General features: G+C 48.2%; 4 protein-coding genes and 1 non-coding gene across 7 annotated transcripts; 3 read left to right on the forward strand and 2 right to left on the reverse strand.

Moving 5' to 3' along the window:
* The first annotated feature begins 2,650 nt into the window (after window positions 1-2,650).
* AKT2 (AKT serine/threonine kinase 2) lies at window positions 2,651-61,803 on the forward strand. Of its 3 annotated transcripts, XM_053604327.1 has the most exons (15): window positions 22,665-23,059; window positions 25,428-25,564; window positions 26,113-26,242; window positions 35,052-35,180; window positions 37,105-37,216; window positions 50,927-51,080; window positions 51,571-51,702; window positions 54,554-54,619; window positions 55,642-55,710; window positions 56,565-56,687; window positions 57,803-57,931; window positions 58,073-58,287; window positions 58,819-58,906; window positions 59,004-59,106; window positions 60,153-61,803. In XM_053604327.1, the coding sequence occupies exons 3-15, from the start codon at window positions 26,197-26,199 to the stop codon at window positions 60,230-60,232; spliced, it is 1,446 nt and encodes a 481-aa protein (XP_053460302.1). In that variant the 5' UTR covers window positions 22,665-23,059; window positions 25,428-25,564; window positions 26,113-26,196; the 3' UTR covers window positions 60,233-61,803. The 3 variants fall into 3 exon arrangements, with proteins under 3 accessions (XP_053460300.1, XP_053460302.1, XP_053460301.1); XM_053604325.1 differs by lacking the exons at window positions 22,665-23,059; window positions 25,428-25,564 and adding an exon at window positions 2,651-2,837; XM_053604326.1 differs by lacking the exon at window positions 25,428-25,564.
* Window positions 61,804-69,326: 7,523 nt separating this feature from the next.
* On the forward strand, window positions 69,327-73,952 carry CCNP (cyclin P). The gene is made up of 7 exons (XM_053606167.1): window positions 69,327-69,395; window positions 69,529-69,858; window positions 71,835-71,924; window positions 71,999-72,154; window positions 72,690-72,848; window positions 72,941-73,092; window positions 73,762-73,952. The coding sequence occupies exons 1-7, from the start codon at window positions 69,327-69,329 to the stop codon at window positions 73,925-73,927; spliced, it is 1,122 nt and encodes a 373-aa protein (XP_053462142.1). The 3' UTR covers window positions 73,928-73,952.
* A 4,784-nt stretch (window positions 73,953-78,736) lies between these two features.
* TTC9B (tetratricopeptide repeat domain 9B) lies at window positions 78,737-81,717 on the forward strand. Its single transcript, XM_053604340.1, has 3 exons — window positions 78,737-79,465; window positions 80,047-80,229; window positions 81,493-81,717. The coding sequence occupies exons 1-3, from the start codon at window positions 79,045-79,047 to the stop codon at window positions 81,618-81,620; spliced, it is 732 nt and encodes a 243-aa protein (XP_053460315.1). The 5' UTR covers window positions 78,737-79,044; the 3' UTR covers window positions 81,621-81,717.
* Window positions 81,718-81,881: 164 nt separating this feature from the next.
* On the reverse strand, window positions 81,882-99,549 carry MAP3K10 (mitogen-activated protein kinase kinase kinase 10). Its single transcript, XM_053604316.1, has 10 exons — window positions 98,788-99,549; window positions 93,285-93,465; window positions 90,061-90,209; window positions 89,395-89,570; window positions 88,562-88,808; window positions 87,149-87,265; window positions 85,357-85,531; window positions 85,138-85,250; window positions 84,080-84,781; window positions 81,882-82,486 (listed from the first exon to the last, which is right to left on the reverse strand). The coding sequence occupies exons 1-10, from the start codon at window positions 99,470-99,472 to the stop codon at window positions 82,164-82,166; spliced, it is 2,868 nt and encodes a 955-aa protein (XP_053460291.1). The 5' UTR covers window positions 99,473-99,549; the 3' UTR covers window positions 81,882-82,163.
* A 17,932-nt stretch (window positions 99,550-117,481) lies between these two features.
* Window positions 117,482-117,588, reverse strand: LOC128597785 (U6 spliceosomal RNA). Its single transcript, XR_008383345.1, has one exon. It is a non-coding gene; the product is annotated as a U6 spliceosomal RNA (small nuclear RNA).
* Between the last annotated feature and the right edge of the window lie 23,121 nt (window positions 117,589-140,709).

Below are 140,709 nucleotides of genomic sequence, written 5' to 3' on the forward strand. Positions count from 1 at the left end.
TCGTTAAAAAAAAAAAAACAAAACTATGCACATATCTTATTTTGAAGTAAAAAACAAAACAGGAACAAATACAATTCACACCGCTTCATGTGGCCCACGGGCCGCAGTTTGAGGACGCCTGGCTTAAGCCCAGGAGTTTGAGGTTGCTGTGAGCTATGATGTCAGGGCACTCTACCAAGGGTGACAAAGTGAAACTCTGTCTCAAAAAAAAAAAAGAAAATTGAAATAAAAAGAACATTAAATGTGGCGGCGCCTGTGGCTCAGTGAGTAGGGCGCCAGCCCCATATGCCGAGGGTGGCGAGTTCAAACCCAGCCCCGGCCAAACTGCAACCAAAAAATAGCCGGGCGTTGTGGCGGGCGCCTGTAGTCCCAGCTGCTCGGGAGGCTGAGGCAAGAGAATCGCGTAAGCCCAAGAGTTAAGAGGTTGCTGTGAACCGTGTGACGCCACGGCACTCTACCCGAGGGTGGTACAGTGAGACTCTGTCTCTACGAAAAAAAAAAAAAAAGAACATTAAATGTTATAGCACATCATACCTAAGGGTAAATAGCATCAGTGATAGTTTTCTTCCACTGTACTTTATGCAAAGTACATAAACGTAGTAAGTCTTAAAATAGTCTGACAGCAATTACCCTTGACTACCAGCATCAGTGGAGTTTATACACAAGTAGTTAGGAGGTTTCAGTGAGATCTTAGCGTGCTGTAACCCATCATGTGCCCTAGGATGGGCAAGGATGTAAGTTAGCCCAGAGAGACTTTGGAGGTAGGGGAACAGGCTGTGAGTTGTGAGCTGTTTAGTGGAGACAGGAATAAAGTTGGTAAGCCATAGTAACCTCAAGTCTAGAGTACAAAAGAAGGGTTTGTGAGATACACACACACATATATATATATTTTAGAGACAGAGTCTCAGTTTGTCACCCTCGGTAGAGTGCCGTGGTGTCACATCTCACAGCAACCTCCAGCTCTTGGGCTTAGGTGATCCTCTTGCCTTAACCTCCAGAGTAGCTGGGACTACAGACGCCCACCACAATACCCGCCTATTTTTTTGTTGTTGTTGCAGTTTGGACAGGGCTGGGTTTGAACCTGCCACCCTCAGAATATGGGGCTGGCGCCCTACTCATTGAGCTGACAGCACCCTATAAATATTTTTTTCAGACTGAGTCTCATTCAGTCACGCTGAGTTGAGTGTCATGGTATCCTAGCTCACAGCAACTTGAAACTCCTGGACTAAAGCAATCCTCTTGGTTCAGCCTCCCAAGTAAGCTGGGACTACAAGCACCTGCCACAACTCCTGGCTAGCTTTTCTGTTTTAGTAGAGATGGGGTTTCGCTTTGCTCAGGCTAGTCTCGCAGGTCCTGAGGTCAAGAAATCCACAGGCCTTGACCCCCCAGAGTGCTAGGACTACAGGTGTGTCATCGCGCCCGGCCTTGACGGGCTAATTCTTGAAACAACTATTCCCCAGGAACCCACTCTGTGTGGGGACCTTTGCTAGGCAGTTGAGTATACAGTGATGAGTGGCAAGGCTCTGGTCTCTTCTTATGAGGCCTGTGTAGTGGGGGAAACAGAACTGTCGCCAGATAGTAATAGGACTGTGAAGCGGAAGGCATTGGTCAGAGTGTTGAAAAAAGTGGCAAGTTCCAACCTGGAAACCAAGTAAGTAAGGGGTAGTACAGCATTAGGCTTACCTCTGGGTTAACTAAGGTCCTGTTCTCCGCAGGACTTGCCTGAAACACTCTCACAGACTGAGGTAGACCAGGATTCAGCTCCCAGTTGGGCATTTTTCTGTCTCATGCATAGTTGCCAAGTGATGTAGCATACTGAAACCCGCATTCAGGAGGCAACAATTCCCTCTCAACCAATGAGAGTGAGGATGGGGAGCCAGAAGTCTCACAGCTGTCTAGTACGCTAGCTAATAAACAAGACCAGATCTCTGCAAAGTTTTTTTTTTGGTAGCGCGATTTTAAGGCCTTTACGAGCCTAAGTTGTATCATAAAATAATGTACATCCCATACCATTTGAATATATATAAGGCATTAATATCTTGAACTAATTGATAAAAACCGTTGTTTACATAAAATAGTTCCAGCAGCCCAGTGATGCAGCTACGAGTGTTTCCATTTTGCAGATGTAGATACTGAGGCACAGAAAGCAGTCAAGCTTTCTGCCCATAGTAATTAGCAAGGAGCAAATTCAAATCCGGGACTGTGAGGCTTCAGAACCTGAGCTCAACAAAGACGGAGACACTGAAAGGCGAAACCTCTCGTAACGCCCTCTTCTCGGCTCTTTCAGAACCTACAACCGGGATAAAAGACTAGACCGGAGTAACAAGATCAAAGCGTATGGAAATAAGGACCTTGGGCTGCCGGGAAACAGTAATTGAGAAGAACCACTCGGGAAAACATGCGGTGGAGTCCTCTTGCGCCTGCGCAACTCTCACTTTCCTTTTCGTCCCGCGCTGGAGCGTGGCCCACACCCGCCCCAAATTGCTTAAAGTACGCAGGCGCCCTGCGGGGAGCCCGCCTCCTTTGCTGCCCAGCGCTCACGCTCTCGCGCTTTCTGAGGCTACCGCTCGCTCTCTGCACGTCAGTTCCTGTTTGTGGCAGGAGAAGGCGGTATTTCCGGCCAGAGGGTGGGAGGGGGCGGTAAGCGGGGGCAGGGGGGAGGGGGCGGGGGGGGCCGCGCCGTGCGAGCTGTTGGGCCTGGCTCGGAGAAGGCGTCGCTGCCGCCGAGACCGCCGCCGTAGTTGCCACCAGGAAACACAAGGAGAGGGAAGAAGCACAGCGTGGCGATGGGTGGGGGTAGAGCCCCGCCAGAGAGGCTGGGCGGCCGCCGGTGACAGGTGAGTGCGCCAGCGCGTGTCCCCGAATGCCTCCCCCCCGTGATGGTCGCGTCCGGGCCCCCTGCTGTGCCGCGGTGGGCCGTACCACCGGTGCCCGCCGGGCGGGGACTACGAACCTCGAGCCCCCCCTTCCGGAACTGAGTGGGGGTGGCTAAGTGGGGGCGGTGGGACTAGCCCTGAGGGGCCGGGGGCGGTGGCGGTGGGCCGTACCACTGAGGTGGCGGGGGGGGGGATCAAGTGTACGAGGACTGAATCACTAAGGGGCTGGGAGCATAGATTCAAGCGTGTGCGAACTGGGGGCTGAACCAGAGAGGTATAGAGAGATCGTGCCTAGTGTGCCAGGGCTAAACTATTGAGGGGCGCGCCGTATCGAGTGTAAAGAGCTGTATTGGCTCTGTGGAAGCCATTCCGTATTTAGAGGGATAGGGGCTTCTGGAGAGGGGGCTGTACCAAGTGCGGCTGGGAAGGGCTGTCTGGGTTATACCACCAAGGCGCTGGGGGGAGCCATCCTTAGATCGTAGAAGAGCACTGTGTCGGAAGGGCTGTGTGATGTTTGGGACAGGCCCCAGGGGGTACTTAGAGGCGTATTTTGGAAGTACGGTGATGCTCAGTGATGAGGAGGGGCTTTCTTGATTTGATGTGTGGGGATTTATACTGAGCTCACCCTTTATTGAAACTTTGTAATGATTTTGGGGGGGTCACTACGGGGGTGCTTTGAACCATGGGATTTTCTACGGTTGTCTCCAGTACTCTCTCTGATTATTTCACTTTATTTTAAGGTTTTAAGGGCACCCTCTGACAAGTTCTTTTCTTCTAAAAGGGATAGGGGGGAAAGAGTGTCTTAGGAGTCACTGAAGTTCTCTGAGCTTTAGGCTCCATATTTGGAGGGGAAGAGGGTATTGGGCTTGGACTTGATCTGTGCTCCTGGACAGCTTGTTAAAGACTTGGGAGGGAGAAGCGTTGGCAGTTATATATCTCCCCCACGCCCACCCCAGGTGGGTGGGGACATCTTGAGCCTTTGGATTATGAGAACCCCTTCCTCTCATTTGAAGACCTTTGCAGCCTCAGCAAGAGGCCTGGGCTTGAGTAATTAGGACCTCCAGTAAACTGCTTTTCAACTGAGTCCACTCTTTCCTTCCCAGAGAAGCATCAGGAATTCAATGTGGACCTGACCTTGGTTGGCAGTGGGAATGAAGGGGCCAGGAACCAACATAGACCACTTCAAGCTCCTCTATTCCTGTCTGTGAGGGTGTTTGTGTCTCCTGGTTACCGGCTCAGCCACACATCATGTTTACACTCCCCACCAGGCAATAACAGTTGGCCTCACAGTGAGGCTGAGAGCTGTTTTCCCAGCTGTTCATCTTTGTATAGGTCAAGGGGAGTTGGAGGGGGTACCCCTGGCTCATCCCAGCCTGGGGAGGAAAGCTAGTTCTCACTGTGGTCGCTGGGCTGGTGCTTGGAGTAGCCACCCTCAGATTTGTGTGGCCAGTGTCCCTGCTCCTTAGGCCAGGAGGAGCTTACCCTGTAACCTTTGCCCCAGGTCTGGAGTTCCCGGAGGGCTGGCTGCAGTCCCTGATTGACCCAGCCAACCTGGGTTGGTGATGTGGTCAGAGGAGCAGTGGTGGCCCCTCATTAGCGGCAGTGGCTTCCAAGCTCACTGGCTTCCATGGGTCATGGTTCCTGGAGTGAAAGGTCCCTGAATCTGTGTGAGGCAGTGGTGGATCTGAAGAGTTTTTCTATCCTAGGGCTTTGTTCTTCTGGTGCTTTTCTTCTGTCAGGTTTTAATTTAGAGGGTTTGCCTGGTGAGGTTAGCAACAGCAATAAAAATAATCATGAAATTGATGGCTGACGTTAATTGAGTGCATTCTGTTGGCCACACACTGTTCAGAATGCTTCACATAGATAAACTTGCTGGATACTTGAGTTCTAGAGTGGTAGATACTGTTGTTACCATCTCTCTCTTTCTCTTTTTTTTTTTTTTTTTTTGAGACCGTCTCACTATGTTGCCCTCGGTAGAGTGCTGTGGCATCACAGCTCACAGCAACCTTTAACTCTTGGGCTTAAGTGATTCTCTTGCCTCAGCCTCCCAAGTAGCTGGGCCTACAGGTGCTGCCACAGCACCCAGCTATGTTTTGGTTGTAGTTGTCATTGTTGTTTGGCAGGCCTGGGCTGGATTCACACCCACCAGCCTGGGTGTATGTGGCTGGCACCCTTAGCTGCCGAGCTCTCCTTTCATTTTACTTTTTTTTTTTTTGAGACAGAGCCTCAAGTTGTCGCCGTGGGTAGAGTGCCGTGGCTTCACAGCTCACAGCACCCTCCCAACTCCCGGGCTCAAGCGATTCTCCTGCCTCTGCCTCCCAAGTAGCTGGCACTACAGGCACCTGCCACAACGCCTGGCTATTTCTTTTCTTTTTTCTTTTTTTTTTGGTCGCAGCTGTCACTGTCATTTGGTGGGCAGGCCTGGACTGGATTTGAACCCTCCAGCTCAGGTGTATGTGGCTGGCACCTTAGCTGCTTGAGCCATAGGCGCTGAGCCCATTTTACTTATTTTATTTATTTTTGAGACAGAGTCTCACTCTGTTGCCCAGTTAAGAGTGCCGTGACATCAACCTAGATCACAGCAACCTCAAACTCTGGGGTTGAAGTGATCCTCTTGCCTCAGACTCCTAAATATCTGGAACTACAAGAACCTACCACCCTGTCCAGCTACTTTTTCTTTTCCTTTTTTTTTTTTGAGACAGAGTCTCAAGCTGTTGACCTGGGTAGAGTGCCATGGCGTCATCATAGCTCACAAAAACCTGCAATTCTTGGGCTCAAGCTATCCTCTTGCCTTAGTGTTTTATATTTTTAGTAGAGACAGGGTCTCACTCTTGCTCAGGCAGGTCTCCATCTGTGAGCTCAAGCGAGCCACCATGCCTGCCCTTGAGCTACTTTTTCTATTTTTAGTAGAGACAGGGTCTTGCTCTTGCTCAGGGTTGGTCTCAAATTTCTGAGCTTAAGGGATCCTCCCTCCTTGGCCTCCCAGAGTGCTAGGGTTACAGGTGTGAGCCACGGCACCCAGTCATGATCTCCTTTTTAGACAAGAAAACTTGGCCCAGAAAGGCAAATCATTTTCAGCGCTAGTGGATACCCAGTGCTTACTGAGCATTCATCAGGTACATGACAGACCTTTTATTTGTGTGACCTCTCAAGTCTCAAAATACACCTGTGATTAGTTTTATAGAGTCCTGTGAGCTAGTTAGAGGTGTGATACCCATCTTACAGATGAAGAGATTGAGGTACTCACTGTTAAGTGAAATGTTTCCCCCAGGTCTCATCACTAGAAATGGGGGAACTGTAATGTGATCCTCTTGTCAACCAGGAACTGGAGCAGTGGCTTTTGTCTAAGTATACAAAAGAGTGCCCAGCCCTGGGCTTGGGGCTTTATATAGTGTTCTTTTTTTTTATAATTTTTTTTTTTTATTAAATCATAGCTGTGTACATTAATGCGATCATGGGGCACCATACACTGGTTTTATAGACCGTTTGACACATTTTCATCACACTGGTTAACATAGCCTTCCTGGCATTTTCTTAATTGTGTTAAGACATTTACATTCTACATTTACTAAGTTTCACAAATACCCTTGTAAAATGCACTGCAGGTGTAATCCCACCAACCACCCTCCCTCTGCCCACCTCCCCCTTCCCTCCCCTCCCTTCCCCCCTTCCCCCCTATTCTTGGGTTATAACTGGGTTATAGCTTTCATGTGAAAGCCATAAATTAGTTTCATAGTAGGGCTATATAGTATTCTTTTTGCAGAGTCAGAAATGGAGGCTCAGAGGAGGAATTGCCTTCCTTGCCCTGGGTCTTATCAGATCTTAGGGGACCAGGGTGGGGTTTGAACGAAGATAGCCCCTAGCCATGCACTCTAGGTCCCAGGCTGGAGTGGGTTGCTGTCACCTCTGCCCCCTACTCTGGGGATTTCCTTCCCTTCACTTTTGAGCCTGGGGGCTGCCATGAGCCCCTCTGCCCGCAGCCAGTCCAGCATTCCTTGGTGCCTCCTCATTGTTGAGTCAGGGCATCTATTAACCCTGGGCAGCTGTGTGCTGGGAGAAGGAGAAGATGGCAAGAGATCTAAGCCAGAGAATGACACAGCCACCAGGGACCTGCATTAGAGGCAGGATGGTGAAGTAGGTCTGTGTGACCTTGGGCCACAGTGTTCACCTTTGTACAGTGGTCTCAGAAGGGCACCTGCTTCTATTGTGTGGAATGAAAGAGTTAATCTGAGGGAAGTGCCTAGAATAGTGCCTGAGGCTGTGTAAGTCTCAGTTAGCAGTCATGATTATGTTGTGGGACCTAGATAATCCAGCCTCCATCACCCTTCACCCTGGTCCTCTCCTGAGTCCTGGATCCTGCACTCTGCTGGGATGCAGGACTTTGATGTCCTGGTTTCCAGCTTCTGTAAAGAGCTGCACTGAAGTAATTCAAAGCACAGGGATTAAACCCAGCCCTGCCACTATGTTGTGTAACCTTGAGCAGGCCCCTCTGCCCTTCTGAGCTCATTTGTCATCTGTGTCACAAGGATGGTGATAATTCCTGCCTGATAGGGCTGTTATAAAGGTTAACTGAGTTCATTTGTGGACAGCATTCACAGCTGTATGGCATAACAGGCGGCTACTGGAAAAATCTCACTAAGAAGAGTGTGGGACACATGGGGAGCCCTCCATATAGTTTAGCAATTGTAATTCTTTTTTTTTTTTTTGGAGACAGACACTCACTCTGTCACCCTCAGTAGAGTGCTGTGGCATCACAGTTCACAGCAACCTCCAACTCCTGGGCTTAGGCGACTCTCTTGCCTCAGCCTCCCAAATAGCTGGGACTACTGGCGCTTGCCACAACGCCTGGCTATTTTTTGTTGCAGTTTGTGTGGGGCTGGGTTCGAACCCACCACCCTCGGTATATGAGACTGGCGCCTTATGCACTGAGCCACAGGCGCCGCCCACCAATTGTAATTCTTTTAAATTTTTATTTTTTTAGAGTCAGAGTTTCCTTCTATTTCCAGGCTGGAGTGCAGTGGCATCATCATAGCTCACTGTAGCTTTGAACTCCTGGGCTCAAGCAATACTCCTAAGTAACTGGAACCACAGGTCTGTGCCACAACACCTGGTTAATTTTTTGCTTTTAATTTTTTATGTAGAGGTAGGGTCTCATTATGTTGCCCAGGCTGGTCTCAGACTCCTGGATTCATGGAATCTTCCCACCTCTCAAAAGGGCTGGGATTATAGAAATGAGCCATTGCACCCTGCCTGGATTCTTATTATTTCTTTAGGACTTTGAAGGCCCTTGCCTTGCTAGTTTGCAGAACTTTGATGGAGAATAGCAGGAAGAGGACAGGGTAAAAGTTAGCATCTCTGTTTTTCCAGATGCAGAAACAGAGGTCTGGGGGAGAATACAATCAAGGAAAAACTGACCAGTGCAGCTCTCAGGACCCCTCTCTCTCTCTGAGCCCTTCTAAAGTAGACATTCATGATCCTTTTCAGAGATCAGCCTCTGTGCCTTACCCCTCTGTTTTTTGTTTTTTGTTTTTTTTTTTTGAGATAGAGTCTCAAGCTGTTGCCTTGGGTAGAGTGCTGTGGCTTCATAGCTCACAGCAACCACACACTCTTGGGCTTAAGTGATTCTCTTGCCTCAGCCTCCCAAGTAGCTGGGATTTATAGGCACCTGCCACAATGCTCAGCTATTTTTTTGTTGTTGTTGTTGCAGTTGTCATTGTTTTAACTGGCCTGGGCTGGGTTTGAATCTGCCAGCCTCGGTGTATGTGGCCCCGGGCACCTCCCTACCCTTCTGTTTTGTGCATTTATTGTATCTCCACCATAGTAATGGGAGTGGTGGGAATGGTGGGTGTGGGTAGGGGGAGTCAGCAGGAGCTGTGGTGTGCAGGGCCAGGTAAGCCTGGGTGTGAGGTGTGGATTGATCCTGAGGGTATTGCGGAGCTGAGGAAAGGGTTTCATTCCTCCACTGCCATTTATTGAGCACCTGCTGTGTGCCTGGCATTGCATCATGTGTTGGGGACATGGTGATGTACTTGTCAAAGTCCCTACCTCGTGTAGATTAGGGGGAGACCAACCCGAAACAGGTGAATAAACAAGGGGCAGGTTAGAGAGAGGCTGTGGGCAGTGAGTTCAAATCAGGTGATTGGGCACTTCTTTAGTTGTGTCTGTGTGTAAGACCTCTGAGCTGATCTCAGTTTGGCAAAGTAAGGCAGTCATGTGGGATGCGAGGAGAAGGAACAGTCTTTCAGGTAGAGGGAACCAGAGTGCAAAGGTCTGAAGGGAGGATGAAGCTTGGCCAGGTGCAGGGATAGGCTGCTTGGAGGCCTGCATGGTGAGGGAGCAGGGAAGAGGTCAGGTCAGAGGCTGGGTCCCTCACAGCCTCTAGACCAGTGTTTTTAACCTTTTTTTTTTTTTTTTTATCTCTCACACACTTGAACCTATAGTTAAATTTCTATGCCACACTTAAGTTATGTTAACCAAAAAAAAAAGAGTAAAATGGCTCGACTGGCAGGTTCAAACCCAGCCCGGGCCTGCCAAACAACGACGACAACTACAACAACAACAAAAATAGCTGGGTGTTGTGGCGGGCGCCTGTAGTCCCAGCTACTTGGGAGGCTGAGGCAAGAGAAGTTTAAGCCCAAGAGTTTGAGTTAGCTGTGAGTTGTGATGCCACGGCACTCTACCAAGGACAGTGTAGTGAGACTCTGTCTCAAAAAAAAAAAAAAAGAGTAAAAAGAAGAATGTACTTACTGTGCTTTGAACTCCTTTCAAAATAAACTAATTAATGATCTTTAAAATTTTTCCAGGTATACTGGTTGAAAAATCAATCACTGCTCTAGATGCAAGAGTGGCCTGATCAGACTGAGGGTGTTAGAAGATGACTTCTCTCTATGAGAAATTCTCAGGCTTCTGCCTGGGGCTGGGGGTAGATTGTGTGCACCAAGCAGGGAGTTTCACATGCCCCCCACTTCCCCTAGAGTAGAATCACTGCCTTGTAACCAGCAGAGGCCCAGTGGTTGCCTCCCTCTTCTGTGGTTTTCACACTGTGTTCCCCAGAGCCCGTAGCTGTTACTTTTAGGGATTTTTCTGCCCATCTCTCCCCAACCCAGCCAGCTGGACTAATACCAAATAGCAGTACAGACCAGCAGCAGTACCTGGTAAAAACAGTACTTCTGATTCTGCCTTCCACTCCACTGTTAGCATATATTGCCCTGTGACATTCCTGGCACTGCTCTAGAATTTGAAAATCTAGGCCTTGTGACGGAGCCCAGCAAACAGGACTTCAGGTTGTGGTTACAGAGGCAGAGTGAATGGGGACCAGGGGAAAGAATGGGGAGGGGGTGTTATTCTGTTTTAGCTGGGCACTCTGGGAGGGCCTCCCTGAGTAGGTGGCATGTAAGCAAGAACTGTAGTGCCCCAGAGGAGCTATGGGAGGAGTCATGTGCAGACTCTTCAGATCCTGGAGTCTCTGAGTCCCACTTTATAGTGGTGAGAGCTGAGGCCTAGACCCTCTGTAACCTGTGCTGGGTTTCCCAACCAGGAAGTGTTGGGGATGGGGTTTTGAATTTGGGCAGCCTGGCACTGCTTCACAATTCCCCCAAGCTCATGAAGGTGCTCAGTAACCTTTGGTGAGGGTGACTTCCAGTTTCACCCATGAGCCTCATCCCTAAGGCTTAGTGCAGTAACAGAAGTCCTGGCATTAGTTTTTCTGAGGTTTATTCTGGGGTATCTTCCTAGAAGGGGCAGAGCCCCTCAGAGCAAACTTTAGGGTCTCCAGAAGTCCTCTGGGATGGGGAGCATGGAATGGAGCATCTTTCAAAGTGATCTCCAAGCTTTTGGAGGAACCAAGGACACCCCCTCCCTGGGCCTCTTCCATCTTCAGAGCTCTCAACTGAAGGCCTTCAACCACTCAGCTTCCAGGCCGCACGGTGGGGTGGTTCCATGGCAGGCTCTTTTGGACAGTCAGCCAAGCAGTGAGAGGCCCAGTTGGGGGAGACAGCCTGGGAGCAGGACCAGGAGGGAGGGAGCGAGTGTGGGAGGGGCACTGGGTGGGATCTTAGCCTGGCCCCCTGGGGGCAGGACTCACTGCCAACTCAGCACCCACAGCAGGGCCCGGGTGCTCTGGGTGCACCCAGCAAGGGACAGCAGGCCAGGACTGGCCAAGAGAAGACTACATGTCAGAGGTCCCTGCAGGAAGTTCCTTGAGCCCAGCCATCCTGCCTGAGAAGCTCATCCGCAGATGTTGTTTCTAAGGGTGAGGTCAGAAATCCTAGCCTGCCTTGGGTTGCCACCTTGTGGGCCCTTTCCAAATGGACTGGTGTGGCTGCCGCTCCCTTGTTCTCTCCCAGTTTGGTTTCAAGTACATCACCCTGTGGATCATTGGTCTGCCTTGCCCATACTGGACCACTGGGTTGAGGGCAGGAATTGATACAGGTGGGAACCCTCCTCTTTGTGGTCCTGCAAGTTGCTTGGAACCCTAGGGGCTTTATTTCATTTGCTCAGCTATCAGTGGGAACATTGCTGCCAATTGGGTCTGCAGGGAGGATCTGGGGAGCTGACGTGTTTGAAAGCACAGACCTCCTTAGAAGTGTGAGGAGCTGCTGCTGGAGATCTCAGGCTGGGATTGCGGGTGCCAGAGAGCAAAGAAGGGGCTCTAGGGGGCAGTCTGGGCTTGCTGGTTGACAGAGTGGGTTCAAAGGGTGGAGCTTTGGGAGAGAGCAGCACCCTCCCTGCCATGAGACTGTGAGTCACTGAGTTAGTGCTGTAAACCTTGCATAGCATCCTGGAAGGTGGGCAGTGTTACCCCTCATGTTACAGATGGGAAACTGAGGCATGGAAAGCTACTTATAACTGCGAGTAGTTAACAAAGTGCCTCTCCGTGCCAGGCTCTGCTGCAGAGTTTAATGTGTCTGCTCTCAATCCTCTCCAGACCCTAGGAACTTGGGCAGCTGTTACCCTGTTTTATGGGCACGGAAACAGAGGCTTGAGAGGCTATTGGATTTGCCCAAAGTCAGTGACAGATGTATGATTTGAACCCATCTCTATCTGGGATTGAGTCTGCCTTTTTAAGACTGGCTCCTCTCCTTACTGACATTGTGGCAGCTGTTAACTGGGGTTGTCACAATGATTTTTTTTTTTTTTTTTTTTTTTTGAGACAGTCTCATTATGTTGCTCTCAGTAGAGTGCCGTGGCATTACAGCTCATGGCAACCTCATACTCTTGGGCTTAAGTGAGTCTCTTGCCTCAGCCTTCCAGGTAGCTGGGACTATAGGCACCTGCCACACCGTCCAGCTATTTTTTTGGTTGTAGTTGTCATTGCAGTTTGACAGGCCCGGTCTGGATTTGAACCCGCCAGCTCTGGTGTATGTAGCTGGCTCCCTAGCTGCTGAGCTACAGGCACTAAGCCCATAATGATTTTTTTTTTTTTTGAGACAGAGTCTCAAGCTGTCACCCTGGGTAGTGGTAGTGGCATCACAGCTCACAGCAACCTCCAACTCCTGGGCTCAAGTGATTCTCCTGCCTCTGCCTCCCAAGTAGCTAGGACTACAGGTGCCTGCCACAACGCCTGGCTATTTTTTTTTTTTTTTGGTTTCAGCTGTCATTGTTGTTTGGCGGGCCCAGGCTGGGTTTGAACCCACCAGCTCAGGTGTATGTGGCTGGCGCTTTAGCTGCTTGAGCCACAGGTGCCGAGCCATGATCTTTTTTTTTTCTTTCTCTTTTCCTAGACAGAGCTGGCACAAAGTAGGCCTCAGTCATCCAGAAATGACTGCACTCGATGCCTGCTCAGGAAGTGGGGTGTGGCTGCTTCTCTCCACTCCTAACACCTCAGCCTTGACCCTTCTTTCTCCAGAAGTGCTGGTGGGAGGTGGGAGGCACTCCCCACTGCCTTTTGTCCTTCCCTTGGCTATTTTTGCCTTTGCGTATTCCATTCTGTCACCAAATATTTATTTATTTATTTAATTTTTTTTTGAGACTCTTAGAGTCTCACTTTTTTACCCTCAGTAGGGTGCCATGGCATCATAGCTAACAGCAACCTCAAACTCTTAGGCTTAAGCAATTCTCTTGCTTCAGCCTCCCAAGTAGCTGGGACTACAGTTGCCCACAACTATGCCTGGCTATTTTTTTTAGAGATGAGGTCTTGCTCTGGCTCAGGTTGATTGAACTCCTGAGCTCAGTCAGTCCATTCGCCTTGGCCTCCCAGAGTGCTAGGATTATAGGCGTGAGCCATCGTTCCTGGCACCAAATATTTATTGAATCACTACTATGTGCCATGTTTAGTTCTGGACACTGGGGAAGGGCACCCAGTCTGAGGTGTTTGTCCCCTGAGTGCTTGGGCTCAGCATGGTTGGGGGAGGGAACAGAGATCTAGCTGCCATGCTGTGAAAGCCCAAAGGAGTGGGAGATAGCACAAGTCAAGGCTTCGAGGTGGGAAAGACCTGGATGTGGTGGTGACAGAGCAGGCGAGTGGGGTGTGGGGTGGCAGAACCCAGGATTTGGGCTGTGGGGAGGAGTCTTATCTTTAAGAAGAGGGACAAGGGGGAGTGGGATAGTTGGGGGTTTGGGGAAGGAGGGTATGTGGGGGAGAGTTGGCCAGATTTAGGTGGTGGCCAGGAGATGGAGAAGGGCAAGGAGCAGACCGTATTCTGCTTTGCAGACAGGGTCCCTCTAGTGTCTAGAGGCCTTAGGTTGGGAGGAGGAATCCTATCCTTGGGTTGTGTGTTGTTTTAGTTGTGTGTTTTCATGTATTTATTATTATTATTTTTTGTAGAGACAGAGTCTCACTTTATCGCCCTCTATAGAGTGCTGTGGCGTCACACAGTTCATAGCAATCTCCAACTCCTGGGCTTAGGCGATTCTCTTGCCTCAGCCTCCCGAGTACCGAGTAGTTGGTACTACAGGCACCCACCACAACACCTGGCTGCTGTTGTTGCAGTTTGGCTGGGGTCGGGTTTGAACCCGCCACCCTTGGTGTATGGGGCCAGCGCTGCCCATGTGTTTTCATTTAGATGACATTTTCAAAAAGTTAATATAGGTGTGTTGGAAATCATCAGGATTATTTCTTTCTAACCAAGTAGTGATAGAATTAACATAAGTTCCCAGTCCTGTGGCTCAGAGTGAGGCTCGGGATAAGGCTCAAGATGGCCCTTCATTAGAATTTGTCTTTGTGTAATTACTCCCTGTTATTGAAGCACTGGCCCTGTCCCCAGCTGTGGATGAAGCATTGTGTCATTGTGTCCCCGTGACAACCGAAGGTTATCAGAAAAATGATCTTTGAGGGCGGTGCCTGTGGCTCAGTGGGTAGAGTAGTGGTCCCATATACCGAGGGTGGCGGGTTCAAACCCGGCCCCGTCCAAACTGCAACAACAACAAAAAAAATAGCTGGCCGTTGTGGTGGGCACCTATAGTCCCAGCTATTTGGGAGGCTGAGGCAAGAGAATCACCTAAGACCAAGAGCTGGAGGTTGCTGTGAGCTGTGATGCCCCAGCACTCTACCAAGGGCAACAGAGTGAGACTCTTTATAGAGACTCTATCTCTATAAAAAAAAAAAAAGAAAGAAAGAAAAATGATTTTTGAGATAACAAACTTATGCTTGGCCAGATTGGTATTAAGATCCCATTTTACAGGGCTGGGTACAGTGGCTCACACCTGTAATCCTAGCACTCTAGGAGGCCAAGGCAGGTGGATCACCTGAGCTCAGCAGTTCGAGGAGAATAGCCTGAGCCAGAGCAAGACCCTGTTTCTAAAAATAGCTAGGCATCGTAGTCCCAGCTACTTGGGAGGTTGAGTCAGGAAGATTGCTTGAGCCATGAGTTTGAGGTTGCTGTGAGTTACAATGCCACGGTACTTTACCCAGGGCAACAAAGTAAGATTCGGTCTCCCCTTTCCAAAAAAATCCCGTTTTATAGATAAGGAAGCTGAGAGAAGTGGTCCATGCAGCCTGAAAGGGGTAGGGTCAGTATTTGAGTTGACTCAAGGTGTGAATTAGGGCCTCTGAGTCCTTCTGCAGCTCTGTGGAGTGAGCTGGGGTAGGGCATGTGAAGGATGGGCATAGGCAGGGGTCCTCAAACTTTTTAAACAGGGGACTAGTTCACTGTCCCTTAGACCATTGGAGGGCCGGACTATAGTTTAAAAAAAAAACTACGAACAAATTCCTGTGCACACTGTACATATCTTATTTTGAAGTAAAAAACCAAAACGGGAACAAATACAATCACACCACCTCATGTGGCCCACGGGCTGCAGTTTGAGGACCCCTGAGTCCTTCTCCCAGCCAGCCTAGGATGATCTGGCCTATCTTGGGCCCATGAGCGTTATCCTCACTATTCCTCCGCCTTTCGCTCCCTGTGCTTAATTAGCAGGGGTTCTATGGAGCTTCAGTCCAGTATGGCAGCTGCTAGCTATGTGTGGCTATTTAATTTAATTAAAATTAAATGAAAGTAAAAATTCAGTTCCACAGTTCATATAGTAACCACATTAACATCTTATGGAAAGTTCTATGGACTAGTTCTGCTCCAGACACATCTCATCTCCTACACCTACCCACTCACTGTATGACCATGTACATGTGACTTTCTCTCTTTAGGCCTGAGTTTCCTCATCTGAAGAATGGAGGTAGTAATAGCATCCATCTCACAGAATTGCTGTGAAGATTAACATTACTCCATACCTGGTACTTTGTGAGCTCTCACTAAATATCGGCCATGGTTGGACCCGCCTGTTTGCTCGTAGGTGCCCTAGGGATGAGGTGGGGACTCAGGCCTCTAGGCACCGCCTAGGAGCTCCTGGTTAGGGAGGCAGACAGATGGTGATGTAGAGTGGTGTGTGAGAGGGGGCGCCCTTCAGCCAGGCTGAAGGGGTCCTGCCTGGGTGTGGGCCATTGTTTTGGGGTGGAAAGCAAAGGCCTGCGGGGGTGGAAGGAGGAATTTGAGAAAGGTGGCTCTACCTTCTGTCTTGGGAGCAAAGGAGAGGGAATTGGGAGAGACTCAGAGTGGTTGGAATCTGGGCTCACCAGCTGCATCGTAGCTGTCTGGCTGTGGGTACTCACTGAGTCCTTCCCTTCCTTGGTTTTCTCATCTGTCACATGTGGGTCCTTGTCCCTAAGTGAGGCATGTGGTAGGAATGTCTGGCCGGTGCTCCGGGCTTATTCTGGAGAGGACTCCTGGAGAAGGCTCTGATACAGCCTCTGCTTCACCTAGGACTCTCATCCTGCCCTGGGGGCTTTCATATGCTGCCCCTGCCAGGGCCACCAACAGCCTGTGGTTCCCTATCTCAGCTCTTACAGTGACCCCAAGGTCCTGCCCAACCAGGCTTCCCACTTCCTCTCTCTTGCCTCTCCCCATTTAACTCCTGCCCTGCCTCATGCTCACCACACCCTTGCCCTACTTGTCCCTTGCCTGGGACGTTTTTCCCCAGGTCTTCAAGTGGCTCACTGTTTCATGAATGTTACCATCTTAGTGAGCCCTTCTCTGACTATCCTGCATAACATGCTTGCTCCTCTTCCCATGCACCTAATGCTCCACATGCTGATTTTCTCCATAACATTTGTCGACTTTGGACATACTGTACAATTTGTTTATTTAATTTGCTACTGCCCTCCCTCCAGGTAAATTCCTCAGTGGCAGGGAGTTCTATTTTGGTTATTTCTGCACTCCTGGTGACCAGAGCAGCACTGACACAGAGTTGGTGCCATATTTGTGGGATTTTTGGTTTCATCTTCGCTTGGCAGAAGTCTGAGCACAGATGCTGTGGTGCTTTTTGCTACCCCCACCTGGAATTAATTAAAGCTCTGGGCCTGGCCCATTGCTGGGAGAAGCTGGAGACTTGGGTCTAGGACAGACTCTGTCCCTACCTTGGAGAGCTCCCAGTCCAATAGGAGAGGAGGCTCAGCGCCTGTGGCTCAAGTGGCTAAGGTGCTAACCACATACACCTGAGCTGGCAGGTTCGAATCCAGCCAGGGCCCGCCAAACAACAATGACGTCTGCAACCAAAAAATAGCCGGGCGTTGTGGCAGGTGCCTATAGTCCCAGCTACTTGGGAGGCAGAGGCAGGAGAATTGCTTGAGCCCAAGAGTTGGAGGTTGCTATGAGCTGTGATGCCACAGCACTCTACCCAAGGTGACAGCTTGAGGCTCTGTTTCCAAAAAAAAAAAAAAATAGGAGAGGAGACATTACCTGATAATGGTCCAACTGTCTGGGCACAGTAGAGGTTAGTGCTGCTAGGAGGGGAAGGGAAGGCTTCTCTGAGAAATAGAGGATTTGGCAAGTGATGGGTGAACAGTGTGGTAGGCAGAGGGCACACAAGCAAAGTTCCTGCGATGAGAGTCATTAAGGGACTAGGAGAAGGGGAATTGTGTGTGTTGGTGAGCTGTTTGATGAGACGGGGCAGGAGTCAAGGCAGCTGGGCCCTGGCAGCCTCCATGAGAGCCTTGGATATGATCCATGGGCAGTGGGGAGGATGTCTGAGCAGGGGAGGGATGGACTCAGAGCCATGCTTGGAGGATCCCCCCAGCTGTGGGCTCTGGGCATGTTTGGAGCCTATGGCCAGGCAGATTAGACTATCTGACATGATTTCTGTGGGTGCTTTGAGGGCCTGGGTGGTGTGAGGGGGAAGGTGTGTTTCAGGGGTGGCAGGGAAGAGAAGGAAATCTGTTCGGGGCTTATTCTTGTCCCAGTTCCTTTTGCAGCCTGCCCACGTCTTCATCCTGCCTCCAGTCCTACCTGCTCCAAGTAGACAGATGGGGCAAGTGAGGGGAGTATATGGTGTTTAAGAGGAAAAAAAAATCTCTTTAATGCCACCTTCTCGTCAAGGAGGCAGCATAGGTAGAATTTCACATTTTCAGAAACACATAAATACATACAGTGTAGGAAGTGAAGTTCCCCATGTCTTCACCCCCCACCCCAGGAAACAATAATAATAATAGTATTAATAATAATATCTTATATGTATTGAGCAGCTGCTATATCAGGCTGTGTTCCGAGGACTTTATATTGATTAACTCATCTAATCCTCCCAACAGCCTTGGGGTTGTATGCAATTATCTTCAATATACGGATGAGGAAACCAAAGTGAAGAAAGGGAAAGTGACTTGCCCATGGTCCCTCAGCAAGCTGCAGAGCCAGGATTGAAACTCTGGCATTGGGTGCTGAACTCAGATCTTAGAAGCTAAGCAGGGCTGAGCCTGGTTAGTCATGGGAAACTCTGACATTTGGTTCCTGAGGGCGCCTTGACTCCCACATGGATTCTTCTGCCTCTATTAGCTCTTTGCCACATTTCCTTCTGATTTTTGTTTGTTTGTCTGTTCTATACATGTGCATTTAAACACACACCTCCTCAATGCCCTGAAGGCTGAGACATCATGCTTTGGAAGGTCCATTATTGATCCCATAACTGCTTTTCTGAAAAGAATGTGCTAGATTGAGTTTATACATGGATGGTGAGATATATGTCAATCTTAGTAATGTCAGCGTGTGAGAACATAGGCATAGCATAGAATTGAGGTGATGTGTGTACACGTTTGTGTTTCAGTAAAGGGGTCATTCTGAGTTCTGTTGTGCAGCAAGCCTTTGCCACTGAATGCCGATGGTCTCTGTGTGGGCACACTGTGTGCCATGTTATGTGTTGTTAAGTGGCTAGACCCTCTTCCACAGGCCGGGTGCTGTACTCAACCCTTCCCCAAATAGGCCTGTGATGGAAACATTGCAGTTGTCCTCATTGCACAGAGGGAGAAACTGAGGCTCAGGGAGGTTAGAAAGTAGAGGAGCGGGAGGGCCCCAAATCCAAGTCTGTCTAACTCTAAGGCCGTGTGGTAGAGAGTGGTGGTGGGCTGCCTGGCGCTGAATCCCAGCTCTGTACTTCCTGATTGACGGGGGCAAGTCATTTCACTTCCGTGCCTCCGTTTCCTCATTAAAATAGACACAGTAAAAGTGCCTACTTTATTTAGAGGGTTGCTCTGAGGGTTAAGTTTGTACGTACAGAGCACTAACTATGCCTTGGCATTGCTCTATGTGAGCATTTCTCTTTTTAGTAAAATTATCATGTTAACCTTTATTATAGTACCAGACTGCTACTGTGGGCATTTCAGTTATTTCCATGTTTCCCTCATTTTAGCAATCATATCTCAGAACACTGGTTTTTGGTCGGGCATGGCGGCTCATGCCTGTAATCTGAGTCAGGAGGATCACTTGAGGTCAGGAGTTCAAGACCAGCCTGAGCAAGAATAAGATCCTGACTCTACTAAAAATAGAAAACATAGCTAGGCAGCGCCTGTGGCTCAAGGGAGTAGGGTGCCAGCTCCTATATGCCGGAGGTGGTGGGTTCAAACCCAGCTCTGGTCAGAAAACTGCAAAAAAAAAAAAAAAAAAGAAAACATAGCAGGGCATGATGGCATGTTTGTAGTCCCTGCTACTCGGGAGCTGAAACAGGAGGATCATTTGAGCCCAGGATTTTGAGGTTGCTGTGATCTATGCTAAGACCAAGGCATTCTAGTTTGGCAACAGAGTGAGACTCTTGTCTCAAAAAAAAGAACATTGGTTCTCTCTTTTTTTTTTTTGAGACAGAGTTTCACTTTGTCACCCTCGGTAGAGTACTGTAGTGTCATAGCTCACAGAAACCTCAAACTCTTGAAGTCAAGTGATTCTTTTGCCTCAGCCTCCCAAGTAGCTGGAACTACCTGTGCCTACCACAAAGCCCAGCTATTTTTAGAAATGAGGTCTCGATTTGGCTCAGGTCTTGAACCTGTGAGCTCAGGCAATCCACTTACCTCCCCACTTACTCCCAGAGTGCTAGGATTACAGATGTGAGCCTCCGCGCCCAGCCTAGAACATTGGTTCTTAACTGGGGGTGGTTTTGCTCTACCCCATTGCCCCTCCTACACATTTGGTGATGTTTGAAGATGTTTTTTATTGTGACAACTTGGGGAGGATGTGCTGTCAGCTTTAGTGACCGTAGACCAGGGATGTTGCTAAACTTCTTACAGTGCACAGAACAGTCCCCGCAATAGGGATTATTGGGTCCTGAATGTCACTGGTGCTGAGGTTGAGAATCCCCATCTTAGAATCTCTGTACCCTAACACCAGCATTTTCTGCAGGAGAATTTCCTCCAAGCACATGTTCATTTTCCACTTTATCAGTTTCGCCAAAATTGCCTTCCATTGGACCAGTTTACAGAGTGGCAAATCAGTAAGTTGTTCCCTCCCACTCTGGCCCCAGGTGCCTTGCCCTCTGAATTCCCACAAGCAGACTGTGCCTGTTGTCTTTGAGTTTATCTTCTGAGCAAGTCTTCTTCTGGGCACTGTGCTAGGCTTGGGTCAGAGGGCAGGTGACAGTGGCTCCTGAGGGGGTCGCTGTCACTACCTCAGTGATTCTCAGCAGTGCCAGGAAGGAGCCCACACCCACCGTCTCCAGCTCTAGAAGACATAGATCCCCGCCTCCCCACTTGCCACCATTACGCCATCTGTGCTGCTTGGCATCGAAACCAGGTCAGAGAGAGGGGGCGAGAGAAAAAGGACTTAGCAAGTGGCAAGGAAAGGAATTCAGCTTATTTTGGGCCTGCTTTGGGCACAGGGCTTCACTTTATACAAATTCATTTGCCAGATAACTTAGTAAGTGCCTGCTGTGTGTGATGATCTCAGGATCCATCTGTGACCAAGAGAGCCAAGAGTCCCTGTCTGCACTGTGCTGACATTCAAGTGGGAGAGGTGGATAATAAACTGATAAACAAGCAAATATGTATAATAATGTTGGTGATGATTAGTGCCTACGAAGAAAAATAAAGGGCATGGGAGGTAGAATAGGTGTACTTTGGGGAGGTTAGGAAGGCTTCTTAAGGTGATGTGTGACCAGAGACTGAAGAAAGGCAGGCAGGGCTGAGGGAGTAGCATGTGCAAAGGCCCTGGTCCTGGTGCCTGTCTAGGGAGTCACCTGAGGCAGGCATCCCTGAAAGGGAGTATCTTTGGAAAAGCAAAGTGGGGGGGGGGATTAATGTGGGCCTCCCAGGGGCCTGGGTCTCCTCTAAGTACTTGGGCTTTTATTCCAGGTGAAGGACCTGGGAGGGTTTGAGCAGAGTAGGAATAGGCTTTCACTCAGGTGGCCACAGGATCCCAGACTAGAGAGAGGGGCATGGACAGAATGCTAGAATTCATGTAGGCCTCACAACCCCCTCAGGTGGCAGGAACCACTGTGAGGCTCATTTTACAGATGAGCAAACTGAGGCTTTGAAGGACACATCCCCTTCCCAAGGCTGCCCAGCTGGAACAAGGTAGTTATCTGAGGACCTCTTTCTGCTCCCCTCTACCTTCAATGACCCATTCATATAAATCATCTCTGATGGATCTGACACCAGCCCTGGGAGATGAAGTTTCTGAGGGGGGCCTTCTGTTTGGAAACCATTGAGATATAAGACCCTTGAGCCAGACAGACCGAGATAAAAATGTTTTAAGATAATTTTAAAGTAATTTATTATAGAGTGTTTGAGACATAAAGATAGCATTAGTTAATGATATCCTTGTATGGAGCAACTATTTTACAAAAACAAAACCTCACCAGTGCAATTAGAATCTCCTTAGAGAACCTTCTTCAGTTACCTCCTCCTCCTAGATCAGAGCTGACCATGGAGTGCGGGGATTTTCATTTCCATTCAGCTTTCTTCCTTGGTGAGTTAAACATACTCCTCAGAACCCCAGCCTCAGCCCAGGCTGTAAGCTGGACACATGCTACTGTATTTTCTCCTGGGTACAGGTCCCTCCTCCAGTGGGGTCATTGTACAGATGGGACATTGTACAGAGCCTGAGGGTTGATCAGATCTTCTGGACTCTAGATTCTTCTTTTTTATTTACTATTGGTGACCAGGCCTTCTTGAGAGGGAAATTGAGGCAGGCCAGCCTTCCTAAGAAGTGGGGAAAGCTCTGTTTTGGGAGCCAGGAGGCCCAATTTTAGCTCCACTATGTCATCTGGACTTCCAAACTAAGGTTTCTTTTGTTATAAAATACAGAAAAATACATTAAACACAGTATAACTGTACAGCCAAAACGTCAGCTCCCAGGATTCTTCCCCACTGGCTGTCACTACTAAGTGTAACCACTCTCTTGCCTTTGGGATATTCATTTTCCATGATTTTCTGCATAGTTTTACAATGAGAAAGGCAAATAGCCTGTGTTGAACTTAGCTGGGAGTGGACTCACCCTGAATGTATTGTCTGGCTTCTTCCATTCAGTATAATGTTTTTACACTTCGTTCCCATTGTCTGACTTAACAGGTCAGTCCTTTTAATTGCCAAGTGATGGTCTTTTATATGAATTAACCTAATTTGTGTATCTGTTCCCTTGTGGGTAGACTGCTGATCTGTTACCAGTTTGGGGATTACTGTGAATATTGCTGCTGTGTATATTCTAGCACATGTCTTTTGGTAAATAAATATAGTAATTTCTGTTTAGGGGACTATGGAATTACTGGGTCATGGTATAGGCATATATATTGTTTAATTCTTATGGCCAGTTTTCCACTGGTTGAACCATTTTGCACTTTCATCATTAGGGAATAAGAGTTCTGATGCCTTAATGTCCTTGTCAACGCTTGGTGTTGTTAGCTTTCAAAATTTTAGCCATGCCCTGGTAGTTGATTTTAATTTTCTTTTCCCCATAATGAGATTTCTTGTGTTTCCTGGTTGTTTGGGTGTCCTCTGCCATGAGGTGCCCTTTCTCTTTTCACCTTGCCTCCCAGGTGGCTGGCCTCTAGCCAGCAGCTACAGCTCTGGCTCTGGCCTTCAGGAGATTTAGGCCTGGAGACACCTCAGGAAGCTGTGTGTGGAGATGGGGCCATGCGGGGACTCCCCACCATGGGTGTTGCCTTCAGGGCAACTGCTGACTGGGTTCCAGAGGCAGGTCTCTTGTACTTCTACCTGGGTGTCCTCCGTCGGCAGCAGCTCCCCAGTGAGCAGGCCATTCTCTTGGCTGCAGTGCTAGTATTTCATCATCGTGGGACTGCGTCAGGGACACCTCAGCTGAGGCACCGCCTGCAGTGGGAGGACGGGGCAGGATCCAGGCGGGACACAGGGGATCTCCCAGTTCTTCCCCTTGCTCCCGTCCAAGCCGCTGCTGACCTCTTAGTTGCTGGAACGAGAATTTAAAAAGCGGTTTTGCTGTTCTTAGCAGTGGCCAGGGCCCCACCGCTTCTTGGCTGGGAGACCCAAGGTAAATGACTTTTCTTCTCGGAGCTTCTGTCCTCACCTAGGTATGGTCACAGACCCTTTGGTGGGGCGGCGGGGAGCATTCAGGGGAAACTCCACAAGAGCACTGGCACCCTGCCCAAGGCCACCCAGCTGGCAGTGGCTCTCGGACTCTGAAACCCTGACCACTCTGGGACACACCTGACTGCCTTTGCTTTTCTTTTTAATAATGGCAGCATGTGTTTGGGTGTTTACTAGGAGCCAGGCAGTGGACTAAGCCCTCTATCCACAGTGGGTGCTTCAGTGTTACCATTAGCCCTGGTGCTGCTGAGTCACAGGGGCTCTGAGAGGTGATGCTGCCGGCCAGTGATGGCAGGGGAGAGCTGAGATTATTCTTTTCCTTTTACATCTCCCCTCCCTTTGGACTTGGAGTTCTCCATCCCAGCCCTTTGGATGTATTCTGAACTGAGCTGCACTGGGGGAGAGTATGGTGTTGGGGAAGGAACGGCTTCTCTAACTCCCAGTCACAGCCTGGAAAGCCGCGAGTGTTTTCCCCTGCCCACCTCTCCCCAGGTTCCCTCTCACCAAACTCCTCCTTCCTCAGGGTCTTTGAATTTTCTGTTCCCCCGATGATAGTGCTTTTCCTTACCTGTCTGCAAAGCTCTTTCCCTCGCTTAATTCAGGTATTTGTTCACATGTCCCCCACAAGTGGCTGACACAACACCCCATCTCTGCTGTTCCCTCTACTTTGCTTTTCTTCTCCTTGCCTCTCTGCCACCGGCCATCATTACGAGTATCTCTTTGCCCTTCTGCCTCAGCTGCTAGATTGTGAGCTTCCTAAAGCCAGGGGCTGTGTTTTAGTGACACTGTCACTAGCATTGGCTGGAGCTTAACATGTACCCAAACAGGTTGACTGATGGCATAAATAGAGTCCGGAAATATGTCCATGACCATGTCTGGTCCTGGGGTGGGGGTCTGTTTGGTGCTGGTTTCATTTATCGTGTGCTCAGTAGATACATGGTCCTGTGCCGGTCCTCTGAGTTAGCATTTGTAGGTGCGAGGGGGAGGGCAGCCCAGGACGGTGGACAGAGAGTGAGCGCTCAGTATAGCCTTCTGAGGCTGGGAAGGCTCCTGGAGGAGGCACTGGTTCAGCTGAGACCTCCAGGAAGGAGAAGAATGCGCAGCAGGTACAGGGGATGGAGGCCAAAGGGAAGGGCTTAGGCAACAGAGGCGTGACACTGAGTGGGGTTGGGGAGAGGTGGTAAGGTGCAGTAGTCAATGTCATGGTTGTTAGCTTCGACTGAGGACTCTCTACGTGCACATCCTGGCTCCTGCAAGGCCTCCTCAGCAGTGGAAAGGACTTTGTTGTGTTCTGAGTGCGCTGGGGGAGCCATGGAAGGGTTTTGAGCAGGGAGGGACAGGGTTGGATTTAGATGGAATATGGGGGTCAAGAGCAGAGGCTGGGAGCCTAGGATTGGAGCAGGGGGGCGTGGGAGAGGTGGGAGAGGTGCAGGAGCCCTCAGGCTGTGGGGACCCTTTGGTGGGGTGGCGGGGAGCATTCAGGAGAAACTCCACGGGAGCACTGGCACCCTGCCCAAGGCCACCAAGCTGGCAATGGCTGGGTGAGTGAGCAGAAGGCAGCAAAGAGGAGGGCAGCAGGGCCTGGGTCCTGACAGGTCTTGGATGCCAAGCTGAGGAGTTTGGCTGTTTGTTGGGACAGTAGAGAGCCATAGAAGGATTTTGAGCAGGGGAGAGATAGGGCCAGATTTGAAGGTCTAACTGGTGAAAGGGGAATGGTGAGGGGGGTAAGAGTGGAAGATAAAGAAGAGGGTGGGGCAGGAGGAGGGGATGGGGAGAGATGGTCACGTTAGAGGGTGACACACTGATGGTGGAGTATTGAGGGTCAATGGTCTGGCCATCTTGTATATTCAGGATGTGGGGTAAGGGTCACGCCTGCTGGCAGAGGGTCCCATATTGCTGCCTACAGCCCCCCATGGCTGTCTTTGGAGTCTTGGTTGTGATTTCTCCCCCTCCTGTTTACTTCCCCATCACTGTCCATCTTGTCTTTTCTCCCGTTTCCTCCCACTTACCTCCCTTCCTTCTGCCCGGGGCCTGGGCAGCGTGCCATTGTCACATGCCAGGCAATAGTGTGTCCGGCCCACCAGCTCCCGTGGGGCACGAGAGAAAGCTGATGCCCATAGTGTCCTTAGCACCAGCTGCCACTTCTCTGGGGGCCACCGTAGCTCCTGACCTGCTGTCCGCAAATAACCCTGGGGCTGGGAAAGGCAAAAGGCGCCTTGAGCTGCATGGCCTCTGGCCAGGCCGCAGGCTCAGGTAAGAGCCCAGCTGGCAGCTGCCTCTCAGCCTCCTCCCTTTTGCTCTGGGAACCTGAGACAAAGCAGTGGCCTCGGCGTCCGTCAGTCTGTCAGCTGTTGGTCCCTGAAGACAGAAGTGGAGGTCCTGGGGAAGGGACCAGGGCCTTAGCAGAGCCCCCAGGATTGGCTCCAGGCCCCAGCCGAGTGCATACGCGGTAGGTTGCTTTCTTGTTCAAAACCCCGGAGTATAAGACTTCTCTGTCCTCAGTCACTTGGTGGGGGCAAGGCTGGGGGAGTGACATGGGGGTCATGGTAGGGGCATTATTTAGTTTACTGCAGGTGGCAGATTGGTGGCTCCCTGGTTTGGAAAGTAGGGAGAGAGAGAGAGAGTTCATTGTTGTTGAGGGGGCAGGTAGATACTGGTGGCTTGGAGCATGCCCTTGGGTGCCCAGGGCTGTCAGATTCATCCTGGGTTACCTCAACACTGGACTGTGACATGGGGGGCAGGGCTGCAGCTACTTTGGTGCCTTTCCAGTCTGGAGTGAATGTGGGTGGGTGGAAGGGCAACCTCTGTCCTTCATGGGTGTCCTGAGTGCAGGGCCTGGCCTGGTGCATAGCCCAGGGAGTTCTGCCTCCCCCATATTGGGGTCCTCGAAGGTAGGACTCTCTCCAGCCCTGTGCAGAGCAGGCAGAGCAGCCAGGGGCCTCAGAACCTGGATGTGCAATCCCTCCCCACTCTGACCAGCAATCTTTTGTCTTGCAGACTGTGCTCTGTCCACGGTGTCTCCTGCATGTCCTGCTGCTCTGAGCTGTTCCAAGCTAGGTGACAGCGTGTCACGCTGCCACCATGAATGAAGTGTCTGTCATCAAAGAAGGCTGGCTCCACAAGCGTGGTAAGGGGCTGCTTTTTGGCCACCAGATTGTATATTTCATCCTCCCACCCTGGCTGTCCCCTGGCAGCTGGTGTCCTGAGAAGCAGAGGTGCAAGCCTTTTACCAGCCTGAGGAACCAACATTCCACAGCCCCCAGGCCAGTAATCCTTACACACCCATTTCATAGAATCCTGCAGCAGTAGCCTGGGCAGGGGACCTGAAGTTTTCCCAAGCAGAGTTTCCAGGCCAGCTGGACCCCTTGAATGAGCCATAGGCCAGGCCTGAACTCTGCCTCCATGTTAGCATTCTCATTCTAACCAAGGCTCAGAGAGGGGAAGCCACTTACCTGAAGTAGCAGCACAGGGAGGCAGTATTCAACATTTATTGAGTGTGGTATGCCAGGTCATCCCAGCTCTGATATACAGTGGTGTCCTAATGGAGTTCACGTTCCAGTGAGGAGAGATGAACAACAAATAACTGTCAAGATTTGGTGGTGTGGGAGCCACTGGTGATGGGTCTTAGGCCATGGAAAGAACCTTGGTTTTAACTTTCTAGGCCATAGTGAACACCTGGATGTTTGAGCTGGTATATGACCTGAGCCAAGTGAAGTGATGGACAGGGAGGGGACCAAGAGACTAAACCTTTAGACCCCAGGGCTACCTGTCCCCAGACAGCTGCTGTAGGACACTGGGAAAGGATGAGGCATGAGGCACGTGGGGAGCCATCATAAACAGGGAGGGCAGAGAGAGCTTCGCTGAGAAGGGGGCATCTGATTAAAGACCTGAAGGAAACAAGGGAATGAACCTCATGGTTAGCTGGGGCAAGAGCATGTGGCAGAGGGGACAGTCACAGTGTCCTGAGAGGGAGTAAGCAGGCCCATTTGAAGAGATATAGGAGACTAATACCAGGCCGGTCCAGTAGAGATCAGGGCACAGGCCCATCATCCATCCTGCTTTGTCTCCACCCATAGACACAGATTAGTGATGAGGGATGGAGGCCACACCCCAGGACTAGGCCTCTTTATCAAACTGAGCAGAGGGGACCTTTTCCTGCTATCCTTTTCAGTCAGGGATTGCATTCAGGGCACCTCAGCTTAGCCCCCAGACCAAGCCCTGAGCTGGAGCTGTTGAGTGATGAACTTTTGGAATCTTGACAGATGTCAAGGTTCTTACCCTGTCTCTGTGCTTCCCTTGGTGCAGCTGTGAGCAAGCCGTGTCACCTCACTGAGCCTTGGCCTCACATCTCTAAAACAGCCTAACAATTCAGACCTCTGGTGTTGTCAGCTACCTGAGGGCAAGGATTTCCATGTGGCTTCTTCACTGTAGTATCCCTAGCATATCAAAAAGTGGTTGACATATAGTAGTTGCTCAGTAAATTATTGTTGAATGAATAATTGGGGTCATGTGTGCACATGTGTTTAGGTTTGTCAGGGTCATGGCTGCCTGTCCCTCAGCATGAGTTAGCTGAGGCTGTAACTCACTAGGCTGTGGTTCAAGGATCCTTGTGGGGTGGAGGGTGGATGTAGAACTGTGGGAGATGTGGGAGTTTCTTTCTGCTCAATGGCATTAAATGGGTCTTGGCCCCTCTTCGGGCATCATTGTCTCCATTCATGCTACAAGGGGCCAGATGAGCTGGCCACAGGCCTTCTTCTGTCTGCTGGGGTGACCTGGTGGGACACATCTGCCTGGGGTTTGCACTACACACACACGTGTGTGTGTGCACAAGTGCACTCCTGGGCCTTCCCATTGTGTGTCACTGTCAGGAGCGGCTGGCAGAGATGGGCAAAGGCAAGGTGGGCTCTGCTGACTGCCATTGTTTAGATATCTGCTGGTATAATAAAATACCTGAAACTGAGTAATTTACAATGAATAGAAATTTAGTTCAGGCCTTTTTACCACGGCAAGTGGGCCCATTGCTGTCTATGGCAAATGTGTCTTGCTCTGTGAACCTGTATCTTGCTCTTACGCTGTAAACCTTTTTCTTCCCTCAGTAAGCTTTGTTTCATGCTTAAGGAAAAAAAAAGAAATTTCCCCCTGTTGTAAAGGCAAGGAAGTAAAAAAATCAAGGGACCAGCATCTAATGAGGTCTTTCTTGCTGTATCATCCCATGGTGGAATGCAAGAGAAGGCAAGAAGTGACTGAACTTGGCCTTTTATAAGGAACTCTCTCCTGTGATAACAGCATCAATCCATCCATGAGAGTGGGGCCTCCATGACCCAAACATCTGCCATTAGACCCCACCTCCTAGCACTGTTGCATTGGGGATCAAGTTTTCAACACATCTACTTCTGGGGACACATTTAAACCCATAGCACCCCCTTTCTTGAAGAAGCATCTGACAACCACCAGTTTACTCTTCATGTATTTACCTACTCTTGTACATGTCATATAAATGGAATCATACGATATGTGGCCTTTTGTGACTGGCTTCTTTTACTTACAGCATGTTTTTAAGGTTCATCTGTGGTTAGCATGTTAGCAGTACTTCATTTCTTCTTCTTTCTTATCTACTGAAAAGCATTTATTGTACTCAAAACAGTAATAATCAAAGTTGTATGTGTGTAACAAACATAACATTCTATTTCTTTCTTTATTTTTGGCAGTAGAGTCTCACTCTGTCGCCCTTGGTAGAGTGCTGTGGCATCAGCTCACAGCAACCTAAAACTCTTGGGCTTCAGTGATTCTCCTGCCTCCGCCTCCCAAGTAGCTGGGACTACAGGCGCCCGCCACAACGCCCGGCTATCTTTTGTTGCAGTTGTCAATGTTTAGCAGGCCCGGGCTGGGCTCGAACCTGCCAGCCCTGGTGTATGTGGCCGGCGCCCTAACCACGGAGCTATGGGTGTCAAGCCACAATTCCATTTCTTTTTCTCCAAACAGTTCTGTGAAATCAAAATCCAAACATGAGAGGGGTTTTGACTTTTCCTTATATTTATTCACTGTGCCCAATATTTTACTTACTTGCTCATTTATTTTATTTTTTAATTATTTTTATTAAATCATAACTGTGTACATTGATGCATTTATGAGGTTCAGTGTACTGATTCAATATAGAGTATGAAATGCTTACGTCGAAATGATTAACACATCCATCACCTTGCTTACTTATTTGTTGTGGTAAGACAATTATACTCTTTTCTTAATAGTTTTGAAATGTATCACTTCATCATGCACATTAGGTGAGGTCCCCCCAAATACCCTCCCTCCTCCTGCCTCCACCTCCCCTCCCCTCTCTGTCCTCTTCACTTCTACTTTCTGGACTATAGTTAATGTTTTACCATTCATATGAATGTGTAGGTGATTATATATTGATTTCATAGTAGTATTGAACACATTGGATACTTTTTTCCCTATTCTTTTTGGCGTCACAGCTCACAACAACCTCAAACTCTTGGGCTTAAATGATTTTCTTGCCTCAAACTCCCAAGTAGCTGGGACTCCAGGCGCCCACCACAATGTCCGGCTATTTTTGGTTGCAGTTGTCCTCATTGTTTAGCTAGTCTGGGCTGGGTTTGAACCTGTCAGCCTCAGTGTATGTGGCTGGCACTGTAACCACTGTGCTATGGGTGCCAAACCTTTTTTTTTCCCCTATTCTTGAGATACTTCACCTCCTGCTGCAGCCTACAGCTGGGACTATAGGTGCATACCACCATGTCTTGCCTAATTTTTTATTTTTTTTGTAGAGGCAAGTCTTATTCTGTTGTCTGAGCTGGTCTCAAACTGCTGGGCTCAAGTGATCCTCTTGCCTGAGCCTCCCAAAGCACTAGGATTACAGGTGTGATTGCACTTGGCTAAACTCTAGTCTTTTGCATGTTGATATCCAGGTGTCCCAGGACCATTTGTTGAAGAGACTGTTCTTTCCCTCATTGAATGATCTTGGCACCATTGTTGAAAATCAACTGGACCATACATTTTTGGTTTTATTTTTTGACTCTGAATTTTATCCCATTGTGTATCCTTACACGACACTGTTTTGATTTTTTTTTTTTAAGAGACACAGTCTCACTTTGTTGCCCTTGTTAGAGTGCTGTGGCATCATAGCTCACAGCAACCTCCAACTTCTGGGCTTAGGCAATTCTCTTGCCTCAGCCTCCCAAGTAGCTAGGACTACAGGTGCCTGCTACAACACCTGGCTATGTTTTGTTGCAGTTTGGCTGGAGCTGGGTTCAAACCTGCCACCCTTGGTATATGGGGCCGGCGCTGTACCCACTGAACCACAGGTGCCACCCTTGTTTTTTTGTTTTTTTGTTTTTTGTTTTTTTTTTTGAGATAGAGTCTCATTATGTCACCCTAGGTAGAGTGCCGTGGTATCACAGCTCATAGCAACCTCAAACTCTTGGGCTTAAGTGATTCTCTTGCCTCAGTCTCCCAAGTAGCTGTGACTACAGGCACCCTCCACAACGCCAGCTTTTTTTTGTTGTTGTAGTTGTCATTGTTGTTTAGGAGGCCCCGGGCGGGTTTGAACCTACCAGCCCTGGTGTATGTGGTTGGCGCTCTAACCACTGATCTATGGGCACCAAGCCTGATAACTGTAGCTTTGAAATAAGTTCTGATATCAGAAAGTGTGAGTTTTTAACTTTATTCTTTTTCAATATTGTTTTGGTTATTTGGGGCCCTTTGTAATTCCATGTGAATTTGAGGATTAGCTTATCTATTTCTGAATAAAAGGTTGCTGAAGTTTTGATAGGGATTGCATTAAATCACCATCTTAACAACACTAAGTCTTCCAATCCATAAACATATGGTGTTTTTGTTTTTTTTTTCTTTGAGACAGTCTCAAGCTGTCGCCGTGGGTAGAGTGCTGTGGCGTCACAGCTCACAGCAACCTCAAACTCTTGGGCTTAAGTGATCCTCTTGCCTCAGGCTCCCAAGTAGCTGGGACTACAGGAGCCCGCCACAACGCCTGGCTAATTATTGGTTATAGTTGTCATTGTTGTTTGGTGGGCCGGGGCTGGATTTGAATCCACCAGCCTTGGTGTATGTGGCTGGTGCACTAGCTGCTTGAGCTACAGGTGCTGAGCCAACATATGGTGTTTTTGTATTTATTAGGTCTTTAATTTCTTTCTTTCTTTCTTTTTTTTTTTTTTTTTGAGACCAGAGAGTCACTATGTCACCCTCGGTAGAGCTCTATGATATCACAGCTCACAGCAACTTCAAACTCGTGGGCTTAAGCGATTCTCTTGCCACAGCCTCCTGAGTAGCTGGGACTACAGGCACCCGCCACAACACCCAGCTAATTTTTTGTGGCAATTGTCATGGTTGTTTAGCTGGCTCGGGCTGGGTTTGAACCCACCAGCCTCAGTGTATATGGCCGGCACCCTACCCACTGAGCTATGGGCACCACCCCAGTTCTTTAATTTCTTTCATCAATTTTTGTAATACCCCGTTCCCCCGAAAATAAGACATCCTCCGAAAATAAGACCTACTTACAGGAAAGAAGACGTCCCCTGAAAATAAGACCTAGTGTATCTTTGGGAGCACACCTTAAAATAAGACACTGTCTTACTTTCGGGAAAACAGGGTATATAGGCTTTTCACCTCCTTGGTTAAATTTATTCCTAAGTACTTTGTTCTTTTGGAGGCTATTATAAATGGAATTTCTTTTTTCATTTCCTTTTTGAATTGTTTATTGCTGGTGTATAGAAGAACAACTGATTTTTTGTATATTGATCTTCTTAAATTTATTGCCTCTAGTAATTACTTTGTGGATTTAGCAATTCTTTCTGATTTTCCAAATATAGAAATTCTATATATAGAAATTGTGATTTTTCAAAGTTTCTAAAGAGTTTTCTAAATTTCTATAGAGTTTTCTAAATTCTTTGATTTTCTGAATATAAGATCATGTTATCTGCAAATAGAGGTCATTTTACTTCTTTTTAATTAGGATGCTTTCTCATTGTTGGTTCACAATGGAGAAAAGAGCATTTTTGATCTTAGGGGGATGCTTTTGGTCTTTCACCATTAAGTGTGATCTTAGCAAGGTTTTATAGATGCCCTATATATATATATATATTTTTTTTTAGAGACAGAGTCTCACTTTATGGCCCTCGGTAGAGTGCCGTGGCCTCACACGGCTCACAGCAACCTCCAACTCCTGGGCTTAAGCGATTCTCTTGCCTCAGCCTCCCGAGTAGCTGGGACTACAGGTGCCCGCCACAACGCCCGGCTATTTTTTGGTTGCAGTTTGGCCGGGGCTGGGTTTGAACCTGTCACCCTTGGTATATGGGGCCGGTGCCTTACCAACTGAGCCACAGGTACCGCCCAGATGCCCTATATTATTTTGAGAAAAAAAAAATCTATTCTTAGTTTGCTGGGTGTTTTTATCATGAAAGAGCATTGGATTTTGTTAAATGATTTTTCTGCATCATTGAGATGATCATGTTGGTTTTTCTTTGTTCTATTTTTGTGTACTGCATTGAATGATTTTCATATATTGAACCACTCTTGTATTCCTGGCATAAATTTCACCTGATTATGGCATGTAATCCTTTCAATATGCTGTGAATTCGGGGGTTTGCTGGTTTTTGAACCTGTTATAAAAGGAATCATTTAGGGGCGGCGCCTGTGGCTGAGTGAGTAGGGCGCCGGCCCCATATGCTGAGGGTTCAAACCCAGCCCCGGCCAAACTGCAACAAAAAAATAGCCGGGTGTTGTGGCAGGTGCCTGTAGTCCCAGCTACTCGGGAGGCTGAGGCAGGAGAATCGCCTTAGCCTAGGAGTTGGAGGTTGCTGTGAGCCGTGTGATGCCACGCCACTCTACCGAGGGCAATAAAGTAAAACTCTGTCTCTACAAAAAAAAAAAAAAAAAGGAATCATTTAGTACCAAATTTGAAAACATTTAATAAGACAAAATCTATAAGATGATTAAGATAGTGCCTGGCACAAAGTACATTGTAGTATCATCACGACCATCTTCATTATTAATTTATCAATATCCCCTTAGGGGGATATTCCCACAGAGAGGGGAAGTGATATTATTAGAGTGTGTATTTCCCACATGACAAAAACAGCTCAGAGCCCACCTGCCCTGCCATTCTGCATTTGAGTCAAGGACCTGGCTTATTCTTTGCTTGTACACTGGGCTAATGATAAAGAGCATTTATTAAGTGCCTGTGATATGGTAGGCCCTAAGCTCATGGTTGCCATCTTTCTTTTTTTTTTTTTTTTTTGAGGCAGAGTCTCATTCTGTCGTGCTGGTTAAAGTGCCATGGTGTCATAGCTCACAGCAACTTCAAACTCTTGGGCTCAAGTGATCCTTCTGCCTCAGCCTCCCATGTAGCTGGGACTATAGGCACCCACTACAGTCCCTGGCTAGATTTTTTTTTTTATTTTCAGTAGAGACAGGGTCTCGCTCTTGCTCAGGGTGGTCTCATACTCCTGAGCTCAAGTGATCCTCCCACCTCGGCCTCCCACAGTGTTAGGACTGCAGGCGTGAGCCACTGTGCGCATCAGCCATCTCTTTTTTTAACAGCCTTACTGAGATATAATTCACATACCGTGCGATTTAGCCATTTAAAGTATATAATCCAAAGGCTTTTAGGGTATTCAGAGTTGTGCAACCATCACCACAGTCAATTTAAGGATATTTTTACTACCCTAAAAAAGAAACCCATCCCTATTGGCCATCATCCTCCTATCTCTGACCCCCTCCCTGCCTGGGCAACCCCTAATCTACTTTTCATCTCTATAGATTTGCCTGTTCTGGACATTTTGTATAAATTGAGTCATATGTTGTTGTTCTTTATGAAGGACTTCTTTCACTTAGTGGAAGTTACAGTGCATCCACGCTGTAGTCTGTGTCGGTACTTCATCTCTTATTGTGACTGATCAGTATCCATTGCACGGATATGCCATGTTTTGTTTATTCATCCACTCAAATGGTGGACATTTGAGTTGTTTTCACTTTATGGCTATTATGAATAATGCTATGGACATTTGTGTATAGATTTTTTTTAATTTTTATTTTTTTAGAGACAGAGTCTCACTTTATCACCCTCGGTAGAGTGCTGTGACGTCATAGCTCACAGCAGCCTCAGCTCTTGGGCTTAGGTGATGCTCCTGCCTCAGCCTCCAGAGTAGCTGGGACTATAGGCGCCTGCCACAACGCCCGGCTATTTTTTGTTGCAGTTTGGCCTGGGCCAGGTTTGAACCTGCCACCCTCAGTATAGGGGCCAGTACCCTATTCACTGAGCCACAGGCACTGCCCTTGTGTATAGGTTTTTGTATGGACATACGTTTCACCATTTCTTTTTTAATCCTTAACAGCTCTCTGAGGAGGTGTGTGTGTGTGTGTGTGTGTGTGTGTGTGTGTGTGTGTGTGTAGAGCTTTTGGTTATTACGGTCAGAACAATTGGAAGGGGTCAAGGGATCCTTAGAGGGTATGGCAGCAGCTCTATCCTGCCTGCCACAGAATTGTTTTGACATTTGATCCACCTGCATGGCTGTATTGGTGAATATCAGCCCATGGGATTTGGCCTTACAGGGCCACATGGCATGTGTGCTTGGAAGACTGGGCCTCCCCTGGGACTAGGCCACGAGTTGGCAAGGGTGGTTCCCTGCTGGCCACGTGCTGGGGCAGCTGGTGCCCTGGGGCACAGTTGCAGGCGTCTTCCTGCCAGTAATGACCTGTGGATCACTGGGCTCAGCCCAGGACTCCAGCCTGCGTCAGCCGGGCCACCTCAAGGGCTCTTCTGGGATTGGCATTCTTGTCCACCCTCCTCCCACCCTGCTGCTCCTTGTGAGTCACTATCTAACTGGGCTGCCTGCCCGCCGCCCGCCTTTGACACCACTCAACCTTGTCCTGACCTCTCTCCCTCCCCTTCTGTTTCATTTCAGGTGAATACATTAAGACATGGAGGCCCCGATACTTCCTGCTGAAGAGTGATGGCTCCTTCATTGGGTATAAGGAGAGGCCTGAGGCCCCTGACCAGACCTTACCCCCCTTAAACAACTTCTCTGTAGCAGGTATGTCTTAGGGTGAACGTACCAGTGTTCTAGTGCTCAGAGAATGGCTGTCAGATCTTAGGGGCACATGGGATTCAGTTATTCTTGAGTTCTAGGCCTGTTGCAGGCTTGTTGGCTCTCTTCTGCCCTTCTCTTGCTCTCCTTCTGTGTTTGTTTTTTTTTTTTTGAGACAAGAATCTCATTCTGTCACCTTCAGTAGTGTGCTGTGGTATGACAGCTTATAGCAATGTCAAACTCTTGGGCTTAAGTGATTCTTTTGCCTCAGCCTCCCTAGTAGCTGGGGACTACAGGAGCCCACCACAATGCCCGGCTGTTGTTTTTTGTTTTTGTTTAGCAGGTCCATGCAACCAAAAGCCCTGATGCATGTGGCCAGCACCCTAACCACTGAGCTACAGGTGCCAAGCCTCTCCCTCTGTGTTAGCTGAGCCAGGCAGAGCTGTCTTGGTGGGAAATGGAGAGCGGGAGGGAGGGGGAAGCCAGGGCACTTCCCCATACCCGCTGCTGGCCAGGCTCTGTGGTTCTAGCTTGTGCTAAGTGCCTCCTGTCCTTTACTCTAATAACAGCTTCCTTCCTCTGTCCTAGAGGTGTTATGGCTTCAGGGGGTATCAGGTCTAGCCTCATGTGTTCTGTTCCCTCCATGGAACCTGAAGTGATGCCCTCCAGCTGGACCTTAATCAATGAGAAGTTCACAAGCCCAAAGACTTTGCAATAACACAGTGTGCACCCATCTCCTGCCCCTCTGCTGCCTTCCTTCCCTGCAGACCTGGTCAGCCCCTATGTCCTTGTTCTTTCTTCTGAGAACATTTCAGAGGTACCCCCATCTCCAGCACCTTAGCCTAGACCATTGTCCTCTCCCCTTGCTGCTCTAGATTCCAGCCTAGTTCCGCTCTGCTCCATAAAAAGTGTTTTTCTGATGGTTCTTTCGTGTGACGCCAGCAGATCTGTGATCCCAGCACATCTGTTACCAAACCCCACTTCTCAACCTGGGCTGCCAGCCTGTCCCTAGCAGCTCCTTGGATGTTTGTCCCAGGGTATCCTCCAGGTCCTTCACACCTGCCTAGTCCCAAACTGACCTTTAGGTCTCCCCTCCCCTCCCCTAACCTTCTATTTCCTGTCTCCATCTCAGGGGCATCCCTATCAACCCCCCAGTCCTCGGGCCAGAGGCCTGGGCCTTGTCCCAGATGCCCTGCCTACTGCTGTGGCCTGTTTACCTGCCTATCCTCCCCTCCAAGTGGCCTCACTTTGATGTAGCACCATTCTCCCCTGCTCCTTGCATCCTGCCTCCCTGTACCCCTGGCTTCTAGTCTCACCTTCTGCATAGTAGCCAGAGGGATAGTTCTCAATTTGTTTGTGTCCCTTCTCTATTTAAAAGTCTTCCAAGGCTCCCTGTTGCCGTGAAGACAAAGTCCAGAACTCCCATGGTGGCTTCCAAAGCCCTGCCTGGCTGGCCTCAGCCCACCTCTCCAGTCTTGTTTCTCACTTCTTTGCTCCTTGTACTTGGAGCAGAATTGTCCATCCTCTGAGTATGTTGGGTGCCATCTTCCCTTTGGACTTCTTTACTTGATGTACCCTGTGTCTAAGTTCCATTTTCGTTCATGTCTTAGTTCAGAGATGCTGCTTCCTCTGAGAAGTCTTTCCTGACTCCATGTGCTGGGTTAGATGCCATCTCTTGAGTTTTTACACACCTCTGGGCCTCCCCCCATCACAGCCCTGACTACTGAGTCATCACTACCTGGTGGTCTTGCCCTTCCCCACTACATACTAGACCTTGAGCCCTGTGAGGACAGGTCGGGGTTGTCTCAAGTCACTAGAGTGCCTCAACATAGCTTGGGGCTGGGCACACAGGAGGTGGCTTGGGGAATGTGGGCTGCACTAGACAATGCTGTCCCCTCACTCGCATACTCTCCTCTTCCTCTGCCTACAGAATGCCAGCTGATGAAGACCGAGAGGCCTCGGCCCAATACCTTTGTCATACGCTGCCTGCAGTGGACCACAGTCATTGAGAGGACCTTCCATGTAGACTCTCCAGATGAGAGGTGAGTCCAGGCCTCCAGAAGGCTGCCATCTGAGAGTGACCAAGCCTAGTGTGAGCAGAAAGGGTAGAGATGGACAGATTTCCTCTGTGACCCTCCATAGGCATTTTCAGTCTGCAAGGCTTCTGTGTGGAGGTCTCCTTAGCTGCAGCTGAGAAGAGCTGGGACTGTTAGTCTGAAGACCCCACTCTTGGAGCAGCACCTGTGGCTCAGTGGGTAGGGCGCTGGCCCCACATACCGAAGGTGGCAGGTTCAAATCGGCCCTGGCCAAACTGCAACAAAAAAATAGCCAGGTGTTGGCTTGGCACTTATGGCTCAAACAGCTAAGGTGCCAGCCACATGTACCTGAGCTGGTGGGTTCGAATCCAGCCTGGGCCCGCTAAACAACAATGACGGCTACAACCAAAAAATAGCTGGGCATTGTGGTGGGCACATTGTCCCAGCTGCTTGGGAGGCGGAGGCAGGAGAATCACTTGAGCCCAGGAGTTGGAGGTTGCTGTGAGCTGTGTGACACCACTGCACTACCGAGGGCGATAAAGTTAGACTCTGTCTCTACCAAAAAAAAAAAAGACCCCACTCTGTGTCCTTGAACTTGAGGACCCAGGGGAATCGTGGGCAGAGCTTGTGTAATAATACAGAATGCTTAAGGATAAACCTTGATGCACACTCTTAGATAAACAAGGCTAATATTATAACTTTATAACTTACTTCAGTTTCCATTTTGAACTCCCATTATGTCAGATTACAGAAGCTTAGTTTCCATCAGTATGCTATGCCCTCTCTCCTTTCATCCTAAGCAGTGAGTCTAAGTGTTGAAGGGCCCACTGTGTATGAAAGCATGGTGGAGGAGGTGGCATTCTTCTGATCCTGAAGCCTTATGTCTACATGAGTATGCACTGAGCCCTGCAGTATCCTGTGAAGCACTCAGTTTGGTTCCTGCAGAACCTTAGACAACCCTCTTTGCTGTCCTCTTGGCCTTTTCAGGACTGGGTCTTCACTACTTCTGAAGAATCTCTGTTCTGGGCATAGAAACCATTCTGCTGCTTCTGTGGAGAAATGAAAGTCCAGGATTTTACTGGAATGCAGCCATAATGGATGTCAACTCTCTTTTAGTGTCTCCTAAATCTGGCTGGTATTTTATTAACTTCTTTAGTCTACAAGGTTCAGGGCCTCTCTGTCCAGAATGTAGAGACTCCTCCTCTGCCCAAGGAAATCTTTTCTGTTTTCTAAAGGAAGCTCCACTCTCCTCAAATCCATGCTACCTATTCCCCTTAAAACTTGTTTGGAATTTTAAAAAGCATCTAGAAAACAATGAGCTACAACCACCTATGAAATTGAAAGGTAGGAGAGAAAATGGAAAATCTTTAAAGAAAAAACATTGGCTAAAGATTTCAGAAATATGTTTCTAAAAAAAAAAAAAAAAATTATACAGAATGCTGGGCCTGACTGAAGGGCCTTGTTTTACCTGGAGATCTGCAGAGGATCAGGTAGGTAGCCACATTTGGGACAAGCATCTTTTTTTTTTCTTGAGACAGAGTAAGACTCTGTCACCCTGGGTAGATTGCTGTGGTATCACAGCTCACATCAACCTCTAACTCTTGGGCTCAAGCGATCCTCTTGCCTCAGCCTCCCAAGCATCTGGGACTCCAGGCACCTGCTATAATAACTGGCCAGTTTCTCTGTTTTTAGTAGAGATGGAGTCTCACTCTTGTTCAGATGGTCTCAAACTCCTACTCAAGTGATCTTCTCATCTCACCCTCTCAGAGAGCTAGGTTATAGGTATGAGGTACCACACCTGCCCCAGAACAAGTGTCTGTAGTGATTTTGAGGAAGGTAGTACAGGATTCAATTTAATAGAAGAAAGCCAGGCATGGTGACTCACGCCTATAATCCTAGCACTCTGGGAGGCCGAGGCAGGTGAATCACTTGAGCTCTCGAGTTTGAGGCCAGCCTGAGCCAGAGGGAGGCGCTATCTCTAAAAATAGCTGGGTGTCGTAGCAAGTGCCTATAATCTCAGCTACTTGGGAGGCAAGGGGATCATTTGAGCCCAAGAGTTTGAAGTTGCTGTGATGTGACGCCATGGCCCTCTACCAAGGGTCTTTGCCTTATCTGTCCAGCCTCCTGTGTCCTTGAAGAGCAGAGAGAGACCTTTCTGCCCTCCCGCCTTTTTTATTCTTTTTATGCAAAGGATAGCATTGTATACACTGTTCTGGACTTGTGTATTTCGTTTAAGAATGTATCCTGGGGAGTCTTTTTCTGCCTTAGCATATGGGGAACTGCTGCTGCTCTGTTTTATGTTTCGTTTTTATGAATTTTTTTAAAGTTGGACATGTATATGTGTGCCAGAGTTTGTTCATTTTAGCAGTTCTTTATTTATGGTGACTGGGGTTACATGGCTTTGTGTTTTCAAGCATTTGAATTTTTGCCAGTCTGAGCAGTGAGAAATCACCCTCAGGGTTGTGTTAACTTTCCTTTCTTCTCTATAGATGTGATTGACTTTCAAGAGCCATATGTTTTGTTTTGCAAACTCTCATTTGTCTACTTTTTCTATTGGGTACTTGGTCTTTTTTTTATTTGTATCTGAAAGCTCTTTAGAATTAGGGAGCTTTAGCCTTTTTTTTTTTTTTTTGAGATAGAATCTTACTCTGTTGCCCTGGGTACGGTGCAGTGGTGGTAAAACTCACAGCAACCGGCGGCGCCTGTGGCTCAAGGAGTAGGGTGCCAGCGCCATATACCAGAGGTGGTGGGTTCAAACCCAGCCCTGGCCAAAAAAACAAAACAAAAAAAAAAAAACCTCACAGCAACCACCCAGCCCTGGCCAAAAAAAAAACCTCACAGCAACCTCAAATTCATGGGCTCAAGATATCCTCCTGCCTCAGCCTCCTGAGTAGCTAGGACTACAGGTACCTGCTACCATGCATGGCTAATTTTTCTATTTTTTTTTTTTTTTTTTTAGAGATAGGGTCTCATTGTTGATCAGGTTGTTCTCAAACTCTTAAGCTCAAGCAATCCTCCTGTCGTGGCCTCCTAAAGTGCTAGGATTAGCGGCATGAGCCACGGCACCCAGCCAAGTTTAGCCTCTTATAATGAATGAGAAATGTTCTTTCTTCCCACATTGTCCTTTTGGATCTCGCTTTGAGAAATACTCTTAGTTGTCCATGGGGTAAGGATTCAGGAAACCCTCTGGAGAACCCTAAAACAGTGCTAAGAGAACTTTCTGCCATCACGGAAGTTCTCAATATCTGCATGCATGCGTGCCTATTGAGCATTTGACACAGGGCCACTGTGTAATGGAATATTTATTTTTATTTTTATTTGAGACAGTCTCACTTTGTCACCCTTGGTAGAGTGCGGTGGTGTTATAGCTCATAGCAAGCTTCAACTCCTGGGTACAAGCAATCCTCTTGGCTTAGCTTCCCAAGTAGCTGGGACTATAGGCGACCACCACAATGCTTGTCTAATTTTTCTATTTTTAGTAGAGATGGGATCTCACTCATGCTCAAGCTGGTCTCGAACTCTTAAGCTCAAATAGTTCATCTGTCTCAGCCTCCCAGAGTGCTAGAATTATAGGCGTTAGCCACCATCCCCGGCTGGAAGGGAATCTTTAAATTTAAATCTTTAAATTTCATGTCCCCACTCCCCACTGCCTGATTAAAAAGGGTGCTAGTGGCTACCTTTTGGGTTTTTTTTTGTTTGTTTGTAGAGTCAGAGTCTCACTTTAGCGTCCTAGGTAGAGTGCTGTGGTGTCACATAGCTCACAGCAACCTCCAGCTCTTGCCTCAGCCTCCCAAGTAGCTGGGACTAGCTGCCCGCCACAACGCCCGGCTATTTTTTTTGTTGTTGCAATTTGGCCGGGGCTGGTTTTAAACCTGCCACCCTCAGTACATGGGGCCGGCACCCTATCCACTGAGTCACAGTTGCCGCCCCAGGGGCTACCTTCTTAAGTGCCAACACAAACAATATCATAGGACTTGTTACTACAATCTATACTGTAATGCTTATTGCATGTCTTCCCAAGGTTAAAAATAAACTTGCTCCACCAGGGGGAACAGAATTACCATCTCAAGCCAACTGAGTTGTTACTCAGTTGAAAACTATAGACCCAAACCTAGACTCCCAATAAAACCAAATCAGGAGCAGTAGTTGCATAGGTCCTGCATGTTGGTGAGCTGGGTTTTTTTTTTTTTTGGAGACAGTCTCATTATGCTACCTTTGTTAGAGTGCCATGGCATCACAGCTCACAGCAACCTCAAAATCTTGGGCTTAAGTGATTCTCTTGCCTCAGCCTACCCAAGTAGCTATTTTAGCCCGGCCACCACAATGCCCAGCTATTTTTTTGTTGTAGTTTCCATTGTTATTTAGCTGGCCGGGGCCAGGTTTGAACCCACTAGCCTCAGTGTATGTGGCCAGCGCCTACGGGCGCTAAGCTGGTGAGCTGGTTTTTGAAGAATGAATGAGAAAGGTTCAAGAAAAGGGACCAGCATATACAAAGGCCTGGAGGTGAAACAGCTTGTGCATTTCAGAGGGTTCCCTGTCACCAAAAAATCCAGGGGTAAAGAGTATTGGAAAGGAAGTGGGGACATAAAGGCACTCAAAGATGAAGAGCTCATCCAGGGCTTTGGACTCCAGATGGAGATCCCCACAGGGCTTGGCAAGCTCTTGATAAATTGGGGTTTGTCACACAGTTGTTATAAAATTCAGGGGGAAGAGAAACAGAAGCCCTTGACTCAGCAGTATGTGAGGCAGTTTTTGAGACTGGAAAAGGAGCAGTGGGGAGCCAGCAAGGTGTTTTAGTAGGCAAGAGAGATGATCTAGTTTCCATTTTTGCAAGATAACGTGCCCTTGAGTATGTGGGAGAATCCCATTACTAAGGCTGTGGGAGTGGAGAACCTCTGCCTTCTTCCTTACTATCTTCTGCTGCTGCTGGAGAGAGAACTGCTGGGACTACTCTGAGAGAACAGACCCCAGATTCCTGACCTTAACCCTGGAGTTGGTGTGCACCAGACATAGGAGGAGGGAGGCACCCTCCACTCTGCTCGTGGTTGACAGACACCATCCTCTCTGCCCTTGCTACATAGGCCTGACATTGGCTGGCTGTTCTGGAGCCTGGAGAGGGACATAAGGGTCGCAGGGCACATGGGCACCACACTGGTGACTGGTCATTGTCTGGGTGCTGTGGTGCCCTCCTCACTGGACTTCTGGATGTCTTGCCTGCCTTCTGCAGGGCAGCTGGGGACCCTCCCTGCCCCCTCTATTCCAGTGCTGACTTGTTTCAAATGTAGGAAAGCTGAAAGATTAGCATAATGAGTAAACATCCAGGCACCCCATACCAGGATTCAGCAGTTTGACATTTGCCACGTTTCCTTCATCTGGTTGTGTTTTATGTTGAATCTTGAACATTTGTTCATACTTCATGACACTGTACTCCTTAATACTTCAGCAGGCATTTCCTGAGAATAAGGGCTTTCTCCTACAGAATTATGATACCCCCTACCACACCTGGGATGATTTTAATATATGCAGTATTTACTAATATATTTTCCATATCATGCCATAGTTGAATTTCACTAGTTACCTTCAAAATACTGATTTTCAGGCTTGGCGCCCATAGCACAGTGGTTAGGGTGCCAGCCACATACACCAAGGCTAGTGGTTTCAAACCCGGCCCAGGCCAGCTAAGCAACAATGACAACCCTAACAGAAAAATAGCCAGGTGTAGTGGCGGGTGCCTATAGTCCCAGCTACTTGGGACACTAAGGCAAGAGAATTGCTTAAGCCCAGAAGTTTGAGGTTGCTGTGACCTGTGACGCCAAGGCACTCTACTGAGGGCGACATAGTGAGACTCTGTCTGAAAAAAAAAAAGATTGTTTTTCAAACCAGTATTAATTCAAGGTATATGTTGTGTCTTTGGCCTATTTTAATCTAGTTTATCCCTTTGTCCCCACACTTTTTTTTTTTTTTTGTAGAGACAGAGTCTCACTTTATGGCCCTCCGTAGAATGCTGTGGCATCACAGCTCACAGCAACCTCCAACTCCTGGACTTAAGCAATTCTCTTGCCTCAGCCTCCCAAGTAGCTGGGACTACAGGCGCCGGCCACAAGGCCCAGCTATTTTTTGGTTGCAGTTCAGCCGGGGCTGGGTTTGAACTGGGGCCTGCGCCTTACTGACTGAGCCACAGGCGCCGCCCACCCCCACACTTTTTTTTAAAAAGCCTGGCTGGTTGTCTTATAGAATATCCCATATTCTAGAAGTGTCATATTATTTCCTTTTGATAAAGGACTCACAGCAACCTCTAGCTCTTGGGCTTACGTGATTCTCTTGCCTCAGCCTCCCGAGCAGCTGGGACTACAAGCGCCCGCCACAATGCCCGGCTATATTTTTGGTTGCAGTTTGGCCGGGGCTGGGTTTGAACCCGCCACCCTCTGGTATGGGGCTGGCACCCTACTCATTGAGCCACAGGCACCGCCCCTTACTTATATATTTTTTAATTTCAATGTGAGAATACGAACAACTAGGTTACAATATTTGCATTTGTTAGGTAGAGTCCCTCTTGTAATTGTGTTCCACACCTAAAAGGTATGCCATATACCCTTACATTGTGCCCATTAAGTGGGAGCACACCAATTCCCTTAATTTTTTTTTTTTTTTTGAGACAGTTTTACTTTGTCACCCTCGGTAGAGTGCTGTGGCATCATAGCTCATAGCAAATTCTTAGGCTCAAGTGATTCTCTTGCCTCAGCCTCCCAAGTAGCTGGGACTACAAGTGCCCGCCACAACACCCGGCTGTTTTCAGAGACGGGGGTCTTGCTCTTGCAGCTAGGATCCACCCTCCTTGGCCTTTCAGAGTGCTAGGATTATAGGCATGAGCCACCATGCCCCGCCTTTTTTTTTTTTAATTTCAGACTATCACAGGGGTACACACGTTACATACTTTGCTTTTGTACATTTCAGGTCAGAGATATAAGTGTGCCTTTCACCCAGAATGTATGCATTGTACCCATTAGGTGTGAATTAACGCAACCCCTCCTCAACCCTCACACCTGCTTGATTCCCGCTGAGTTTTACTTCCCTGTGTGCATGTTAAGTGTTGATTGACCAGTTCCAAATTAGTATTGAGTACGTGTGTTTGTTTTTCCATTCTTGCCTTACTTCACTTAGGAAAATGGCATATTATTTCCTTTTGGCATTGTTTGCTTTGTTTTTTTGGACTTATTTTTCCTTTAACCTAGAAGTCAGGTCTGAAGCAGGGTTGACAAACTACAGCCCTGCCTTCTGTTTTTATAAGTACAGTTTTATTGGAACTTGATCACATTCATTTATTCATGAGTTGTCTATGAATGCTTTTGCCATATTATGGCAAATCTGAGTAGTTGTGACAGAGGCTGTGGCCTACAAAACCTAAAAAATTTATTATCTGGTCCTTATACAGAAAAAATTTGTAGATCCTTGGTCTGGGCAGGCAGAAATGCTTAAAAATGCTTCAGATTAGTGTGATCTTTTTGATGTAAATCTTTTGTGATCGCTCACAGCTCTGAGTAGCATTTATTTATTTAGAGATAGAGTGTCATAAACACTGGATATAGTGCCATGGCATCATCACAGCTCACAGCAACCTCAAACTCCTGGGCTCAAGCAATCCTCTTCTTGCAACCTCCTGAGTAGTTGGGACCCACCATGATGCCTGGCTAATTTTTCTGTTTTTTAGTATAGATGGAGTCTCTCACTCTTGCTCAGGCTGGTCTGGAACTCATGAGTTCAAGTGATCCACCCACCTTGGTCTCCCAGAGTGCTAAATTATAGGAGTTAGCCACTGCACCCTGCCTCTGATGGCTTTTAGACCCACTTAGAGTAAACTTTAGTTTGCCCCATATCCTCTAGCATCCTGTGTAATCTGGCCACCTCTCCAGAGTCATTTTCTACAACTAATGCCCACTTTCTGAGTTAGCCCACTGTGGCAACAAGAAGGTCAAACGACCTGCCTGGTATTGGCAGGATTCGTGTCCAGGTCATTGGGTTGAGAGTCTGTAGTCTAAACTGCTGTATGGTCCCTAGTTGATATGGAAGGCAGACAAGGGCTGGGAAAGTTGGGCTGCTGAGGGCCCCACAGCTTGTATGCAGCAGAGGTGAGGCCCAGGCCTTGGGCTCTGGCCCCTGAACCTGTGCCCTGCCCAGAGTTGCTTGGCCAAACATGGCTCCCTCATAAGTCCATCCCCTGGCCCTGGAGCCCAAGTCAGAATGAAAAGTTTCCAGAAAGTGCCCCTAATGTTACTTTTCTAGTTATGTTTCTTGGTGGGAAGAGGTATTCTTGGGGGAGGTTAGAATGCCTGGGTTTGTATCCCTGGCTTCTGCTTGCTGACCGTGTAAGTGGGCAGATAACCAGCCTCTCTGTGTGCCAGTCCCTCATTTCTATAGTCAAGTAGCAGTACCTACTGCATAGGGTAGTTGGGAGGATGAAAGGAGTTGTGTCACATAAAGCATCTCAGTGGCTGGCCTCTGTGAGTATTGGTATTACTGTCATTTAGTGGGAGAGCCCCTCCCCCCAAAAAAGTTGGTTCAGGTCACAGCTCCTGAGGAAAGGCATTCCTCACCTGGGCTCTCTGGCGTGGTGTCCCTTAGTCTATGAAACTTCCTGAGAGGGTGTCACTCCTTGATCCTCCAGGATTTTGTCTGGGAATCCAGGCTGTGGCTTTTAGCAGCTTGTCTTGAGTGTGAGACACAGAGAAAGGCAGCATGGTGCCAAGGAGGAGTGGGCTGTGCGTGGGCATGAGTCCCGGTTCTGCCCTGTCGCTGCTGTGTGATCTCCATGGGTGACTGCCTGGAAACTGTATCTGCCCCTCCAGTGCTCTTTAGAATTGAATGAAGTGGTGTCTGGGGAGCCGGGATTCAGTACTGTTATTTTTCTAGTCAGATCTCTCGGGGAAGGGAGGTTAGTTTCCCTGAGTGTGTGTGGGGGGGTGTGTCTCTTTTGGGGTAAAAGGTACTTAAGCCCCAGCTTTGGGTGTGCACTCCCCTTTGCCCCAGACACCACGTTGTGAATCCTTGAGGAGTACTCTGGACAGAGGCTCTTGCTTTTCCTCTGGAATTCTGAGTACTGCAACCTCGCAACTTCAGTCCAGTTGGAATAGGATTGGAAGCTTTGCCGGCGGCTACAGAGCCCCAGTTACCCTTGGCCAACCTCCTGCATCGCCGTTGTCCCTGCAGGGTGGGCAGCTGAGCCAGGGTAGATTAGGTAGGTCCAGGTCCCTCACCCTGTGTCTTCTGCATCTTCTGGGAGTTGAGTCTTTCTGGGACACCCTGTGTGTCTGCTGTGCACAAGTTAGTTCAGCAGGTCTTAGCAATGCGGCTCCACAGAGGAGGGGCGTGAGCCGAGAGAGCAAGCCTGCCCAAGCAACAGAGTCGCTCTTGGAGCCCGGCCAAAGTGGCTCCAGCTGCTACACCCATCCACATCTAGACTGGCACCTCAGAGCTGCTTCTAGTACTCATGGTGTGAATGCCTTATGGCTTTGGTGTCCAGGCTGCTGCTGAGGGACTGTCGGTGCTCTTTCCACCTATCTCTTTGTATGCACAGGTATCACCCTATGCATCTTAGTCTACAACCTGCTTTTTATACAGGATGGTCTCTCAAGGTCTTTATGTATATGATATATATTTATCGTAGTCACTGTATCTCTATGGGTCCCCACCCCCAAATCTACCATCTTAGATTCATCTTTCTGTTCTTTTCTTTTTTGTTTTTTTTAGACAGAGTCTTACTATGTTGCTCTCGATAGAGTGCTGTGGCATCACAGCTCACAGCAACCTCAAACTCTAGGGCTTAAATGATTCTCTTGCCTCAGCCTCCCAAGTAGCTGGGACTACAGGTGCCTGCCACAAAGTCTGGCTTTTTGTTGTTTTTGTTGCAATTGTCATTGTTGTTTAGCAGGCCCAGGCAGGGTTTGAACCCGCCAACCTCCATGTATGTGGCTGGTGCCCTTAACAACTGAGCTATGGACGCTGAACCTCACTGTTTTTTTTTTTTTTTTTTTGAGACGGAGGCTTATTATGTCACCCTTGATAGAGTGCTGTGGTGTCATAGCTCACAGCAACCTCAAACTGTTGGGCTCAAGCGATCTTCTTGCCTCATCCTCCCAAGTAGCTGGGCCTACAAACATTTGTAGGCTAGTTTTTATATTTTCAGTACCTTCCTATTTTCACTCTTGGTCAGGCTGGTCTTGAACTCCTGAGCTCAGGTGATACACCTGCCTCGGCCTCCCAGAGTGTTAGTTTATAGGTAAGAGCTACTGTGCCCTGCCATATTCAGCATTTTAAATTTCTTCTTTTTTTTTTTTTGTAGAGACAGAGTCTCACTTTACTGCCCTCGGTAGAGTGCTGTGGCGTCACACTGCTCACAGCAACCTCCAGCTCTTGGGCTTACATGATTCTCTTGCTTCAGCCTCCCGAGCAGCTGGGACTACAGGCGCCCGCCACAACACTCGGCTGTTTAACATTTTAAAATTTCTAAGAGGACAACTATGTCTGATAAAGCATGTCGTGGGATGTGTTTCTACTTCCCTCCTCCTCTTCCCCTTCTTCCCTCTCCTCTTCCTCACTCCTCTCTCCTCCTCGTCCTTCTAGAAAATAGGAATATTAATGCAGGGATTGGGATTTAGACTGTAACTTGTTCCAAAGGGGGTATGGGTTGAAGCAAGTTGAGAAATGCTGGCCTGAGATCCTGGATCACAGAGAGAAGCCAGTGTTGTTCTGTCTGGGTGTGCACAGGCATCACTGTGTACCAGTTCCCAAGTAACTGGGACTACAGTTCACCAGTTCCAAGGCCACTTGGACTTCTGCTGCCTCACTCATTCATGACCTGAAAACTTCCTGAGTACCCACAATGAGGACTGGGGCACACCACCTTCAAAGTCCTTGTGAGCAGACCCCAGAACCTGGTGGGGGTGACAGCGTGCCAGCCTTGGTGTCTGTGTATCTGCCTTACAAAGCACAATCTCTTGTGAGTAGGGCCAGTCTGAAAAGGCAGAGCCTCCTCTGGTGCACACCCAGGCAGAGAGGCAAAGGCTGCTTGGTTCCCCCAAGCCACAGAGCTAAGTAAGAACTGTCCTACCCATTGGCCTAGGGAAGGTCACAGTCCTATTATGATTTCAGCTTCTGGCTTGGAGCAACTGCTGTTCTTTTCTTGAATTTGGTTTCTTTTCTTTTTCTTTCTTTTTTTTTTTTTGAGACAGAGTCTCAAGCTGTTGCCTTGGGTAGAGTGCCATGGCATCATAGCTCACAGCAACCTCAAACTCATGGGGTCAAGCGATCTTCTTGTCTCAGTTGGTTTTTTTTTTTCTATTTGTAAGAGATGCGGTCTCGCTTTTGCTCAGGTTGGTCTCAAATTCGTGAGCTCAAGTTATCCACCTGCCTTGGCCTCCCAGAGAGCAAGGATTACAGGCATGAGCCACCACACCTGGCCTGAATTTGGTTTCTTAATCTGTGCCTCGGTTTCTTCCTTTGTGGTGCAGGAGAAGGAGATGGTTCATAATAGCGAATGCTCTGTGAGTAGCTGTTACTAACAGACTCTCACTCTTCCCTCAACTTGCAGTACCCTTCCCCGGGTGGCAGTCAGGGCTCTAGAGTCAGGATTGCACTTCCAGAGATGCTCATGCTTATGAGACCATGTGTGTGCAGAAATTCCACAGAACCCTACAGTGTTCTCTACCTCCCTTTTTTCACTTTTAATGTGCCTAGTATTGTTCCATGTCAGTGTGTGGACCTGCCTCGTTCTTCCTCTCTGCTGCGGAGTATTTCATTGCACAGGCGATGCTTCACGGGCTTCCTCTGCCTTACGACAACTGTGTGTCAAGCACTCTTGCCATGTTATACTGGCTCTAAGATGCCATCATCTGGGAGATATGGTTATTTTATATGATACCAAGGAAAAGCAGTGCCAAATGAAATCAAGACGTGCCACCACCTATAACATGCATCCACTTTCCAGCAGTGTCAAAATATGGAAAAATATGCTTTGCAGGACCAATGGACATACAAGTAGTTTTGTGGAGGAGATGGAGACTCAAGAGGAGGACAGCCCAGCAGGGTGAATCAGGCTCAGATTTTGAAGCCCAGTTCCAGCCCCTCATTTTCTGCTTGACTCCTCAGCAGCACAGGATCAGTGACACTTGCCTACTAGGGCGGGGGCAATTCTGCAGGATGTGTATGGAGGGCTCAGCCTGTTCTTGGCCCCTGCCTGAGCTGGCCATACTTACTGTGGCTTATTTAAATCGCTGGGATTTGGGAGATTGCCTGCTCGCACTCCTTGAATTTCTCATTCTTGGTGAACTTTATCTTTTTCCCACTGGTCATATGGCTGTTTTCTAGACAACAAGCAAAATACACAGAGGGTTCACAATATATTGGGTTGAACCACTTGATTGCTGTGTGGTGGGTCAAAAATGAAGAGCTATAGATAATTTAGTATCATGTAATCTAGGATTTTTCTTTTTGGTCTCTGGTCATTTTCACTTATTAGACAGAACATTTGTAAGTATCAAAAGAAAATTCTTCCCCAGCAAGTTCTAAACTTAGAAGCAACAGAACTAGTTTATTCTTTTTTTTTTTTTGAGACAGAGCCTCAAGCTGTCGCCCTGGGTAGAGTGCTATGGCATCATAGCTCACAGCAACCTCCAACTCCTGGGCTCAATTCTCCTGCCTCAGCCTCCCAAGTAGCTGGGAAAACAGGCATCCGCCACAATGCCCAGCTATTTTTTGGTTGCTGCGGTCATTATTGTTTGGCGGGCCCAGGCTGGATTTGAACCCACCAGCTCAGGTGTATGTGGCTGGCGCCTTAGCCGCTTGAGCCACAGGTGCCAAGCCAGAACTAGTTTATTCTTTTTTTTTTTTTTTTTTTTTTGAGACAAAGTCTCAAACTGTCGCCCTTGGTAGAGTGCTATAGTATCATGGCTCACAGCAACCTCAAACTCGTGGGCTTAAGTGATTCTCTTGCCTCAGCCTCCCAAGTAGCTGGGACTACAGGTACCTGCCATAACACCCAGCTATTTTTGTTGTAGTTGTCATTGTTGTTTTAGCTGGCCCGGGCCGGATTTGAACCCACCAACCCCAGTGTATGTGGCCAGTGCCCTACCCACTGAGCTATAGGTGCCGCCCAGAACTAGTTTATTCTTAAACCGAGCTCCCATTTGCTGGAATGCACTTCCTATCTACCACCTTCTTTCTTCTACATCCCTCAGCTGCCAGGACTTCTGTTTCTGCCATGGTCTCCCATGTTCTCGGCAGACTATCCACTCCAGAAAGTCATGTCGTTTAGACTTATAAAATCTTCAGCTGCCTTGGCTAATGAATGTTTCCTTTTACTCTTGGTTTTCCTTTCCAAGACACTGGTGACTTGTAAACTGTAAACTTGAGCTTGTCATTTGTTCTGGAGGACTTCAGAGGAGTACTCTCTCCTTCACTACAGGCTCAGGATGGTGGCTCATTTTGATCATTTAACTGCTCCCAAGCTTTGGGTGGCCCTCAGGCCAGGCCATCGCTGGGACATCACTGCCCTCTCCCACCCGTCACAGCCAGTGGCCTGTGGAATTTTACTTGGGTCCTGTCAGCTTTCCTTGACTCAGATAGATTTTGCCACTCACTGGAGAGTCCTTCTAGCCCTAGTCCTTCTAGGCCTCATGGCTCCCTAGAAATCACGGCTCATGTGTGTCCTCCCACGGCTCACAGGGAGGAGTGGATGCAGGCCATCCAGATGGTCGCCAACAGCCTCAAGCAGCGGGGCCCGGGTGAGGACCCCATGGACTACAAGTGTGGCTCCCCCAGTGACTCTTCCACAGCTGAGGAGATGGAAGTGGCGGTCAGCAAGGCACGGGCCAAAGTGGTAGGTCCTGGGGGTGGGGAGAGGGGGCTGCCAAGTCTGCAAGTTCTCCCAACCCCAGCGCTGACCCTCCTCCCTCCCCGTTTCCATATAAAGTGTATGGGGGTCTAGCTGAGAGATGTCTGCCTGGCACAGTGGGGTGATTTCAGGGTGTGGATACCCCAGGGGCTGCTCTCAACCTATTGGGTGAGGGGCAGCCCTGGTGGACCTGCTGCAGCTTCATCCCGGGAGATCATGAAGACCCAGTGACCCCTATGTCAGAGCTCTGGGCTCAACTCACCCAAGGCCTGTACCTGGGAAAGCCATGAAGTGGGACAGCCTTGGCCTAAAGGCCATTCAGAACAAGCAGTTACTGCCCAAGTCTCCCTCCCTGCTCTGGCCTAAGCCATTTGGCAACAGTGTCTTTTGGTTTTCCTCTTTCTTTGTTAAAAGTTCTTCCCATGGGCTAGGTGCCAGGCGCTGACAGCCCTCACTCTTTCCCCACCCCCCACAGACCATGAATGACTTCGACTATCTTAAACTCCTTGGCAAGGGAACCTTTGGCAAAGTCATCCTGGTGCGAGAGAAAGCAACTGGCCGCTACTATGCCATGAAGATCCTGCGGAAGGAGGTTATCATTGCCAAGGTGGGCGCTCCAAGGGTGCTGTTCATTGGCATCTTTGGGGGCTGTAGCCTGGGACCTGAGCGTGCTTAGGAGCTCCGGGAGGGCCAGGACGCTTCTCCAGACCTTCTGCTGCTGTGGTCTTATTTTCCACCACAAATTCCATTCCCCTTTAACTTAGTCCTATAATTCCCTGGGCAGAAGAGGAGCCTGAGGCCCAGAGAGGAATGGGCTGCCTGCTGAGTCCCCTACCCCACCCTCTGTGGAGTCCATGGGTGCCTGCAGAGAGAGTCTGCCTCAGGGCTTCACCCAATAGGCTCTGTCAAGGGGGTAAAAGGAGACGTTCCTGTGGGGAAGCCAGGCTGGGAATATAATTCTATTTTTTGCCTTTACTTAAAGTTTTTATAATGGAAGATTCCACACATATAAAAAAAAAATTTTTTTTTACATATACATGTGTTTATTAGGTTTCCATTTTTTTGCCTTCACAAAATTAAAAAAGCTTAAAATTTAATGACAATAACAATGTTTAAGGTAAGGACTAGAAACAAAAATCTCGTAAAGAATGAACAAATACATTCAGAAAAGAAATCAGACGATTGCTGCATCAAAATATTAAGCAATAATAATAATACTACAAAGAAAGTAACATTCACATTGTGAAATAAGAGTATGTCTATTATAGAATGCTTTGACTCTGAGATTCAGTATGGAGTAATTCTGTTTTTTGCCTTTACTTAAAGTTTTTATAGTGGAAGATTCCACACATATAAAACTTCAAAAAGAAAAATATAATGAGCTCCCATGTGGCCATGACCTAGTTTCAACAGTTGTCAGCATGTAGCCAATCTTGTTTCATTATGCTGTGCCATTACCTCCCTTTTTTGTTCTGGAGTCTGAAAAAAATTTTTTTTGAAGGATATAGTCTCAATGGGTGCAGAGGCTCACGCCTGTAATCTTAGCATTTTGGGAGGCTAAGGCAGGTGGATTGCTTGAACTCACAAGTTCGAGACCAGCCTGAGCAAGAGTGAGACCCCCATCTCTACTAAAAATGAAAAATTAAGGCAAGAAGATCACATGAGCCCAAGAGTTTGAGGTTGCTGTGAGCTGTGATAGCACAGCACTCTACCAAGGGCAACAAAGTGAGACTCTGCCTCAAAAAAAAGATAGTCTTTCACTCTGTCACCCAGGCTAGAGTGTAGTGATGTCATCATCGCTCATAGCAACCTCAGACTCCTGGGCTGAAGTGATCCTCTTGCCTCTGCCTCCTGAATAGTTGGGACTATAAGCATGTACCACACCCAGCTAATTTTTTTTTTTTTTTGGCCGAGGCTGTGTTTGAACCTCCCACTTCCGGTATATGGGGCCAGCACCCCACTCCTTTGAGCCACAGGCACTGCCCCACACCCAGCTAATTTTTAAAATTTTTTGTAGAGGCAGCATCTCACTATGTTTGCCCAGGCTGGTCTCAAACTCCTGGCCTCAAGTGATCCTCCTACCTCAGCCTCCCAAACTGCTGGGATTACAGGCTTGAGTCACCACACCTGGCCTGTTTTATAGTATTTCAAGGCACATTCTAGGCATCATATTTCACTCATGCATACTTAAATACATATCTGAATAGATGAAGATTTTAAAGAATTTAATCCTATGGTGCTATGGTCATATCCACCAAAATTATTGTTAATTCCTGATGTAACTGAGCTGAGGCAGGGTTTCTCAGCCTCAGCACTATTGACATTCTGGGACAGATCATTCTTTGCTGTGGGAGCTGTTCTGTTCATGGCAAGATATTTAGCAGCATCCTTGACTTCTATCCACTAAATCTAGCAGCAACTCCCACAATTATTACCATCAAAAATGACTTTATATATTCTCAAATGTCCTTGGGGATAAATTTGCCCCAGGGGAGAACCAATGTCCAAAGCTGCTGCAGGTGCTTTAGGATTTTTTGCTGTCCCAGTGGTTTTGCTGTTCAGTTGGATATCAAACTCAAACCTGCATTAGAGTCATCCAGAGGGCTTGTGAGACAGTGCTGGGCCCAGAGCTGGGCTGAGTTTCTGACTCAGTGGCTCTCGGATGGGGCCCAAGAATTTGTATTCGTACAAGTGCCCAGGCAGAGCTGTTGCTGCCAGTGTGGGGCCATACCCCAAGAACCACTGCTGTCCAGCCTAGGGCCTTGCTTAGGTCCAGTTCTTCTTTGGGCAAGACTACTAGACAAGGTGGTATTTTCAACATTCTGTGGTGGCACCTCAGGGGTCTCATAATGTATGCTGGTCCCTCCTTTAGGGATGTTTCGTTGGCCTGTGGGTTCAGGTGGTAGCAGCCTGACTCCGTTCCATTGTGTAATTCCACTGATGTTTTACATTATGGTTTTGAGAGAGAAAGCATGAATGAACCACAATTATTTTTTTTCACTCTGTTGCCCTGGGTAAAGTGCTGTGGCGTCATAGCTCACAGCAGCCTCAAACTCCTGGACTGAAGTGATCCTCTTGCCTCAGCTTCCCACGTAACTAGGAACACAGGTGCTTACCACAATGCCTGGCTGTTTTTAGAGAGGAGGTCTCAGTCTTGCTTAGCCTGGTCTTGACCTCCTGAGCTGAAGCAATCCACCACCTTGGCCTCCCAGAGTGCTAGGATTACAGGCGTGAGCCACTGCGCCTGGCCACCACTGATTATTCTTGTCTGAGTCTTATTATCTGGTAAGGACTTGGGGACTATTGTGTTGTTGCTACTCCTGTCATTCCTTCCATGTTTATGGCTGTGAATAAGACTGCATTTCACGAAGACCTTGCTCCCCACCCCTCAGTTTGGGGGTGGTAGGTGCAGGCATGGGGTTGCCCATCAGCCCCTCACTCATGTGCTCTGTCTGCAGGATGAAGTTGCTCACACGGTCACTGAGAGTCGGGTCCTCCAGAACACGAGGCATCCATTCCTCACTGTGAGTCACACTCCTCTTCTTGGGCAGTGGCAGGCCTTCAGGCCATTCCCTTTGGGCAGAGCTCAGGGAAACAGCCTGAACCTGCTACTGCAAAGCACAGCCTTGGGATTGGCCAGGTGGGCAGGGCAAGGTATTGCTGTGCTCCCCACCCCCCTTCCTGACACTGGAGGTGAGGGTTTCTTTATAGATAGTGGTTTCATGTAAGCAAACTGCAAATGTCATGTTATCACATTACCTGTGGCCCCAGGAGAACATGGCTGATGTCTTTAGAGTCAGGAGCACTTAACCCTGGTGGTCCAAGTGGGAACATTATTTGTTTTAAGTTATAATCTTATAAGCAGAGGTGTTAGCTTGTCAGCTCTGCTGAGTAATAACTCTGGGCTATAGTCTCCATCAAGGCCAGTGATCATCAGTTAAATGGAATAACCTAAAGCTGCCATATATGTCATTTATTTAGCTCAGTTGGTGCCCAGGTGTCCATCTGTTTGGACAGCACTTGTACAAATGAAATCTTATGAGATTTTTACACACTTTTACCTCAGTGTGAAAGGCAGAGAAACTCAAACCTGCATCAGAGTCATCCAAAGGGCTTGTGAGACAGTGCTGAGTAACTCTCTGTAGGGTTCCTTAATAGATAGTTTGAAGATTACCCTTTGTTGGCAGGTAGCTTGCCCAGTATGTCTTTGGAGTTGGCTCCCAAGACATTGCCACTCCCAGCCACAGCATACATCACTATGTGTGTATGTAAGTTTACCACAATTTACTGTTAACATGAGGTAGAGAGAAGTGAAACAGCTCTTGTTGCCCAGAACATACTTTCCCCCTGGCTGTGTCTGGTAAAGGCAGAAGACAAGATAGTCCCACACAGTAACCCTTTTCTGCCCTGTGACCCTCCAGTTCACTCCTGTACTCCCCCTCTGCCTGACTCCCGATGGCCCGGGGCAGGGCAGGGAGGGTACATGAAAGTTAGCAGTGCCCCTGCCTCCTTCCCACCGTCCACCCTGGCCACCTTCTTCCCCCAGGCATTGAAGTATGCCTTCCAGACCCATGACCGCCTGTGCTTCGTGATGGAGTATGCCAACGGTGGTGAGGTGAGTGTGGCCACTCCCAGTCTTGCTTTCTAGGTGTCCTATCAGAACGTGGGGCAAGACAGGAACTGCAGGGGCAAGGGTGGGGTGGAGGCTCACTGACTGTCATCTTGGAAAAAGTGAAGTTCAGGGAGTTTAAGTGGTGTGTGGCCAGCTGACACTGCTAGTGAGTGTGGGGCAGTATCCAAATCGAGGTCCAAAGGGATGTGGAGAGGGCGATGGGAATGGTTGGCTGACAGGACGAAGAAGGATGCTCTCAGAGGCTCCAAGGTTAAATCCACCAGTCCACCAGCCCTCTGTTTTCCCCATTTCTTCCTGAAGCAGGTAAGTTCAGGCCAGGCATATGGCTCACGCCTATAATCCCAGCACTTGGGAGGCTGAGGCGGGTGGATTGCTTGAGCTCAGGAGTTCAAGACCAGCCTGAGCAAGAGCGTGACTCCCATCTCTAAAAAATAGCTGGGCATTGTGGCGAGTGCCTGTAGTCCCAGCTGCTCGGGAGGTTGAGGCAAGAGAATCGCTTAAGCCCAAGAGTTTGAGGTTGCTGTGAGCTGTGACATCACAGCACTCTACCCAGGGTGACAAAATGAGACTCTGTCTCAAAAAAAAAAAAGCAGGTAAGTTCAACCACTCCTCACAGTGAATTCACACTTCTGTCACCTGTTTGTCTCTGGTGCCCTTCTGTGTCCCTCCCTTACACTCTCATTGGCACCTACTGGTTGGCCCTTGCTCTTCTCTACTCACTGTCCCTTACTTGGTCCCTCTTGCTGGCACTTGCCAGTCCATGGAGCAGGTGTCATTGCCCTTCTCTCCTCTGGGCCGGGGGTCTGACCACCTCTCCCCACCCCTTCCTCTGGCAGCTGTTCTTCCACCTGTCACGGGAGCGTGTCTTCACTGAAGAGCGGGCCCGGTTTTATGGCGCAGAGATTGTCTCAGCTCTTGAGTATTTGCACTCACGGGATGTGGTGTACCGCGACATCAAGGTTAATGTGCAGCTGGGGCGGGCTGGGGAACAAACATAGAGGGTCCAGGCTGGCCTGTGGCACACACACTCTGCTTCTATCTGCTGAGCTCCCCTGCCAGGTGGTGGCCCTGCAGCAAGTAGCCCTGCTCTGGGGACCTTTCTGAGCTTCCTGCAAACCCTCCTGGGCTGCTAGGGGTGGGGTGTAAATTGACACAAGGTCTAGTTTAGAAGATAGTTAGGCAGTGTCCACCAAAGCTGAGTGCCAGCCGTCTGATCTGCCCTAGCTGCATGCACAATAGAAACGCGGATGTGTATGCACCTTGGAAAGTAGTGTACACACAGGCTCAGGGGCGTGCTAGCCCAGGTTCCTACTAGCCCAGGCTGGAAGCAATCCCAGTATCCCCTGGCAGAGAGTAGGTGAGGTCCTGGTGGTATAATCACACGATGGGATTCTACGCAGTAACTAGAGAACACTGCAGCTGCGTGCAACAGCATAGACACATCTCCTAGGCTAATGTCGAGGGGGGAGAAGCTAGAGCAGACGAGAGGAATCCACAGTTGTTTACAGGGCTATGTATGTAGGTGGTACAATCTAAAGAAAAGCATGAGCAGAGAAGTTACTTCTCAGCTGGGTAGGGGCACATAGGCCTTCTGGGGGCTACTGCTGTTACTTCTTAACCTGGGAGAGGTTACACAAAGGGCCCACTGAATTGCCTATTTTTATAATTTTATGTTCTTTTCTGGTGTATGTTTCATAACTAAAAGACAAAAAGTTTAGGAAAGCTAGTACTGAACACACCTGAACTTAAGGAATTGCAGCCCACAATGAGGGTGCAATTGGTACAGTTGGGGCAGGGCCTGGCCCCATCTCCCCCTGCCCGGCTGTTTTCCATCTACCTTGGGGAATGGCTGGAGGCCAGGGAGGTATAGGTTCTAGCTCCCTCTGGGCCTCAGAGGGCAAGGCTTTAGCGTTGCCTTGAGTGTGCTGTGGCCCAGCCTGGCATGGGGAAGTGGATGTCTTAGAGCCCCTGGGGTGGTTGCTGCCACCTGAGGTCACAGCTCCCTCAAGGGAGGGGCTGGGGCAGCGGGAAGCCCTTGGAGAGTATGCCCCTGATCTGTTGACTTTTCCAACAGCTGGAAAACCTCATGCTGGACAAAGATGGCCACATCAAGATCACTGACTTTGGCCTGTGCAAAGAGGGCATCAGTGATGGAGCCACCATGAAAACCTTCTGTGGGACCCCGGAGTACCTGGCGCCTGAGGTGTCTGGGGCTATGGGTAGAGGGGACCCTCAGATCCATGTCTCCTCCTTGGACCATCCAAGGGCTGGACTCTGATTCCCTGCATCACCCTTCCTAGCTTCAGGGCCATGTGCCTGACCCCTCACTGCCCTTCCTCCTCAGGTGCTGGAGGACAACGACTACGGCCGGGCAGTGGACTGGTGGGGGCTGGGTGTGGTCATGTACGAGATGATGTGCGGCCGCCTGCCCTTCTACAACCAGGACCATGAGCGCCTCTTCGAGCTCATCCTTATGGAGGAGATCCGCTTCCCACGCACACTCAGTCCTGAGGCCAAGTCTCTGCTTGCTGGGCTGCTTAAGAAGGACCCCAAGCAGAGGTGAGGGCTGGTGGCTGCCCTGCCCAGCCCTGTGCCACCTGCTGCCAATGTCCCTCAGCCTGGAGGGGTCAGCCTCTACAGGTGCATTCGCTTGTGGGTTCACAGTGTGTGTGTGAAAGCACTCACAGCTTTGGGCCTAGGCCTGTCCTTTGCACTCTCCCTGCATTGCCTTGTTTTGGGGGACACTGAGGAACAGGGCAGCCCTTTGCCTGGCACGTGGCAGAGCCAGGTTGTGAACGGGCATACTGCCGACCTGCCTCCTTAGCTCCCGTTCTGGTCCTGGGCGAGGGCAGGCTGTGAGCCCTCATGAGTCATGGTTGCGTTCTCCCTGGCTCTGGTCTTGGGCACAGGGGCTCCCTTTCCTGAGCCTCAGTTTCCTCCTCTGAGACACGGTGGTCTGTGACCAAGAAAGAATCATTAAAGGCTGGGCAGGGCCTCCATGTCGCAGGCTCAGGACTGCCTGCACCAAAAGCCTGTCCCCCAGAACCTGGCTGCTCTGGGAGGTAGGTGCTGATGGCCGTCTCTGCCCAGGCTTGGTGGGGGGCCCAGCGATGCCAAGGAGGTCATGGAGCACAGGTTCTTCCTCAGCATCAACTGGCAGGACGTGGTACAGAAGAAGGTGAGCCCTTCTCCTGCTTCCTGGCCTCCTGGTGGGTGACCTTGGTTAAGGCCTCCTGTCCTTAGGGTCCCTGAGTCTGAGCTCCTCTCCTCCGTAGCTCCTGCCACCCTTCAAACCTCAGGTCACATCTGAGGTCGACACAAGGTACTTCGATGATGAATTCACCGCCCAGTCCATCACAATCACACCCCCAGACCGCTGTGAGTGCCTGGGACTCCCCCTGCCTGGTGGGAGTGGCTGGGTGGTAAATGGGTGGGGTCTGCACTTGACCACTGCAATTCTCTAGCTGGACCCTTGAAGGCCACTCTCTGTCTGGGTAGTTTGCCCTAGGATCCACTTGCAGGGCTTTTTGCTGTGGGTCCTTTTTGGACCTCATGAGGCTCACCAGGAGCCTTTGGCTACAGTGTCTTCCCAAGCTCTGAGTGTGAGATAGCCTGGGTCCTTGGGGATGGATTGGTTCGTTTAACTTTACAACTGTTGAGTTCTTACTCTGAATCCAGGCCAAGGCTGGGCTGTGCTGGAGATACAGCACTGAGCCAGCCCTGGGCCCTGCCCTTGGGAGCGCCCAGATAGCCCAGAGCAGTCAGGGCTGGGATGTAGGAGCCCAGGGACTGGGGAAGCCCAGAGGAAATGTCTGACCTGGCTGCAGGGAGGGCTTCCCAGAAGAGGAAACAAACATGTCAACTGAAGTACCTTCCTTGGCAGAAGATTGGCATATGGAATGCTAGAAATGGGAGGGAGCATTGCATGGTCAAGGAAAGGACAACAGTCAGGGGAGATGGGGCCAAGAAAAGGAAAGAGAGCCTGGGGATAGAGTGGGAAGGCTTGGGGGGTGGCTGGGAGGAGTGAGGACTTTTGCATGGGGAGCCATAGAAGAGTTTTGTGCAGAGAGGGACAAGGTTGTATTAGGGCTTTAGGAAGTCCCCCTGGCTACATTGGAGGGAAGTATGAGGGTGGAGGCCAGGCAGGGACTGGGCTGGAGGGGTCCAGGCTAGGCCTTGTGGTGGTGTGGGCAAGGGAAGGGGAGGTGGGAGACACTCGGCCAAGTGACCGAGCTTGTGAGCTGATGAGCAAGAGTGCAGGCAGCTTCCCAGACAGGGCCGCACAGGGCTTGGGGGTGAGGAATGGGCCATGGCCTTCTTCACACTAAGGTCCCACTGCAGTTCTTCCCATGACTGGTTACTGGGTGGAGGGCCCAGGCCCTCTGCAGGCCAGTCTTCCCCAATCCACCTCCACCGACCCACAGATGACAGCCTGGGCTCACTAGAGCTGGACCAGCGGACCCACTTCCCCCAGTTCTCCTACTCGGCCAGCATCCGTGAGTGAGCAGCCTGCCACCGCTGTAGGACGCACGCACGGCTGCCATCCACTGCCTGGGTGGCTTTTTTATTTTAATTTTTAATTTTGCCTTATTGGTTTGTGTCCCCATCTCTTGCCGCCTTACCCCCATTTTCAGTTTTTCTTGTCCTCTTCCAAACTCGCCTCACTGGTCCCAGTAGCCCTTGCTTCCAGCCTCACTTTTGTGCCCAAACTAGTATTTGGGAGACTCTCCACCTCCTGCCCCAGGACCGGGCTGTCAGGTGGATGGAGAGATTCAGGTTTTTATCAACACAAGCCCCAGGGAGGGGTGAAGCATGAAGTGTGGAGCCGTGGGACCAGCCATGCAGGCGGCCTGCTTACACGCTGCTGCTTCCTGATGAAGGCTGTCTCCTGGCAGGATGCAATTGGACACCCAGCGGACAGTGGTGCTGCCTTCCGTGCCCCATTAGGCTCAGAGTGGCCTGGCTTGGGGCAGTCTAACCCCTGCACCCCTCCATGGGGGCAGAAAAGCAATAATGTCCAGGGACAGGCAGGGGGTCTTGGAAGCCGCGGGGTCAGGGAGTTGGGCTCCCTTGTGAATGGAACCAGCTCCTTGGATCTGCATCGTGTAGAACCAGGAAGGGCTGGGGGCAGGCATTGCTTCCCCCTGCCCCCCCCCCCCCGCCCCAAGCTGCTCTCCTGACCCTGTGGATGAGGCAGGAAAGAGGCTAGCCTGCCCAGCCCTCAGCCCCGTGCCTTACCAGGGCTCCCTTCCAGCTGGCCTTACCTCCCACTGGACCGTGGGCCTGGCCCAGCCCCATTGGAGCATGTGGGCTGGGATCATCCCCCATCCTCTTCTCTCTGCCTGGGGGCAGAGGGGCACCAGCCCTGGCTGTTACACATCTTGCACCAAGACAGTATTGGACCCATGGACTGCGGTGGGGGTGGGCATCTCTGGTACATACTGGGTGAGGGCCTCCAAGAAGGGAGGCTCCTAGGCCACCTCACCCCCTCCTCCCTCCAGGGCCCCACATTCTGCAGCCTTAAGGTGAACATGAGCGCAAGTCCATGTCAGTGCTGTGGGTACATGTGTACGTGCCTCGGACTGTGTATCAGTGGGACACAGGCCCTGGGGGTGTGTGTATGTGCATTGGGTGTGTGTGTGTGAGGGCAGCGTGTCCTCGGGTGTGTGTGGGCTCGGGCCCCCATCTCTTGCCCGAGCATTTCATCCCGTGATGGTAGGGGTGCTGACCTAGTGGGAGGAGCCCACCTGGGAGCCCCTTGCTACCCTCCTCTCTTCACCCCCCCCACTCAACATTTCTGGGTGTTTTGATATGGAATTTAGTTTCTGTGGTTTTGATCTCCCCACCCAATCTCCTATACTAGCTGGTTCACAGGCATTTTGGGGTGGGGTGGGGTTGGTGTGTGTGTGGGGGTCTTTTTTCCTTTTTGTGTGTGTATGTTTATCTGACAGTTCTCCCCCATCTTCTTTCCTTGTCCCTCGTATTTGTACGGTACAAGCAATAAAGACGCTCTTTTCAGACCAGGGCCCAGCCTGCACTTGTGCTGGCCCATGACCCTAGGTCTTGCCTTGGTTATGGAGTCTGGCTCCCAGTCACCAGCTTCTTTTGCTCCTGTTGCTCGCTTCTGAGGGCCTGGTGAGATAGGAGGTGGAGACACAGTGGGGGCTGAGCAGAAGTGTGAGGTGGGAATGAGCTCTTGACTTGGGCAGGTGGGGGGTTGGGTGTGTGCATGAGCCCAGGCTGGGTGGGGGGAGGGTACCAGGGTGGGGGCAGTTGTGGGAGGCTGGTGAGGCTCCTGGCGCCTGGGGGCAAGTACAGTGGACAGAGACCTTTCTTGGCCTTCATGCTTCTTAGGGTAAAAGAGGTGGAGTGAAAAGGACAGGAGTGGTAGGAGATTTGGGTGGCTAGAACAAAGAGGGTGTGGTCGAGTCCTGGAGCTCAAAGCGAGGAGATGATTCATTTCCCATGGCTATCAAGCCCTAGAGTGGGGCATTGCCCACCACATCCCCTTCTCTCTGTTGATGGTATAACCGAGAAGCCTTGAGGCTCCCAAACTCCAGGACCCAGTCTGCGCTGTTGGTAGTGTTTGTGGTGCTATCAGGGGGTGCACTGAGCCTGCTTGCAGCTCTGAGAATTGACCCTCTGGCAGCAGTTCCCATTGCCCTGGCTGTGTCCTGGACTCTTGGAGCTTATGGGAGAGTTATGCTGGCCAGGCCTCTCTGTCTCCACATGCAGGCACCAAGGCCGTACCCTGCTATACCCAAAATGCACAGAGGGCCTGGCACAGATGAATTTAATTTTAGATTTTGCAAGAGTTAGGGCTTCACATCCATTGAGTCTTTGGGATTTTAAGTGAGTTTAGCAGAAAAGTGAGATTCAGCTTAGAAAAATGAGTTAGCCACAGATACATTTTTGTTATTGTTTTGTTTCTTTCTAACTTCATATGGACTGTTGCTAATTTAATTACAAAAGTTTGCCCCAGTGGTCATAAGACATAAAGAGAGGCCTTTGAAGAAAAAGCCTTTTTTTCTTCCCTCTAGTCCCAGCCCCCTGGTGGGCCCAGTGTTAAGTTTCTTTTCACGCTGTGACGCAGATCTCCCAGTGTGGGCACATTCCTGGCTACCTCATTCTTTTAGCAGTGGCTGTCTGGGTGTCTCTTATTCCATAGGGCTGGAGCCTCACGGTTTTATCAGCTTCTCCCCTTAGTTAAATGTATATCTTTAGATGTACTGGTGCTTATTTCTGAGGTTTTCCCAAAGAGTCAGAAGTTAAAAAGATTTAGTAAAATTTTACCACTTAAATTTTGAGTTGAATAATCACTTCTGCAGTATGCATTTTAACAATTTCACAAGTTTGTGTAAATACTGTGCCATTTAAAAGAAACACAGCAGAAGAGTGTAAGGAGGTAAGTAAAAATCACTGCAGAATCCAGGGCCTTGAGTGTTTGTTTTGGGACTCCACCTCTCTGTGCAGGTGGGCACTGTGTCATACATACATAGGTGCTTCCCTCCGTCCCCAGCCCCTGCCTGTTTCCTAGTTCTAGTTAATACTGAGCTCCTGGGGTCTGTCCTGCCGTCCCATACCCACTCGCCTACCAGCATACATACATTAATGGGATGTGGTGGGTGGTTGGTTAAAGGGTTCTCTTATAGCCACTCTACATTTGGGGAGCTCATGCTTTTCTGGTGCTTCCCAGGGTTCCTTGGGATGATGCCCCTGTTTCAGCTGCCTCCTGTTGATGAGAATTTACTTGGTTTCATTGTTTTGCTACAGCCAACAGTGTAGTAATAAACCTTCAGGATCCATCCTTGCTGTGCTTGTGATTTTGTATTTGTGGCCTACATCCCAAGATTTTAATATGTGTCAGGTAACTTTCCCAAAAAGAGCAGTAATCCAAATATTTTAAATTTTGAAATAATTGCAGACTTGCAAAAAACTTTCAAACTTTTGGAAATAGTACTATACTAAGATTATTCTATGGCTGGGCAGGAAATGGGTGAACCTGGAGCATCTTTAGTGGCTGAAAGTGAAGAGCTGCTTTACAAACAAAAAACCCAGAACCTTCCACTAATGATATGTCTGAGGGATATAGGAGCCAACAGAGAGCTCCTAGTGTCTGAAGCTGAAAATAATCAGAGCAATGAAATAAATTGGCCTGGGTGGGAAAAATAAATAAATTTTCACACCTGTAATTCTAGCACTTTAGGAGGCTGAGGTAGGAGGATTGCTTGAAGCCAGGAGTTGTAACGTGATATAACTTAAATGGTGTTTACCTTTGTGGTCTTCCCCAAAACACATAACCCTCATTTAACTAAGAGAAGACATTAGACAAATCTCAGTTGAAGGATGTTCTATAAAAATCCCTGACCAGTAGCCTTTAAAACTGTCAAGGTTATTAAAAGTAAGAAGATTGGGCCCACAAATGGCCTGATTAAAAAAAAAAAAAAGTCTGAGAAACTGGTACAGCCAAGAGAAGCATAAGGAGACATTACAACCAAATATTATGTGGTATTCCAAAACAGAAAACAGATATTAGGGGGAAAGTCAGCAAGTCTGAATAAAGCATTGAGTTCAGTTAATATATTGGTTCACCAATTGTGGCAAATGTACTGGGACAGCAAGCTTGGGGGGGGGGTTCTGTACTGTCTTTGTAACTTTCTATAATGTATTCAAAAATAAAGATTTTATGTAAAGGAGTTAAAACATACCCTTCACCTAGGTTTCTCATAGCATTTAGTTTAGTTGACAAAAATAGTATTTCAGCATTTTAGTGCATTGATTTTGTTTCCTTTGTCACTGCCTTTGCCACCTCTGTGTTTATATATCAATCCTGAGACAGGGCCTGGCATGGTGGCTCACACCTGTAATCCCAGCACTCTGGGAGGCTGAAGCCGGTGGATTGCCTGAGCTCACAGGTTCAAGACCAGCCTGAACAAGAGTGAGACCTTGCCTCTAAAAATGATGGGTGCCACTATAGTGGTGGGTGCCTGTTGTCTCAGCTACTTGGGAGGCTGAGGCAAGAGAATTGCTTGACCCTAAGAGTTTGCTGTGAGCTCAGACAACACGGCAGTCTACTGAAAGGGTAACAAAGTGAGACTGTCTAAAAAAAAAAAATTCTGAGAAGCATTGTCCTATACAGCTGACTCAATTATAAAAGTCAGGAGATTAACATAGAAACAATGCTTTTCTCTACAGACCTTAAATTTTTTGTGATGGTCACATTTAATGCCCTTTTTGTTGCAGTTTGGCCTGGGCTGGGTTCAAACCTGCCACCCTCGGTATATGGGGCTAGCGCCCTACCTGCTGAGCCACAGGCGCCACCTTACTTAATGTCCTTTTTTTAAAAAAATTTTCTAGCTAAGGACTCAGTCCTGAGTCCATTGCATTTGTTTCTCAGATTTGAAACTTACAGGGCAATTATTTTGAAGATTGTTTTTTTCTTCTGAGAGAGAGTCTCTGTTGCTCGGGGTGGAGTGCCTTGGCATTGTAGCTCACAGCAACCTCAAACTCTTGGGCTTGAGCAGTCCTCTTGCCTCAGCTTCCCCAGTAGCTGGGACTACAGGCACCTACAGCTAGTTTTTCTATTTTTAGTAGAGATGGGGTCTTCCTTTTGCTCAGGCTGGTCTTGAACTTCTGAGCTCAACCAGTCTGCTCATCTTAGTGTCCCAGAGTGTCAAGGTTACAGGTGTAGAATGTCTCTTGACCAGTTTGTTGCTTTGTGTTTTCTTGGGATTATATTCAAGTTATTTTTGGCAGGAATTTCCGGAAGTGACATGCCCTTCTGTGGGCACCCTATCAGAAGGCATATGAAAATAATTTGTCCTATAACTGACAACAACGTTATCCTTTGGTTAATGTGATGTCTTTTAGATTGTTCCACTATGAAATTGCTACTTACCCTTTGGTTCTTTTTGTTGTTGTTTTTTGAGACAGAGTCTGACTTTGTAGCCATCAGTAAAATAAAATATACCCTATGATGCTGTGGCATCATAGTTCACAGCAACTTTAAACTCTTGGGCTCAAGCGATCCCAAGTGGCTGGCCCGGCTATCTGTAGAGACAGGGTCTTGCTCTTGCTCAGGCTGGTCTCCAGCCCATGAGCTCAGGCAGTCCACCTGCCTTGGCCTCCCAGAGTACTAGGATTACAGGCGTGAGCCACTGTGCCGGGCTTAATACTTTGCCTCTGTCTTCTCTTACCTACTACTACTCTCTTTTCCATACTCTGCTTACAGCCATTAAGCATGCAGGACTGCAAACTCAGGGTCCGCAGTGCTCAGGCCTGCACTGTTTCCCTAGGACCTAGCTAAATGCCCAGGCACATTGTAAGGTCCTAAGTAAGTAAAGAATCTGGCGACGCCTGTGGCTCAAGGAATAGGGTGCTGGCCCCATATATGGGGGTAGCGGGTTTTAGCCCAGCCCTGGCCAAAACTGCAAAAAAAGATGGGGATGTGACTGATTCCCATCTTACAGGGGAAGAATACAGGCTTAGAAAATAGAGGTAAGGCCAGGTACAATAGCTCTTGCCTATAATCCCAGCACTTTGAGAGGCCAAGACAGGAGGATTGCTTGAGCCTAGGAGTTCAAATACTTTGCCTCTGTAGTTAACAAGCATCTTAGGTATGCTTTGTAAATACCCTGATTCTCATTTAATGTTCACCCACTAGTTTTAACATCTGTTTATGTTTTTTGGATGAAATAATGCTGTGGTGGTTGCTCAATATTTTCCACCATTCTTTCTTCATTTGTAGTTAATGTTCCAAAGGTAAAAGCTACCTACATTCATTTGACAAAAGTACTCAACACCCAGTATGAGCGAGGCACTGTCATTGGATGCTGAAGTCAGTCACAGACAAGTTGGGCTGAACAAAGCCCTGTTCTTGGGAGAAGATTCATGCTTTATCAAACATGAAATGCAAAGAATGATTTGATGGTGGCTGGATGGCTACTTCAGATAAAGGGTCAGGGAAGGCTTCAAGTGATATTTGAGCAGAAACTTAGGAGTAAGTCATATGCATTTCTGGGGGAAGGGCATTCCAGGCAAAGGGAACAGCAAATGCAAAGGCCCTGAGGCAGGCAGGAGTCTGACCTCTCTGGGGAATATAAAGAAACCAGAGTTTCTCAAGTGGAGTGAGGGAGAGTGGAGGGAAATGAGGTTAGAGAGCTAACAACAAGCCAAAGAGACCTTGTGGCCAAATTTGGGTTTTATGGTAAGTATGGCAGGAAGGCATTGGTACATCTTACCCTCTTTCCCCTGCTCACATTTCCTGCCTCACTGACCTCTCCGTGCTGGAAAATAGCAAGCTGTTTCCTGCTTCGGTGTCTTTATTCGTGCTGTTCCCCCCACTTGGAATCCCTTCCCCCTTTGCATTCCTGGCTCCTCTTTTGGATTTGAATTCCAGTGTCACTTTAGAGAGGCCCTCCTGGATCCCTGTCTCTAAATTACATCTAGCATACTCATTCATTTTAACAAATATTTATTGAGCACCTACTAAGGGCCAGGCCCTCTTCTAGGGACTGGGGTGTACAGCATGGAAATAACAGACAAAAAGCCTTGACCTCATGGGGCTCATATTCTAGTCAGGAGGGAGAAAAGTAAACAAGGTGATACATGGTTGGCTGGGCACAGTGGTTCACACCTATCATCCCAGTAGCTCAGAACGTCTAAGCAGGAGGATGGCTAGAGGTTAGGAGTTTGAGACAAGCCTGGGCAACAGGGCGGGGAGACCCTGTATGTGAAAAAACTAAAACGCGGCTTGGCGTCTGTAGCTCAGCAGCTAGGGCGCCAGCCACATACACAGGGGCTGGTGGGTTCAAACCCAGCCTGGGTATGCCAAACAAGGATAACTACGACAAAAAAAAAAAGGCATTGTGGCGGGTGCCTGTAGTCCCAGCTACTTGGGAGGCTGAGAAAAGAGAATCGCTTAAGCCCAAGAGTTTGAGTTTGCTGTGAGCTGTGGTCTACCAAGACACTCTGTCTCAAAATAAATAAATAAATAAACGTTAGGCAGGCTCTGTGGCACACACTTGTAGTCTAGCCACTCAGGAGCTGAGGCAGGAGGATTGATTTAGTCCAGGTGTTGGAAGCTGCTGTGAGCTATGATGCCACTGCACTCCAGCATGGGCAACCGAACAAGACTCTGTCTTTATTAATAAAAAGAGATTTCAAGGGGAAATGTGATCTATGAGGGAAGAGCATTTAAGGTAGGTGTGTGCCTGTTGTGCACGGCTGAAGAGGATTGAATGAGGGCATGGGGTAGATAGGCTCACAGAGGTGTCTATGTCGGGTATGGTGGGGGCAGATAAATAGTGCATCATGGGCCTTTAGCTTAAGGGAGATGGAGCCACGATAGACTTCTGAACAGAAGCAGGGTGTGTTGGGACTCAGGTGTGCACAAGATCCCATCTGGATGCATGTGGGTAACAAACTGTAGGAGATGGGAAGCGGGAGAGCAGCCAGGAGGCAGCTGCACTAGTTGAAGATGAGTACTGAAGACTTGTCCAATCCCCCTTTTAGTGCTAGATTTGAGGAAGGAGAAATAAATCTTACACTTCTTAGTGATCCTGAGAAAGCAGCAGGCAACTGCAGAAGAACTCTTCCTCTAAAGATAAGAACACACTTTACACTGAGCTGAAATAACCTTGAAAAAACGAAAGAAAGGGCGGCGCCTGTGGCTCAGCGGGTAGGGCGCCGGCCCCATATGCCGAGGGTGGCGGGTTCAAACCCAGCCCCGGCCAAACTGCAACAAAAAAATAGCCGGACGTTGTGGTGGGCGCCTGTAGTCCCAGCTACTTGGGAGGCTGAGTCAAGAGACTCGCCTAAGCCCAAGGATTTGGAGGTTGCTGTGAGCTGTGTGACACCACGGCACTCTACCGAGGGCGATAAGGTCAGACTATGTCTCTACAAAAAAAAAAAAAGAAGAAAGAAAAAAGACTAATAACAATACCCTGGTTTCTAACATCTGTAACCATAACTATGTAGCTGATACTGAACTGAAGAAAAAAGTATAAAAGAGCCTGGAAAAAAGCTGTTCCTCGGAACTCAGCATTTCATGCGTGGAGGCATCTAAATTCTCATCAGCAATTAAAGGTTCTTTCCTCTATATTGTTGGTCTAAGTGTTTTAATTTGCTGTTTTCCTGCAACACCCCAGGTGATTTGCTAACCTCTGAATACCCCATGCACAAAGTGGGGGCCTTCCTTAAATACTTACAGCTGCCATGTCTTTTGCTTTTATTGTGTCAGGCCCTAGGGGGGACCCTTAAACACATTTTTTCTTTTTTTTGTAGAGACAGAGCCTTTATCGCCCACAGTAGAGTGCGGTGGTGTCACAGCTCACAGCAACTTCCAACTCTTGGGCTTAGGCGATTCTCTTGCCACAGCCTCCCGAGTAGCTGGGACTACACGCGCCCGAGACCATGTCCGGCTATTTTTTTTGTTGCAATTAGGCCAGGGCCGGGTTTGAACCCGCCACCCTCCGTATATGGGGCCGACGCCCTACTCACTGAGCCACTGGCGCCGCCCTAAACAGACTCTTTTAAAATCCTCAAGACAATCCTGTGAGCTAAGTTTTGAAATATTTCCCATTTTATAGTTGAGAAAAATGAGGTGCAGAAAGGCTACTTCTGGGCAGCGGGATGAGGATCTGACTCCAGCTGCCGGACCTGACGGGGTTAGAAGAGGGCAGAGTCAGCCTGAGAACATTTGCCTTTGCTCAGGCACCTGCTCCTGCGAGGCGAGCTCACTGCGCACGCGCCCGGGCGCATTTAAAGCACCCGCCAAGGGTCCCTTTCTCCATCTGGAAGTGGTTGGTGCTCGGCTTTGCGGGTGACGCCAGCCTGAAGGATGCTGGTGAGAGGAAGGAGCATGGGGGTACACTTCTGGGCTCGGCCTCTCTCCGGGCGCTGACCCTCAGGTCATCTCCCTTGCAGAGTCCCGCTGCCTCCCCTGACACAGATGTTCCAAGAGCCCCAGGCCCTGATGATGACCTAACGGCCACAGCTACACGTGTCTCCCCAGGATACCCGGAGAGGCCCTCGGGGCCCTGCGCCCCTTCAGGGCTGGAGGAGGCACTGAGTGCGCTGGGGTTGGAGGGAGAACGCGAGTACGCTGGGGACATCTTCGCGGAAGTCACGGTGAGCGGGCTGCGGGCAGCTCCGGCGCCGCCACCACCCCTAGAGGGCAACCGAGGTGGGCCAATGAAACCAAAGATGGCCCACTCGCCCAGCACCCACTCAACAAACAAGCATCTCCCGACTCCCAGTTCCCTCTCCTCCCTGATCACTGGAGGACCACCCCGTCCACGCCTCTGTCCCAACTTCTACGCCTTTTTGTTTGTTTGTTTCTCACCCTGGCAGTTCCTACCGCTCAGAATGCCTTTTCCCACCGCCGCTCCGGGGTCCCTCGCACTTCTCCCTCACATTTATTCGTTTAACAGAAACTTAGCGATTTGTTAACAAATGTCTCTGAGCATGTCCTAGGCACTGGAGGTGCTGTGCTGCTGTCGTCGTTCTTGGGAAACAGACAAGCAAGTATATGCGATAATTAGAGAAGGGCCACACAGCCCAAAACACCGGCCCAGTAGTTCTCAGACATCTGTATAACACAGGTTCTTCCAGAAGAAATACTTCAGGGAAGGGTTTATCTAACAAACGCCTTGTGAGTGTCTCTCCTGAGCTGGGGTCTCTGTTAGGGCTGAGATAACACCTGTGCGTCGTACTGGCAACCCAGCAGGCCACACTGACAAGATGCCCAGGGAAACACCTGATACCTTCAGAGTGGAAAGGGTGTGGTGGAAATAAAGTGATGAGAGAGAGAGAGAGAGAGAGAGAGATGGGATGGGATGGAGAAAAGAAGATAAAGTCAGGGAAATTTCAGCTGAGAATTGAGTGAGAGATAAGGCAATCAAAAGAGCTGGGAAGGGACCATTTAAGGTAAAGGGGACAATAAGTAAAAAGGGTCTGTGTAGGGGCGGCGCCTGTGGCTCAGTCGGTAAGGCACCGGCCCCATATACCGAGGGTGGCGGGTTCAAGCCCGGCCCCGGCTGAACTGCAACCAAAAAAATAGCCGAGCATTGTGGCGGGCGCCTGTAGTCCCAGCTACTCGGGAGGCTGAGGCAAGAGAATCGCTTGGGCCCAGGAGTTGGAGGTTGCTGTGAGCTGTGTGATGCCACGGCACTCTACCGAGGGCCATAGAGTGAGACTCTGTCTCTACAAAAAAAAAAAAAAAAGGGTCTGGGTAGGAATGGGCATGGTATAGTCTAGAAGCCAAAAGAAGGCTGATGGGTCGGGAGCGTGGGTTGTAAGGGGAGAGGAGATATTGGAGCAGGTGCAGGACCTGAATCAGAGGAATTATTGATAAAATTTTCACCTAAGGGTACTGGGAGCCCCAAGAGGATTTTAAGCTAGAGCAGTGGTTCTCAACCTTCCTAATGCCGCAACCCTTTAATACAGTTCCTGTGGGTTGCAACCCACAGGTTGCGAACCACTGAGCTAGAGAATTCTTTTTTTTTTTTTTTGTAGAGACAGAGTTTCACTTTATGGCCCTCGGTAGAGTGCCATGGCATCACACAGCTCACAGCAACCTCCAGCTCCTGGGCTTAAGCGATTCTCTTGCCTCAGCCTCCCGAGTAGCTGGGACTACAGGCGCCCGCCACAACGCCCGGCTATTTTTTGGTTGCAGTTCAGCAGGGGCCGGGTTTGAACCCACCACCCTCGGTATATGGGGCCGGCGCCTTACCGACTGAGCCACAGGCGCCGCCCCGAGCTAGAGAATTCTTAATCTTTCTTTGGAAAGACTCTTCTAGGTGACTTGAGAGGGATTGATTGAGGGTTGGTGGCCAAGAGTGGAGTCTAGGAACTTAGGGGCTCAGGAGGCCAAGTCCTAAGGGGGCTACAGACTGGGGAGGTGGGTAGGAAGGTATCCAGAATTGTTCCCATCTAGAACAAAGTCCAGGGTTCTAGATGGGGAGAGGATGCATTTGGATACCAGTTTGGGTGTGGTACAGACATCCAACTGACTGGAGGAGGCTGCTGCTGCACCCAGAGCTGGAGCTCAGGACAGAAGCTGGAGCATGGGTGTGGAGAGTGAGGCTGTCCCTGCCCAACCCCAGGGGCGCTGCGCACTGCCCCAGAGAGCCCTGCCCCGCCCTGTGACCCCGGAGATGCGTGCACTAGTGGTAGACTGGCTGGTCCAGGTGCATGTATGTACTGGGGAGCCTGTGGGTTGGGCTGGGCTCCCATTACTGGCCCTATGGTCACCTGTGCCCTTCCCCAGGAACACCTGGGCCTGGCGGGAGAAACCCTTTATCTGGCAGTGCACCTACTCGATTCCTATCTAAGGGCTGGCCCAGTGCGCCTACAACGTCTGCAGCTGCTGGGCGTCGCTTGCCTGTTTCTGGCCTGCAAAATGGAAGAGTGTGTGCTTCCTGAGGTACTTCTGGGGTGGGGTTTTGGAGGGTGGAGTTCTTTCCACAACTCCGTGCCAAACACTTTACTTACTCCGGATTCTGGCGTAGGTGTGTGAGGGAGGGGCTCCCCTTTAAGAGAGGAGGAGATTTAGGCCCAGAGGAAGGAAGACGTTTGCTCCCAAATCAAGTAGTTGGGACTTCCACTCAAGTCCATCTGGAGTATAGTTAATGTGCACCAACTCAGTGTCTTACCAGAACTACCTGGTAAAGTAGGAAGTAATATCTTGGTTTTATGGAAGGGAAAATTGAGGCAGACAACTCAAGTGAATGTCCCATGTCACACTGTAAGTGGATGGGGTCTGAACTCGAACCCAGGTCTTTCTGACTCTGAAATTCATGCTCTCCACGACTTCAGGACCCAAGTCAATGGCCCCATTTTACATATCAGGAAGCTGAGGTCTGAACTTGGACTGAACTGATTTTCAGGCGTTCCAGGGCAGGGAGTAAAGAGCCAGGATCCAACGCTCCTCCTCCGCCCCCTCCTTCTCCCATCCGCAGCCCTCTTCCCTCTGCCTCCTGAGCGCGGGCTCCTTTTCTCGGGCTCAACTGCTACGGGCCGAGCGCCGTATCCTAAACCGCTTGGACTTCCGGCTGCACCATCCGGGCCCACTGCTCTGCCTCCGGCTGTTCGCAGCGCTAGAGGGGAGTGGCCCCCAGGTGTGCGGAGGCGGGGCCAGGGTGTTTGTGTGGGCGTGGCTGATGTGTGGGCGTGGCCTGACGTTCACACCCCCACCCACCCCCACGGGCAGGTGATGTTACTTGCTACCTACTTCCTGGAGCTGTCCTTGCTGGAGGCTGAGGCTGCGGGTTGGGAGCCTGGTCGTCGCGCAGCTGCAGCTCTGAGCCTGGCGCATCGTGTGCTTTATGGATTGGGCTCCAGGCCCCTGTCGGCATTTTACAGGTGTGGCTTTGGAGGAGGGCTTGTGATAGGGTCTCTGAGGCTCCAGATACCTCCCTTCCTGGTCGTCATTTTTACCATCTCAGAGAATGAGAAACAATTATTCGAGGAAGAGGCGGCACCTAGACTTAACTTTTCTGGGCGTAGGAGAGAATGGGGTGTCTGCCTAGCTCGTGGATCCCATTTGCTTTTCTCTGGGGGTGTTTGAAAGAATGGGAGTGTTTATCCAGGTTTGGTGACCTTTAACCTCGCCCCAGGATTTCTTAGGCCTTGAGTCCACCAGCTCTGTATCTGGTTGTGGAAAGTGGTGGCTCTTCAGTGGCTAGAGCCGTTAACCATGCCACTGGTGGCAGAGTGAATCACCGTCCCAGCCTATGCCCTCCTTCTCCCCCACCCCCGTTCCCCAACGGTAGAGCGAATGTCTGCCCATCCTCAGCCTTACTCCTTCCTTTCTCTCGGATCCTGGCTCCACTCTGGCCGCGCTCTGCGGGCAGAATCGGGTGTCTGCCCCTTCTTGGTGTCCCCAGTCACTCTAGTTGAGGATGGGACATGTGTTCAATCTCCAGAGAGCCCCTGAGCAGCTCCTAGATACCTACATCAATATGTCTTCACAGCCTTGAGGGTAGCTCTTCTTCACCCGCTTGCCTCAGTTTCTCTATCTCCTCGCTGCAGCCCTGAGGAACTGAGCCCCCTGGAGCCATGCATGGCCCGCGCTGCACTCCGAGGCCCTGCGCCAGGCCGCGCGGCCGTCTTTCTCAAGTATGCACGGCCCCCACGCCTGGGCACCAGTCTTGCCGCTGCCCGCCTCCTCCGCCGTCCCCAGCCTGGGCTTCCATGAGTACTGAGACTCGGTAAAAAAAGAAAAAAATCCCCTTTTATCTGTTACCTCAATAAAAGTTTTATTTTATTCTGAGCGCTCTCGGTCCTTATTGGTCACATTCTAGCCCCCTTCTCGCTTCCCATTGGTCACTTCCTAGGTCTCTTACTCTCTGATTGGATGTTCTCACTACGTCCTTTAATAGTCGCCGGAAAATGAGATGAAAATTCTGAACTCTCCCACGAGGGGGCACTAGAGGACTTTCCTAAACGCCACTCAGCTGTGTTAAACTGGGATCCCCACCTCAGGGTTGGGAAGAAATATCGAAGGACTGGGGTTGTGGGGAAGTGAGAATGCCCGCTCCAGTTATGAGAAATGCTGCCTCGATGGTTGACTTTCATATTTTATTCAAATGAAGCTGAAAATCTGCAATTCCCTAAACGCTTCTGTGTTTATATGTAATCAATTCAATTTCTTATGGTTGTACAAGTTCACATCACATATTGACATGGAAGGTCATAAGTTTGTAGGAGTCCTTGATAGTAAGAATTTGGTAAATGGGGTCTGATTTACGTAACCACTGAAGTGTCCCAGTGTCAGGAGGGGGTAATTGTAGTACTGACTTCATAGTAATGTGGTGAGGATGTGAGTTAATTTGTACTTAGATTAAATGTGAAACGTCCAATTTACTTAAGTACTAAGTTTGACACTTGTATCTCTGACATTTCACTTCAATACTTGTTTTATTGTGAAGGTACATCCTAATTCTTTCAAATACATGTTTTGGCTTGTGATTATCTTTCAAAAAAATTTTAAGATCAGTGTTTGTGAAATCATGGCTAAGTCAAACATGCATGTTAAGTTTTGAATACGAGTTCTATTATGGAACCAATGCAGGGCAGACAGTTCAAAATATCAACAGAGTGTTTGGGAAGGATGTGACTGAGGAACACATTATTACTTCAATAGTTTGAGAAGTTCTGGTGAACTTGAAAAGGAGCCACATGGATAACCTGAGACCAAGGAGGATAATGATGAGTTGAAAGCTGTAGTGGAAGTGAATCCTGATCAACCTAGACATGAATTAGAAAGGTTTGATGTTATTATTTCAACAGTATTGGACCATTCAAAACAAGTTGGCAAGATAAGGAAGTTGGATAGATGGGTTACACATGAATTAAATGAGTGTCAGAAGAGAAACTGTCTTAAAGCTTTCCTTTTTTTTTTTTTTTTTTTGCAGTTTTTGGGGCCAGGTTTGAACCCACCATCTCTGGTATATGGGGCAGGTGACTTACTCCTTGAGCCACAGGGACCGCCCTATTTTTGTTTGTTTTTGTTTTTGAGGTGATCTCATTCTGTTGCTCAGGCTAGAGTGCCATGGCCTCAGCCTCACAGCAACTTCAACCTCCTGAGCTCAAGCAATCCTCCTGCTTCAGCCTCCCAATTAGCTGGGACTACAAGCACCCACCACAATGCCTAACTTTTTCTACTTTTAGTGGAGACAGGGTCTCACTCTTGCACAGGTTGGTTTTAAACCCCTGAGCTAAAAGGAACCTCCCACTTTGGCCTCCCATAGTACTAGGATTACAGGCATGAGCCACCATGCCTGGCCTTAATTTTTAGTAGAGATGGGGGTCTTACCCTTGCTCAGGTGAAGCTTATTTTTCTTTGCTGTCTTGACATAATGGCAAGCCATTTCTTACACTGTATTGTTATGTCTGATGAAAAATGGCTTCTTTTTGACAACCACAAGCATTTGGTTGGATAAAGATGAAATTCTGAAACAATCTAAAACTCAATATTCACCACAAAAAGCTAATAGTGTCTGGTGGTCTAGCACTGGCATTCTTCACTACAGCTTCATGAAATCTGGTCAGTCGATTACAATAGCTTCTACTGCAACAAATTGGACAAAATGATGAGGTTGCTTGTGATTAAGCAGCTGAGATTGGTCAATAGAGACAGGCCAATCCTTTTGAAAAACAATGCTTAACCACACATTGCACGAACAATGCTGCTCAAACTACAGAAGCTGGACTTGGAAACTCTGTAATCCACCATATTCACCAGACTTTGCCCAAAATGACTACCACTTCTTCCAGGCTTTGGACCACTTCTTGCAAGGAAGAAAATTCAATTCTCAACAAGATGTAGAAAATGCCACATGCCATTGTCACTTACTTTTAGGGCTTCTTTGCTGCTGGCATAAACTACTGTTCAAACAGCAAAACTAGTTTACTTTAATTATATTGCTTGTAGGAGATATCAAATCAAAAGTTTATTATATCAAGGCTGGGCATGGGGGCTCACACCTGCAGCACTCTGGGAGCTCATGAGTTTGAGACCAACCTGAGCTACCAAGACCCTGTCTCTAAAAAAAAAATAGCCAGGTGTTGTGGCGGGGGCCGGTAATCCCAGCTACTTGGGAGTCTAAAAGAGTTTGAGGTTGCTGGGAGCTGCAATGCCATGGCACTACCGGGGGGGGGGCAACAAAGTGAGACTCTGACTAAAAAAAAAGTTTATTATATCAAACATTTCATATTTAATGACCTACACAAACCTTTAGGACAATGCCTGAGGATGATAGGGAAGTGCATCCTAGCAAGACCGATTTAGGTACAGTTGTCTCCTGCTACTGTGTCCCAGTACTTAACTATTTACTTGGTCAGAGAACATTTATTCTCTGAATGAAAGGCTCTCCATATTTTTAATTAGAACACATCTGAGGGGGGCGGAGCCTGTGGCTCAAGGAGTAGGGTGCCAGCCCCATATACTGGCATTGGTGGGTTCAAACCTGGCCCTGGCCAACAACTGCCAAAAAAGGGAAAAAAAATAATAAAACACATCTGAGGTAGAGAAAGGTGAGTGCACGGCTCAAGAATTGAATCTCAGGAATTACGTATATATATATATATATATATATATAGTTGTTGTTGTTTGTTTGTTTGTTTTTGAGACAGTCTCACTCTGTCGCCCTGGGTAGAGTGCCATGGCATCACAGCTCACAGCAACCTCCAACTCCTGGGCTTAAGCGATTCTCTTGCCTCAGCCTCCCAAGTAGCTGGGATTATAGGCACCTGCCACAACGCCCTGCTATTTTTTGGTTGCAGTTGTCATTGTTGTTTTGGCAGGCCCGGGCTGGATTTGAACTTGCCAGCTCTGGTGTATGTGGCTGGTGCCTTAGCCGCTTGAGCTACAGGTGCCAAGCCAGGAATTATATTTTATTATTATTATTTTTTTTTTGAGACAGATCCTCAAGCTGTTGCCCTGGGTAGAGTGCTGTGGCATCACAGCTCACAGAAACCTCCAACTCTTGGGCTTAAGTGATTCTCTTACCTCAGCCTCCCAAGTAGCTGGGACTATAGGTGCCCGCCACAACGCTCAGCTATTTTTTGGTTGTAGTTGTCATTGTTGTTTGGCAGGTCTGAGCTGGATTCGAACTTGACTGCTCTGGGTATGTGGCTGGTGTCTTAGCCCCTTGAGCTACAGGTGCTGAGCCAAAGCTCAGGAATTTTAGACTCCTCATGGAGCCTGGATTTGGAGGCACAGAGAGGAACATGTTTCTATCCCTGAGGCGTTCAAGGTCAGACACCTTGAACATCCCAAGGTTGGAACTCAGGAATACAGGAGAGACTCAGCAAAACCATTTTCTGTAAAGTTCAGTAAGAGATAGAGGAGAGGCAGATGCTGCTATTGGGATGGAAGGTGCCGAGTTAAGCCTGTTGAATGGGACTTTTGTGGGGGAGGAATTGACAGAAGGGGTGGGGAGAATGAAGAAACACGGGCTGGGACCCAAGTTAGTGTCTTGGGGGAGGGGGAAGGAATGGTAATACATAAGGCTATTCACTCATTTGTTCAATGACTATAGTGTGTATGTGTGTTGACTCAGAGCCAGGCATTTATGATCACATAACCCAGAGTCTAATGGAGGATAAGAAACCCCGGCTGTTAATTGTCCATTGCTGGATGAGGCCCTGTGCTGAGTACTTTACCTTGCATAATATAATTCAGTCCCTGCAGCCACTCTGAGCTAAACTTGCCTGTTATCCTCATGTCACACAGAGGAAGTTAAATTGGAGGAAGCTCAAGGAACTTGGCCAAGGTCCCACAGCTAAGTAAGCAGCTTACTGCTTACTTAAAACATTTACCCTGTTTTTCTCTTGAAAGCCTTCCCCATGCTTCCTTTCTTGAACACTCTATTATTGTGCTACTCACCTTGGGCTGTCACTGACTGGGGACTTGTCTGCCCTCTTGCTGTCCCCCCCCACCTCATTGGTGAGCTGGTTGAGAGCAAGACACAGATATCTCTTATTTACAGAGTTAGTACCTCCTCCAGGAAGCCTTCACTCACCACTTAGCCCAGGACAGGTGGCACTTCTGGGACCTCACAACCTATTGTGCCCCCTCATTCCAGCCCCCCCCTTTGCATGCCCCCTTACCCATCCTAGTTCTGACCCTTCTGCCTGAGCTTCCCAGGCTAGCCCACTCAGGGCTGTCACTGTCTGGACTGGGGGCCCAGTGAAGATAGGATGTGAAGGTCTCTCTGTTTCCGTTATGTCCCAGTATCACCCAGTACAGAGCTGGGCACAGAAAAGATATCACTGGATATTTATTGCATAAATAAATGAATTCTAGAGTTGATATTTTTGTTCCATGTTATTGATGAGGATGCAGAATTCCTGGTAATTTAAGTGAACTTGTCAGATCATGCAACTAATGAGAAAATTAGCAGGGATTTGAATTTGAGCAGCTTGAGTCTATGTCCTATGTTCTTATCCAATATGTCAGATGGCTAGTGGGCTGAAAGCCAACTTTCTGAGAGGTTGATATCTTCCTACTTTTTCCTCCAGGCTCATCCTTTCCTTCTAGAAATCTTCGGGAGAGCTTTGGGTATAGGGGAAGCGAGCAGGCGGGAGGATGAGGAGAGTAAACGGAATGGTTAAGAGAGCAGCCGACTGAAGATCTAGGGCGTGGACTGATTCGAAGGTGAGCGTGAAGAAAGTCTTGAGGGGGTTCTCTAGACCCATAGGGGGCAGCCGGAGTCGGTTGCCGGAGGTGCGGGGGCGGAGAAAGGGTGGGGACCAGCCCCGCGGGGGGCGATGCGGTAGCTGCAGCGGCGGCAGCAGGAGTTTCCCACAATGCAGCGCGGCGCGCTGTCCCCGGTGCTAATGCTCAGCGCTGCCCCGGAGCCTCCGCCGCGCCCGCCTCCCGCCCTCTCCCCGCCGGGCCCGGGGCCAGGTTCCCGCCATGGCTCGGCTCGTCCAGGTCCCGCTCCAGAGCCGTCGGGGGGCCTGGGTGCGGCACTCGACAGCAGCCTGCGGGCCGCCGTGGCGTTCAAGGCGGAGGGCCAGCGCTGCTACAGAGAGAAGAAGTTCCGGGAAGCCATTGGCAAGTATCACCGGGCACTGCTGCAGCTGAAGGCGGCGCAGGGGGCCCGCCCTGGCGGCCTGCCCACCCCCGCCCCCGGGCCCACCAGCAGCCCTGGGCCCGCGCGCCTGAGCGAGGAGCAGCGGCGACTGGTGGAGAACACGGAGGTGGAGTGTTATGACTCCCTCACGGGTACGGTGCCGTCGCGGGGCACAGAGGGGCATGTGTGTAAGACATGGGGAGTGAGGGGTGATGAGGACCCCTTGGGGCCTTGGTGGGTGGGGAGGCTGAAGGGCCCAGGGCTGTGGTCTGTTCAGGGAGACCTCAGAACTTGATCAGGAAAGGGACTGGGGGCAGGGGACCATAGGGATCTCTGGATGGAGGGAGTTGGGACGCAGGAAATAGGCTTTGGACTGGGTCTTTGGGGCCCCTTTTCCTGAGTCATTCCCTGCCACAAGCGAACCTAAGGTGAGAAAGGTCTACCCTGAGTGAGCCATTCAAGGCCCGGTCCCTCCCCTCTGCGAGCGCCCTTAATACTCTGGTCTAATGAAACCTTATGGCTAATCGTCCAAGAGCTTTTGTCCGTATCGCTTGCGCCCTCTAGTGGCAGCGCAGATTGAGTCTATTTTGATCGGCTACCAGATTGGCACCCCCGGGTGGCCTGAGTGAACCTGTAGGCCGGTTCCCGGCAACCTGGAGGGCAGGCCCCAGGTCAGGTGGGTCCTGGGAGTGCCTGCAGGCTCTGAGGGTACCGACCCGCGGCGCCCCCGCAGCTTGCCTGCTGCAGTCGGAGCTGGTGAACTATGAACGCGTGCGCGAGTACTGTCTCAAGGTGCTGGAGAAGCAGCAGGGTAACTTCAAGGCCACCTACCGTGCTGGCATTGCCTTCTACCATCTGGGCGACTACGCACGCGCGCTGCGCTACCTGCAGGAGGCCCGCAGCCGAGAGCCCACAGGTGAGGGGTTGGGCGGGGCAGAGGTGAGGGCTGGACCCGGGGCAGGGAAAGGGACTAGAGTCCAGGAAACAAGGGCAGGAAGATCAGAGCAGGGGTGCAGAGTCCTCTGGTGGGGCTGCCTGATGGGAGAGCTGTACATTAACTGACGTTCCCCTCACCATCCACCTACTCCCTACCCACCATTCATTCAGCTATCTCTTCACCGGCCAAACATCCGTCCACCCATCCCTCTTCTGACATTTACCCAACCACTTCTCAAATATTGTAATTGATCCAACCCATGTTCACCTGCTCAGCCACTCCTCTATCCGCTCACCCACTGTCATCTCCATTATGTCTTCCCCAGTACACACACTCATTCCTCCACTTACCAATCAACCCATTCGCACTCACTGATTCATTCACCTTTCCATCATCCACTTATCCACCTGGGTTGGGCAATGCCAGGAATTTGGTGTGTATGTATGTGCATGTGTGTGATTAGCAGAGTTGAAGGATTGTTCCTTGTCCTTTGGAAGATCACAGGCAGGTGTGTGGGTGTGTGTGTATGCAGGCAGACAGACACATCAGTCAAATTTTGTGTTAAGAGCTAATGAGGGCCCAGTACAGTGACTCATGTCTGCAATCTGAGCACTCTGGTAGACTGAGGCAGGAGGATCGCTGGAGGTCAGGAGTTTGAGACAAGCCTCAGCAAGAGTGAGACCACATCTCTACTAAAAATAGAAAAAATAAGCTGGGCACGGTGGCACACATCTGTAGTCTCAGCTACTCAGGAGGCTGAGGCAGGAGGATTGCTTGAGCCCAGGAATTGGAGGTTACACTGAGCTTTGATGACACTGCACTCTAGCCAGGGTGCCAGAAAGGAGACTGTTTGAAGAAAAAAAAGCTAATGAGAAGAGAAGAGGGATCACAACAGGTTTGTGACACAGGTTGTGGGAACAAAGGGGTAAGATTAATTTTCCTGTTAAGTGGCTTCAGAACAGACTTCTCACAGATACCATTGGAAAATGAGTAGACGTGTGACAGGAGCCACTGCAAAGGGGGCGTTCCCGGCAGTGGGTATAGCAAATACAAGAAGGATGGAGGTGTGACATGCCTGTGCTCTGCTGGTTGTGGCTGCAGCTTGGGGAAAAGAGCTGTGACAATACTGGGTGTGTGGGGCACCCACTGGAGACTGGGGAGAATGAGGTGTGAGCCACAGTGTGTAGATGTCACCTGCTATCTCCAGTCACCCAGATAATGCCCTACCCACCTTCCCTGCAGACACCAACGTCCTCCGCTACATCCAGCTGACTCAGCTAAAGATGAACCGTTGCAGCCTCCAGCGGGAAGACAGTGGGGCTGGGGCGGGGGCCGCATCTGGGGCTGGGACTCGGGATGTGGTTGGCTGAGGCAAGTGCAGGAGGACTGTCTTTACTCCCTCCCATCTCACATGTAACTTCCCCCAGTTCATGTGTTCACTGGTAAAACACTTATCACGGTGACCATTACCTGTTTGTGTGGCATTCTTATGGGGACTGGGAAGGAGACGTGGGCCTGGGCCTCATCTCTTGGATGAGGGTCCTGGGAGGGTGTGTGAGGTGAGGAGTGTCCCACTGGGGATGACCCAGCATCAGAGCCTGGGCCAGGGAAAGACATACAGCCAAGTTCAGTAGGGGGCAGGGGTTACCTTTAATGCTGCATTTTGTGCCAAATCCCCCATGATGCCCTGTCCCTGAGTATCCCTGCCCACCCTCTCCCCAGTGAAGGGTGGGCACAGGGCTCCACCCCCTGGGGTATAAAGGAATAAATTAAGTCTCCTCCCTCCCCCCTTCCCCAATAAATAGCATTGAGTATCCTGCCCAGGGCCTCCCCCACCTTGTGGCATGGCAGGCTGGGGTGGGGCCTGGGGCGCTACATTCATGGCTGCCCAGGCGGGCAGTGGTGGGCAGGCCTCAGTGGGGGCCATGTACCCCACACAGGGGCACTGTGCTGTCCTGGCTCTGCCCCTCCATGTCCATGTCAAGCAGCGTGGGCTGCATGCTAGGGGGCCCAGGGCTCTCTGGAGTGTCTGGCCTGCTGGGAGGCGAGATGCTGAGTGTCCGGCCGAAGGAGACCAGTTTCCAGGGGTCTAAGCGAGGGCGACTGGCAGCTGGCCGAGGCCTTGGGGCGAAGGTCAGGGTGGTGGGGCGGCCTGGGAACTCAGGGGGCCGGCGGCGGGCTGGGAACAGGGCCTGGGGGTCAGGCAGGCGAGGGAAGTCCAGGGGGTCTCGAGGGCCTGGTAAAAGAGGGTCAGATGAGGTGAGTGGGGGTGGAACAGAGGGTGGCATTTAAAACCAAGGAGGTTTTACATGTAAAGTGGAATTTTGAGCTTCTCTTAAAAAATCCACAGATCTTGAAGGGGCCACTTTCTATTGCAAGGCAATAGCCACCAGTAGTGCTTGGACCTTGACTTAGGTCCCAACCACTCCCAGTTGCTCACTCATCTGGGTGGGCAACGTTTTGTAGCCAGTTTCTTAGCATCCCTCTAGCCAAAGCCCCCATCCTCCAGAGTCTTCTACATTGGGCCAGGGTCATGCAGATAGACTTATGAGAAACCTCAAACATGATATTATACAAACAGCACCTCAGCTAGCCTAGGTGGCTCACTCCTGTAACTCTAGCACCTTGGGAGGCCAAGATGGGTGGATCTTGAGCTCAAGAGTTCTAGACCAGCCTGAGCAAGAGTGAGACCCCCAGTTTCTACTAAAAATAGAAACAATTAGCCAGGCGTTGGGGCCAGTGCCTGTAGTCCCAGCTAGTTGGGAGGCTGAGGCAAGATAATTGCTTGAGCCCAAGAGTTTGAGGCTGCTGAGTGAGAGTCTGTCTCACAAAACAACAACAAAACTCCACAAAACCCATGAAAAACAGCACCTCACTACATAAGTGAGGATTAAATACAATAACAATTGTAAAGCAAGCAGCAATCTTCTATCATGACAATCATCTTTGTCATGATTAAATGCACAGGGAAGAGTGACTAGCCCAAGTGCTACCCAAGAGTCATTACTATAGTCATAACTGTTACTATTGTTAAAACCACCTTTTTTTTTTTTTTTTTTTTTTGAGACAGTCTCACTTTGTTGCCCCCAGTAGAGTGCTGTGGTGTCAAAGTTCACATCAACCTCAAACTCTTGGGCTTAAGAAATTCTCTTGCCTCAGCCTCCCAAGTAGCTGAGACTATAGGTGCCCAACACAACACCCAGCTAGTTTTTGGTGGCTCACGCCTGTAATCCCAGCACTGTCGGAGGCTAAGGAGGAAGAATTACTTGAGCTCAGGAGCTGGAGACTTGCCTGAACCAGAGTGAGACGCAGCCGGGCACCACAGCGAGCGCCTACAATCCCAGTGGCTTCCAGAGGCTGAGGCAGCGGGATGCCCACAGCCGGAGTCTGTGGTTGCAGTGAGCTAGGACGCCATTGCCCTCTGCTCAGGGCATAAGGTGGGACTCTTGTCTCAACAACAACAACAACAACCAGCAAAGGAATAGAGACCGGGTCTAACTCTGGCTCAGGCTGCTCTCGAACTCAGGCATTCTACCCGCCTTGGCTTCCCAGAGTGCTAGGATTACTGGCGTGAGCCACCTTGCTGACCCTTCCTGCCTTGTTCTTGCAGGCATCAATTTGCCATCCCTGATTCATCCTGAATCTCAGTCACCCAGGTACCCCCAATGCTTCCAGGAGGATGGACAAGGGAACTCAGATCCTCCCTCCTCCAAGCTAAACCTGAAGCTGCCACCTTAGTGGGTGGCTGGGCTTAGACATTGTACCTAGGCCGGAGCAAGGGACAGGGCTGTTTTCTGCGATCTGGGCGCGGTGAGGGCGCCTCACTCACCAGGGCCGTGGCCCATGGGCTCGAGCAGCCCCCGCTGCCCCAGCGCCCCGTCCGATGGCGTCCGCCGGTGCCCGCGGCTCACTGCGCGCGCCGCAGGGACGTGAGTGGGAGTGAGCGACTGGCGCGGGTCCTTCTTGAAGCTCTCCAGCTCCAAGTCCACCAGGGGGTTAGTGCTGGGCGAGGACAGGGACGCGGGCTGGGGTGGGGAGGGGGCTGGGGAGGGCGCGGCCGGCGCGGCCTCATCGCTGTCCGAGCGCAGCAGTGAACGCGTGGAGTTGCAATCGGAGACAGACGACAGTGACACGAGGGTGGCCGAGGGCGCCAGGCCCGGGCCGGTGGCTGAGTCTTCCCGGCGGCTGGGGTGGCGAGCAGGCGGGCTGAGACCCCGAGGGAAGCGGCCGCCGCGGGGGAAGAAGAAGCCGTCCAGCCAGCGCCGCTGTTCCTCGCAGTCCGCAGCTCGCGCCTCCGCCACGTCGGCGCCCAGGCCCACGGCGCCCAGCAGCGTGGCGCAGCCCAGAAGTGCGAGGTCGCAGCGCCGCCGGGCGCTGTGTCCCAGCCGGGCAGGGGGCGCGGCCGGTGCCGACTCCCAGGGCACCCGCGTCCCTGGGGAGGGTTCATTGGGTATCGGCACGGTGAGGTAGGACGGGGTCGTGTAGGGGGAAGGGGGCATGCTGCTGCCTCCGTCCGCCTCCGCGAACTCCTCTGCAACGGGAGAGGGGCATCACGGTATTGCTGAGCTTGCGAGCACTTGGTGGCAAGGGATAGCCCCCAGTGACCCCTCCAACAGCAAGACCACCACGTCCCACTAAGCACTGTTCTAGAATCTCCTCCCCCCCCCCCCCCCCGCCCAGTGGGCTCAGGAAAGGGTACTCCTTGCCTGTGGGAATGAAAATGACACCCATTCCCTGGGGACCTGCTGTCTCCTTTTCCAGGAATGTTCCTCTCCACTGGCCCAGCGAATCCTGTCCTCTCCCCTCAGCCCTGGGGAAGGACTTCCCCACTTTGTCCTGGGATATGCTCTCCTTTGGCCAGGGAACGTCCCCCCCTTACCCTCTTACCCATCTCATTGAGGCTGGCAAAGCCAGGGGCCATAGGTGTGTGCTTGGGGGATTTGCCCAGATTGGGGGCACTTGATGACCATTGTTTGCTTCCTTCCCCCAGGGTCTTCAGCCTGCAGGCAGTACCAAGAGATTGGAGGGAGGGGCCCTCAGCCCTGTGGCTGACTTGGGCTTAGGGGCAGGGCACAGGGTGCAGGGCTGGCACCACCAGCACCTCACCTCTCTTCTCCTCCAGCCCGCTCCTTCTGGAGGGTAGAACTGGGCCCCCATGTCCGGCCTTTCTTCTTGCCTCCAACCAGCTCTTCTTTCTTTGGGGGTGCACTGCGGCCCCAAGTCCCACTGCCACTGGGGCTGCTGCCACTACTGCCACCACCACCACAGTCCACCGGAGTCACTGGGTCAAGGGAAGCCACCTGGTTACTGGGTAATGGAGAATCTGTCCCTACTGGGCACCCAGCCTTCATGCTCCCCACCACAGATTCCCCCCTCCACCTATGCGTTTAAGGATCTTTCTAACTCCATTCATGATCCTCCCTGCTATAAATCCTCCCATAGCTCCCCACTGCTCTCAGGAAAAAGTCCCAACTCCTCAGCCTGGTATTTGAGGCAACTTCAAGCTATTCCCTGCCAAGGTCCTCAGCCTCATCTGCCTGGCACAGCCCAGCCCTTCACTATGCATTTTGAGGGGCTGCCACCCTTCAGCGTCCACCTCTGGGTAGTTAGTTTCCTGTCAGCTGGTCTTCTCTATGCCTGCCACACTTCAAACATTCCTTGTACTAGCATTTGCAACTGCTATATGGCTATTTGTCTCCGTGTCTCCTGCTAGACTGACCTCCTGGGCCAGGTATAAAGCAGGTATCCAAGCAGAAGCGTGTAAAGGGGCTGTGAGTGGGGGCAGGGCTGGGGTTAGATGGGGTAAAACAGGAGTTAGCTTTGCACCCCTCAACTCATTAGCAAACTCCGATGACTGTGCCTCTGCCATGTAGTCCTGGCTGTGGCCATCTCTCCCTTCCAGTTCCCCTGGTCCAACCCCCACCATCTCATCAGTCTCCCTACCTTTATTTCTCACAGCAGCTGGAGGGAAAATGACAATTAGATCGGCCTCACTCACAGCCCTTTAGGCGCTTCCCTATGGCATCTAAAAGAAAATTGAGACTCCTCACCCTGGCTCTCAAGGCCCTGCATGATCTAGCCCCTCTGGATGCCTTAACCACAAAACCTATGCTCTCTCCCAGCTAAGTGGGCTAAGAGTTAGCATGCCTAGCTTGTTCCACCTCCAGGCTCTTGCCTTTACTGTCCCCTCTGCCAGGGGCACTCTGCCTTTGGGTCTTGGCACATCTTACTCCTTCTTACCATGAAGGTCCCTGCTCAAACCTCACCTCCTCAGACAGGCCTCAATGTAAAATAGCAATCCTTCTGTGATCATTAATTTTATGCATCAGTCAACTTGACTGGGTTATGAGATGCGTAGATAGCTGGTGTTTCCCAAAGAGGCTAGCATTTGAATGGGTAAACTGAGTAAAGAAGGATTGGCCCTCACCAATGTGGGTAGGCCTCATCCAATCCGTTGAGGGCCCATATAGAACAAAAAGGCAGACAAAGGGTGAATTTGCTGCATGAGCTTGGAATCCATCTTCTCCTGAAATCAGACATTGGTGATCCTAGTTCTCAGGCCTTTGGAACTACATCACCAGCTTTCCTGAGCCTCCGGCTTGCAGATGGCCAACTGTGGGACTTCCCAGCTTTTACAATCACGTGAACCCATCCTTCTTAATAAATCTCTTTCTATATACCTAAATACATGCTACTATTCCTGGTTCTCTGCAGAATCCTAAATATACCTGCTCTCTTATTCCCTCCCCTGAGTTCCTTTACAGCACTTATCACTACTGGACATTAACCTGCTTACTGATTTGTTTCCTTGTTTATTGCCTGGCTTGGTGCTGGGTGTGTGCTCAAAAATATTTGTTGATTGAACAACTGACTGGTCAGGGCCTTGGGAAATACTCACGACGGATGGCCCTCAGCCGGGGGATGATGCTGGGGCTTGCGGGGGGGCTGGCTCCATCAGATCCTTTCCGCTTGTCCAGAGTTGGAGAGGCCTGGACTGTGATCTTATGCTCGAAGCCTGAAAAAAGGAAAAGAAGCTTTTCTAAGCAAATGGTTCCACAGGTAACCAAGTTTCTTTGTAGCAGTATAGAGGAATGACAGAATGGGAACACCACCATTTTTCATTCCTTAATGCAGTGGTTCTCAAAGTGTGGTTGCCAGAACAGCAGTGTCTCCATCAGCTAGAAAGCTCTGGGACATGAAATGCAAATCCTGGCCCCTCCCTGAGTCAGCACTCTGGGAAGTAGGGAAGAGAAGCAGCTATCTAACTGGTTTAACAAGCATGAGAGCCCAATTGACCAAGGATCTAGGCTTGAGTGTCCAATATGGTAGCCATTAACTACAAGTGGCAACTGAACATTTGGAATGTGGCTTGTACAACTGAGGTTTAGCCTTTATTTATTTAATTGTAATTACAGAAGTTTAAGTTTAAATTTAAAAACAGATACTCAATTTGGTTATCAGAAACATTTAAGCATGTTTAGAACAACTTGGGTATATGTACCTACTTAAACTCTAAATTTTATGAAATCTAAATGTAGATAAAAAAATAAATAGATGTAAATTAAAAAGCTTTTATCTTTTCTTTTCAAGTCTCACTCTGTTGCCCTGGCACCATGGCATCATAGCTTACAGCAACCTCAAATTCCTGGGCTCAAGTGATCCTCTTGTCTCAGCCTCCCAAGTAGCTGAGATGACAGGTACCCCTCACAATGCCTGGCTAGTTTTTCTATTTTTAGCAGAACCCGAATCTGATTAAGCCTTGAGAACCAACCTTATTAGGTTGATCCATATGACACTTCTATTTTTGTAGGTCCAAAATGGTCAAGGACTAGCACAAAGTATAGGAAATTCAGGGGACAGAGGAACATGGCAACTGATACCAGGGGGAAGCAGGCAGCAAATTCCAGACTGTGGCACACAGGACTGATGTTCCTCAACAAATTATTGGCAAGGGGGTGGAAGAGGCAGATTAAAAGATATTTAAAAGATAGCTGGGAGATAAAAACTACAAAAAAGAGTTCAGAAATGATTGCCCTAAAAGTCAGTAAAGGGGTTCCGCTTTGGGGGTAGAGTGAGGTTGTTTGGAGGGCCATGTGGAAAGCACCCAGGGAGGCTGTGAGGTTCTTTCTGCTTTCATGGAGGGAGGTGATTAAAATAACTCATTTAGCTATAGTTTTGGGGTCATTTTCTTGGTGTGATGTATTTAGCATAAAAAAATTTAAAAATAAAAATGAAAGGAAGAGATAGACCCTGGGTTAGGGGTGCTCCACACAGCCTCTGGGGGGTGTGGAGGGATGCTCATGGCAGATACCCGAGGGCAGGCTGATGTGGCTGCTGCCTTCACGTAGCTTGAGCAGGCGGCTGCGCTTGAAGTTGCCCTTGCGTTTGCGGACCCTGGGCTTCTCCTGGCTCAGCTGGCACATAAGCAGGTGCAGCTCCCGTTCCACAATGTCCATCTCGCGCTCGGCCAGCTCCTGCTCCCGCCGCCGCAGCTGCTCCTCCTGGAAGCGCTGCTCCTGCGCTGCCCGCAGCAGCTCCTCCTCCCGGCTCCGCAGCTCCTGGGGAGGAGATGCACTGGCTGGGGGAGGGGCTCGGCCACTCTGATCCCTAAGGATGGACCCAGGGCTACTGGGACTGGTCAGGGCCTTGCACAAGAACACTCTGCTGTGGGGCATATTGGGTTTACCATCCAACTCACTCTTCACTAGCCAAGCTGGGTGCCAGGGCAGGGGACTATGTTAGCTTTTCTTTTTCTTTTTTAACTTAATTTGGAAAGCTTTAAATAGCCACAAAAGCAGAGAATAGTGCACTCCTATGTAACCATCATCCAATATCAACAATTACCTATGATTTGAGAATCTTGTATCCCTGTCCTTTCCTCTCACCCTCTCTTCATTTCTGTGGTAGTATTTCAAAGCCAAGCCCAGACATCATGCAATATCACCTGTAAGTACTTCAGTACAGGGTGCCTTTTTCTTATTAATCCACCAACAGGAGGCTGTCCTTTCTTAATATGCAAAAAAGGCTCCCTTGACCCTGTATGGACCCAAAGGCTGGGGTTTAGGGGAAGGGACTCTGAGCAGCCCTAGGCATCAGAACTCAGGGATCTTGTTCCATCCCTCCCACCTTGCCCTCTGCTTTCACCTTCTCCTTGGTCCGAAGATCATCAAACATGTGCTGAATCTCCAGCTTCCAGTCTTCCTGCAGTGAATGGAAAGACTCCAGTGGCATTTGAAACAGAGCTGACTGTTCAATGACTTCAAGCCGCTTCAAAATGCTGCCAAAATCTGGCCGTCCATGGGGTTCTGGGTCCCAGCATTCTGGGGTGAGAGGGGAAGGACAGTAGTTGGGAATAGGGGTGTCAGTGGTCATGCTCTGGGGAATCAGACTGCTTGGAGGAAGAAAAGATTTCTGGGGGCTGTGGACAAACAGTTTCTATGGAGCTGAGAGGAAAGAATTTAAAACCAAGCTCCTTGCCAATATTTTACTCAATGAAATGCTGAGAGAAACTCAGGGACCCGCTCCTTAAGGAGAGGCTGGTGATAGAAGTGAGCATCATTCCTCCCCAGGGAGGAATCCTGGGGCCAATTAATACTAATGGGTTACCCTCAAGAGCTCCTGGCCAGAACAAGGGTCTGGGGGAAATACAGAGCCAACTGTGAGGAAACTGTTCATAGTCTGATGGGGTCCAGTCCTTCCCTCTCATTCCTGGGCCCACTGGTATGGATGGGAGTGCAAGGGAGAGGTCTGGGCCTGAGAGTCCCTGCCACTCCAAGCTGGGCCTACCCTCTCCACAGGGCCCTGGCTCACCCTCCAGTAGGCGGGCAAAGGGCTCGGGGCACGTGGAGGGGATGGGCAGAGTCAGCTTGTTCATAGCCACGCCATATGCCACAGCCAAGGCGTCGATTTCACGGTAGGGGACCTCTCCTGTCAGCAGCTCCCAGAGCAGTACCCCGAAGCTGCAGGTAGGGGAGAGGCAGGAGTGATGCTGCAGCCCACCCCAATGCTTACCTACACCCCAGTCCCACCTTCAGTTCCACGGTGGGCTGCCTTCACCCCAACATCTCCAGCCCTGGCTGATAAAACCACAGGGCCTAATTTGACCTCCATGGGCCTGTTCGCAAATAAATGGGATGAGTCTGGCTCTCCTTTGCTCGCTTCTCTTCTCTTACCCTGGTCTAGAAACCTTCAGTGGGCTTCCCATGCCTACCAGGCAAATCCATCCTTCTTGGCCCTTACCTTCCATGACTCCTGCAGTCTCATCTCTAAATACTCTCAGTCCATTGCAACCCCAACTTCATCTTGCAGCCACACTGAAAAAGCACCGTTTTCTCCAACCTCTGCGCTTTGTACATGCTGTTCCCTTTGTTGAGAACACTTTCCCCTTGTGTAACTATTTGTCCTGCAAGTCTCAATCCAAGACCCCTCTGCCAGGAAGCCTTCTTTGATTCCCCAGTCTCCAAAGCTAGCTCAGAGGCCCCTCCTTTATGTTCCCATAGAACACGCCGCACTTACCTCTAAAGACAAGTTAACACTATTTAACATTTACAAAGCACTTACTCCAGGCCAGGCACTGTGCTAGACTCTCTTGGTAATTCTCCCAACAGCCCTGTAAGGCAGAAGGTAATGGTATGACCCCTATTTTATCCAATGAGCAGGTGCAGGCTCAGAGAGGTTAAGCTGTTTGTCCAAGGTCACACAGAAGTGAGTGGTGGAGCCACACTCAGACTCAGGTCTGCCTGATGCCTGTGATAGTGCTTAACGGATACACCACACCAGAGCATGCATTACTGTGCTACGGTCACCTGGTGTCCACCTTGCCCGGTAAACGGTACATCTTTCTGGATCCTGATCATCATTTTGTGCAGTGCCTGACATGTAGTAGATCCCTGTTCTCTTCCAATAACCACTCACACATTCATTCAACATACACTTATTACGTGCTACTGTGTGACAGGCACTGTTTTAGGTACTGGAATGAGATAGACACAACCAATACCCTCATGCAGCTGACAGCCTCTCCTCCCTTGGCAGTGCCAGCACTGGTAAATCTGCCCTGGCCATATGCTGCCTGCACTAATTTTCCTTCTTCCTTTGCAGCTAAGTGTGCACAAATGGCTATAGCTCTGGCCCATGGGAGGTAGCAGAGTGTGCAGTTGGCAACTACCTTCCAAGAAGTGTCCTTAAAAAGAAGGGGTGCCCCTTTCCTCTTTTCTCCTTCCTACTGGTTGGAATGTTGGGTATAAAAGCTAGAGCTCAAGCAGCCACGATATTGGATCATGAAGCAAACTTGGAAATGGAGGTCACACAAGGTGGAGGAAAAGAACATTGCTTTTCATCTGGGTACCAGGATCCTCCCACCTCTCTTATGTCCCTGAAAACTGGCAGGGATCTTTTGATTGTCATAATGACTGGGAAGCATTACTGATGTATGGTGGCTGGGAGCCGTGTATAGTTAGTGTCTTGAGAAGTAGGGGAAAGTACCTAACAAGAAAGAATTATCCTGCCCTAGGTCAAACAACACCCCTATTCAGGAATCCCAACATAGGAGCCCAAGTCCCTGACATCAGGGGCACCGTATCAATCCTGGGCTTTACATGAGAACATAAACCTCAGTCTTGTCTTTATTTTGGGTTTTCTCTTTCTTGCAGCTAACATGTGGGCTCTAATAAATGTTTGGTTCCATAAATGAATGCCTGATGAAAAGCCAGCTGGAATTCTCCCAGAGCGCTGCTCTGCTCTACGCTGAGCCAGAGACTTCCTGTCTGATATGTCCCTGCCCTACACCCATTAATTTGCTGCTTGGATAGTCTGGAGCCTCAGCTGGGAATTGATGGGGACAGTAAATGGGGAGACCTGGGTTTGGCTCCCATTAAACAGAAGGCCCTGGTGACAGCAACAGTCTGGTCATTGGTCTTTTCCACCTAACAGCCCAGGGAGCCTTTAAAATGCTAAATAAGATCCAGTCATTCATAAATGCCCCTAACGGTGGCCCACTTTGCTTAGAATAAACCCTGAAGTGGGCTCCCTCACCCCCAGGGCCTACCAGCCTTCCTCCTCTTTGCCCCCCCATCCCCCCATTCCAGCCACAGGGCTCACTGCTGATTCTGGAACATACGGGCTCTAGTTCTCCCCTCAGTACCTCCTTTGTCATTCAGAACTCACCAAAGTATCATTTCTCAGAAAAGCCTTCCCAAAGTCATCTCCCAGCCCTCCAAGTCCTTCCTAGCAACCTCCTAGCAGCTTTTAACATTGCTGTACTTACTATCTGTTAAAAATTATTTTACAATTTTCTGAACTTTTTTTTTTTTTTGAGACAGAGTCTCACTTTGTTGCCCTCAGTAGAGTGCTGTACTGTCACAGCTCACAGCAACCTCAAACTCTTGGGCTTAAGCGATTCTCTTGCCTCAGCCTCCGGAGTAGCTGGGACTACACGCGCCCGCCACAACGCCCGGCTATTTGTTGTTATTGTTGTCATCATTGTTGTTTAGCAGGGCAAGACTGGGTTCGAACCTACCAGCCCCGGTGTATGTGGCCGGCACTGTAACCACTGAGCTACGGGTGCCAAGCCCAATTTTCTGAACTTAAAAAGAGATTTTTTTTCAAAAGAAAATCTTCTTGGGTGTTTATTTATTTACCATTCCCGAGGGCAGGGACTGTGTCTATTTTTGTTCATGTCTGTATCCTAGAACCAGTGCAATTGGACGAATGGATTAATGAATGCCTCCAAAGAACTCAATTTCCGGTTTGACAAAAGTGGGTGGTGTCGTGGTTGGTCTGAGGGGCGTGTTAGTGCTGATGTTCACATGCTGTCTCTCTACCTTCTGGGTTGTCTGATCCAAGCTGCCCCTCAGTTGCCACTTCTGCTAGCAGCGGGTGACTCTGGGTGCTTGTCTGGTGGCCTGACCTTCCCAGTGGCCCCTTTGCCAGGCCCAGATCTTGGCTCCAGTGGGAAAACATCCCTTCCACTCTACCTTCACCCCTTCCTCCCTCCCTCACTTCTTGGAAGCCACCCCAGCCCCACGCTTCAGCACCTCCAGACATCACTGCTTTTGGAGAAGAGGGAGAGACGGATAACCTCCGGTGCCATCCAGGCGTAGGTCCCCGCGGCACTCATCTTGGTGGTCTTGTGCCACTCTCGGGCGAGGCCAAAGTCTGTGATCTTGAGCACCGTGTCTGCGAGGTTGTGGTTCTCGATAGCCTCCAGAATAAGGACTGTGGGATGGGAAGAAAGGTGGGTCATCCCAGACCTGCTGGGATACAGACCCAAGCATCTTGGCCCTCTGCCTCAGCTGGAATGTACTATTCTCTCCTTTCATTACTTCAAGCTTCCCCACTCTGTGGCAGATCCTTTCCTGGGCTAGAATATACCTGTGAGCCCTTCTACTATGGTCTAATCTCTGTCCCTGGCACCCAAGATGGAGTAAGGAGCTTCCCTGGGATCATCTTCCCTCTTGATTCTAACCTGGGCTCTGGGGAGTTCAATGAATGATCAAGACCCAGTGGCCAAGGACTTGGTTCAGGCCTTGAATTTCCACCCTCCCTGGAAGTGGGACCCATAAACCATAGCAGAAGGGATGAATGTGGTTTCCCTTTTGTCTTTGTCACCCCTGTGATACACTGCAGCTAGGAGTCCTGATTTGGCTCCTTCCTGTGCCCACGCTCTTTACCACGTGGCTTTGCAGTTCTTTCCACTGAAGAAGCAGAGTATGTTTCCCCATCTTCTGATCTGGGGTGGCCGTATGACTCTGGCCAAGACTGAGGTGCATGACAGGTGCCAGTTTCAAGCCTAGGCCTCACATCTCTGCACTCTCTTGCACTCCTGCCACCACCATCAACATGCCTTGCCTAGCCTGCTGCTCCAAGGAAGATGAGCCTCTCCAGCTCAGCCCAGCCTAGCCTTCGTCAGCTTACCTACCTGGTACCTTGCAAAAGCATGAATAGTAATAAATGGTTGTTGCTTTAAGACACCAAATTTTGGAGGTGTTAAATGATTCCAGCTACTTGCTGCCTAGGGTTATCACTAACAATGATACTAATCACGGCTGATGTTTGCACTTGCCTAGCTCTCTACATCAGCTGACTCATGAGCAACCAACCCATTTTTATGGACTCAAATCAAGGCTCAGAGCAGTCATTTGGCCAAGATCACGTGGGTTGAAAATGGCAGAATAGGCGGGATGCAGTGACTCACGCCTGTAATCCTAGTGCTCTGGGAGTTAGAGGTGGGTGGATTGCTTGAGCTCAGGAGTTGTAGACCAGCCTGAGCAAGAGCAAGACCCTGCCTCTACTAAAAACAGAAAAAAAGGCCAGGTGCAGTGGCTCATGCCTATAATTTAGCACTCTGGGAGGCCGAGGAAGGTGGATTGCCTGAGTTCAGGAGTTGGAGACCAGCCTGAGCCAAGAGCAAGACCCTATCTCTAAAAATAGCCAGGCATTATGGCAGGCACCTGTAGTCCCAGCTACTCAGGAGGTTTGAGGCAAGGGGATCTCTTAAGCCCAAGAATTTGAGGTTGCTGTGAGCTATGATGCCATGGCACTCTACCAAGGGTAACAAAGTGAGACTTTGTCTTAAAGTAAAATGAAATGAAATAAAAATAGAAAAAAAAAAGATGGCATCCATAGCTCAGTAGGTAGAGCGCCGGCCACATACACTGAGGCTGTTGGGTTCAAACCTGGCCCAGGCCAGCTAAAACAACAATGACAACAAAAAATAGCTGGGTGTTATGATGGGCGCCTATAGTCCCAGCTACTTGGGAGGCTGAGGCAAGAGAACTACATAAGTCCAAGAGTTTGAGCTGTGACACCACAGCACTCTACCCAGGGTGACATCTTGAGACTCTGTCTCAAAAAACAAACAACAACAACAACAACAAAAACTAGCCAGACACGGTGGTGCATGCCTATAGTCCTAGGTTCTTTTGAGGCTGAGGCAAGAGGACTGCTCAAGCCCAAGAGTTTGAGGTTGCTATGAGCTATGATGCCATGACACTCTACCTAAGGTGATAGAGTAAGACTTTGTCTCAAAAGAAAAAAAAAAAAGAAAGTGGCAGAACAAAGACTTGAACTAATTTGGTCATCAGGAGCCCAATTTCTTAACTGCTATGATATTTTACTACCTTCTACAAACCAGAGGCCCTAAGTGTATAGTGTACTGTCTGGGTTTGAATCCGGGCACAACCTTGTATGATTACCTTGTCTTTCTCTAGGTTAAGATTTCTCCTCTGTTAAATGGGGATGATAACAGTATTTATCTTCTAGGGTTTTAGTAATGATTTATTGTCTGAAGCACAGTAGGTCCTTTAGAAGTGTTAAATATTTTTATTAGTATGTGATGTCACCATAATTGTTCCACAATTGTATTTTAACATTCCGTTCCAAAGATTCCATATCTTTTACCATTCCTGGCTACCTCCCCAGTCATAATAATAATAATGATGTAATTATTACTTAATTCTACTATCATGCTTGTTTGGAAGATGAAGGAACTGAGAGTTGGAGAGATCAATAAATCACTTAAGGTCACACAACTGGTAATCTCGTCCATCCTTTGCCACCTCTTCCTTGATGCCTCCTGTGACTTCCCAGCCTGTGGCTCTACCACCTCAGAAGCTTTCCCTTCCTTGGTACCCAACTTTCCTGTATAAAAACCTTGTGACAGGCCGGGTGTGGTGGCTCACACCTGTAATCCTAGCACTTGGGAGGCTGAGGCAGGTGGATTACCTGAGCTCACAGGTTCGAGACCAGCCTGAGCCAGAGCAAGACCTTGTCTATAAAAATAGCCAGGTGTTGTGGCAGGTGCCTGTAGTCCCAGCTACTTGGGAGGCTGAGACAAGAGAATCTCTTAAGTCCAAGAATTTGAGGTTGCTGTGAGCTGTGATGCCAAAGCACTCTACCAAGGGTGATGAAGTAAGATTCTGTCTCGAAAAAACAAAACAACAACAAAAAAACCCCCTTGTGACAGAGGGAATACCACATGATCTTAAACTTTATTTCTGCATCTCCCGGGCTGGGGCTAAACCAGTTCCCTTTTAAAATCTGTATCTAATCATGTTACCTCTTGCTTAAAAGCTTCTATTGGCTTCCACTACATTGAATAAAATACCCAAAGTCATTGGGTAAGCCCCCAAGACCCTATGTGACCTGGCCCCTTTCTGATGTCATTTCCTTTCTCTTTTGCCTCAACTGCTGTTTTGGTCTCGCGATTCCTCCCGTGAGGCACATTCATTCCCATGTTAGGACCTTTGCCCTGCTATTTCCCCTTTCCTCCAGATCTTTTTTTTTTTTTTTTCTGGAGACAGTTTCATTTTATTGCCTGGGCTACAGTGCAGTGGCATCATAGCTCACTGCAATCTCCAACTCCTGGGCAGAAGTAATCCTCCTGCCTCAGCCTCCTGATAGCTAGGACTCCAGGTACGTGCCACCAAGTCAAGCTAATATTTCTATTTTTTGTAGAGACAGGGTCTCGCTTTTGCTAAGGCTTCTTTCCCTAGATCTTTGCAAGGTTGAGTCTTTATTGTTCATGTCTCTGCTCAAATGTTGCCTTCTCAGACTGTCCAAACTAAAGAGTTCCCTCTGTCCTGTTCTTAATCTGCCTTATTTCACTGAGAGCCCCTGAAACTCTCTGAAATTTTGGCACCCGTCTATCAATCATCTTTTCCTGTTCACTTGTATATAAGTACCATTAACATGTGGTTGGGTGGGAGAGAGGGATCTTGTCTTGTTCAATTCTACAATCTCACAGCCAAGGACAGTGCCTAGTGCATAATATGAGCTTAAGAATTATTGGACGACTGAACAATGAGTGGATGATACCACATGAGGAGCTCCTTAGGGCAAGATGAATGGGGGAAGCAGTGCTGCAGAGGCCCTGTGTCTTCTGTCCTCTGTTTCAGGCACAGAGCGAACCCTCTGTCATAGGAGGAAGCCCTGCCTTTAAGAACCCCATCAACCCTTTGTCCAAGTAGCACTGGCTACTGAAAAACTTGGGGCTGTGGGGTGTATTGTGAATCAGGGTTGTGAAGGGGCCCAGCCTTTAAGAGAAACATGCTGGGTAGTCCTGCCTCTGTTTACTGGGCATAAGCACCAATAAAGGTCTGGACCACCTGTGTCTTGCTCATCCCCCAGTCCTGGCACAGGCCTCAGCATGTTGTGGTTCACTTGGTATATATTTGAGTATATGAATGTCAGGCTTAGCAGGCAAGAAGACCCAGCCCTCGTGTTCTATGGGCTTACAATTGTTGTTGGTGGCACAGCAACAAACTTCTAAAAATAGTGGGATGGACTCAACAAATTTCAAGCTATAGAACTGATAGCAATCAGGAGTGGAGGAGATGTGAGTATTGAGGGCAAAGGTGGCAAAGGAGATGTGAGTATTGAGGGCAAACCAGCTTAGGTTTGAATGATGTACAGGCAGGGAGCGTGTTGGTCTCATCCATAGCTGATCCCTCTTGCTTAGCACATGATCTGGCCTGACAAATATCAAATATGAGAATGAATAAACGAATGAAGAAAATAAGGGAGATGGTGCAAAGCAAGAATGGGAGAGCCTAGAAGGTGAGATTTTTTTTGTGTTTGCTGTATCCACAGGACAGGCTCCGGCACACAACTCTGGAAATAACTGTGGAATGAATAAAATTTCTACCATTGTTTATGAACAGAAATGATGTCTGTTTTGATCCTTGTTGGGGTCCTACTTAATAGATGCTCAATTAATGACACAGGAGAAGCTCCTCAACCTGGATAAGAGTCCTAGGCAACCTTCCCTTCTACCTGCCTCCATTATTTATTTAACCAACCAATCAACTTTGAGAACCCATCAGGCAGCCTGGAAGCTTTTACATAAGGCACATCCATTTATTCCTCCCTCATCTTTTCCTGTTTGCCTCGGCCAGCTGGGCCAAGGCCTAGGAGAACTCCAGGAGGTGGTTCCCAACTGGGGGTGATCCTACCCCCCGGGGACTTTGGCAATGTCTGGAGACATTTTTGGTTGTCATAGCTGGGGCCAGGGGGTGGAGAATGCTAATAGCATCTAGTGGGTAGAAGCCAAGGAAGCCGCTAAGCAACAACCTACCACGCACAGGGCAGCCCCATACTAGAATGATCTACCCTCAAATGTCAGTAGTGCCGCAGTTGAGAAACTCTAACTCCCTAACCCAGGCAGGTAGGTTCTTTTTGCCTCTGCCAGGTGGTCCCTGACATCATAGCTGGATGGTGAATGCCATGAAGGCAAGCACTGCATCTGTCCTATTCCAGCAGAGACTGCAGGGTCTGTTACAGTGTTCATGGATATGTTTACTCAGCGACTGTGACTCTGCTGCTTGGGAACCAATTAGGTCCCTCAACGTTTCTCAGCTTCCTTTTCTTCCCTTAATTTGGGCAGGGCCTGCCTCACCTGGCCCTGAAGGTGTACTGCTGCCCCTTTTTGCCCAGGGGACAGTGAGTGTCATCTGGTGTCCCTGCACCCTGTTTCCCACCACCTAACTTGTCCTCACAAGGTTCTACAGAAGGAAGTTTTCGGGAGAGGACACCACTTACTGTTGATGGACTTGAGGTCCCGGTGGATGATGGGCACAGGGGCATCATTGTGTAGGTAGTTCATGCCCCGGGCCACCTGCACAGCCCAGTTGACCAGTACGTGAGGGGGCACCCGGCGACCTGCCAGCACCCTGCTCAGCGCGCCCCCTCGGGCATACTCCATCACCAGGCAGAGGTGTGGTGGAGTGAGGCAGGCGCCCCTAAGGGCAATGATGTTGGGGTGCTTCAGGGCTCCAAAGAGCCGGGCCTCCTGGCACACCTGCTCCGCTGTTACTGCTGGGTCCCGCTCAGGGTCCAGTCGGGCGGCCTTGACTGCCACCTCCTCGCCAAGCCACAGGGCTCGATAGACCTTTCCAAAACCCCCTACACCGATGATCTCTTCCAGCTGCAGCTCGTGGAAGGGGATCTCTTGAGGCAGCTGGAGGCCCACGGGTGCGGCAGGGGTGCTGGGGGCCACGTAGTTGCTGGGGAAGACACCCACACGGCCGCTGGGTAGCTGTCCGGTCCACCAGCCCTCATCGCCAGACACAGCACAGTCTTGGGAAAGCACCTGGACGCGGTCACCCCTCCGCAGTGTCAGCTCTTCGTCGCCCGCCGCCTCATAGTCGAACACTGCGGTCCACACCGGCCCCGTGGGGGTCGTGCCCCACTCCTTGGCCGCCGCCCCCTCCTCCTCCTCCTCCATGGGGGAGGGGTCGGGGGCTGCGGGAGGCCGTTTCACTCAGGCTGCCCGCGGGATGCAGAGGGCAGGCCCAGGCGGCCAGGATGAAGGGCAGTCCCTGCGGGCTCCACGGGGCTCCTGGGGATCATGGCTAGGGTGGTCCTCCGCAGGAGCAAGAAAAAAATATATTTAAGAAAAAGGGCAAGGCTGTCCCCTCCGATTCGGTCGTCCAGATGGGGCGGGGTGGGAGCAGGGCGGCAGGTTCACCTGTCCGTTCCAAGTGTTAGCGCGCTAAGAGCATCTGGCCGCGAGGCTCTTGAATTTCTGCCGGGGCCCGCCGGTGGGGAACGAGGGCGAGGGCAGCAGGCAGTCCCCCTTCCCCGCGCCTCTCACCCAGCGCAGCTCCACCGGCGGCCCCCGGCTCCGCATCCCGGGCTACGGCCGCCAGGCCGGGCGGGGGTGGCGGGGCCCCGGGGGCGGCCGCCCCGGGCCGGGGTGGCGCGCCCCTCGGTCTCCTCACGTGCGGGGCGGTTGGGCGGCCCCCATCCTCGGCACCGGCCTCCCGGTCGGCCGCAGCCCCTGCCCCCGCCCGCCGCTTCCCGGGGCCGTCGGCGGTGCCGGAGTGACGCGCGGCCGCCGTCGCCGCGCGGTGCCGCCTGGGAGTTGTGGTCTCCGGCTGTGCGGCCTCGGGCCAGTCCCCAGCCGCGACCCCCCAGTCCCCCAACCCCCGAGCCCCTCTGCCAGCCTTGGGCCGCAGTGGGTACTCCGCGGGGCCGAGGGAGTCCTCCGAGGAAAGATCCCCGGCCTCAGATGCCCACTTCGGACGCAGTGTGCCCGGCTCCTGGAGGAGGGAACCCTCCGGGATTTGGCCGCTATGGACACGCTTAGCAAAAAGAAAGTAGGAGCTGCAGGAGTGATGATAACTGTCCCGCCGGGACCCCAGCCTGGACAGGGTCCCTGCGGCAGGACTGCCCCCCGAGCCCCGGGCGCGAGGTGCACGCCGGGAAATGTAGTCCGCCCGGGAGCCGAGGCGGCGGCCTGCGAACCTCGAGCTTGGGGAGCCAGTTGACGGCTCCAGCTACCCAGAGGGTCGCGCTGGTGGCGAGGCTTTTGCCGGGAAGACAGGGCTGGGAGGATGCGCTTACTGTGCCTGGGGATGCCCCAACCACATCTGTTTTCTCCATCAGCTCTGGGTTCTTCTGCCTCCTTATTCAGAATCCCCTCAACCCCTCAACATGAGTTCCCATTTGGGGGCGCTTAGTGTGAATCTTGTGCTAAGTACCTTGCACATATGGTATCATTAAGTCTAAACAAAGACCTCCATTTCAAAGACTCATAGAGAAGTGAAGTCACCTGTCCAAGGTTACAGAACTATAAATGGCAAAGTACATGAACACCATGTTTGTTTGTTTTGTAGAGACAGTCTCACTTTATCGCCCTTGGTAAAGTGCCGTAGCGTCACAGCTCACAGCAACCTCCAACCCCTCCTGGGCTTAGGCGATTTTCTTGCCTCAGCCTCCTGAGGAGCTGGGACTACAGGCGCCCGGCTGTTTTTTTTGTTGTTGCAGTTTGGCCGGGGCCGGGTTTGAACCCTCCACCCTCGGTATATGGGGCCGGCGCCCTACCGACTGAGCCACAGGCGCCGCCCCAACATCATGATTTTTTTAAAACGCTGCCTTCTCGGCTCGGCTCGGCTCGGCTCGGCGACCGTAGCACAGTGGTTACGGTTCGAACCCTGCCCGGCCAGCTAAACAACCGCAACAACAACAGTAACAGCAAACAGCCTGGTCGGCGCCTGTGGTTCAGTGAGTAGGGCGCCGGCCCCATATACCGAGGGAGGTTCAAACCTGGTCCCGGCCAAACTGCAACAAAAAAATAGCCGAGCATTGTGGCGGGCGCGTGTAGTCCCAGCTACTCCGGAGGCTGAGGCAAGAGAATCGTAAGAGCTGGAGTTTGCCATGAGCTGTAACGCCCTAGCACTCTACCGACGTTGAGTGGGACGTTGTGGTGGGCGCCTCTAGTTCCAACTACTTGGGAGACTGAGGCAGGAGAATCGCTTGAGCCCAAGAGTTTGAGATTGCAAGTTTAAGGTTGCTGTGAGCTGTTGACACCAGGGCACTCTACCGAGCGCTGTGTAATGAGACTGTGTCTCAAAAAAAAAAAAAAAAAAAAAAATATATATATATATATATATAATGTGATCCAGGGTGTAATCTTCATTAATCTTTTTTTTTTTTAAATATGGGAGAAACATCATTTGCTATTTCTTTGTCTACATTCACAGCTTTGCCATGTAGCATAACATTGTGGCAAGCATGGTGTTCTTTGAAGCCACTAAAACAGCCACTGTGGATCCAAAGAAGATGCTTTTGTAAATTTACTGCCTTTTCTTTTTTTATTGTTGGGGATTCATTGAGGGTACAAGAAACCACATTACACTGATTGCATTTGTTAGGTAAAGCCCCTCTTACACTTGTGTTTTCCTCCCAAAAGGTGTGTCACACTCCAAGACACCACCCCCACTCCTTCCCTCTCTCTGCTCTTCCTTTTCCCCACCCCTCCCTCCTCTTTTCTCTCTCTGCTCTGCTCTCCTCTCTCCTTCCCCCGCACCATGTCATTAATTGTCATTAATTGTCCTCCTATCAAAATTGAATACATAAGATTCATGCTTCTCTCCATCAAAATCTTTTATTACTAAGGTTTCCCTATTAACTGTGAGAAAACTTGTCCCTGATTGTTTCAAAACATTACCTTTCTGCAAAAAATTTACCTATTAACCAAATTGCTTGGGCTATGCTGACATCATTATTCCTTTTCCCAATTGCTTATGAAGTAATTTATATCAAAGAAGCCAAAAGGTGGTGGAACAGGTTGTCTCCAACTATAGGACCTAGACTTGGGCTAGGAAAGGCTACTTGCTTTCCACTAAGGCCACTCAGTTCTAAATCTGAGTGGGACTGCAGTGGGAATGGGGAAAGTGGGATGAAATTTTTTGTCAATTCTATGAACAATTTTTTGGATTTTGGTTGAGATTGGAATGAATAAGTTATTAATTTGGGAAGTATTTGTTTTTGAAATGTTGAGTCTTCATCCTTGGATGTAGGCTTAATTATTTTCCTTATGCATTTTTCATCTCACTCACTGAGACATCATTTTTTTTTGTTTGTTTTTGTTTTTGTTTTTTGGTTTTTTTTGAGACAGAGTCTCAAGCTGTTGCCCTGGTTAGAGTGCTGTGATGTCATAGCTCACAGCAATCTCAAACTCTTAGGCTTAAGTGATTCTCTTGCCTCAGCATAACAAGTAGCTAGGACTACAGGTGCCTGCCACAACGCCCGGCTGTTTTTTGGTTGTACTTGTCATTGTTGTTTGGCAGGCCCAGGCTGGATTCAAACCTGCCAGCTCCAGTGTATGTGGCTGGCGCCCTAGCTACAGAGCTACAGGCACTAAGCCAGAGACATCATTGTTTTTACTTATTTATTTATGGCTGGGATTTTATATGTTATTTTTCTTTTCTTTCTTTCTTTCTTTCTTTTTTTTTTTTAGACAGAGTCTCACTTTGTCACCCTTGGTAGAGTGCTGTCACATCCTAGCTCACAGCAACCTCAAACTCCTGGGCTTAAGCGATTCTCTTGCCTCAGCCTCCCAAGTGGCTAGAACTACAGGTGTTCATCACAATGCCTGGCTATTTTTAGAAACAAGGTCTTGCTCTGGCTCCGGCTGGTTTCAAACCATAAGTTTAGGCAATCCACCCGCTTCAGCCTCCCAAGTGCTGGGATTACAGGTGTAAGCCACCGTGCCTGGCTATTTCTTCTTTTTCTTTTTAAGAGACAGAGTCTCACTTTATCACCCTTGGTAGAGTGCTGTGGCATCACAGCTCACAGCAACCTCCAACTCCTGGGCTTAGGCAATTCTCTTGCCTCAGCCTCCTGAGTAGCTTGGACTACAGGCGCCTGCCACAACACCCGGCTATTTTGTTGTTGTTGTTGTTGTTGTAGTTTGGGCGGGGCCAGGTTCAACCTGCCACCCTCTGTAGATGGGGCTGGCGCCCTATCCACTAAGTGACAGGCACTGCCATGTTATTTTTCTTTAATCAGTTATTGCTATTGATTTTTAAAAATGTTAATCTTAGATCTGGCTACCTTGTTGAACTCACTCTCACTGGTTCTAGAATAGCTTGACAGATAATTTTCCTTACTTTTCTAACTTTAGTATCCAGTTGTTGGCAAAAAAAAAAAAATCATGGTTCAATCTTTAAACTAATTTCTCATACTCCTCCCCTTTAGCTAGGAATACAATATTGAATGATACTAGCATTCTAGACTTTCAAAGGAATGATCCTAAGTTCTCACCATTAAGTATGGTGTTTTCAGTAGATTTCTAGAAGTCCTTTATCAAGGTCTATAGCTAACTTGCTAAAAGATGTTTTTTGTTTGTGTTTCAGACAGGGTCTTGCTCTGTCATCCCAGCCAGAGTGCATTGGTGCCATCATAGATCACTGCAACCTCAAACTCCTGGCCTTAAGTGATCCTTCCGTCTTAGCCTCCCAAAGTGCTAGGATTACAGGCATAAGCCAACTCATCCAGCCAAGAGATTTTTTTCCATGTGCATTTTGAAACAGTTTATTGTGTTTCTCAAAAAAAAAAAGAAAATCTTTCTGAAATTTAGGCTTGCATTGAACTTACAGATTGATTAAGTAGAAGTGATGTTTTAAGACTTAAGTAGAAATAACATCTTAATAATATTAAATTGTTCCACTCATAAACATGGTTTATCTCCCCTTTGTTAGGCTTATTAACAACATTTTTTTTTTTTTTTTGAGACAGAGCCTCACTATGTCGCTCTCGGTACAGTGCAGTGGCATCACAGCTCACAGCAATCGCAAACTCTTGCGCTTAAGTGATTCTCTTGCCTTGTTAAGACCAAATTCTGCCACTGAGAGATCACCAGACACACATGCAAAAAACAAAGGAGTGACTTTATTCAAGCATGTTCGCCGTACCTCTGGCAGAACTCTGCTCAGAGGGGACACCCCGAGGTAGAAATGATGGTGGGTTTTATACTCTTTGGAGTTATGCATTTTGGGTTGCAACAAAATGCGGGGGAAATTTCCTGGGGGAAACCAGGACCAAGTTGGGGGGTTGGTCGGTGCAGGGATGAGGTAACTTAGGAGGTTTAGGATTGGCTGGCTCTATTCGGGACTGGCCCTACCTGGAGGCTGTGAGAACAAAGGAGTACATGTTGGATTGGCTGGCTCTATCTGGAACTGACCCGGCCCAGAGGCGGTGAGACTCTCGGGAGGGCGAGCACTCCCTGGTTGTGGCTGGGGCACCAGGGCCAACTTTCACACAGCGGGCAGCGGCTGAGAATCTCTCAGCCCCTGCTGAAAGACCAACTCTGCCGCCTACCCTTCCTCACACTGCTAACTAGCCATTTTATCTTCTCTCTCTCTCTTATATTGCCTATGGCTCCCATTGCCCTTAACATCGCTGGGTGGGAATTAGTTAACATTGTAGTGTTGCAGTCAAAACCCTCTCTTTCCAGCAATTAAAGAGTTACTACAAAGTTTGTTAAAAACTATTTTTCCTGGCTGCAAAAAAAACTGTGGTTGCTATGTTACAAGTAGTCTTGAGATAAGATGCTGGCATTCCGCAGAAGACCCAAGGTCAGTTTACTCATTTAGAACTAGAGAAAAAAAAAATGGTCTTTTAAAACTGTAGCCGCTTTCCCCCCTCACCCCCCTCCGCCCCACCGCAGGGTTAGGATTCACTGTTGGGCCCTTCAGCCTCAGTCTCCCAAGTAGCTGGGACTACAGGTACCTGCCACAATGCCCGGCTATTTTTTTTTTTTTTTGGCCCGGCTATTTTTTTGTTGCAGTTGTCATTGTTATTCAGCAGGCCCCGGCTGGGTCGAACCCACCACCCTCAGAGTATGTGGCCTGCGCTCTACCCACTGAGCTATGGGCACCACCCAACAAATACATTTAAAAAATAACATTGCAGGGGTGGTGACTGTGGCTCAGTGGGTAGGGCACCAGCCACATATACCAAGGGTAGCAGATTCAAGCCTGGCCCTGGCCAAACTGCAACAACAACAACAAAAATAGCCGGGCGTTGTGGCGGGTGCCTGTAGTCCCAGCTACTCGGGAGGCTGAAGCAAGAGAATCCCCTAAGGCCAGGAATTGGAGGTTGCTGTGAGCTGTGACGCTACGGCACTCCACTGAAGGTGATAAAGTGAGACTTTGTCTCTAAAAATAATAATAATAATAAAATAAAAGTTGTAAAAACTAGCTGGTATCATGGGGGATGCCTGTAGTCCCAGCTACTTGGGAGACTGAAGCAAGAGGATTACTTGAACCCAAGAGTTTGAGGTTGCTGTGAGCTACAATGACACCAGGGCATTCTACCCAGCATGACAGAGTGAGACTGTCTCAAAAAACCAAAAAACAAGTTACTTTTTTTCCTTTATACATGTCTTGTGGACTGATAGGTGAAGTCTTAGATTACTTGAAAATTTTTTGTTGCCATTCTGAATGGAAGCTATTTTTTTTTTTTTTTTTTTTTGTAGAGACAGAGTCTCACTTTATGGCCCTCGGTAGAGTGCCGTGGCATCACACAGCTCACAGCAACCTCCAACTCCTGGGCTTAAGCGATTCTCTTGCCTCAGCCTCCCGAGTAGCTGGGACTACAGGCGCCTGCCACAACGCCCAGCTATTTTTTGGTTGCAGTTCGGCCGGGGCTGGGTTTGAACCTGCCACCCTCAGTATATGGGGCCGGCGCCTTACCGACTGAGCCACAGGCGCCGCCCGGAAGCTATTTTTTTGTTAGAGCTTCTATTGTTTATTATTATGTATAGGAATGTTATTCATTTTTCCAAGTCAAGCTTTTATTTGGCCAACTTGCAGACTTGTCTTATTAGTTTTAATGATTTGCAGTTTGGGTGGATAATATCAAATCACATTCAAATATTGGCCATTTGTCATCCCCCAACCCAGACCTTATGTATGTATTTATATTGACTTTCTGCAATGTCAGAACCCCAAGAGGGGGTTCCTAACATGCAAGGGAATGAATTGAACATTTTCTGTTAAGCATGAAATTTATGGTAGATAATTTTGGCAGATAGTCTTTATCAAATAACAGAAATTCCTCTCCATTCTGAGTTTTCTGAGAATTTTCATCGTAAAGGGGTGTTGAACTTCACAGAATGTTTGGGGGTTTTTTTGGTCTGTAGAAGCAGCCCTGTGATATTTTCCTTTATGCCATAATTGGAATGCATTACATTGTTAATTTGCTGATGTTTGCCAAAAGCTACTCAATTACGTTTTATTTTTATTTTAAATGCATTGCTGTATTTGCTTGTCTAATATTTGACTTAGGACCATTGTCTATGCATTTAGAAAGTAAAATGGGCCTCTACTATTCCTTTCCCTAATTGTCCCTGTTCAGTCTAGGAAACAAGGGTATACCAGCCTCATCAAATAAGTCTCTTTTCTTTTTTTTTTTTCTGCAGTAACTTATATAAGGCAAGTGTCGTTTGTTCCTAGAAAGTTTGGTAGAACTCCCATGTTAAATCTTCTTGGCTTCTTTTAATTAAAATTTCAGGTTCTCCCCCCGCCCTTAATTCCTGGGGTGGAAGGCTGTGTTATTCTTGGAGGCACTGCAATACCGGGTGGATGCATGGAGTGGATGAAGCAAGCTTCTATTCCATTTCCCTGATGCAAAAATTCAAGTAATAAACAGAACCTTCTCCCAAGAAGACAGATGAATGGCCAAGAAACATATAAAAATATTCATCATCCTTAGTCATCAGAGAAATGCAAATAGAAACCACCTTGAGATACCACCTAACCCCCATGAGAATAGCCTACATCACAGAGTCTCAAAGCTGCAGATGCTGCCGTGGGTGTGGAGACCAGGGAACACTTATACACTGTTGGTGGAATTGCAAACTAGTATGCCTTTTTGGAAAGAAGTATGGAGAATCCTCAAAGAGCTAAAAGTAGACCTTTCATTTGATCCTGCAATCCCATTCCTAGATATCTACCCAGAAGAAAAAAATCATTTTATCACAAGGATCTTTGCACTCAAATGTTTATAGCAGCACAATTCACAATGGCAAAGATGTGGGAACAACTCAAGTGCCCATCAATCCATGGATAGACTAATAAACTGGTGGTACATATAAACTGTGGAATACTATTCAGCCATAAAAAGATCTTACATCTTTTGTTTTTACCTGGGTGGAGTTGGAGAATATTCTCCTTAGTAAAGTATGTCAAGAATAGGAAAGCAAGCACCCTATGTACTCAATACTGATTTGAAACTAGTAGACAAACAACTACAGGCTCACTTGAGAGAAAAACACAATCAAATTCAAGTAGGAGGGAGGAGGCTGGGTAAGATCCTACCTAATGGGTACATGTAGGATATACGGCACACCTACTGGGTGAAGACTCAACCACAACTCAGACACCACCTAACAAATGCAAACAATGTAAACCAATTGTGTGTACTCTTATATTAATCCACAAAAAAAAAGAGAGAAAAAACTCATGTAATATATTGCCTTATTTGGATCACACATCAGATATTAAACTGACTATACTTAATCTTAGCCAAAGGGCCTAGAAGCAATAAATTGCAGAATTTTTCATTGTTTTTATCTATTTAAAGTTTACTATTTATTTTACTAGTGGCATTTGGTATTTTTGTGAAAATGTGTCCATTTTGTCAAGCTTTTCAAATGCATTGTTTATATAATTTAAACTTTTACCATTTAAAATATCTCTGTCTATAGTTATTTCCTCCTTTTCATTATGCATTTTGCTTTTTATTTTTATTTTTTTGCAGTTTCTGGCCAGGGCTGGGTTTGAACCCACCAACTCTGGCATATGGGACAGGCGCCACCCATATGCATTTTGCTTTTATTTGCATCCTCTTTCTTTCTCCCTCCCACCCAAACAATCCTGTCTGAAATATTTTCACCTTATTAGAATTTCAAATAGCCCATGTTTGTTTTTTGTTAATATTTTCTATTTTTATACTTTATCAATTTTTGCCTTGAAATTATTTTCCTTCTTATTTCTTGGAGTTTCTCTGTTGTTTCATATTTAAGTTCTCAAATTAAGGCTTACTTCATTTGTTTTGAATCTTTCTGTTTTGATAAAAACAGTCAAAGCAATCAATTACATTGGCAACATAGCTTGGTAGTACTTTTTTTTTTTTTTTTGAAACAGCGTCTCACTATGTCGCCCTGGGTAAAGTGCCATGGCATCACAGCTTGGCACTGGATGGACTTGGCAGGCCCAGGCTGGATTCGAATCCACCAGCTCCTGTGTATGTGGCTGGCGCCGAGCTGCCTGGTAATACTTTTATTGTCATTCAGTTACAGGATTTTATTTCTTTTATGTCTTATGTCTTAATTCAAGAGTTCTTTGTATTATGTTATCTGAATTTTTGGCCTCCTATATTTTGTTCATAAAGAGTTATCTATGCTTGGATTTGGGCTAAGGGTTAACAAAGAGAACCCAGAACACAATGCCCAAACACATTTATTTATTTCACAAAACATCCTGGAGTGGGTAGGTGGCCCCTTCCCAAGAAGGGATCAGGTCCTGCCTTTCTTATTGCCCTACTGTGAGTGTCTTCCTTGACACTGTGTCACTGTCACCAAATCCATGTCCCAGTCTGTGGGAACACAGAAAGCAGAAGGATGGAGCCATTAACTTCATTTTAAGGACATGACCCCGAAGTTGCCCATCTTACCTTTGCTCATATCCCACTGGCCAAAATTTAGTCATATGGTTACAAGAGGCAAAGTGTATAAGTTGGGGTTTGGTTAGAAAATCAGAAACTGGGCGGTGCCTGTGGCTCATTGAGTAGGGCGCCAACCCCATATGCTGAGGGTGGCGGGTTCAAACCCAGCCCCGGCCAAACTGCAACAAAAAAATAGCCGGGCGTTGTGGCGGGCGCCTGTATTCCCAGCTGCTCGGGAGGCTGAGGCAAGAGAATCGCGTAAGCCCAAGAGTTAGAGGTTGCTGTGAGCCGTGTGATGTCATGGCACTCTACCTGAGGGCCGTACAGTGAGACTGTCTCTACAAAAAGAAAGAAAGAAAGAAAATCAGAAACTGAACCAGTTATTTTAACAGAAGGAATTTAAGAAATGAATTTTTAGGCTCAGCGCCCATAGTTCAGTGGTTAGGGCACCGGCCACATACACTGAGGCAGGTGGATTCAAACTTGGCCCAGCCCTGCTAAACAACAATGACAACTGCAATAAAAAAATAGCCTGGCGTTGTGGCGGGCACCTGTAGTTCCATCTATTTGGGAGGCTGAGGCAAGAGAATCGCTTAAGCCCAAGAGTTTGAGGTTGCTGTGAGCTGTGATGCCACAACACTCTACCGAAGGTGACAAAGCGAGACTCCGCCTCAAACAAACAAACAAACAAACAAAAAAAAGAAATGAATTTTTGTTAAGCAGGTGTTGAGATGACAAAGTAGGAATATTGCATTAATCAGTGATGACACAGGCAGAAATCTGCTTTAACTCCTAGAAGGGCGGAAACAAAGGGACGAGGTGGGGTTTTCAAATCTAGAAGGTTGAAGGAATAACCCTGTAAGCTGGATCCAGACCTCTGACAAGAGGGCATTGAACAGCTGGTACTTAGAGGTCTGAGAGAGAAGAACGGGGCTGGAAGTATAGAAGAAACAGAATCGACTTTTGCCGGGAAGAACCACTGCTGGGGGGTGATGCTGCCAGAGCCAGGAAGAAGCTCAGACTCTCTCCCTCCAGACTTTTGGGGTCTCTTGTGTCTCCTCCTGGCAGAACCTATTAGAGAGCCAAGTGGATTGGAGAAATGTGGTTTTTAGATTCCCAACCTGAGCAAAGGATGGGGTTGGGCTGAGAAACAATAGCTTAACAGACCAACATAGTCTATCCACCCTTTGCCCGTATTTGTCCATACTTTCTACACACCTGAACTTCCAGACATCATGCTTTCACCTGACCTTGAGCAAAGATGCTCTCACCTGTTCGCCAAAGAGGGGAGCTACAGAATTCCTCCAGTCATTGTATCCATCTCTGTTTTGCTTTTTCTACTATTTTCCTCCTGCTTCTGTCCCCTTCCGTTGATTAAGTCCTCTCCCAACACTTCCATTTCCCCTATACGATATTGGCAGTTTTCTGCTTGGATTCACCTCTTTGAGTGGTTACTTTAAGAATATTACTGGGTATATTTAGCATAATCCTTTCCATGACATAAGATGATCAAGAATTTTGCTCTGTTCTTAACACCAAAATTCAACATTGTGGCTGTTTCAATAGAGTAAATATGCATTTACGTTTACCTTTTGTTTACCTTTGCTTGTGTCTCAGACTGTCGTCTAGGATTATTTTATTTTCCTGAAGCATATCCTTTAGAAATTTGTTTTTGAGCTGAGATTTTGCTTGAGCTCAGGGCATGACCACAGCTCACAGTGACCTCAACCTTCTGGGCTCAGGCCATCCTCCTGCCTCGGCCTCCTGAGTAGCTGGGGCTACCAGTGTGCATCACCAAGCTAGCTAGAAGTTCTTTTTAAAAGGGCATCTTTAGAATAAATTCTTAGGTTTTGGTTTGTTTAAATATTATTATTATCATTATTATTATTATAGAGCAGAATCTCATTTTGTCACCCTTGGTAGAGTGCCCTGGTGTCACACAGCTCACAGCAACCTCTAACTCCTGGGCTTAGGCGATTCTCTTGCCTCAGCCTCCCGAGTAGCTGGAACTACAGGCGCCCGCCACAAAGCCTGGCTTTTTTTTTGTTGCAATTTGGCTGGGGCCGAGTTTGAACCTGCCACCCTCAGTATATGGGGCCAGCGCCTTACCCACTGAACCACAGGTGCTGCCCTGTTTAAATATTATTTTAATTGTGTTTGTGTTCTTGGGAGGTGGTTTTGCCGTGTGTAATTCTAGTCTGAAGATAACATTTCACTATCTTCTGACAACCCTATTGCTGCTATTGACGGATTAAAAAGTAACATTTCTGGCGTTTTTTGTTTGTTTGTTTGTTTTTTGTAGAGACAGAGTTTCACTTTATTGCCCTCGGTAGAGTGCCGTGGCATCACACAGCTCACAGCAACCTCCAACTCCTGGGCTTAGGCGATTCTCCTGCCTCAGCCTCCCAAGTAGCTGGGACTACAGGCGCCCGCCACAATGCCCGGCTATTATTTCTGGCGTTTTTTAATGATTTTCTCCTTAGTGTTCTAAGATTTACTGTATGTCTGGTGGGGGTCTCTTTTTATGTATTTTTTCTTGGGATTCATGAGATTTTCTGAATTTGAGGAAAAGTTTTTCATCAACAAATTCCCAGATACTATTTCTTCAAATGTGCTTCTCTCTTGGTGGTTCATGCCTGTAATCCCCATGCTTTGGGAGGCCAAGGCAGGAGGATTGCTTGAGGCTAAGAGTTCAAGACCACCCTGGGCAACATAGCAAGATCCCATCTCTAGAAAAATTAGTCTGGCATGGTAGTGTATGTCTATAGACCAAGCTACTTGGGAGACTGAAACAGGAGGATCACTTGAACCCAGGAGTTTGAGTATAGTGAGCTGTTATTGTGCCACTATACTCCAGCCTGTGTGACAGAATGAGACTTGTTAAAAAAATGTTTTTTAATCAATTAATTAAATTTTAAAATGAAAAAGACTCAAATTAGATATATGTTGGACTTTTCTACTCTGTTCTTCATATTTCTTAACTTATTGTTTATAAATTCCATCTCCCCACCCCATGTTGTACCCTGTATCTATTTTTTCCAATGTATGTTCTAATTTCTTCTCTTTTCAGCTGTGATACAATGTACTTAATTTATCCACAGGGTTTTAAAGTTTTCCTTTATATAATTTCTAGTTTCTCCTTTTCAAATTTTCCTCGACAATTTTGATAATCAGTACTTCCTTCAGTAATTTTTTTTTTTTTGAGATAGAGTCTCACTATGTCAACCTCAGTAGAGGGCCATGGCATCACAGCTCACCGAAACCTCAAACTCTTGGGCTTAAGCAATTCTCTTGCCTCAGCCTCCCAAGTAGCTGGGATTACAGGTGGCTGCCACAACACCCAGCTATTTTTTGGCTGCATTTTGACATCATCAATTTCTTTAAAGATATAGTATATTTATTTTATATTCTAGACCTTGTAATTCTGGTATCTGTACCATTTGTTAGTCTGTTTCTGAAGTTTATTGCTTCTGCTTATATAGTTTGTTTAGTAGATTTTTAAAAAATATTAGGTTATGTTCCTTGGAATTGTATCAATGGAAATTCTTGAAAACTTGGGTTTAAAATGCATTTTCTGGCTCGGTGCCTATAGCTCAGTAGCTAGGGTGCCAGCCACCTACACCGGAGCTGGTGGGCTCAAATCTAGCCCAGGCCTGCTAAACAAGGACAACTAAAAAACAGCCAGGTGTTGCGGCGGCCACCTGTAGTCCCAGCTACTCGGGAGGCTGAGGCAAGAGAATCACTTGAGCCCAAGAGCTTCAGGTTGCTGTGAGCTATGACGCCATAGCACTCTACCAGGGCTGACAAGGTGAGACTCTGTCACAAAAATAAATAAATAAAATGCATTTTCCTGGATAGACTTAGTGTTATGTCAAAGTAACTGTGAAAATAGCCAACTTGAGACCACTCTAAAATTTTGTCTGGAGGTTTTTCAGGTTACATGGATAGTACATATTGAGGCCCTACCCCCCCCCCCAGGCATGAACAAACAGGTATTCTCACTGTCTTCCTCCAGGGGAGACTTTTCTCTTTTTCTCCTTCCTTCCCTCCCTCTTTCTTTCCTTCCTTCCTTTCTTTTTTTTTTGAGACAGAGTCTCACTCTGTTGTCCTGGGAAGAGTTTCATGGTATCATAGCTCACAGCAACCTCAAACTCTTGGGCGTCAGCAATCCTCTTGCCCCAGCCTCCCGAGTAGCTGGGACTACAGAGGCCCACCACAATGCCCGGCTAGTTTTACAGATGGGGTCTTGCTCTTGCTTGGGCTGGTCTCTAACTCCTGAGCTCAAGCAATCCACCTGCCTCAACCTCCTGGAGTGCTAGGATGATAGGCGTGAGCCACTGCACTTGGTCTCTTTTTTTTGAGACTTTTTTTAAGTACCCACTGAGGGTTCTGGATATTTAACTGCAGATCTGTGATATTTCCTCTCACATTGCTGAGGCTTCAAGATTTTTCTTCTGTGGAAAAGGCATATCAAGCTCAGGCTTTAGGCAGATAACCCAGGAAAAATGTTGAGTCTAGAGCTCTTTTTACATCTTGCAATTCATACTTTCTTGTTTTTGGTCTGCAAGGAATTGCTGCCAGCTCAACTGTGTGTGAAAAGAGATGTTATTTCTGTTTCATCCAGCATTTTTAGGTATGCTGTACTGGAATTTCTTCTCTAACATGCAGTCTTCCATATTGCCAAAGTCAGAAGTCAACTCATTTAGATCTATTATAATTACTATTATGTTAAGACATTTTCTACCTCTTGTCAGTCTTCTATTTGCCATATTCTCTTTCTGTTTTGCTCCTTTCCTTACTTCCATGGACATGCTGATTTTTTTTCTTCTACTGATTTGAAAAATTATACATATTTTTAGGCTAGGCACAGTGGCTCACACCTATAATCCTAGCACTTTGGGAGACTGGGAGGGGAGGATTACTTGAGGCTAGGAATTCAAGACCGGCCTGAGCAACATGATGAGACTCTGTCTCTACTAAAAAATAAAAACAATTAGCCAGGTGTCTTGGAGTGCACCTGTAGTCCCGAGCTACCAGGGAGGCTGAGGCAAGAGGATCACTCAAGCCCAAGAGTATGAGGCTGTAGTAAGTTATGATAACACTACTGCACTGTAGTCGGGGTAACAGTGAGACCCTGCCCCCAAAATAAATTATACATGTTTAAAAGTTTTTCTAGTAGTTATTTCTAATGTGTTTAGACTAATTGGAGTTTATTCCTTCCTATACATTCTCCTCCCTTCCTCTCTGTTACCCTCAAATTGCTATTTTGGTATTTTTCAGTATTTTGGTTTCGGATGTGTATGGTTCTGCATTTGGGGGCATTATTTTTCTATAATTATTAATTTTATCCCCTGTTATTCCCTGTGTCTCGCCAATGGGTTTTTTGGGTTTTTTTTTTTTCCAGTTTTTGGCTAGGGCTGGGTTTGAACCCGCCACCTCCAGTATATGGGGCCGGCGCCCTACTCCTTTGAGCCACAGGTGCCGCCCCCACCAGTGTTTTTCTTATCTCTTCTTTCTATAATACTTCCTTCAAGATTATTTTTGAAGCAGATCTTTGTGGTGTAAACTTCTCGAGACTTTGTCTGAAAATATCTTTTTATTTACCCTCACATTTATTTTATTTTATTTTATTTTTCTCTGCAACAGAGTTCCTGGAAACTCACATTTAAATGACAGTTCTGTTGGACATAAAATTCTCTAAGTCCCAAGTTTTTTTTAACTTTTCAAAAATACGATTCTGTTATCTTCTTGTATCTATTGTTGCTGCTGAAAAACTGTTTTGTTTCTGAAAGGTTTCATATTTTTTCTCTTTGATGTCTTCAAATTAAGTGAAAATTGTCTGCATATTATTATTTTTTTTAGAGATGGCTTTTTAGTAGAGGTCTTGCTCTTGCTCAGGCTGGTCTTGAACTCCTGAGCTCAAGCAATCCACCTGCCTCAGCCTCCCAGAGGGCTAGGATTATAGGTATGAGCCACCATGCCCAGCCTTTTTTTCCTTTTTTTTTTTTGAGACAGAGTCACATTTTGTCGCCCTTGGTAGAGTGCCATAGCATCACAGCTCACAGCAACCTCAAACTCTTGGGCTTAAGCAATTCTCTTGCCTCAGCCTCCCAAGTAGCTGGGACTACAGATGCCCATCAGAACGCCCGGCTATTTTTGTTGTTGTTGTTCTAGTTGTCATTTCTGTTTAGCAGGCCTGGCCGGGTTTGAACCCGCCAGCCCTGGTGTATGTGGCCAGCGCCCTAACCACTGAGCCACGGGTGCTGAGCCTAAACAAAAATCTTTTTAAAACAGGGTCTCCCTCTGTCATCCAGGCTGGAGTGCAGTTTTGCTGTTGTAACTGCACAGCCAAGTCCTTTGCCTTCTGTGCAGAAGGGAGCCAACACCCCAGATCAGCAGGTGTTGCAGCAGAGACAGATTTTAATTTCACTGGGGACCAAGCAAGGAAATGGAAGCAATTTTTCAAATCCATCTCCTTGAGAATTTGGGGGCCAGGGTTTTTAAAGATAGATCAGCAGACAAAGAGCTAGGGAATTGGGTCTGCTGATTGCCTGGGGATGAACTTAAGCATCAGGGTAGGTAGTCAGGTGTGAGCAAGGAAGAGGGAACGGAAAAGTTAGTCAACTGGCTGGAACTAACAGTCCTTGGATGAACAGACCTGAAGGGAAGAAAAGGTCCATTAATTGCCAGTGTTGCATAGGTACAAAGTGACCTTTCCCCCATTATATCACATTGTAACAAGTAAGCATTGTGGTTTTGATTCCTCCTACCTTGAGGGAAAAACAGGGGAACTATGAGTAAGAACAGAATGAAGGTGGACTGCCCAGCTTTCTTTGACATCAACAAATAAACTCAGCAACCGCTGGGGGTTCAGGGCCGTGGTTCCTTTTGAGCCCGTCTGCTTTTTGGAGAGCATACTTTCACTTCTGCACAAGCCTTTCCTGAGTCTGTCCATTTTTACTCAGTAAACTTGCCACTATCACTCTTGCTAATGTCACAGAAATTCTCGTTACCAAGAACCTTTACACTGGTGATGACAGGATTGGGAAGCAGAAATTGTCTTTCCGTGCTGAGGCAGTTCCAGAGTAGAGGGTCTCGGGACCTGCTGAGTCACTGTCTGTGGATGGCTACTGGTCCTGTTGGCATCAGACTCCCTGAAGCTGGAGTTTGGAAAATATTTCAAAGGCCAGTCTTAGGTTTTACAATAGCAATGTTACTTGTGGAAGCAATTACGGAAGGTTACAAATCTTATGCCAGTCAGGGATTTGTGACTCCTAAGAAACAAACAATTAGGGAAAGGCCAGAGATGGAACAATGGCTAGTTAAGGTGGAGCTGTGCCTATACTTCTGTGGAAATCAGACTCCTGCCGTAGTTTTTGATACTTTAATATAGGTGGTTTCATGATCATAGCCCACTGCAGCCTCAATCTCCTCTCACCTCAGTTTCCCAAGGAGTTGGGGCTATAGGTACACACCACCACACCTGGTTAATTTTCGTATTAAAAAAGATTGTTTTTAGGCGGCATCTGTGGCTCAGGGAGTAGGGCGCTGGCCCCGTATAGGTGGCAGGTTCAAACCCAGCCCTGGCCAAAATGCCACAAAAAGTAGCCGGGAGTTGTGGCAGGTGCCTGTGGTCCCAGCTACTTGGGAGGCTGAGGCAAGAGAATCGCCTAAGCCCAGGAGTTGGAGCTTGCTGTGAGCTGTGATGCCACAGCACTCTACTGAGGGCAACAAAGTGAGACTCTGTCTCTAAAAAAAAAGATTGTTTTCAAGAGATGGAGTCTTGGCTGGGTGTGGTGGCTCATGACGGTAATGCTAGGATTGAGGCAGGTAGATTGCCTGAGCTCAGGAGTTGAAGACCAGCCTGAGCAAGAGAAAAACCCCTTCTCTTAAAAATAGCCAGGCATTGTGGGGGTCTGAGGCAAGAAGATTGCTTGAGCCCAAGAGTTTGAGGTTGCTGTGATCTACCACCACTACCCAGGGTGACAGACTGATACTCTGTCTCAAAGAGAGAGAGAGAGAGAGAGAGAGATTTTTTTTTTTTATTGTTGGGGATTCATTGAGGGTATAATAAGCCAGGTTACACTGATTGCAATTGTTAGGTAAAGTCCCTCTTGCAATCATGTCTTGCCCCCATAAAGTGTGACACACACCAAGGCCCCACCCCCCTCCCTCTGTCCCTCTTTCTGCCTCCCCCCCATAACCTTAATTGTCATTAATTGTCCTCATATCAAAATTGAGTACATAGGATTCATGCTTCTCCATTCTTGTGATGCTTAAAAATATGGAACGCTTCACGAATTTGCGTGTCATCCTTGCACAGGGGCCATGCTAATCTTCTCTGTATCATTCCAATTTTAGTATATGTGCTGCCGAAGCGAGCACAAGGGAGAGAGAGATCTTGCTACGTTGCCCAGGCTTGTCTTGAAGACCCTGACAGTGTAAAGATACTAGAAATAGGGTAGCACCTGTGGCTCAAGGAATAGGGCACCAGCCCCATATACTGGAGGTGGCAGGTTCAAACCTGGCCCTGGCCAAAAACTGCAAAAGAAAAAAAAATGCTAGAAATAAATAGTATTGCTGCAGACCCAGGAAGCTTTTCTCAGTGATGGCATCTTTCACCCAGGAAGACTGCTACTCAACCCCTGGATGGCATCTGCTTTTGTATATGGACACAGCTGTATCAAGTCCCTACCAACATGATTCTACTTTGGCATTCATAAAAGGTCAGTCCGTCTAGGTCCTGGCCCAAGTGGGCCTGTTCACAGGATAGATATTTCAATAAGTGCTCAGAATTTACAGAGTACCATACAAGGGGCTTGGTTGTGGGAAGGCAGTTCTTTGCATAATACTCAGCACATCTGAGCTGAGGACCGGGAGATTTCCTGATATTGAGGACAGGAAGTTTGACATCATTCCTCGGGGGATTCCTATAATGAGGCCCAGACCCCTCCATAGCAGAACTGCTGGGTCTGCTGGATGCAATAACTACATATGTTAACTGGGCTATGGAAACAGGACAGGTGGTTCAAGAAGAAAATGACCCCCATCTGCTAGTCATTTCTAAAATGACATGTTAAATGTGGCAGGATGCCTAGCTCAGTGTCCCAGCAGTCATTCAGTACAACTGTGTCATTTTTAGAAGCATCTTGATCAACCAGAAGGAGAAGTGTGGTGTAAAACAAGAGATCTGGAACATATTCATTGATTTATTCTAGAAATAATTCTTTGAACAGTTACTGTGTCTGAGGCAGCGTGCTTGGCACTCCTTCACAAATGTGGAACTGAAAGAGACATGTTCCCTGCTGTCACGGAGCTTACAGTCTACCGGTAGAGAAGGGCATTAAATAAAAAACTGTCCTGTGGTAGCCAGAGTCCAAATTGACTGCCCCTGTCATGTTCTTGCCTAGTCCCCTCCTGCACTAACTAAATAGGGCCGACCCACGTAGCCATAGGTTGTGGTGACAGTGGTGGTGCTGCACATCTGAGGCCAGGTTGTAAAAAACTTGTTCTGTCTTGGTTCCCTCCCTCTGGTAGTGTCATTGCTGTCAAGACACTGCAGAAAAGGCCAGATGGTAAGGAACTGAGGCCTCCTGCCAACAGGAGGCTTAACCTGCCAGTCATGTGAGCAAATCGGCCCGGAAATGTATCCTTCAGCCCCAGCCAAGCCTTCAGATGACCGAAGCCCAGGCAAACAGCTTGACCACAACTTCATGAAAGACCCTGAACCAGAACCACCCAGCAAGGCGCTCACCAATTCCTGACCCACAGAAGCTGTGAGATGTAATAGATTTCACTAAGTTCTGAGGTCATTCATTTCACAGCAGTAGATAACTGATGTATACAACCCCATGACTAAATAGGTGGAAGATGAGGCAAGTGCTGTGATCTGAATGTTTGAATTCCTGACCCCCAAAGTGATGACATTAGGAGGTGGGGGCTTCTTGGGGATGTGATCAGGTTATGGAGGTGGAGCCTTCACGATGGGATTAGTGTCCTTACAAAATAGGCCCAAGACAGCTTGAGTGTCTCCCCTACCATGTGAGGACCCAGTGAGAAAACACCATCTCTGGATGAGGAAACAGACCGTTACCGGACATGGAATCTGCTGCTGCCTGGATGTCAGACTTCCCAGAACCGTGAGCAGTAACTGTTTATCAGCCACCCAGTTTATGGCATTTTGTTCTAGCAGCCTGAATGGACTATAGAGCATTTAACAAAGGAACCTGAGCCTCACATGAGTCCTTACATGTCATGGAGAGAAGAACCCCTAAATTTCCCCTGCCTTACTCTTGAGGGCCACTCCAGCCACGTCCACACAGACCTGGGATCTGGTCAGCAGGAGACACATACTTCCCAGCCGGGACTGTGCCCCACACTTCCCGTCTTTAGTCCTACTGTGTGCTCAGGAGACACTACCCAAGTCAAAAAGAATGCTCTGCCTTTATTTTATTTTTTAATTTAATTTTTTATTTTTTTGAGACAGAGCCACTCTCTCTGTTGCGCTGGGTAGAGTGCTGTGGCATCATAGGTCACAGCAACCTCCAACTCCTGGGCTCAAATAATCCTCCTGCCTCAGCCTCCCAAGTAGCTGGGACTACAGGTGCCTGCCGCAACACCTGGCTAGGTGTTCTATTTTTTTTTTTTTTTTTTAATTTCAACTTCCTTGTTCATTCTTCTTCGTTTGAAGTACTGTTTTTTATCTTCCTCTGGTGGTGTTCTTGATGTTAGTAGAGACGGGGTCTTACTCTGGCTCACATGCTGTTACATACAGGTCTCGAACCTCTGAGCTCAGGCAATCCACCCGCCTCGGCCTCCCACAGCGCTGGGACTACAGGCGTGAGCCACCACGCCCGGCCAGGTGTTCTATTTTTAGTAGAGATAGAGTCTTGCTCTTGCTCAGGCAATCGACCCACCTTGGCCTCCCAGAGAGCTATGATTACAGGCATGAGCCACCACACCGGGCCAGAACTCAACCTTTAAACTTCACAACCAATCCTGCTATGTCATGTACAACGTTTTCTAAAATTTTATGCCAACAGTACATACCTGGCAAAAGTAATACATCACATATCTCTGCCAAGGTGGCTAGAATTCTCACGTGCAGAGTAACCCTAAGCAAAACTGAGGCTGATGAATTTTCCCTTCGGGATTCTCCCTTCTTGGCAAATACTTAATGATGCCTGGTCCTTGAGCAAGTTTTGTGAATCTGATTTTTTCCCCCATCCCTCCATCAAAATGTGTACTATAACACTCAGAGTTGGATAGGAAAATTCTACTTTATACTGAGTTACCACTAATTTTTTTTAATCTTTTTTTTGGCCAGGGCCAGGTTTGAACCCACCACCTCTGGTATATGGGGCCAGCGCCCTACTCCTTTGAGCCACAGGCACTGCCCAGAGTTACCACTAATTTTATCTGCTTTCCAGTTCCACAAGGATTGAGGCTGTAGGGAGATACTAACTCCTGCAATTTGGACCTTCTTTTTTTATCTCTTTTCTAGATCTCTTTAACACATACCAGCTGTCCTTCAACAGTGGCACAACCAAGAGGAAGAACCCAGATGTGTGGTCCTCCCCAGGCCTCCCCTGCATTCTGTCATTGAATTTAAGAGCTAATTGATGCATAACTAGTTGTACCTATTTATTTAAAAAATTAATTGTGGGTGGCGCCTGTGGCTCAGTGAGTAGGGCGCTGGCCCCATATACCGAGGGTGGCGGGTTCAAACCCAGCCCCGGCCAAACTGCAACCAAAAAATAGCTAGGCATTGTGGCAGGCACCTGTAATCCCAGCTGCTCGGGAGGCTGAGGCAGGAGAATCGCGGAAGCCCAAGAGCTAGAGGTTGCTGTGAGTCCTGTGACATCATGGCACTCTACTGAAGGCGGTAAAGTGAGACTCTGTCTCTACAAAAAAATAAATAAATAAAAAATTAATTGTATCCTGTCTCTAGTTCACTCATTTATCCCATAGTTTTGCTCCTATTCAGAGAACTCTGAAGGATTGGTAATATCCTAAAACCAGGGAATGACTCTGTAATGGGCCGTGTCCCCCGCCATCCCCAAATTCATATGTTGGAGCCCGAACCCCCCAGTACCTCTGAATGGGACTGTATTTGGAGATGGGGCAGTTAAGGTGGTGATTAAGTGAAAGGAAGGTTATTAGTGTGGGCCCTATTCTAATCTGACGTCCTCATAAGATGGGAAAATTTGGACACCCAGAGCCACACCAGGGTTGTGCATGCCCAGTGACAAGACCAAGTGAGGACATAGTGAGAAGGCACCGTCTGCAAGCCCAGGAGAGAGGCCTCAGGAGAAAACAAACCTTCTTGTGATTGATCTGGGACTTCCAAGACTTTAGAACCTTGAGAAAACAAAATTCTGTTGTTTAAGCCACTCATCTGTAGTCATCTGCCATGGTGGCCAGAGCAGATAAATACAGTCTCCCATGCTGTAACTTCAGACGCTGTTTGAGCCCAGAGGTAGGAAGTACAATGTGACACAGAGGAGGGGGCTGTCTGATGCTGCTCACGTCACACCAGACGTACAGCCTGGCTTGGCCCACAGACCTAACAAGCCCAGGCCCCGGATGTGTCTCAGTATGCTTCTTTTTACAGATGTTATTTCTTTTTCCGTTTTTTTTTTTTTTTTTTTTTTTTGAGCAAAGTCTCACTCTGTCACCCTCAGCTCTGTTATCACAGCTCACAGCAACCTCAAACTCCTGGGTTCAGGGGATTCTCTCGCCTCAGCCTCCTGAGTAGCTGGAACTACAGGTGTCTGCCAGAATGCCCGGCTAGTTTTTTTCTGTTTTTAGTAGAGACGGGGTCTTGCTTTTGCTCAGGCTAATCTCAAATTCCTGCGCATAAGCAAACTACCTGCTACGGGCTCCCAGAATGCTAGGATTGCAGGAGCGAGCCACTGCAAACAGCCTAGGGGGTCATTTGTGAGGGTTTCAAGTCCTTCCACTTAGCAATGAGCTTGAGGACAGTCCCGTGGTGAGGCTCGAGACCCTTGCAGGGGACTTGGCTTAGAGGACCCGTGGGTGGGTTGGATGTGCTGAGAAAGGGGTTTGGGGAAAGGTGACAGCAGGAGTTGGAGGGGGGAGGCAGAGAAGCACTCTCTCAAGTGTGAAGCCAGCTTTCTTTTTTTTTTTCAAGCCAGCTTTCTTTCAACAGGCATGGGCGACTGAGTCATTTCATGAGGGCTAGAAACAAAGGAATGAAGAAAGGGAACGATGTCAGGCAAGTTGAAGACTGAGAGTGACTCAGTGCTGGCACAGGTGTCTGAGCCTTCAGCTCTTTCTGCGTCTTTATATAAGCCAGTGCTGCGGTCTGAATGTTTGTGACCACCCCCCAACATTTATATGTTAAAACTCAACAATCTATTAGAAGGTGGAGCCTGTGGGAGGTGATTACGTCAGAGGGCTAATGGGAGTGGTGCCCTTAAAGAAGAGATCCCAGAGAACTGCCCGGTCCATCATCATGGGAGAACTCATGGAAGGTGCCATCTGTGAGGAACCATCAGACACCAGATTGCACCTTGATCTTGTGACTCCCAGCTCCAGAACTAAGAGCAATAAATTCTCTCTTTTCCTTCCTTCCTTCCTTCCTTCCTTCCTTCCTTCCTTCCTTCCTTCCTTCCTTCCTTCCTTCCTTCTTTCTCTGTTCTTTCCTTTTCTTTCTTTTAGACAGAGTCTGACTCAGTCACCCTGGGTAGAATGTCATGGTGTCATAGCTCACAGCAACGTCAAACTCTTGGGCTCAAGTGATCCTCTTGCCTCAGCTTCCTGAGTAGCTGGGACTACAGGTGTCTGTCACAACACCTTGCTAGTTTGAGAGGCAGGATCTTGCTCTTGCTCAAACTGGTCTTGAACTGGGGAGCTCAAGCAATCCATCCTCCTCAGCCTTCTAGAATGCTAGGGTTACAGGCATGAGCTACTGTGTCCAGCTGAGCAATGAATTTCTATTGTTTCTAAATTATCTGACCTAAGGTATTTTGTTATAGCAAGCCAAGTAGACTAAGACAACCAGGAAGCTAATTTAATCATCATTCATTATTATTAACAACCACGACATCTATTAATCAATTATTTTAATCAATTATTAACTGTCTATCAACTGGTATTAATTATCTATTATTACTCATTGCAGCTATCAACGTGTAAACTTAAATAACACACAGAGGCTCGGCACCTGTAGCTCAGTGGTTAGGGCTCTGGCCACATACACTGAGGCTGGTGGGTGTGAGCCTGGCCAGGGCCTGCTAAACAACGATGACAACTGCAATCAAAAAAAATAGTCAGGTGTTGTGGCAGGCACTTGTACTCCCAGTTACTTGGGAGGCTGAGGCAAGAGAATTGCTTAAGCCCAGGAGTTTGAGGTTGCTGTGAGCTGTGATGCCATGACACTCTACCAAGGGTGACATAGTGAGACTCTGTCTCAAGAAAGTAAATAAATAAATAACATACCGAGTAAGTCTCTCTAAAAGAAAAAGGTGTTTATTTGGTAATAGAGCATTGCAATGGGCTTATTCATGGCATACTAAACTACACACATATTCAAGGAGGTAAAGGAAGACAAAGGGTTTTTTGGGAGGAGGGGGAGGTTTGGTGGGAGTTTTTTGTATTTGTTTTTCTGTGACAGAGTCTCACTCTGTCACTCTGGGTAGAGTGACAAATATCATAACCATGACATCATAACTCACAGCAATGTCAAACTCCTGGGCTTAAGTGATCCTCTTGTCTCAGCTTCCCAAGTAGCTGGGACTACAGCTGCCTATCATGACACCTCGATAATTTTTCTATTTTTAGTAGAGACTGGGGCCTCACTCTTGCTCAGGCTGGTCTTGAATTCCTGAGCTCAAGTGATCCTCCCACCTCAGCCTCCCAAATTGCTAGAATTATAGGTGTGAGCCACCTTGCCAGGCTGAAGACAAAGGTATTTAAAAGCAAAAGGAAGAGGATCACATAATTCTTTTGAAATAATTATCCTTGGCTACAAGGGTCAATAACAAGGTTGACACCACTTTAAGGTTGGACAGGCAGTAGCCAGGCACATGTCTGTTCAGAAGTACCTTTTGTGTAACCTTTTCTGCAAGGTTATGGTTTTGCAGAGTCTTTTGTGATTGTTTTTTGATCAGGCATGTGAGTGTGAGAACCCTCTCCTCCTGGCCTTCCCTGCTCTATTTGTCAGGATTTTTTTTTGACACTCGTGACTCTATTTTGGTTCTGACAAGTTTCATGACTATTATTATTTCCTTCCCCCATCTTCTTGTATGACAAATTCATTCTCTCCTTGAAAAAATATTTATTGCTGCATTAGGTATGTAGCGGTCCAGAGGCAGTCCCAGCCTTCTTGCTGCTTGAAGTCTGGGTAGGCTGGGGCACAGGAGGCAGCCCTCAGGAGGGACAGCAGAGGGCACTGTGGGGATACAGGAACTTAAAGGACCAGCTGGGAACAGAGAGCTCCAGAAGGGTTGTGAAGCCTCTAAGGTAACTATGCACAGGACCGTGGAGAAGCCTGGTGTGGCTGGAGGGAAGGGGAGAGTGGCAGGCCTTGCTGGACAGCATGTTCTAGGAAAGGCTGAGGATTTTAGATGTTCTCCTAAGGGAAATGAGAAACTGTGACTTCGGTTTCTTTAGCTTTAGAATGGGATAATAATAGTTATTGAAGTCTTAGGGCTGTTCTAAAAATTAAGTGAGATGATTTATGGAAAGGACTCAGCGTGCTGAACCACCATACAGTCCCTAGCTTCCTGTTTTGTCCTAATTTTAGTAATGACATCTGTGCTGACACCCAGTGCAGAAGAATAACCACGCCACCAAGCCACCCCTCCAAACTGGAACTCCACACAGTTTCTCCAATCCCCTCACCCCCAACCTAGTGGAAAGGAAAAAAGATTTGTCCAAAGACCTGCAGGGCGGACTGAGTACCCTGCCCAGGGCTTTCCTCTCTGTACCAGAAAAGGAAATGGCCCTCTCAGCTAGTTAGGGATGTGACTCGAGGAAAAAAATCCAGCAGAACAGGCAGTATATGAGTTTCCTGTTGCTGCTGTGACAGATTGCCACAAATTTAGCGAATTAAAACAACAACACACACACACACACATATATATTTATATTTTTGAGACAGAGTCTCACTATGTCACCCTTGACAGAGTCTCACTATGTCACCCACCAGCTGTGGTGTCATAGCTAACAGCAACCTCAAACTCTTGGGCTGGAGAGATTCTCTTGCCTCAGCCTCCCAAGTAGCTGGGACTACAGGTGCCTGCCATAACACACAGCTATTTTTCTTTTTTTTTTTTTTGTAGTTGTCATTGTTGTTTAGCAGGCCAGGGCTGGGTTCGAACCCACCAGCCCCGGAGCATGTGGCTGGTGCCCTAACTGCTGAGCTATGGGCGCCAAGCCATATATCTATATCTATTTCTATCTATCTATCTATCTATCTATCTATCTATCTATCTATCTATCTATCTATCTATACACACACACATAATACATACATATATAAAAATACACACATATACATATATATGCGTATATATGTACATACATATATATATATTTATTGAGACAGAATTTTACTTTGTCACCCTTGTTAGAGTGCCGTGGTGTCATACTTCACAGTAACTTCAAACTCTTGGGCTCAAGCTATTCTCTTGCCTCAGCCTCCCGAGTCACTGGGACTACAGGCGCCCTCCACAACACCCAGCTATTTTTAGAATCGAGGTCTTGAACTCGTGAGCTCAGGCAATTCACCTGCCTCGGCCTTTCAGAGTGCTAGGATTACGTTGTGAGCCATTGCACACAGCCCTAACAACACATATTATTACCTTATAGTTTAGAGGTCAGAAATCTGAAGTGGGTCTCATTGGATCCATTTAAAACTTAGGTGTCCCAGGGCTGTGATCCCTCTAGAGGCTTGAGGAGCATCTATTTCCTTACCTTTTGTAGCTTCTTGAAGCCACCTATATTCCGGGGCTCATGGCCCTTTCTTGCATCAGGGGAACCCTGCGCTTGTATCGCTGTGACCACTGCTCCCATCATCAGGGCTCCTCTGCTCTGATTCTCTAGCCTTCCTCTTTCACTTATAAAAACTCTTGCAGTTAAACTGGGCTCACCAGGATAACCCAGGGTGACCTGGGATAACCTCCCTATCTCAAGATCCTTAATTCTGTCATACCTGCAAAGTCCGTTTTTGCATATAAGATAATATGTTCCCAGGTTTGGGGCATCAGACATCTTGAGGGAGCCATTATTTTGCTGGCCATAGAGGGTAGGCTGGAGATTGGCTGTCAAGCCTGGGACAGTTGTTGGCACACAAAAGGCACTACCGTTTGTCAGATAAGGGAACACATAGATTGCGAAGTTCAGGTTTAGGCTGTCTTTGAAAAACACTGGGCAGCTGACTCAAGGCAGGAAGCAAAAATATGCAGGTCCTTTGTATCTAATTTGCAGACATTCCTCCTACCAGCGTTAGCCTCCCAGGCAACTTCTCTCTAATGATTCTCACTGGGTCCCCGCTTACCAGACAACCTCCAAAAATAGGTAGTTGAGCTGTGCTCAGTGTTTAGTCCTGTCTGGAGGGCAAAAGAGTGGAAAGGGGAAACCTCCATGGAGCCAGTGCCCCCGAGACCTTGGGGGTGCAATGGAGAACAACACCCCAAACATATCTCCCAGAGCCCTTGTGATCTGGGCCTGTTGTTGGCTCTCCTTTTGCCAGATCATTGTAGTTATCAAACATATTATTAGACCTTTTTATTCCTAAACCAACATCATAAAGTTACTGCCATTTACTACATTTCAAACCATGTAACTGGAGCAGCTTACATTATGTTCCATCTAGAGTCTCAGGCTGGGCTCTAATATCCACCATCTCGTTTAATGCTCAAAGTAACGTATGAGGTAGGTACTGTTATTGTCACCCCTTTTCTGTAGGAAAGGAACTTGGCCCTGTGAGTTCAATCGTGTGCCCAAGGCCAGACAATAGGCAACTCTTTAACTGAGTAGTCTGACTGCAGCAGCCACCCACAATCACGGCATCCTGACAGGGAAACTCAGGCAGCCATAAACTTGAACAAAGTTGAATAAGAATTGGCTGGGGCTGTATTTGACTCATTCTTTTTTTTTTTTTTTCCCCATCTTTACAGAGACACAACTGACAAATAAAAAATGTATATATTTAAGATATGCCATGTGGGGTAGTGCCTGTAGCTCAGTGGGTAGGGCGCTGGCCACATACACCCAGGCTGGTGGGTTCGAACCCAGCCCGGGCCAGCTAAACAAAGGATGACTGCAACCAAAAAATAGCCAGGTGTTGTGGCGGGCACCTGTAGTCCCACCTACTTGGGAGGCTAAGGCAAGAGAATTGCTTAAGCCCAAGAGTTTGAGGTTGCTGTGAGCTGTGATGCCACAGCACTCTACTGAGGGCGACATAATGAGACTCTGTCTCAATATATATATGCCATATAATTTATTATATACGTGTACATTGTGAAATCATTACCACAATTAAACTAATGAACGCATCCATCTCCTCACATCATTACCTTTTTGTGTACGTGGTGAGAATACTTAAGACTTACTCCCTCAGTGAATTTCAAGTACCATGCAGTATTATTAACTACAGTTACCTTGTTGCACATTAGGTCTGCAGAACTTACTCATAACTGCAAGTTTGTGCCTTGGCCCCAAATCTCCCCTCCCCCACTATTTCCAGTACCTGGGAGCTACCTTCTGCTCTCCGTGTGAACTCAGTTTTATTAAAAGTGATTTACAGGGCAGGTTTGGTGGCTCATACCTATAATCTTAGCACTCCGGGAGGCTGAGGCAGGTGGATTGCCTGTGCTCAGGGATTTGAGACCAGCTTGAGCTAGAGTGAGACCCTGTTCTTATTAAAAATAGAAAAACTAGCCAGGCGTTGTGGCAGGTACTGTGTACAGTACCTATAGTCCCAGGTACTCTGGAAGCTGAGGAAAGAGTATCAAGTGAGCCCAAGAGTTTGAGGTTGCTGTTAGCTGTGATGATGCCACAGGACTCTACCCAGGGCAACAAAGTAAAATTCTGTCTAAAAAAAAAGTGATTTTACACTCATTCAGTGCATGTAGGATGAGTTTCTACTAAAGGAAAAATATCGTGCTAAAAACATAGAGTCCGAAGATGAAAAGTCACACTTTCTGCCCAAAAGGAGGTTTAGCATAGTGGAAAGACGTTCATGAAAACCAAGTCCAACTCACTGGAGGGAGGTATTGAATTTAGTAGCATCTCATAACAACCCCAGAGTTAGCTCCAGAAGTCTTTGTGAAGGAATTCTTACTGCAGAAAAACCAAATAAGACTTGTCAGGCTGGGTGCAGTGGCTCAGGCCTATATTCCTAGTGTTAGTGCTCTGGGAGGCTGAGGTGGGTGGTAGTCCCAGCTACTTGGGAGGCTGAGGCAAGAGGATCACCTGAGCCAAAGAATTTGAGGTTCCTGTGAGCTCTGACGCCACCACACTCTACCCAGGGCTACAGAGTGAGACTCTATCTCATATTGCAGTATGAAAGAAGGGAAAAAAAGTAAAATTACTGTCAGATAACCACACAAGCTTAACAGCCTTTGAATTCATGGAAAACCTTAGTAAACTACTGTATCGTCATTTACACCATCTGATAATATTTCATAAACCACCTCTAATTTTCAAACCAACCATTGCTTTTCATTTATGGAATTCACTAAGGCTGTGTCAAGCCCTAAAAAGAATTCAAGTATAAATATCTTTAACAGGAAAGAAAAACTAACAAGTTCCATTAGCACTGGGAGCGTTAACTTTTTTCTCGTTGGGTGTCAGAAGCTTGAGAACAGTAAATACTGTGTGATTCAAAAATACATTTGCTTTACGATTTTCTTTGGCTTTCAAATCCAGCTAACATTTAACTGATTGGAAGTTAACTTCTATCCTTAAAGTGGAAGCACATATTCTGACCTGATTTTTCTTCTAAAAAAGGGGTTTATGCGAGGTAGCTCATGCTTGTCATCCTAGCACTGGGAGGCCTGGGTGGGCAGATTGCTTGAGCTCAAGAGTTTGAGACCAATCTAAGCAAGAGTGAGACACTGTCTCTAAAACTAGCTGAGTGTTGTGGCACCCTCTGTAGTGCCTGTAGTTTCAGCTACTTAGGAGGCTGAGGCAAGAGGATCAGTTGAGCCCAAGAGTTTGAGATTGCTGTGAACTATGACACCATGGCACTCAACCCAGGGGAAGAGAGTGAGACTCTTTCTCAAAAAGGGAGAGGGGATTTATGTACTTTTCATCCTGATAAGGGAATAGATTTACTTTAGGAAATTCAAAGATGTATATATAGTTATTTCTGGAACACCAAGTTCAGGAGAGATGATGAGGCTGAGTTGTAACCGAATACAACTCTGAGGAACATTTTATGCTGCATTAAAAAGTTGAAATTTCACCCTGATTGGCAACTACTGAGTCATGTTTCACAAGAGTATGTAATGATCATTTTTATTTATTTATAAAGCCTCTCTTGATAGCAGCCCAGAGCAGGGGCTGGACAGGACTGGGACGATCATGTGGAGTCAGTCTCAGTCTTTCAGCTCCAAACCCACCCTCCCCTGCTCTGTGATGCTGGGGCTGAGAAACCACAGTTTTGCTTTGCCAGATGGTTCTATGTTAGGCTCTGGCAAGAGGGTTTGCTAGGAGACTGCAGAAGTAGGGTAATCAGCTTGTCCCAATTTACCCAGAACTTTCCCAGTTTTAGCGCTGAAAGTTCTGCATCTGGTAACTGAAAGTTCTGGCTGGTAACTGTCAGCAGAAGGGGTTTGCTCCTTCCTACCTGTCTGCTGTTCTTCTGGGCATCACCCCAGCCACATGCTTTCACTCTGGCAGCAGCAGCCGCCGCAGTGCTTTCCTGTCGCAGCCCCTGAATCCAGGTTTTGGTTTTTTAACACTTGCAAAAACAGCTGCGTCAGAAACATCAGTGCTTCTTCATCAGAATCTTTGCTTCCCGGCTCTAGGAGTGGTAGCTGCTTCCTGGGGTTGGTACTTGTATAATATTTGAGAGCAGAGGTTCTTAAAGCGTGGTCTCGAGGCCAGCAGCAGCAACATCACCTGGGAAGTTGTAAGACAACAATACAAATGTTTGGGCCCCACTGCAGGCCCCAGGTCAGGCTTAACAGTCTGCTAAAGTCTGAGAACTATGGTCTTAAACTCTCCTTTCTACCTTTTCAGTTATCTAGACAACAACCTTATGCCAAGTCAGCAATTCCTTACATCAAATTCCACATACGGTAGAACCTCCATAGCTGACCACCTCCCTACATTGACCACCACCTTAAATGGACCTAATTTTCACACACTGGACACTCACCACATGTATGGCTAGTTCCGTATGTTGACCAGTTTGTTACAGTCCCTTGGGTGGTCAACTTACAGAGGTTCTAGTGTACTTATATTTTTTTGTTAAAATAATTGGTGTGGTTTCTGTCTCCTGAGGGGGCCCTGACTACTGCAATAATACGAGTTAGAGATGAAGAATGCCCAAACCAGAGCAGAGGGTGTAGGATGGAGAAGAGGTGACAGAAAGAAGGCATTTAAAAGGTCTTGACTGCTGTTTGGAAAGAGGCAGGACTCTAGGATGACTCCCGGTTTCCCAGCTTGGGTCTCAGATGGACTGTGGTGCCCATTCCCCCAAATGACCACCAATTGGTCATTGGAGGTGGAGATGATCACTTTGCTCTCAGATTTGATTGGATTCCCATTAAAATACTCAGGTTCAGGCTCGGCACCCGTGGCACAGTGTTTACGGCACCAGCCACATACACTGAGGGTGCTGGGTTTGAACCCAGCCTGGGCCTAGCTAAACAACTGCAACAATAACAACAACAACAAATACTCAGGTTCAGACATCCTATAGGTAGATAGGGTCTGGAGCTCAGGAGAGAGGTCTGAATAGAAATGGAGACTGGGGGGCTCAGTGCCCATAGCACAGTGATTATGGTGCCAGCCACAAACACTGAAGGTGGCAGGTTCGAACCCAGCCCAGGCCTGCTAAAACAACAACGACAACTGCAACAAAAATAGCCGGGCTCCTGTAGTCCCAGCTACTTGGGAGGCTGAGGCAAGAGAATCGCTTAAGCCCAAGAGTTTGAGGTTGCTGTGAGCTGTGATGCCATGGCATTATACCAAGGGTGACAATAGTGAGACTCTGACTCAAAGGAAAAGAAAGGGAGATTGGGGGATGACCAGCATACAAGTGGCAGCTGAAGCCATGGGCATGGACAAGCCCATACAAGGAGACCACGCAACATAAGAAAGATTCCATAAGCTGAAGTCACAGGATTAGAGACCAGGAAAGGTACTGAGAAGGGCCAGGCATGGTGGAAGAAGGGTATAAGAAGTTAGAGAAAGCAGGGGACAAGGCAGGTTCAAGAAGGCGGGTCAAATGCAGTAGAGAGACCAGGGAAGCATATTAACCATGTCTTTTATTTTCTGGATTTGATGCTTTAGCATCTGGGGATGGGCTGGTCTGGGAGGGACTGCCCCTGCCCCATTAGCCAATTCCTGTAAATAGTAACCAATTTGCCTGCAAATATTATTTCCAATACAAGTTCACCAATCAGACAGAGCTCAGGCCCCCACATCTCCTCTGTCAGGCTCTTACACTGGGCCACTATCCACCTGTCCTGATCACCCCAGGACCAGAGCCAGACAATTAGGGGCAGCCCCTAGTCCCTAGAGCCTGCTGAAATTATTCAAAGTGGCCAATCCTAGGCTTGTGTACCCACCTCATTAATTCCTTAACGTGGACACCACAGCAAAGCCTGCTCACATTCCAGGCTCTCCCTACATCCTGACTGACTCTAGGCTTCCTCCTGTGGCCCCTGTGGCATGATGTGGCCCCCTCCTCTTGGGAGCTGTGAGTAACAAACTACCTTCTGGATGGCCATTGTCTCCTTACTATACCTCATTTACTAATACATTATATTTTAGATAAGGGGGTAGGGACTGAAAACCATTTAGCCCTTAGGTATCAGTGATTTGAGTGGGACTGCTGATATTATTTTAAAAATAGCTTTCTAGCTTCTGCAATACAAAAAGGTATATCAGCGGGAGTTTGGGAGCAGATGCAAGGTATTGATTCCCCATATCCATCATGGAGGGGTAGGGTATCCATAACCACTGATTCCACGGAGTTAGTTGAATGGAAGTACAAGAAGCTAGCCTGCCCAAGGAATGTACCAGGAAGGGTTAGATGCCTGGTGGAGGAAAAACTGATGCCACAAAAATTCAGAAGAATGAGGCTTAGTATTCTAAGATATCAGCTTCCAGCATTTGAAGATTTTTATCAATTAATTCAACAAATAATTGAGTTTCTGCCTGCTGGGCATCGTTTTAAGTAGTGTGGCTACAGGGATGAATAAAATACAGACAGTCACCACCTTCCTGGAGTTTATGTTCTTGGGGGAGAGAGACACAAAATGAAGACACAAATTAAATGTAAGTGCCATGATGAAAAATAAGGCAGAGTGAGGGGACCTAGAGGAACAGGGCGTGCTTTTGGTCGAGGTAGTCTTCTCCGAGGAGTTGCCATTTGTGCAGAGTCCTGAACAAAGTGGGGAGGTGAACCCCATGGAGGCCTGATGGAAGAGTGACAGGATGGAAGGTGCAGTCTGTGCAAAGGCTCTGAGGGGAGACTGTCATTAGAGTCCTTAAGGGACAGCAATGAGGAGCCCAGTAAATGAAAGGATGGAACAGTAGCAGGGGCCATAGCACCCAGGCCTTGAGGGCCATGGAGGGGCTTTGTGTTTTATCTGAAATGTAGTTGAAAGCCGCCTGCAAGTTTGGGGCAGAGATACACAAGATGTGATTCACAGGTTAAAAGGATTCTTCCTCTTACTCCATAGAAAATTGCAGTGGCAGCCAAGGGGGGAAGCTGAGAGAGCACTTAGGAGGCAAATGCAGTTACTTAGGAGAGAGATGGTGGTGATTGGGATAATGATGATCTTATTGCTGATATTTTTTCCTAGATCACTTTGATTCTCCTCATTTATAGCATTATACCATTGTAACAAAGTTTCAAAGGTAAAGGGGCGTTCACCCCTCTGTGCCTCAGTTTACTAATTTTTAAAATGGGGCTGGTAACTTCACTCGGGCACATCCGTGGACTGGCTTACTCGACACACATGGCTCCTTATAATGCAGGGATTGAAGACTTTTTTGCAGTTTTGTTTCTATAGTCTCACTAAAGCCATACAAATGGAATTGTCTGCACAATTTCCAGAAATTCGTTTTGCAAGGGAGACGCAGTGCCTTTCTTCCTTCCTTGCTTCTGTTGCCTGGAATTTAGGTGATGTCTTGAGCTTAGGCACCTGTCTTGCACCATGAGGCAATGTGCTAAGGGTAATAGACAGGATGTAGGAGTTCAGGTAATTGGGCTTCGTGCTCCTGGCTTTATGTCTTTGGCAACAGTTCTAATGAGATATAATTCACATATAAAATTCACCCACTTAAAGTACACAAATGGTTTTAATATATTTCTAGTTGTGCAACCCTCAGCACAATCAATTCCAGAATCAATGTTCTTCAATAAGAAATCTGGTATCCATTAGTTGTCACTCCCTACTCCCTGACGACACTCAGTCCTAGGTAGCTACTAATTGACTTTCCATCTCTTGTCTATTTGTCCCTTCTGGAGATTTAATTTAAACGGAATAATGTACCATGTGATCTTTTGTGTATTCTTCTTCTTCTTTTTTTTAGAGACAGAGTATCACTTTGTCACTCTTGGTAGAGTGCCATGACGTCACAGCTCACAGCCACCTTCAGCTCTGGGACTTAGGTGATTCCCTTGCCTCAGCCTCATGAGTAGCTGGGACTACAGGTGCCTGCCACAATGCCCAGCTATTTTTTGTTGCAGTTTGGCTGGGGCCAAGTTTGAACCCACCACTCTCGGTATATGGGGCTGGCGCCCTAATAACAGAGCCACAGGTGCCACCCTTGTGTATTCTTCTTAGCATAACTTTCTTTCTTTTTTTTTTTTTTTTTGAGCCAGAGCCTCACTCTGTCACACTGGATAGAGTGCTGTGGCATCATCATCATACTCACAGCAACCTCAAACTCTTGGGCTTGAGCAATCCTCTTGTCTCAGACTCCCAAGTAGCTGGGACTACAGGTGCCCACCATAACAGCCACCTTAGAGATAGGATCTGCTCTTTCTCAGGCTGGTGTCAAACTCCTGAGCTCAAGCAATCTGCTTGCCTAGGCCTCCCAGAGTGCTAGAATTACAGGTATGAGCCACTAGCCGGCCAGAATGTTGTTGAGACTCATCCATTCATTGTATGATTGTGCCACCTTGTAGCTATTCATCAGCTGATGAACCTTTGTGTTGGTTCCACTTTGGGCTATTATGGATAATTCTGCTTTGAAAACTTATAAGTTTATGTATCCCCTGGGATTTTTGTTTTTAATAACAGAAAATAAATCCATCTCTTATTTGAGCCCAGTTATTTTTTTTCTCTGTTACATGCAAGGCAACCTATTTCTTTCTTCCTTGCTCTTTTTTTTTTGTTTGTTTTTTTGAGACAGAGTCTCACTATGTTGCTCTCTGTAGAGTGCCTTGATGTCACAGCTCACAGTAACTTCAAACTCTTGGGCTCAAGCGATTCTCAAGCCTCGGTCTCCCCAGTAGCTGATGCTACAGGCGGCCACCACAGCATCTGGCTATTTTTTGTTGTTGTTGTTGTCACTGTTTAGCAGGCCGGGCCTGGGTTTGAACCCACCAGCCCCGGTACATGTGGCCAGTGCCCTAACCACCGATCTATGGGTGCAGAGCCCTCTCTCTCTTTTTTTAAGGCAAGCATGGAACAAGTTTATCAAGGAAGAGAAAGATAGGCTTACAGAATAAGAAAGCTTACAAAGCAGGATACATTCACCATAGACAGGAAAGAGGCCTCTATTGCCTGGACAACTAGACAAAGAGGCCAAGGCAACCTATTTCTAATTAATTAAGCACATCTCTCTAAACGTTGCCCTGATTAAAAGAAAAGGGCATGGATAGTTCTGAGTTAGAGCCGGGCACATAATGAGCATTGTGAAAATGGGGATGTGATTATTATTAGTAGTTATATTTATTTCCTAACACATCTTTATAGCAGTATGGATTTTTTTTAATGACTAAAGAAGTAATTGAGGCTTGTTAAAAATTTGGAAACTACACATAAAGAAAACTCCCAAAAACCAAAAACACCCACATGGAAATTAAGAATTACTGATAATTACATTCATATTGCGACCAATTTAATACATCCAGGAAATAAGAGAATGGAAGATGGTGGGAAATATTCTTGGATCCGCTGAGCCATGTTGGTTGCTTCTTCCCTGGCCCGTGCTCCTTCCCGAGAGGATGCGGACAGCCTCCCTTGAGCAGCTGTCCCGCAGGAGCAGCGCGCGGGCCGCTCCCTCCCAGCCCACACTCTGCGCGTGGAAGGTGCAAACCCTGGCGGGAAAGAGGGAATCGAGGCCGAGAGAATCCGGCAAACGCACGCTCCATTCCAGACCTCGCCATCTTCTGGCTTGGAGACTCATTGCACCGCTCCAGGCCTCCGTGGCTCCTTTGGCAGAAAGGCAGAGGTATAATTCTTATGGACCCCACCACCTCCACCATGCTCTAGGAAGCCCGGATCTAGTCACTAAGCCTTTCCTACAGTACCAGGAAGCCCTGTAGAAGCCAGCTTTATTACGGCAAGACGTAGACCCATACAACGCCATCCAAGACTGGCCCCTTGCAGGAGTCACTGTTTCTGAAGAACCAGGTGGAAGTGATTTTATATCTGGAAGGCTCCAAGATTTCAGGGAGCAGCAGTGAAATCTATGCAGATCTAAACTATATGGAGAAGTACAGGAGTCAGACTGGGCATGCTTCCTTGGGTTTTAATCTTTATTTTAAAAATCATGGTGAGGTGGGGGATGTTGCCTTGAAGTACAGTTGCATAGATGGTGCACTGCACAAATTTGCTTGGTTCAGGTGGCATACAGGGGCTGAAATGCAGCCTGTGCCCTTTCACTAGCTACATATCTTGATGCGGGGCTTTGTCCACCTAGACCTAGAGGAAAGGAGGACACCTTTTCCTAATTTGCACAAGGGAAGGATTCCGTCAGCTCAACAGCCCTGAAATGGCAGTTCTAATAGCCTTCTCTGACCTCTGACTAGTCCTGCATCCTAAGTAGCACCCAGAGGTACAGATTAGATTTGAGACCTAAAGAAATATAACAGTCAGTAGAATAAAATAAGATCACACTTTGGGGTAGGCTGAATAGTGACCTCCAAAGTTTCTATGTCCTAATGCCCAGAACCTGTTAATGTTAACTTTATACAGCAAAACTGACTCAAAGGCAAGACTAAGTTAATGATCTTGAGATGGGGAGATTCTTCTGGATTATTGATCCTTACAAGAGGGACACAGAAGTCAGTCAGAGGGATGGCAATGTGATGTTTGTCACTCTCAGTAGAGTTCTGTGGTATCACAGCTTACAGCAACCTCCAGCTCTTGGCCTTAGGGAACAGAGATTGAGGGATACGCTCTAAAGGTGAAGGAAAGGGCCCTAAGCCAAGGGATGCAGGACGCCACTAGAAGCTGAAAAAGACAAGGATGTGTGTACTTTTCTCAGTGCCTTTAGAAGGAAGCAACACTGCTGACGACTTGACTTTAGCCCATTGAGGCTGATTTCTGGCTTCTGGCTTCTGGGCTCCAGATCTATGAGATAATAAATCTGTGTTTTTCTGAGCTGTGGAGTTTGTGATAGTTTGTTACAGCAACCAAAGGAAACTAGTACGGAGATGATGCTTATCCTCTTCCATGCTTGGATTTCCCAGAATGAAGGGCTCAGGTCTGAGATAGGCTTCTCCAGTCTCGTGCCCTGATAAAGTTCAAGGTCACATTCCCCTGTTCTAAGTGTCTTATGTTCAGGTTAGAGTGCAGTGCTGTGAACATAGCTCACTGCAGCCTCAAACTCCTGGTCTCAAGCAATCCTCCTGCCTTGGTCCCCCAAGTATTTGGGACTGCAGGCCTGTGCCACTATTCCTGGCTAATTTTTTTTGCATTTATTTTTAGAGATGGGGGTCTCACTGTGTTGCCCAGGCTGGTCTCAAACTTCTGGGTTCAAGTGATCCTTCCTATCACAGGGATTATACCACACCTGTTCTCTAAGTGTCTTCTGTTAAGGCAGTCTATTCTCATGTTTACCTCTGTGAGGTGGGCATAGTCATGCCTCAGATTTATGGGTGTGGTAATAGACTCACCTTAGTCTTGACCTAAGCCTACTTCTTAAGAAGTTAGAAAGAAGAAAAATTTCACATGGGTGTTCCATGTAATTTTCAGGAAACGCTGCATCTCAAGTGGTTTCACAGCTAAAATGAGGCTGTAAAAAATGTATTCAAATGATTTAACATTGCAGAAATTCAAAATAGTGCTTACTGAGATGTGTGGTACATTTCTTATCAAAGGGTTGGGATGTGCTCGGTAGTTCACGCCTATAATCCTAGCACTTTGGGAGGGCGAAGCAGGTGGATCATCTGAGCTCAGGAGTTTGAGACCAGCCTGGGCAAGAGTAAGAACCCCATCTCTACTAAAAATAGAAAAACTAGCCAGGCTTTGTGGCAGGTGACTGTAGTTCCAACTACTTAGGAGGCTGAGGTGAGAGGATCACTGAAGCCAAAGAGTTTGATGTTACTGTGAGCTATGATGCTACAGCACTCTACCCAGTGCAACAGAGTGAGACTCTGACCAAAAAAAAAAAAAAAAAAACCAGCCCAGGAACATCTTAAAATAGGATTTCCTGAAATTCAGTGAAAACACAGATTGTGTTATTTTAAGGCAAACTGCTTGTAACCACATCAACGTCAAGAAACAGGATTTGCCAGCTACTCAGAAGGCTCTCCATGTGCTGGTCTCAATCCCTTCCTTCTACTAAAATTAACCAGAAGCTTGACTTTTATAGTAATCACCTCTGTGTTTCTTTATAGCAATAGATTGTCTCTGTGTGCCTCCCAACCTTAGTCTTGCCATTTATTTATTTATTCATTCATTCATTTATTTATTTATTTTAAGAGACAAGGTCTCACTCTGTCACTCAGGCTGGAGTCCAGTGGTGTGATCATTAGCTCAGTGCAACCTCAAATATCTGGGCTCACACCTGTAATCCTAGCACACTGAGAAGCCCAGGTGGGTGGATTGCCTGAGCTCATGGGTTTGAGACCAGCCTGAGCAAGAGCCAGACCCCGTTTCTAAAAATAGCTGGGCGATGTGGTAGGCACTTGTAGTCCCAGCTACTTGGGAGGCTGAGACAAGAGAATTGCTTGAGCCCTTGGCTCGGCGCCTGTGGCTCAAGCAGCTAAGGCGCCAGCCACATACACCTGAGCTGGCGAGTTCGAATCCAGCCCGGGCCCGCCGAATAACAATGATGGTTGCAACCAAAAAATAGCCAGGTGTTGTGGCTGGTGCCTGTAGTCCCAGCTACTGGGAGGCGGAGGCAGGAGAATCACTTGAGCCCAGGAGTTAGAGGTTGCTGTGAGCTGTGATGCCACGGCACTCTACCCAGGGCGACAGCTTGAGGCTGTGTCTCAAAAAAAATAAAAAAAGAAAGAAAAAGATAAAAAGAATTGCTCGAGCCCAAGAGTTTGAGGTTGCTGTGAGCTATGATGCCACTGCACTCTACTGAGGGTGACAAAATGAAACTTTGTCTCCAAAAAAAAAAAAATGCCTGGGCTTGGGCGGTCCTGCCACCTCAGCTTCCTTAGTAGCTAAGACTACAGGCCTTTGTCACCATGCTGGGCTAATTTTTAAATTTATTTTTTATTTTTAAAATTTTTTTAGAGACAGAGTCTGAGTTTGTCACTCTCAGTAGAGTTCTGTGGTATCACAGCTTACAGCAACCTCCAGCTCTTGGCCTTAGGCAATTCTCTTGCCTCAGCCTCCCGAGTAGCTGGGACTACAGGTGCCTGCCACAACGCCCGGCTATTTTTTGGTTGTAGTTGTTATTGTTGTTTGGCAGGCCTGGGCTGGGTTCAAACCCACCAGCTCCGGTGTATGTGGCTAGCACCCTTGCTGCTGAGCTATAGGCACTGAGCCTGCCCTTTAAAACTTCAAAAATATTCTTATGTCTGGTTTTTCTTACAGAGAAAATATTAAATCCTAGTGAAATGTATATATAAAAATTTAAAATATCAATATTAATATTACTACCAATAGTATGATTACTAACTGTAGTTTAAGATTTTCTTGTGCTCTTTTCCCATTAGGATATAGATCATTAGGGATTTATTTCCAGTTAACTTAAACACATTGTTCTATGAGCTGTTGAACCCTGATCTTAAAAACTGTTTTAAAATTCTATTTACTTGGAAAATATAAACAACTGAACATATATATTCATTTTCCTACTTATTGGACAAAAGGTAGCATATACTAGTCACACCAATTTTCAGCTTCTTTTTTTCACTTAACTGTGTCTGGAGGTCACTACCTAAGAATGTACACACATATACATACTATATATATAGATATATATATAATCCTAGTATATTTGGTTTATTTTTATAATTGTATGGTACTCTTTTTGTAAATGTAGTATAGTTAATTTAACCAGCACCATGGCAGTCTCAATAGTTGTCAGTTTTTGCCATTACAAATAGGGCTTCAGGCTTGGCACCCATAGCTCAGTGAGTAAGGGCACTGGCCACATACACAGAGGGTGGCAGGTTCGTGCCTGGGCCGGGCCTGCTAAACAACAATGACAACTGCAACAAAAATAGCTGGGTGTTGTGGCAGGCGCCTGTTGTCCCAGCCACTTGGGAGGCTGAGGCAAGAGAATTGCTTAACCCAAGAGTTGGAGGTTGTTGTGAGCTATGAGGCCATGCCACTGTACTGAGGGTGACATAATGAGACTCTGTCTCAAACAAACAAACAAAAAAAAACAAATAGGGCTTCAATGAAAAGGTATATTCATATGGAGTTTCATGTTTCGGTCTGTCTTTGGGATAGAATCCTAGAAGTAGGATTGCTGGATCAAAGGGTACATTTCCTAGATATTGCCAACTTTTCCTTCATAGATCTTTTATCTTTATAGTCTACCAGCAAGGTGCATTTGTCATCTGTAGTTTTTAGTTTGTGTATGGTGGGTTATTTCTGGACATGCAAAAAGTTTTCATTCTTTGATCATTTAACGAAATTCTCTTTCATCGTTTCTGGATCCTAAATCGTCAAAAAATTTACACCACTCCTAGATCACAAAGAAACTCACCAGTGTTTTATTATTTGTGAGGTTGCATTTTTTGATTCAGATCTTTGGTATGCTGACGATTTAATCTGGTATTACAGAGTGAAGAATAGAGTCAAGATTTTGTTTTTTTAATGTGGTTATCTACTTGTTCCAACACTGCTAAACTAAAAACTTCTCTGAAGTCCCTTCCTAAAGCAGAAACTATTATACAATCATATACTAAATTTCCATAAGCAATTAATT

The sequence above is a fragment of the Nycticebus coucang genome, chromosome 10 (assembly GCF_027406575.1).
Source record: "Nycticebus coucang isolate mNycCou1 chromosome 10, mNycCou1.pri, whole genome shotgun sequence".
Taxonomy (NCBI): domain Eukaryota; kingdom Metazoa; phylum Chordata; class Mammalia; order Primates; family Lorisidae; genus Nycticebus; species Nycticebus coucang.

Bases quoted from the DNA above. Each gene is read 5' to 3' on its own strand.
- AKT2 (XM_053604325.1), top strand. From the start codon at position 26,197: ATGAATGAAGTGTCTGTCATCAAAGAAGGCTGGCTCCACAAGCGTG. The intron at 55,711-56,564 runs GTGAGTGTGGCC...TTCCTCTGGCAG, and splicing joins AGTATGCCAACGGTGGTGAG to CTGTTCTTCCACCTGTCACG. The intron at 58,907-59,003 runs GTGAGCCCTTCT...TCTCCTCCGTAG, and splicing joins AGGACGTGGTACAGAAGAAG to CTCCTGCCACCCTTCAAACC.
- CCNP (XM_053606167.1), top strand. From the start codon at position 69,327: ATGAGGTGCAGAAAGGCTACTTCTGGGCAGCGGGATGAGGATCTGACT. The intron at 69,396-69,528 runs GTTAGAAGAGGG...TCCATCTGGAAG, and splicing joins CAGCTGCCGGACCTGACGGG to TGGTTGGTGCTCGGCTTTGC. The intron at 73,093-73,761 runs GTGTGGCTTTGG...TCCTCGCTGCAG, and splicing joins CCCCTGTCGGCATTTTACAG to CCCTGAGGAACTGAGCCCCC.
- TTC9B (XM_053604340.1), top strand. From the start codon at position 79,045: ATGCAGCGCGGCGCGCTGTCCCCGGTGCTAATGCTCAGCGCTGCCCCG. The intron at 79,466-80,046 runs GTACGGTGCCGT...GCGCCCCCGCAG, and splicing joins GTGTTATGACTCCCTCACGG to CTTGCCTGCTGCAGTCGGAG. The intron at 80,230-81,492 runs GTGAGGGGTTGG...CCTTCCCTGCAG, and splicing joins CCGCAGCCGAGAGCCCACAG to ACACCAACGTCCTCCGCTAC.
- MAP3K10 (XM_053604316.1), bottom strand. From the start codon at position 99,472: ATGGAGGAGGAGGAGGAGGGGGCGGCGGCCAAGGAGTGGGGCACGACC. The intron at 93,466-98,787 runs GTAAGTGGTGTC...CCCATCCCACAG, and splicing joins GGACCTCAAGTCCATCAACA to TCCTTATTCTGGAGGCTATC. The intron at 84,782-85,137 runs GTAAGAGGGTAA...CTCCCGTTGCAG, and splicing joins TGCCAGCCTCAATGAGATGG to AGGAGTTCGCGGAGGCGGAC.